This window comes from Cetorhinus maximus, unplaced genomic scaffold (genome assembly GCF_964194155.1).
Source record: "Cetorhinus maximus unplaced genomic scaffold, sCetMax3.hap1.1 HAP1_SCAFFOLD_458, whole genome shotgun sequence".
Lineage (NCBI taxonomy): Eukaryota > Metazoa > Chordata > Chondrichthyes > Lamniformes > Cetorhinidae > Cetorhinus > Cetorhinus maximus.
Window position 1 is genome coordinate 171,477 of NW_027596402.1, and position 143,686 is coordinate 315,162.

At 51.0% G+C, this 143,686-nt stretch overlaps 2 non-coding genes and 9 pseudogenes across 2 annotated transcripts; 1 reads left to right on the forward strand and 10 right to left on the reverse strand.

Annotated features, from left to right (window-relative positions):
- Nucleotides 1-24,261: 24,261 nt before the first annotated feature.
- LOC144673757 (U1 spliceosomal RNA) lies at nucleotides 24,262-24,413 on the reverse strand (annotated as a pseudogene).
- A 12,092-nt stretch (nucleotides 24,414-36,505) lies between these two features.
- On the reverse strand, nucleotides 36,506-36,688 carry LOC144673760 (U2 spliceosomal RNA). The gene has a single exon (XR_013574412.1). It is a non-coding gene; the product is annotated as a U2 spliceosomal RNA (small nuclear RNA).
- Nucleotides 36,689-45,727: 9,039 nt separating this feature from the next.
- Nucleotides 45,728-45,908, reverse strand: LOC144673759 (U2 spliceosomal RNA; annotated as a pseudogene).
- A 9,651-nt stretch (nucleotides 45,909-55,559) lies between these two features.
- LOC144673752 (U2 spliceosomal RNA) lies at nucleotides 55,560-55,736 on the reverse strand (annotated as a pseudogene).
- Nucleotides 55,737-61,385: 5,649 nt separating this feature from the next.
- On the reverse strand, nucleotides 61,386-61,566 carry LOC144673758 (U2 spliceosomal RNA; annotated as a pseudogene).
- A 5,349-nt stretch (nucleotides 61,567-66,915) lies between these two features.
- LOC144673753 (U2 spliceosomal RNA) lies at nucleotides 66,916-67,092 on the reverse strand (annotated as a pseudogene).
- A 5,351-nt stretch (nucleotides 67,093-72,443) lies between these two features.
- LOC144673745 (U2 spliceosomal RNA) lies at nucleotides 72,444-72,623 on the reverse strand (annotated as a pseudogene).
- A 9,039-nt stretch (nucleotides 72,624-81,662) lies between these two features.
- On the reverse strand, nucleotides 81,663-81,841 carry LOC144673748 (U2 spliceosomal RNA; annotated as a pseudogene).
- Nucleotides 81,842-90,852: 9,011 nt separating this feature from the next.
- Nucleotides 90,853-91,029, reverse strand: LOC144673747 (U2 spliceosomal RNA; annotated as a pseudogene).
- Nucleotides 91,030-96,371: 5,342 nt separating this feature from the next.
- On the reverse strand, nucleotides 96,372-96,541 carry LOC144673763 (U2 spliceosomal RNA; annotated as a pseudogene).
- Nucleotides 96,542-123,337: 26,796 nt separating this feature from the next.
- On the forward strand, nucleotides 123,338-123,500 carry LOC144673766 (U1 spliceosomal RNA). Its single transcript, XR_013574415.1, has one exon. It is a non-coding gene; the product is annotated as a U1 spliceosomal RNA (small nuclear RNA).
- The last annotated feature ends 20,186 nt before the right edge of the window (nucleotides 123,501-143,686 follow it).

Genomic DNA, 143,686 nt, shown 5'->3' on the forward strand with positions numbered 1-143,686 from the left:
TGGCCATCAAGGTGCCAGTGGGTAAGCCGGGAGCCTTCGTCAACAGGAAGGGATCTCACTCCATGAACGTGCAGATAGTGTGTGACCATAAGATGCAGATTCTGCAAGTCTGTGCAAGGTACCCAGGCAGCTCCCGTGACCCGTACACCCTGAGACTCTCCCAGGCGCCGCGGCTTTTCAGTGCTCCAGCCCGGCTGGATAGATGGCTGCTGGGTGACAAGGGCTATCCGTTGAAAAGGTGGCTCATGACTCCTCTCCGTCACCCAAGAACAGAGGCCGAACAGCATTACAACAGGAGCCACACTTCCACAAGGGTGGAGGGGATAGAGAAGACCATATCTTCAGAAGATGCGCTTCCGATGCCTGGACTGTTCAGGGGGAGTACCACAATAACCCCCCTAGAGCGGGTGTCACTGATAGTGCTTGCACGCTGCACCCTCCACAATCTGGCAATGGCAAGGCGGGACCCACTGGAGGAAGAGGATCTTGAGGGAGCTCCACAGGCCACATATGATGAATCCCGTAGTGAGTCAGAATAGGAGCACAGTGAGGAGAACGCTGAGGGTGTGGAGGGAGACCTCTCTAATCTCCGGTGTGGCAGGCACACCAGGGATGCCTTGATCCAACGCTCCTTCAGCTAGGCTGCCAAATAAGAACTACCACCACATGCCAGGGCTGCCACCTCCATCCTGGATCACAGAAATCACCCTTTCCCTGGTCCCCAAGATACACTCAGTGCCTGTGCAATAAAGTTTCGAGCCACCCACATCCAGCATTACATACCGGCGTACCCTGCACCTACAAAATAAATGAAACAGACTCACGCCAATAACACAAAAGCAAATCTAGTCTGATGTTGGAACTCACATGGCTTTGAAGGGAACAATATCCGCTGTTGGTGGTCACACCATTAAGTAAAGAAAAACAAAAAGAGAAACAAAAGATCACCCGTGACCAGTCCCTCTTGTGCTTAAGGTGCTTTAAACTAATGTTTACAGCTGCTATGCCTAGGTGCTCCCCACTCGCTGGCACCGACATTGGAGACAGCCTGCTGACTCTGCTGTCCTGTTGGCCTTGATGATCTTGGTGTCATCCTCTGGCCAGTGGAGCCTGTGCTGGCCCCGCCTGGGAGGGAGCGGCCAGTGCCACGGCTGGCATCGTCCCAGTCATCGCAGCCTCATCAAATGTGACAGTCACTGGCAGAGGGATGGAGGAGCTGCTGCCATCATCCAGAGCGCCCTGAGAGGAGCCCGCAGAGACAACAAGAAGGTCGTGATCCAACGTGAGGTCGCTGTGCACCTCCCTGCTTGCTGCTGATGGATGGGCAGCTAGCTGGGATACTGGGTGCCTCATCCACTTCCCACACTGACACTGACCACTTGAGGTTAGCGTCTGTGTGAGGGCTTGCAGGCCTGAGCGCAACCCCAGGAACCCCTGATTCTGTCCCTGGAGCAGCCTCTCCATGAGAGTCGCCACTCTCTCAATGGAGGAGGAAGTGCGTTCGGCCATGAGGGTCAACACAGTGCTGATGCTCCACAGGGACTCCTCCATACTGGAGACCATGGCACGAATACCCTCGTGTATCTCCGCCAGATCCTCCCGCACATCCCGTTGGACATCCAGCATCTGTCGCCTAATGGACAACTCCAGAGACTCATCATCAGCCCTGAGCACTCTCTGCCTCTGCCTACACCTCAAGCGAGTGTGAAGTGCCTTCACCAATGTGCACTGAGATACTATCTGCCGAACTGATGCCCACCGAGGTGCTGGTATCTGCGCTGGTGTCTGGTTCAGAGAGTGGGTGTGGCGGATGTGCTTGGGGAGCATGGTGGTCCTCTGGGGTCAGGTATAGCTCCTGGGGGTTGTGTGCTTCGCTGCTTGGTGGCAGACCTAGGGGAGAATGAGGACAAGTCATTAGTTTAATGCATGCCAGGCACCCTGGTGAGACAATGGCGATGTGCATCATGGTGCCATCATCATTCAGTGGCCTATGGAGACTCCAGTCTGGAGGCTACCATGAATAATGAGACTACATGTTTGCACCATCCGACACTCTCACCTCAGTGCACTGCACTCTTACCTTCACCTGGCACTCCCAGCCTCTCCATGGCTGGTTAATTGAGATGCGTGGCACCTCTCAAGCTCCAAGTCCTCCTGCTCATTGTGGGAGAGGCTGAGAAGGTGTGGGGGTCCTCCGCCTGTCCGTGACCTCTCAATATTGTTATAGGATATCTTTTCCTGAAAGGACAGAGGAGCATTGATTGGTCCACTCTCTCCCTGCAGCACCATTGCAGCCTGGCCAACCCCACCTGAGGAGCACCTCACAGGGCTCATCCGAGTTGGGGGCCTCATGCCGCAAGGCACTCAGTCCAAGCAGCCAGGACTCAGCCCCTGGGACAGCTCCGGTGTCGTAGACAGTTGGCAGTCACACTGTAAAACCCCTGAGCTCCACGAGGAGACGGCCAGCCCTTAACATTTCACCACACTGACCCATGCCAACATGGTACTCGCCCTTCCTGAGCGCAGCAGGTCATTAAACCACATCGTGGCTGCTCACCCGGGCTGCCACCTCCTCCCATGCCCTCTTGCTGAGGTGCAGTGGCCTCCTCCTCCTATCTCTGGGGATAAGGGTGTCCCTCCTGGCAGCCACCCCCTCCAGGAGGACGACGAGGCACTCGTCCGAAAAACAGGGTACCGAGTGACCAGCCGACCTCCTCTCCCGCCTGGTCTCTGCATCCTCGTTTGCAGCCATGTCCTTGCAGCAACTCTGACCCGGGCAGCCTCCCTGGCGCTGCCTGCGTCGTTCTTGAACTGGCTGCCGGGTCGCCATTGGACCCAGCGGCCAACAGGCCCCCGCCTGCCCCTTCTCAAACATTTCTGCAGCTGGCGTTCACGCTGGGGGGACAGTTAAGGCCTTAATTGGTCCGCACAGTGTGAAATCGTGGTCACAGCCCACTCGTGGGCAGTGGTCCATTTCCCAGCCGCTCCCGCTCACCCTGCAAATCCTGCCCAACGTGGGCAAAATTCTGCCCTTAAGGTTCATCCAGTTCACCACCTGTGGTAGTTGCATGATAGGATGTTGATGGAGTTGTTCACTAATCACAGCGATCAAACTCTTATCAATTTGTCTCCAACAGGCCCAGGTATAAGGTGAGCAAAACTCCCAGGCCAGAATTTTGAGCTCGGTGTGCAGGCGCCCGCCCGACATGCCCGACTGTGATATAAAGCGAGTTGACCTCAGCCGAGCGCACTCTCAGCATATTTCGCTAGGTGGGTGCACGATGGGGTCGGAGGCGCACCGTCCATTAATTAACTGGCCAGTTAAGGCCCTTGAGACACTAAGTGTCCCGGACTTTACGTAGCCCGTGCGATTTTCAGGCTACCGCATGGGCTAAATGTGCTGGCGTGCAGGCCACATTGACAAAAACCTCATCCACGAGTGGGGTAAGAGGGGTCAGAGAGCTTGTAAATGTGAGTAGTTTGTAGTTTAGGATATAACTTGCTGCTGGTTGCTTGTGTGAATAAGGCATCTTCATTTCGCTTCAGAAGTGCTTTGACAGAAATAAGAGGCTTCAGTTCAGGACTCAGTTTTGTTTTCCAGGCTCCCGGAGGATTCATAACATTTGAGGCCTTCCAGGTATCAGACAGCCTTGGCTTACCCTGCGAAAAGGGATTGTGATCTCCGCTGGAGGCCCCTATTCTGAAGAGGAAGAGAGGGGTAGAAGAGGGAGGAGACCAAGTGTCCCTATTCAGCCTCCAGGCTGACCTGTGGGAGGAGAGGCACAGGCACATGGGTGCGGGGCCAACAGGACGTCCGAGGCAGAAGGGACCGCAGAAGATGCCACTAACCTGCTGCCAGGGTTTAAAGACGGCGATGCAGCTACTCAATATGCCTGAGGTGCAATGCCAAAGGAGGCTCCGTGTCTCAAGGGAGACAGTGACCTCCACCTGTCAGATGATCGGCCCTGAGATCCGTTCCAACTGTGTGGGTGGACACCCCATGCCAGTGGCACTGAAGGTCACTGTGGCCCTCAACTTCTATGCCCTCCGGTATAGAAGGGGTCAGTGGGTGATCTATGTGGAGTCCCCCAGTCAGCTGTCCACAGTTGTGTCAAGCTGGTGGATGCTCTGTTCAGGCGGGTACTGTACTTTATTCACTACCGTACGGACGAGGCCAGTCAGGCAGAGCGAGCCAGAGGCTTTGCAGTGATTGTTGAGTTCCCCCACGTCCAGGGTGCAATCGACTGCACACGAGTGGCCATCAAGGCACCAGCGGGTGAGCCGGGAGCCTTCGTCAACAGGAAGGGATTCCACTCCATGAACGTGCAGATAGTGTGTGACCATAGGATGCAGATTCTGCAAGTCTGTGCAAGGTACCCAGGAGGCTCCCATGACCCGTACACCCCGAGACTCTCCCAGGCGCCGCAGCTCTTCAGTGCTCCAGCCCGGCTGGATGGATGGCTGCTGGGTGACAAGGGCTATCCCCTCAGAAGGTGGCTCATGACGCCTCTCCGCCATCCAGGAAGAGAGGCTGAGCAGCAGTACAATAGGAGTCATGGCACCACAAGGGCGGTGATAGAGACAACCATCGGTCTTCTCAAGATGCACTTCCGATGCCTGGACCGTCCAGGGGGCACACTCCAGTACCCCCCAGATCGTGTGTCACTGATAGTGGTTGCATGCTGGACTCTCCACAACCTGGCATCGGAAAGGGGGGAATCAGTGGAGGATGATGTTGCCACAGCTGCTCTGGCAGCAGACAATGAGTCCAGTCGTGAGTCCGAGGACGAACACGGTCAGGAGAACGCTGAAGAGATAGATGCCGACCTGGGCAACCTCCAGGGAAGCAGGGACACTCGGGAGGCTTTGATCTACTGTTCCTTCAGCTCGCCTACCACACATGAACCACCACCACATGGCAGGGCTGGAGGCTCCATACTCAATACCTGAGAGCAACAGTTGCTTGGTCAGCAACATGCACTATGTGCCATTTCAATAAAGCTCAGTGACAAACAGTCACTCATAACATCATGGATTCCCCTTCACCTGCAGAACTAATGAAGCACCCAGAGGCTTGTTGAGAACCAACACATTTAATGCTTTACAGCTTGGCATACAGAAATTAAACTAAATGAAAATGTGTTCAACACCAGCACCAACTTAACAGGAACTTAAAAGCGGGACAAAAGAAAACGACTAGTGTTAAGCCCGTGTTGTGCATAAAGTGCTTTACATTTACACTGGCGGGTGCTACGTCTTGGTGCTCCCCCCTCGTTGACACTGGCATTGCAGACAGCCTGCTCACTCTGCTGTCCTGTTGGCCTTGATGACCTTGGTGGGCATCCTCTGGCCATGGAGCCTATGCTGTCCCTGCCTGGGAGGGAGTGGCCAGTGCCATGGCTGGCATCTCCCCAGTTGCCGTAGCGTCACCAGACGCCACGGTCACTGGCAGAGGGGTAGAGGAGCTGCTGCTCACGGAGCCTCCCAGAGCGGCCTGAGAGGAGCTCGCAGAGACGACAGGCAGTTGGTGCGCCACCGTCAGGTCACTTTGGACCTCCCTGCTCACCACTGATGGATAGTCGCCTAGCTGGGATACTGGGTACCAATCCATCTCCCACACTGACAGTGACCACCTGAGGTCATTGCCGGTCATTGAGGGCTTGCAGGTCTGAGCGCATCCCCAGGAAGCCCTGGTTGTTCTCCTGGAGGAGCCTCTCCATGAGAGCTGCCACTCTCTCTATGGAGGAGGCAGCGCACTCGGCCATGAGGGTCGTTGCATTGCTCATGCTCCGTATGGACTCCTCCACAACGTAGACCATGGCACGCATTCCCTCATGTATCTCCGTCAGATCCTCCCACACAACCTGCTGGACTTCCAGCATCTGCTGTCTCAGGGACGACACCAGAGGCTCATCAGCAGCCACTGACTGAGCATGTTTCTGGTCCCCAGCCGTCCTCCAACTGCCAGCGCCCTGGACGTGCTCTGCCTCCGCCTACACCTCAAGCGAGTATGAAGTGCCCTCACCGCTGTGCACCGAGTTTCTAGCTGACAATCTTATTCTCACTGAGGTGCTGGTATCTGCGCTGGTGCCTGCCTGGCTGAGAGGGTGTGGCGCTGGTGCCTGCCTGGCTGAGAGGGTGTGGCACTGGTGCCTGCCTGGCTGAGAGGGTGTGGCGCTGGTGCCTGCCTGGCTGAGAGGGTGTGGCACTGGTGCCTGCCTGGCTGAGAGGGTGTGGCGCTGGTGCCTGCCTGGCTGAGAGGGTGTGGCGCTGGTACGTTCATATCATCTGTGTCTCAGGGGTCAGCGGCGGTCCCTCAGGCTCCTGAGACCGGGCGTGCTCTGGTGAGGCTGAAAGGGAAAACCAGGACATTTGATTAGTTGAAGTAGTTACACTGTTAATGTGCATGCCTGGCACCCGGATCAGGATGCGCTCGTCTTTCCATTATCAATGGGAATCCCATGTTGGAGGCTGAAATCAATACATAGCAGATGACCGAACTCAGTGGCTGCCTGCACCGTTTTTGAATAGGCCGCCGGGTCGCCATTGGACCCGGCAGTCATTGGCCTCCTGCCGCTGCCCGCCCCTTGCTGCAGATATCAGGAGGCACGAATTACGCTGGGCGGGCTGTAATTGGCCCGCCCACGTAAAATCGCGGTGTGCAACCGATGGTTTTAGGGTTCCTGCTTCGATACCAATCTGGGCTACAAATTCCAAATGCCCACCACCCTCTGGGTGACACAGTTATTCCTAATATCCCTTCGAACCCTTCTTCCAAGCATCTTAAATCTGTGCCTCCTGCTAATTGACCTCTCCACTGGGGTAAACAGGGCATCTTGTCCTCTCTATCTCGGCCCCTCATAATTTTGTACACCTCAATTAGGTCACCCCTTAGCCTCCTCTGTTCTAAGGAAAACAACCCCAGCCTACCCGGTCTCTCCTCATAGCTGCAATTTTCATGCCCGGGCAGCATTCTTGTAAATCACCTCTGCACTTTCTCCAGAGCAATTATGTCCTTCCTGTAATCTGGTGACCAGAACTGTGCACAAAATTCCAGCTGTGGCCTAACCAGCGCTATATACAGTTCCCTCATTACATCCCTGCTTTTATATTCAATACCTTGTCAAATAAAAGACAGCATTCCATATGCTTTCTTGAGCACCTTATCCACCTGTCCTGCCACCTTCAGGGACCTCTGGACATGCATTCCAAGGACTCTCAATTCCTCAACCCCTCTCAATATCCTCCCATTTATTGAGTATTCCCTTGCTTTGTTTGCTCTCCCCAAATGCATTACCTCAGACATTTCCGATCGAACCCCATTTGCTACTTTTCTGCGCACTCGGCCAAACCATTGATATCTTCACAAATCATGACATGGACAATTTTTGTGACATGGGCAAATTTCCCAACTATGCCTCCCACATTTAAGTCCAAATCATTAATACACACCACAAACAGCAAGGGGCCCAATACTGAGCCCTGTGGAACACCGCTGGAAAGAGCTTTCCTTTCGCTAAAACATTTGTCGACCATTACCATTCGTTTCTTGTCATTGAGCCAATTTTGGATCCAACCCACCACATTCCCCTGTGTCCCCTGTGGCTTTGACTTTTCTGACCAGTCTGCCATATGGAACTTTGTCAGATACCTTACTAAAATCCATGTAGACAACATTCACTGCACTACCCTCATCAATCCTCGTTATTTACTCAAAAAATTCAGTTAAGTTAATAAGGCACAGCTTTCCCTTAAGAAAACCATGCTGACTGTCCCCGATTAATCTGTGCCTTTCTAATTGACAGTTTTCTCTGTGTCTGAGAATTGATTCTAATAATCTGAATACTACCTAAGTAAGACTGACTGGTCTATAATTATTTGGCCTATCTGTACAATGGCACAACATTCACAGACCTCCAGTGCTCTGGTACCTCGCCTGTATCCAGTGAGGAGTGAAAAATGATTTTTTTGTGCAAAACTGTACTTTCAGATATTTTATGAACATAGAAGATGACAAGACATTTCAAAATGGCCTTCACAAAAAGAGTAATAATATTCAGCTTTTCCTTGCAGATCATGTTGCACTCTGAGGTGCTTCAGTACAATTGTGATACATGTAATATTCACTGCATACATTCAATGTGAGTCACACAGCCTGAAGGGTCAATACGATTCCCAGCACCTCGGTGCACTACGGCTGAAAGGTCTTAGACAGCGACCTTTCCCCTGTGCAGCGGCTGCCCCAAGCTTTAGTGCGTCCCTCAGCACATAGTCCTGGGCGTTGGAATGTGCCAGTCTGCAACACTTGGTCAGGGACAACTCTTTGCGCTGGAAGACCAACAAGTTTCGGGCAGACCAAAGAGCGTCTTTCACTGAGTAGATGATCCTCCAGCTGCAGCTGATGTTTGTCTCGATGTGCGTCCCTGTCCCTGGGATCAGCCCGTAGAGCACAGAGTCCTGTGTCACAGAACTGCTCGGGATGAACCACGGCATAAACCACTGCATCTCTCTCCAGACCTTCTTTGCAAAGGCACAATCTACAAGGAGGTGAACAATGGTCTCTTCCCTACCACAGCCACCTCGAGGGCAACGTGCAGAGAGGGTGAGACTCCTGGTGTGTAGGAAGGAACTGACGGGGAGGACCTTTCTCACCACCCGTTAAGCTATGTCTTTGTGCTTGTTGGAAAGTTCTGGTGATGAGGTATTCTGCCAAATGACTTTGACAGTCTGCTCGGGGAACCATCCCACAGGATCCACCCTCTCCTTTTCCCTCAGGGCCTCTTGGACGTTACTGCCTGGTGGACTTGTGGTCAAAGTTGTTTCTCTGCATAAATCTTTCCACGAGGGACAGGTGGTACGGCACGGTCCAACTACCTGGAACGTTCTGCGGCAGCGTGGCCAGACCCATCCTTCGCAACACCGGGCACAGGTAGAACCTCAGCACATAGTGACACTTGGTGTTTGCGTACCGAGGGTCTACAGACAGCTTGATGCAGCCACACACAAAGGTGGCCATCAGGATGAGGGTGATGTTAAGCACATTTCTTCTAGAGGCTTGTACATCGCGTCCCTGCGAACACAATCCATTTTTGACCTCCAGATAAAGCGGAAGATGGCTCGAGTGATCGCCACCACGCAGGAGTGAGGAATGGGCCAGACCTGCGCCACGTACAGCAACAGCGAGAGTGCCTCACACCTGATGACCAGGTTCTTACCCGCAATGGAGAGGGAGCGTCGCTCCCACATGCCCAGTTTTCTTTCCACCATAGCCACTCGCTCCTTCCAGTTTCTAACGCATGCCCTGGTCCCTCCAAACCATATCCCCAACACCTTCAGGCAGTCTCACCTGGTGACGAACGGGACAAAGGATCGGTCAGCCTAGTTCCCAAAGAACATGGCCTCGCACTTGTCATGATTTACCTTGGCTCCCGAGGCCAGTTTGAACTGATCGCAGATGCTGATTAGTCTGCGCACCGACAGCGGATCCGAGCAGAAGATGGCGACATCGTCCATCTACAGGGAGGCTTTGACCTGAGTGCCTCCACTGCCTGGGATCGTCACTCCTCTTATGCCCTAATTCTTCCTGATGGACTCAGCAAAGGGTTCAGTGTAACATCCGAACAGGACAGGGGAGAGAGAGCAGCCCTGCCTGGCTCCAGATTTAATGGGAAAGCTATCTGATTCCCACCCATTGATTGAAACTGCGCTACTGATGTTAGTGTTGAGCAGTTGGATCCAATTGCAGATTCCCTCCCCAAACCCCATTTTGGAGATCACATCCACCATGTAGGTGTGCGATATTCTGTCAAAGGCCTTCTCCTGATCCAGGCTGATGAGGGAGGTGTCCACACCCCTGTCCTGCACATAGGCAATCGTATCCCTGAGCAGCGCGAGGCTGTCAGAGATCTTCCTGCCCGGCACAGTGCAGGTCTGGTCAGGGTGGATCACCAACGCTAGAGCAGACTTCACCCAATTGTCATTGACGTTGGACAGAATCTTATAATCCATATTCAACAGTGAGATGGGTCGCCAATTTCTAATTTCCTCCCCTTTCCACTTCCACTTGTAGATGAGGGTGTTGCCTTTCCTCATGGATTCTGACATGCTGCCGGCCAGGAGCATACTCTCGTACACTTCCAGCAGGTCTGGGCCCATCCAGTCCCACAGAGCCCAATACAACTCCAACGGCAAGGCGTCGCTTCCGGGAGTTTTACTCTTCTCGAAGGACTCAAGGGCCTTAGTCAGTTCGTCATGAGTTAGCGGTTTGTCCAGGCTCTCCCGTGTACTGTCGTCTAATACCTCTGTGATAGAGGACAGGAAGGACTGGGAGACCGTGCTGTCTGTGGGCTTCATCTCTTGGAGTTCCTCCTTGACATCAACCCCATCGACTGCAGCCGGAGCAGATTCTGCATGTTTCGCTGGAGTCAGGACATTTCCCTCTGTTCCTTTCTCGCTTTCTGGATGAGTACCTTCTTGATATCCTCCTTGATCGCTTCCCACCAGTGTGTCAGGGAATCAAAGAGTGTTTCACAGTTCCCCAGCCTTTGTAATCCTTCTTGAGTTCTCTGGGGTCAGCAGTTTCACGTTCAGCTTCCATGTCCCCCGGCCAAGCCTCTGGTCTTCCTGTAAGTGACATTTGACCGGTAGGAGGCAGTGGTCAGAGAAGAACACTGGCTTGATGTCCGTGGACCTGACTGTGAACGCTCGGGACACAAACAGGAAGTCTATCCTTGAGTGGGTGGACCACTCTGGCCGCGACCAGGTGTATCTCTGCTGCGCTTCATCTGCAGGGTTGCTGAAGACGTTGTGCAGCTTGCCATCCTTTACTATTTCCATCAGGGATCTGGACGTGGTGTCCAGTCTGCTGTCGGCCCTGCCAGATTGTCCAGCTCCATCGATGATGCGGCTGAAGTCACCGCCCAGAATGGCCAGCCTGGAAGTCGCCAGCAGAAGTGGGAGCTGCTGAAGGACAACCAGCCACTCGCTGTTTTGATCCGGGGCATACATGTTAATTAACTAGAGTGGCGCATTCTTGTACAATAATGTCCGCTACGAGGAGGGGCCCGCCCACCACCTCCTCAACCTCGGACATGGTGACATTGCCTCCCTGCAGCTGAATACCCAGGCCGGAGGAACGAGAGTCGTTTCCTCCCGACCAGAGTGATGCCCCTTGGGACCACCATCGTGCCCATTGCCTGTAGGAGCTGAGGTGCAGTATTGCACACTCCTGCAGAAACAACAGGTCAGCTTTGACCTTGGCAAGGTAATCCAAGGTTGCAACACATCGCGTAGCAGATTTAACGCTACACACGTTGATGGACTCAATCTTGATCCCCATTTTAATGCATTTTCTCACTTACCAGTCCTGTTGTTTTTGTCAGTTCCAGTCCTTTGGTTTGCTCCTACAAACCCATAGTGTTTGCAAATTGTCTCGCTTTTGACGGGCTGAGGAAACAGCCCAGAACCGCCCCGTTGGAAATGTTCCGCTCAGGTGACAACGGGGGGTTCGTGCAAGGAGCGAGGTTTGGATTGTTCTCTGCTGGAGAAATCTCTCTGATCCATTCCCCCTCAGGGGCGTTGCTGCTTCCCAGAGATGGGGTGCACTGACAGAACACTGACATCGGGAACACGGTAAATGATTTGCTGCAGGACCGATTAGTTTGTGGAGTTCAAGACGATGCCACAGAGCGCCTTTCACTCACCGAGGTAAACATCGTCTTTAAGCGTACCCAAGGAATCTCCCTCGCCATGGAAAGTGCAGCGAGAGACTGGCAGGCTTTGTACACATACAACATGGCGCTGTTCTTCATGTGGGGCAGGAACCTGCTGCTGAGTGTGGCGTGGAAACCAGACCCACAGCATCGAGGGGAGATGCAATGTCTGCTGTTAAAACCATGAAAAGTCCTTTATCAAAAGAAAGAATTCATCAGCGGCTCCAAGATTAAGTTGTTATAGATGTGGAGGTGACCATGTGCCAGACAGCTGTAAATTCAAGGAGGCAGAATGTCATTATTGCCATAAGAAGGGTCGAAACAGCCCACAAAGCATCAAACCAAGAAGATTGAATTAAAGAATACAGCAGAACCTGAAGCTGCTGACACCGACATCTATTCACTGTGTAATGTAACAGCTGTAAAAACCGAATCCATCACTGTCACAATCCAAGTTAATGAGAAGCCATTAATAATGGAGGTGGATATGGAGGCCTCAACTACAGTGGTGGGAGAGCACACTTTCAGATCCCTGACTAAAGGTAGAAAGTTAGTAAACCTGGAGCAGAGAACCGCTAAATTAAAGATATTGCACTGGAGAATCTATTCAGGTAAAGGGGATCGCCACAGCGCCAGTGTCTTACAGGCAACAGACATCCCAGCTGCCTGTGATAATAGTGACTGGAGAAGGACCCAGTCTGTTAGGCCGAGACTGGTTACAGAAGATCAAGCTTGACTGGTCTGAGATATTTCACCTGAAAACAGGAGTTCCTGAACTGCTAAGGAAATACGCCATGGTATTTTGGGATTAATCAGGGAAGTTAAAAGCCCACGATATATGTGGATCCACAGGTGACACCACGTTTCTTTAAGACCGGACCTGTGCCTTATGCATTGAAGGAGAAGGCGGATGCAGAACTGTGCCAGTTAGAAAAACTGGGCATCGCCCAAGCTGTCCAATTCTCAGAGTGGGCAGCACTCATAGTTCCAGTGGTTAAGCCTGACCAAACCATAGGAATTGGTGGGAAGTATAAGTTGACAGTGAATAAGGCAGCAAAACCAGACAACTGCCCCATTCCAAGGATAGACCAATTGTATGCAAAGCTGGCTGGAGGCAAGTCCTATACAATAGTGGATATGAGCCAACCATCCAACAATTAGAACTGGATAAATCATCGAGAGAATACATGAGTATTAACACACACACAGGTCTTTATCAAAGAACAAAGAAAAGTACAGCACAGGAACAGGCCCTTTGGCCCTCCAAGCCTGTGCCAATCATATTGCCCGTCAGCTAAAACATTTTGCACTTCCGGGGTCCGTATCCCTCTATTCCCATCCTATTCATGTATTTGTCAAGCTGCCTCTTAAACACCACTATCGTACCTGCTTCCACCACCTCCTCTGGCAGCGAATTCCAGACACTCGCTACCCTCTGCGTAGAAAACTTGCCCCACACATCTCCTCTATAGTTTCCTCCTCTCACCTTAAATCTATGTCCCCTAGTAATTGACTCTTTCACCCAGGGAAAAAGCTTCTGACTATCTCCTCTGTCCATGCCACTCATAATTTTGTAAACTTCGATCAAGTCGCCCCTCAATCTCCGTCGCTCTAGTGAGAACAATCCGAGTTTCTCCAACCTCTCCTCATAGCTAATAACCTCCAGACCAGGCAGCATCCTGGTAAACCTCCTCTGCACCCTCTCCAACGCCTCCATATCCTTCTGGTAATGTGGTGACCAGAATTGCACGCAATATTCCAAGTGTGGCCTAACCAAGGTTCTATACAGCTGCAGCATGACTTTCCAGCTTTTATACTCAATACCCCTGCCGATGAAGGCAAGCATGCCATATGCCTTCCTGACTACCTTATCCACCTGCGTTGCCACTTTCAGTGACCTGTACACCCAGATCCCTCTGCCCGTCGATGCACTAATGGTTCTGCCATTTACTGTGTAATTCCTGCCTGTATTAGACCTTCCAAAATGCATTACCTCGCATTTGTCCGGATTAAACTCCATCTGCCATTTCTCCGCCCAAGTCTCCAACCGATCTATGTCCCGTTGTATCCTTTGACAATCCTCTTCACTATCTGCAACTCCTCCAACCTTGGTCTCGTCTGCAAACTTACTAATTAGTCCAGTTACATTTTCCTCCAAATCATTTATGTATACTACAAACAGCAATGGTCCCAGCACTGATCCCTGTGGAACTCCACTAGTCACAGCTCTCCATTCAGAAAAGCACCCTTCCACTGCTACCCTCTGTCTTCTATGTATATCAGTACAGGTCTTTATCAGCCCTGACAATATTCCGGCAATGCTACTGAAGACTTGTGCTTTAGTAATTGCCACGCCCCTAGCCAAGCTGTTCCAGTACAGCTACAACACTGACATCTACCCGGCTATGTGGAAAATTGCCCGGATTTGTCCTGTACACAAAAAGCAGGAAAAATCCCATCTGGCCAATTACCGCCCCATCAGCCTACTCTTGGTCATCAGTAAAGTGATGGAAGGGGTCATCAACAGTGTTGCCAAGCAGCACTTGCTTAGCAATAACCTGCTCACTGATGCCCAGTTTGGACTCCGCCAGGGTCACTCAGCTCCTGACCTCATTACAGCCTTGGTTCAAACACGGATAAAAGAGCTGAACTCCAGAGGTGAGGTGAGATTGACTGCCCTTGACATCAAGGCTGTTTTTGACTGAGTGTGGCATCAAGGAGCCCTAGCAAAACTGGAGTTAATGGGAATCGGGAGAAAACCTTCCACTGGTTGGAGGCGTACCTAGCACAAAGGAAAATGGTTGTGGTTGTTGGAGGTCAGTCATCTTGGTTCAGGACATCAGTGCAGGAGTTCCTCAGCGTCGTGTCCTCGGCACAACCATCTTCAGCTGCTTCATCAATGACCTTCCTTCCATCATAAGGTCAGAAGTGGGGATGTTTGCTGATGGTTGAAGATACTGAAGCAGTCCATGTCCAAATGCAGCAAGACCTGGACAATATCCAGGCTTGGGCTGACAAGTGGCAAGTAACATTGGTGCCAGACAAGTGTCAGGCAATGACCATCTCCAACAAGAGAGAATCCAACCATCGCCCCTTGACATTCAATGGCATTGCCATCACTGAATCCCCCACTATTAACATCCTGAGGGTGCCATTGACCAGAAACTGAACTGGACTAGCTGTATAAATACTGTGGCTACAAGAGCTGACCACAGGCTAGGAATCCTGTGGAGAGTAACTCACCACCTGACTCCCCGAAGCCTGTCCACCACCTACAAGGCACAAGTCAGGAATGTGATGGAATACTCCCCACTTGCCTGGATGAGTGCAGCTGCCACAACACTCAAAAAGCTCAACACCATCCAGGACAGAGCAGCGCGCTGATTGGCACCCCATCCACAAACATTCGCTCCCTCCACCACCAACGCTCAGTAACAGCAGTGTGTATCATTTACAAGATACACTGCGGGAACTCACCAAGGCTCCTTAGACAGCACCTTCCAAACCCATGACCACTACCATCTAGAAGGACAAGGGCAGCAGATACATGGGAACACCAGCGCCTGGAAGTCCCCCTCCAAATCACGCACCATCCTGATTTGGAAACATATCACCTTTCCTTCGCTGTCGCTGGGTCAAAATCCTGAAACTCCCACTCTAAAAACACTGTGGGTGTACCTACACTACATGGACTGCAGTGGTTCAAGAAGACCAGAGGCTTGGCCGAGGGGCATGGAAGCTGAACCTGCAACTGCTGACCCCAGAGAACATTGAGGAGCTCAAGAGGGATTACAAAGGTTGGAGAACCGTGAAACCCCTCTTTGAGTCCCTGATACACTGGTGGGAAGCGATCAAGGGAAACATCAAGAGGTTTTTCATCCTCAAAGGCACCCAGAAAGCTAGAAAGGAACAGAGGGAAATGTCCCGACTCCAGAAAAACATGCAGGATCTGCTCCGGCTGCAGTCGATGGGGGTCGATGTCAAGGAGGAACTCCAAGAGGTGAAGAGCCAGCAAGCCTCGCCCTTTGCCTCGGAGGCCTCCAAGATCATCTTCCGGTCCAGAGTCCGTTACATGGAGCAGGATGAGACGTGCTCACGTTTCTTCTTCCAAAAGGTACACTCTGTGATCAGCAGCCCGAAGGAAGAAGACGGCTCAGTAAAGTCATCGCCCTCCGACATTTTGAGGATCAGCAAATCCTTTTATTCCGGATTGTATGACGTGAAGCCCACGGACAGCACGGCCTCCCAGTCCTTCCTGTCCTCTATCACGGAGGTCTTAGACGACAGTACACGGGAGAGCCTGGACAAACCGCTAATTCCTGATGAACTGACTAAGGCCCTTGAGTCCTTGGAGAAGAGTAAAACTCCCGGAAGCGACGGCTAGCCGGCGGAGTAGTATTCGGCTCTGTGGGACTTGATCGGCCCAGACCTGCTAGGAGTGTACGAGAGTATGCTCCTGGCCGGTAGTATGTCAGAATCCATGAGGAAAGGCATCATCACCCTCATCTACAAGCACAAGGGGGGAAGGGGAGGAAATTAGAAATTGGCGACCCATTTCACTGTTGAATGTGGACTATAAGATTCTGTCCAAGGTCATCGCCAATCGGGTCAAATCCGCTCTGGAATTGGTGATCCACCCTGACCAGACCTGCACTGTGCCGGGCAGGAAGATCTCTGACTGCCTCGCGCTGCTCAGGGATACGATTGCCTATGTGCAGGACAGGGGTGTGGACACCTGCCTCATCAGCTTGGATCAGGAGAAGGCCTTTGACAGATTATCGCACACCTACATGGTGGATGTGCTCTCCAAAATGGGGTTTGGGGAGGGAATTTGCAATTGGATCCAACTGCTCTACACTAACATTACTAGCGCACTCTCAATCAATGGGTGGGAATCTGATAGCTTTCCGATTAAATCTGGAGTCAGGCAGGGCTGTCCTCTCTCCCCTGTCCTGTTCGTGTGTTGCATAGTACCCTTTTCTGAGTCCATCAGGAAGGATCCGGGCATAAGAGGAGTGACGATCCCAGGCAGTGGAGGCACTCAGGTCAAAGCCTCCCTGTACATGGACGACGTCGCCGTCTTCTGCTCGGATCCGCTGTCGGTGCGCAGACTGATCCACATCTGCGACCAGTTCGAACTGGCCTCGGGTACCAAGGTAAATCGTGGCAAGAGTGAGGCCATGTTCTTTGGGAACTGGGCTGACCGATCCTTTGTCCCCTTCACTGTCAGGGCTGACGGCCTGAAGGTGCTGGGGATATGGTTCGGAGGGACCAGGGCATGCGTTAGAAACTGGAAGGAGCGAGTGTCTATGGTGAAAAGGAAACTGGGCATGTGGGAGCGAAGCTCCCTCTCCAGTGCGGGTAAGAACCTGGTCATCAGGTGTGAGGCACTCTCGCTGTTGCTGTACGTGGCGCAGGTCTAGCCCATTCCACTCTCCTGCGTGGTGGCGATCACTCGAGCCATCTTCCGCTTTATCTGGAGGTCAAAAATGGATCGTGTCCGCATGGACGCGATGTACAAGCCTCTAGATAAAGGGGGAAAAAACGTGCCCAACATCGCCCTCATACCGATGGCCACCTTTGTGTGGCTGCATCAAGCGGTGTGTAGTCCCTCAGTATACAAACACCAAGTGTCACTATGTGCTGAGGTTCTACCTGTCCCCGGTGTTGCGAAGGATGGGTCTGGCCACGCTGCCGCTGAACGCTCCAAGTAGTTGGACCGTGCCCTACCACCTGTCCCTGGTGGAAAAATTTATGCAGAAAAACACCTTTGACCACAAGTCCATCAGGCAGTGGTCAGCACGTAACGTCTTAGAGGCCCTGAGGGAAAAGGAGAGGGTGGATCCTGTGGGATGGTTCCCCGAGCAGACTGTCAAAGTCATTTGGCAGAATGCCTCATCGCCAGAACTTTCCAACAAGCACCAAGACGTAGCTTGGCTGGTGGTGAGAAAGGCCCTCCCCGTCAGATCCTTCCTACACGTCAGGAGTCTCACCCCCTCTGCACGTTGCCCTCGAGGTGGCTGTGGTGGGGAAGAGACCGTTGTTCACCTCCTTGTGGATTGTGCCTTTGCAAAGAAGGTCTAGAGAGAGATGCAGTGGTTTCTGTCGAGGTTCATCCCGAGCAGTTCTGTGACACAGGACTCTGTGCTCTACGGGCTGTTCCCAGGGACACACACCGAGACAAACATCAACTGCAGCTGGAGGATCATCAACTCGGTGAAAGACGCGCTTTGGTCTGCCCGAAACTTGTTGGTCTTCCAGCGCAAAGAGTTGTCCCCGACCGAGTGTTGCGGACTGGCACAATCCAAAGTCCAGGACTACGTGCTGAGGGACGCACTAAAGCTTGGGGCAGTTGCCGCAAAGGCGCAATGGGGAAGGGCCGCTGTCTAAGACCTTTCTACCACAGCGCACCGAGGGGCTGGGAACTGTTTAAATCCCCTCGGGCTGTACAGCTCAAAATGAAAGGCTGTAAATGATTGTAATATTGTTTGTACTGATGCACCTGGTGATACATTTTGTAAAAGTTGAACCGGATTGTACCCTTGTAATGGTGTTTTTGAAATGGTTTGGAATGTGGTTGAAGATATTTTATGAATAAAGTTTATTTTTGCAAAAAAAAAAGTGTAGTAAAGGAACCACTTGAATATTGTATCTGGACTCCGAGTGTTGAAATTTTGTCCCAGAGTATTCCTCAGACCTTTCAATTGGTGCTGCGAGCAGGGCCCGAAGGATGCAGGACACCGACGGGGAAATGGGATGAGTCACAGTGTGAATTCATTTTTATTCATACTAAATCCGACTCCGTCCCGATCCAGGAAGTGTCAGGCACCCCGCGTATCAGAAACCTGGGCTCCAGGCAATAGTTCAAGGGGTGGTAAGGGTGGGGTAGTTTGCTTGTCTTATAGATTGTTATAATTACATCCGGTATTAGCCGCAAGTAACGAGTTCGGTCAGAAAGGATCCAGGGTAAGAACCGTACCGCTGACAACAACTATACCCCGACCGTCTTACCCAGAGATGGCCAGTGGTGACAAACTCGAGTGGGGACCAGAGGGATCCTTGACACAGCATTGAGCTGACAAAAATAAGAAATCGATAGGCAAAATGAGAAAGAACAATTGGAACCCATTTGACTCACCCGCTGATCAGAGAAAATGGTGGGATAATCAGAAAAAAGACAAAGATGATGAAGCCTGGATCCTAATGTTAAGACAACACATAGAGTTAAGTAAGAAAGTAAATCGAATGTTGGCCAACAAATCCCAAAATGAAGAGCTGGTCCAGGCAAAAAATCTCATGTCAGTTTCGGCAGCTTTACCACAGCCACCAGTAGCTGCACAATACGCAGATAATATAGATTGGAACGGGCTGGTGGAACAGGCGGCAGGATATGAGGAACAACGGGAAGCGGGTTGGGAATCACCACCACCATAACCCGTGGCCCCAATTAAGATAGAGCTTGTGCCCCCGGTGCCCGGACAACCAGGCAGACCAGGCACAGCAGCAAGCTGATTTCCGAGCCTTTAGAGCAGAAATGGCACAAGACTTAGGGCAAGCCCCATAAAACAAGAAAAGGGCGAGAGTGCCCATGAATATGGCAATCGGAAGTTTGAGGCATATTGTAACTACGGGGGTGTAGGTGCTGCGCTGAACCGAGACGATGTACAGTTTATGCAATTGTACAAGGATGGCCTTAGCCTGGCCCACCAGGCAATCCTAGACACCGGGCCCGGGCCCACCAGGCAATCCTAGACACCGGGCCCGGGCCCACCAGGCGATCCTAGACACCGGGCCCGGGCCCACCAGGCCATCCTAGACACTGGGCCCACCAGGCCATCCTAGACACCGGGCCCGGGCCCACCAGGCCATCCTAGACACCAGGCCCGGGCCCACCAGGCCATCCTAGACACCGGGCCCGGGCCCACCAGTCAATCCTAGACACCGGGCTAGTAGACAAGAACACATATGATCGAGGAAGATGGGCCACCGGGGTAGATAACCACATAGGGAAAACTAAGATAAAGGTGTCGGCAGTGAGGTTACAAACCCCACTGAAATGGTGGCCACTGCAGCAGCCGTTCCTAAACCCTAGGTGTGCTTTAATTGTAAAAACCCGAACATAAAATATTTACAGTGTTAGATGTAGCCAATGGATTTTGGTCGATACCACTGGACCAGGAATCCCAAGATAAATTCGCTTTCACAGTGGGAGGGAGACGGTGTACATGGGCGAGGCTCCCACAGGGATTCCACAACAGCCCCAACGTCCTCCATCGGGTCACGAGTGAGAAGCTGAGTCCGTGCGACGTAGAGTCTAACAACAGTACAATCTTATAATATGCAGATGATATCCTAATAGCGTCAGAATCGGAAAGGGGCCACATCGGAGCTCTCCTGATAGTCATAAGGACACTGAAAAATGCTGGATTTAAGATAAACCCCTTTATGAGTTGCTGACCGGGAGGGCGATGCGCTTGCCAGAGGGCAGAGCCACCGGAAGTGAGGATATGGGACCCATCAGAGATAAAATTAAAAATGATATTAAGCAATTGGATGGACAGCTAAAGGAATTACAACAGGAAGTGAAGGACCAACAGGCTATCAGGGATTTAGAAGAGAGGACAAAAGGGGGACCCCCGTCACCACCGGCTGAGGTCGGAGACATGGTGTTTGTTCAAATCACCCCTAGCCAACCAGGTTTTGCCCCAAAATGGACTGGACCGTACGGAATTATTCACGTGCCTGCGCCGATATGAAGGGAAAAGCTAGGTGGAAACACTGGTCACAACTGAAAAGGTATGATGTAAGTAAGAAAGACTAAATTACCAGGCAGTGGGAGGAAAACGGGCAACGAGCAGTCCGTACTGTGTTAGCCAAGTGGTTTAGGATTCATTCCCGATCTGGAGGACTGGCCATCTGAAAGAGAAAAGGGGGAATCCTCAACTACGGGGAGGGTCACCGTGGGCTGTGCACAAGGAGGGACGTAAAGGAGAAAGCTACAGTGTGTGAGAGATACAGTGTGTGAGAGATTTTTCGCAATTTACCTTCACACCCCAGGAGAACAACAACTGGGGTCACTGTCCCGGGGAGGAAGACTTGGGAATGACAGATACCTGGCATTGGATCTTGAGGGCCAAACACGGAGAGTTGACTGCAACGGCGGACCCCCGGACCGACACCACCCTGCTATCACAGGACACGACGACACCACAGAGACTATCTTGCCCAGACATGACCCCTGGGCCACAGAATGGACTGCTACTGTATACGGACGATGAACTCTTGTATGATAATGTTAAACATGAAATTGTACAGGTAATTGTGAACCTGGCAGGTATGCAACTGCCTGAGTATTGCAGTAACCAAGCGCCCCTACGAAAACTGTACAAATTACTGAGTAAGGCTGTGATTAATCAGCCGGCCGACGCCACGGGTGCCACTAGATTCAGGGGACATCCTGCTTTCCACCGCCAGAAGAGAGAGTTAGTTAACAATGTACTGACAGGGGTGAACACAGGGACTTCCCTGGTAAACTCTCTCGACATTCAAGGAATCAACTCCGAGGTCACGAATCTTAAAGGGATCATGAGGCAGCTTGCTCATAAGAGTAGCGAGGGGTGGTGAAACGGCAGCGGCCCTAGGGGGCAAGAGTGTGGCATCTGTATTGGAAAGCGTACACGTTATAGAGACCCATGCTAAAGCCACCAGCCAATTAATAGAAAGGGAGGAACGACAAGAGGGCAGCACCTAAAAAAGCCAGCTTACGGCCAGTGGCTGATCGGGCAATTAAGACAAAATCTGGGCCAGATCCAAAGTGGGGAGGTACCGGGCTGGATCAACAGTGCCCGGTTGTGGGGGATGGCCAAGAACCCAGGCATCATCGACGCATGTACATTGAAAGGAGTGACCAGGGTGTATGCGGTGATTCAGAAGTGCACCTCAAACCAAATGAACGTGTTAGGTATGGGCAATCCCCTCAGTCACAGCAGACACGGGCCCACACCCTCAGTACCGAGTGGAGAACATTGGGTTAATCCGAGACAATGACTCCCTCCGGTACCACCCCATAGATATGCATGCCATACGCAAGAATGAGGGCATACACAGGGTATCACTGAGCGGCTGCAGATGGAAAGGTAGCCTCACAATTTGCTCCCATCCAGTTGGAACGGGGGGGGGTGCTGGACAAATGCGGGTACAACCGAACGGAGGGTTGTATATTAGAAATTACCCACAGAGAAAACCATCACACCCGCTCAGGATACAAGGGAACCCCGGCTCCCAGTTACTATCAGACACAGCGTGAATAATGTACGTCCAACAAAGGGGTCAGGTCTCAGTCAACGCCTCCGACACACTCCACCATGCCCTGGAACACTATGAGGAACCTAAGCAGGCCCCAATTCCCCACCTTCCCGAAAGTCTGACAAAGTTTAAAGGTGACTTACGAAAGGTGAGGAATCAGCATTACGTGTTACAGGCGGTGTTTAAAAGGCTAATCAATGATACGGAAGAGCACTTGAGAGATCCGACGGTGGGAGCAAGTGTGGGAATGGGGGCTGAATGTGGACATACACCCCTGGATAAGAATAAGCTCTCATATACTCGTCGCAGTGCAGCTAGTGTTAGCATTGTTTAACTCTAATTCTTTCAATGTCTTCTCCAGACAATCCAAAAAGTACCAGGGGACCATGAGTGGCGTACTGAGAGGCTGCAAGGAGACATTTGCGTTACATTATGGGACCAGCAACACTCACACACACACAGATTACACAATCCACACTGACATCACTAAAAATCACAGACGGAATCTCAGTAACAATCCACATGCTTTGCACAGTCTTGTGTTGGGGGTTTAGTGTTTGATATTTCGAACTGCAGTGACATTCCCGACAAGATGAGTTAAAGTTTTAACATTAACCAGAAAATGGCTGAAACATTGTTTTCCTGGGGTGAACACGTCAAAGGACAGGAAGAATCAGAAAGTTGTCCTGCCCTGGGATTAACATATCAATGGACAGGCCTCCTGGGGAGCAGATTGAGAGACATCCCAACATGCCAGGGGTGGAGTCTGCAAACTGCTCATTCAGGATATACCTGGCTAGGAACCCAATCCGAAAACCGCCTCCAGAGTGCGGAGCTAGTCCCCACTCTGGCTTAATGTGCGTGTGTGTTCCCTCTGTCTCAATCTGCTTTATAACTCTTTGACTTGTTTGTATTTGGATGTTGCTGAGTTGTAACTGAGAGTGATTCATTGGCTCTTGCGTTATTTTGTTTGAAAATGTTCTTTGCTCTCTGTTTTAATGGAATTAATTTTCTCCCCCACCCCTCAAAGAATTTTTATTTTGAAACCTGCAATCTGAAGATCCAGACTGGGACAAGGACTCTTCTTCTTCAGGAGTTTCCTGAGACCTTCTCCAAGGCCGTGCTCCATGGGCCCACGTGAGTTTGTGTCCGTTTCTTACCCCGAGATTTCAATTCCTCTCCGGGACCCTGGTTTTCGGTGGCTCCGGTTAACCAGTTCCTGTTGGACTGTGGGCCTGGAGTTTCAAAAAGAAAATCTTGGGGTTAAAGTAGCCCAGCCTTGCAATCTAAAACTTACATGTTAGCCTCCAGTGTGTGAGGAACAGGAGCCCCACAAGAGGAAATGAAAAGTCCTAAAGTGAAGCTGCCTAAAATCTTGTTATAATTCAGGGATAATGCGTGTAATTTGGGCTGCGCAATCATTCTGACGGTTAAACGGGATTCCCGGTGGTCATTTTACTGAGGGTTTAGGTTTCTATCTGCCTTTCTCCAGTTTTCTTTCTGTTTATTTCTTCGCTTTGCGCTATTTAAGCCTTCAAGGAATAATCACAGGTGAATTGATGGACCCACAGCAGGGGAAGTGAGCTGCAGAAGGGGCAGGGAAAGACTTTACACATGGGGAGAGGAGGCAGGAGTTTCAGAAGGTAGGAGTCACACAGGGGGCTGATTAAGGGGGAGATTATACAGAGGAGGTGGGAGGCTGCTGTTCGTTTCGGAGGGGGGGTAATTTGAATGAACATGGGGACAGGGTGCTTGTTCATGTTTGAAATAGTGAGGGGTCGCTGCTACATGTTTAAAATGGTGAATGCATATGAGTTAATAGCTGACTGATATGAGTTTGTATTTATACAGACGTCCAGAGAGATAGGGGGTGGGGCGGTGCTGGGAGTGTGGGGACTGTTGTGATGGTGGGTTGGGTGTTAGATGGGGGTTGTTTGAGAGAGATTTTTGAGTGGGCAAACGCGGGGTTAAAAATGGCGCGAGTAATTTGGCGGCCACAAAACAAACGGTCTGGCGAAAATGATGCAGAGATGGAATAATTGCCGGCTGATAATGACAGGGAGGAAAAGAATGGGGGTTGGATAATATTTGCGAGGAGGAAAGAAAAAACTAAATAACCAGTCCAGTATAGATTTTGAAGAGCACACATTGGGGGTTATATATTTCTTTTTTCAGAAAAGGTTGCTGACAGGAAATAGAAGAGAAAATGAAAGATATGATGAAATCTATTTTTTGAATTGTGAATCAGGGGAGAGCGCGAACGCAGTCCCCCACTACCACAAATTTTGCAGTCGAGTATCCCGCATTTGGGGACATCGCAGGCGTTAGCACACCCGAAGTGCAATGGGCTAGCCTCGTCCTGGGAGAACCTTTTTTTTCTTTTTTTTGCAAAAATATACTTTATTCATAAAATATCTTCAATCACATTCCAAACCATTTCAATAACAACATTACAAGGGTACAATCCAGGTTAAACTTTTACAAAATGTATCACCAGGTGCATCAGTACAAACAATATTACAATCATTTACAGCCTTTCATTTTGAGCTGTACAGCCCGAGGGGATTTAAACAGTTCCCAGTCCCTCGGTGCGCTGTGGCAGAAAGGTCTTAGACAGCGACCCTTCCCCATTGCGCCTTTGCGGCAGCTGCTCCAAGATTTAGTGCATCCCACAACACGTAGTCCTGGACTTTGGATTGTGCCAGTCCGCAACAATCGGTTGGGGACAACTCTTTGTGCTGGAAGACCAACAAGTTTCGGGCAGACCAAAGCGCCTCTTTCACCGAGTTGATGATCCTCCAGCTGCAGTTGATGTTTGTCTCGGTGTGTGTCCCTGGGAACAGCCCGTAGAGCACAGAGTCCCGTGTCACAGAACTGCTCGGGATGAACCTCAACAGCAACCACTGCATCTCTCTCCAGACTTTCTTTGCAAAGGCACAATCCACAAGGAGGTGAACAACGGTCTCTTCCCCACCACAGCCACCTCGAGGGCAACGTGCAGAGGGGGTGAGACTCCTGACGTGTAGGAAGGATCTGACGGGGAGGGCCTTTCTCACCACCAGCCAAGCTACGTCTTGGTGCTTGTTGGAAAGTTCTGGCGATGAGGCATTCTGCCAAATGACTTTGACAGTCTGCTCGGGTAACCATCCCACAGGGTCCACCCTCTCCTTTTCCCTCAGGGCCTCTAGGACGTTACGTGCTGACCACTGCCTGATGGACTTGTGGTCAAAGGTGTTTTTCTGCATAAATTTTTCCACGAGGGACAGGTGGTAGGGCACGGTCCAACTACTTGGAGCGTTCAGCGGCAGCGTGGCCAGACCCATCCTTCGCAACACCGGGGACAGGTAGAACCTCAGCACGTAGTGACACTTGGTGTTTGCGTACTGAGAGTCTATGCACCGCTTGACGCAGCCACACACAAAGGTGGCCATCAGTATGAGGGCGATGTTGGGCACGGTTTTTCCCCCTTTATCTAGAGGCTTGTACATTGCGTCTCTGCGGACACGATCCATTTTTGACCTCCAGATAAAGCGGAAGATGGCTCGTGTGATCACCACCACGCAGGAGTGTGGAATGGGCCAGACCTGCGCCACGTACAGCAACAGCGAGAGTGCCTCACACCTGATGACCAGGTTCTTACCCGCAATGGAGAGGGAGCGTCGCTCCCACATGCCCAGTTTCCTTTTCACCATAGACACTCGCTCCTTCCAGTTTCTAACGCATGCCCCGGTCCCTCCGAACCATATCCCCAGCACCTTCAGGCCGTCAGCCCTGACAGTGAAGGGGACAAATGATCGGTCAGCCCACTTCCCAAAGAACATGGCCTCGCTCTTCCCACGATTTACCTTGGCTCCCGAGGCCAGTTCGAACTGGTCGCGGATGTGGATCAGTCTGCGCACCGACAGCGGATCCGAGCAGAAGACGGCGACATCATCCATGTGCAGGGAGGCTTTGAACTGAGTGTCTCCACTGCCTGGGATCGTCACTCCTCTTATGCCCGGATCCTTCCTGATGGACTCGGCAAAGGGTTCTATGCAACACACGAAAAGAACAGGCGAGAGAAGACAGCCCTGCCTGACTCCAGATTTAATCGGAAAGCTATCTGTTTCCCACCCATTGATCGAGACTGCGCTACTGATGTTAGTGTAGAGCAGTTGGATCCAATTTCGAATTCCCTCCCCAAACCCCAATTTGGAGAGCACATCCACCATGTAGGTGTGCGATATTCTGTCAAAGGCCTTCTCCTGATCCAAGCTGATGAGGCAGGTATCCACACACCTGTCCTGTACATAGGCAATCGTATCCCTGAGCAGCGCGAGGCTGTCCGAGATCTTCCTGCCCGGCACAGTGCAGGTCTGGTCATGGTGGATCACCAGTTCCAGAGCGGATTTGACACGGTTGGCGATGACCTTGGACAGAATCTTATAGTCCACATTCAACAGCGAAATGGGTCGCCAATTTCTAATTTCCTCCCTTCCCCCCTTGTGCTTGTAGATGAGGGTGATGATGCCTTTCCTCATGGATTCTGACATGCTGCCGGCCAGGAGCATACTCTCGTACACTTCTAGCAGGTCCGGGCCCATCCAGTCCCACAGAGCCGAATACAACTCCGCTGGCAAGCCGTCGCTTCCGGGAGTTTTACTCTTCTCGAAGGACTCGAGGGCCTTAGTCTGTTCGTCAGGAGTTAGCGGTTTGTCCAGGCTCTCCCATGTACTGTCGTCTAAGACCTCCGTGATGGAGGACAGGAAGGACTGGGAGGCCGTGCTGTCTGTGGGCTTCACGTCATACAATCGGGCATAAAAGGATTTGCTGATCCTCAAAATGTCGGACTGCGATGACTTTAGTGAGCCGTCTTCTTCCTTCAGGCTGCTGATCACAGAGCTCTCTCTGTGTATCTTTTGGAAGAAGAAATGCGAGCACGTCTCATCCTGCTCCACGGAGCGGACTCTGGAACGGAAGATGATCTTGGAGGCCTCCGAGGCAAAGAGCGAGGCTTGCTGGCCCTTCACCTCTTGGAGTTCCTCCTTGACATCGACCCCCATCGACTGCAGCAGGAGCAGATTCTGCAGGTTTTTCTGGAGTCGGGACCTTTCACTCTGTTCCTTTCTAGCTTTCTGGGTGCCTTTGAGGATGAAAAACGTCTTGATGTTTCCCTTGATCGCTTCCCACAACTGTGTCAGGGACTCAAAGAGGGGTTTCACGGTTCTCCAGCCTTTGTAAGACCTCTTGAGCTCCTCGCTGTGCTCTGGGGTCAGCAGTTGCACGTTTAGCTTCCATGCCCCCCTGCCCACCCTCTGGTCTTCCTCCAAGTGACAGTCAACCAGTAGGAGGCAGTGGTCAGAGAACACCGGCTTGACGTCGGTGGATCTGACTGCGAACGCGCGGGACACAAACAGGAAGTCTATCCTGAAACGGATGGACCCGTCTGGCCGCGACCAGGTGTATCTACGCTGCGCTCAAGCGGCCGTACCGGCACAAAATGGGCAGCCGGCCCAGGCGCCAATACACGGACAGAGAGCTATAACGGGGGCTTCCCGGCGCAACTGAGAACCACGTATGTGTCCCTGTCACCTAGCGCAACCATGAAGCTATTGGAAACAAATTACCCCAACTAAAACCTAGACATGGAAATGAGTCGTTTTGGCAAAAATTGAGGGAAATACGGCAATGCCACAATCTCCATAACAGGGACGTTCGCGGGTTAGTCCGGATAAAACTACCTGAGGCGTTTTGGGGACGGCTGCAGCGAGCGTATCAGGACGGAACCTGGTGTAATGATATCGCTGCAGACCAGGGACAGCAGCAAGCTGATTTCCGAGCCTTTAGAGCAGAAATGGCACAAGTCTTAGGGCAAGCCCCAGTTAATTGGAATACAGTGACTGGAGTAAAACAAGAAAAGGGCGAGAGTGCCCATGAATATGGCAATTGGAAGTTTGAGGCATATTGTAACTATGGGGGTGTAGGTGCACTGGAGGTTCACTAGAGCTTTCCCCACCAGGGACTGCAGCGCCACCACGGCCACAAAGATCCTCGCTTTTGAAGTAGTACCAAGATGGGGAATCCCTTTACAGATAGATTCGGATCAAGGAGCGCATTTTACGGACAGTATTATGAAAAGGACGTGTGAGCTGCTCGGAGTAAAACAGAAATTTCACGTACCTGACCGTCCACAAAGCTCAGGAATGGAAGAATGTATGAACCGCACGTTAAAAAATGCTATTGCAATGGCAAACACAACAACTGGTGGGGGATGGGTGGATGTGCTCCCCTGCATATTGATGCGACTGAGGGCTACCCCCAACAGGACAACTGGTTTAACCCCTTATGAGTTGCTGACCGGGAGGGCTATGCGCTTGCCAGAGGGCAGAGCCACCGGAAGTGAGGATATGGGACCCATCAGAGATAAAATTAAAAACGATATTAAGCAATTGGATGGACAGCTAAAGGAATTACAACAGGAAGTGAAGGACCAACAGGCTATCAGGGATTTAGAAGAGAGGACAAAAGGGGGACTCCCGTCACCACCGGCTGAGGTCGGAGACATGGTGTTTGTTCATATCACCCCTAGCCAACCAGTTTTTGCCCCAAAATGGACTGGACCGTACGGAATTATTCACGTGCCTGCGTCGGTATGAAGGGAAAAGCTAGGTGGAAACACTGGTCGCAACTGAAAAGGTATGATGTAAGTAAGAGAGACTAAATTACCAGGCAGCGGGGGGAAAACGGGCAACGAGCAGTCCGTACTGTGTAGGCCAAGTGGTTTAGGATTCATTCCCGATCTGGAGGACTGGCCATCTGAAAGACAAAAGGGGGAATCCTCAACTACGGGGAGGGTCACCGTGGGCTGTGCACAAGGAGGGACGTAAAGGAGAAAGCTGCCTCTTATATCCAACCTAAACCCTGGTGATCACCAGCAGTGTGCTTCATTACAGAAATAACAATAACCGGGTAACCTCCACGCCAAGATGGAAAAAAGCTGGGTGTCCATGATCATTACCAGGGCCCTGGCTATCGCAGCCACCGGCATACAGAATGTAAACCGTGAAGCAGTGGCCGGTATGGGCTTATACTACAAGAATGTCAGCGACGGATATTGCGTGAAAGGAGGTGTGAATGTCACAACGGAAAGGTCAATGCTCTTCAAGTGTGGCACCGGGCTTACGCAACTATCCATTGGAATGAGCGATGGTGAGAGCCTCGGGCAGAGCTCGCATTCGGGAACGGAACTCCGATGGAAAAATGAGGGCCCACTATGCTTCCAGATCAGCGATGGTTCGGACGGACCCTGGACATGTGCGAAGGGGGTACAGGTCCAGATACAGTGTGTGAGAGATTTTTCACAATTTACCTTCACACCCCAGGACAACAACAACTGGGGTCACTGTCCCGGGGAGGAGGACTTGGGAATGACAGATACCTGGCATTGGATCTTGAGGGCCAAACACGGAGAGTTGACTGCAACGGCGGACCCCCGGACCGACACCACCCCGCTATCACAGGACACGACAAGAGACTATCTTGCCCAGACATGACCCTTGGGCCACAGAATGAACTGGTACTGTATATGGACGGTGAACTCTTGTATGATAATGTTAAACATGAAATTGTACAGGTAATTGTGAACCTGGCAGGTAAGCAACTGCCTGAGTATTGCAGTAACCAAGCACCCCTACGAAAACTGTACAAATTACTGAGTAAGGCTGTGATTAATCAGCCGGCCGACGCCACGGGTGCCACTAGATTCAGGGGACATCCTGCTTTCCACCGCCAGGAGAAAGAGTTAGTTAACAATGTACTGACAGGGGTGAACACAGGGACTTCCCTGGTAAACTCTCTCGACATTCAAGGAATCAACTCCGAGGTCACGAATCTTAAAGGGATCATGAGGCAGCTTGCTCATGAGAGTAGCGAGGGGTGGTGAAACGGCAGCGGCCGTAGGGGGCAAGAGTGTGGCATCTGTATTGGAAAGCGTACACGTTATAGAGACCCATGCTAAAGCCACCAGCCAATTAACAGAAAGGGAGGAACGACAAGAGGGCAGCACCCAAAAAAGCCAGCTTACGGCCGGTGGATGATCGGGCAATTAAGACACAATCTGGGCCAGATCCAAAGGGGGGAGGTACTGGGCTGGATCAACAGTGCCCGGTAGTGGGGGATGGCCAAGAACCCAGGCGTCATCGACGCATGTACATTGAAAGGAGTGACCAGGGTGTATGCGGTGATTCAGAAGTGCACCTCAAACCAAATGAACGTGATAGGTATGGGCAATCCCCTCAGTCACAGCAGACACGGGCCCACACCCTCAGTACCAAGTGGAGAACATTGGGTTAATCCGAGACAATGACTCCCTCCGGTACTACCCCATAGATATGCATGCCATACGCAAGAATGAGGGCATACACGGGGTATCACTGAGTGGGTGCAGGAGGAAAGGTAGCCTCACAATTTGCTCCCAACCAGTTGGAACGGGGGTGGTGCTGGACAAATGTGGGTACAACCGAACGGAGGGTTGTATATTAGAAATTACCCACAGAGGAAACCATCACACCCGCTCAGGATACAAGGGAACCCCGGCTCCCAGTTAGTATCGGACACGCGTGAATAATGTACGTCCAACAAAGGGATCAGGTCTCAGTCAACCAGGGGGTCATTGTGCTGTGGCCTTTGTCTAATTAATACCATTAAGTTACTGATAATAAAAGATATATAAACTGTGCTCATTTGAACCTCGGTGGAGAAGTGCCTGGATTGCCCAGTGTTTGCTCCCCGCATGCGTAATAAAGGAACCACTTGAATATTGCATCTGGACTCCGAGTGTTGAACTTTTGTACCAGAGTATTCCTCGGTTCTTTCAACGTGTTGGTGGATTGAGCAGACAAGTGGCAGATGAAGTTCAATGTACAGAAGTGTGAGGTGATCCATTTTGGCAGGAAGAATATGGTGAGACAGCATAAAATAAAGGAAGAGCCTCTAAAAGAGGTGCACAAACAGAGGGAACTCAGACGTACATAGGCCATTGAAGATGGCAGGACGTGTTGAGAGCAGTTAATAAAGCAGATAGTATCTTAGGCTTTATTAATAGGGGCATTGAGTACAAGAGTAAGGAGGTCATGTTGAACTCGTATAAGACACTAATTAGGCCTCATCTGGAATACTGCGTCCAGTTCTGGGCGCCATACTTGAAGAAGGATGTGAAGACATTGGAGAGGGTACAGAGGAGATTCACAAGAATGATTCCCGGGATGAAGAACTGTAGCTATGAGGATAGATTGGAGAGGATGGGACTGTTTTCCTTGGAGAAAAGAAGGCTGTGAGGAGAGTTGGTGGAGGTATTCAAGATCCTGAGAGATATGGACAAGGTAAATCGTGAGAAACTGTTTCCACTCAAGTGAACATCAAGGACTAGAGGGCACAGATTCAAAATAATTGGCAAAAGGAGTAAATGTGATGTGAGGAAAGATTAATTCACCCAGAGGGTGGTTGGAGTCTGGAACAAAATTCCTGAGAGGGTGCTGGAGGCAGATTCGATCGAGGTATTCAGAAGGGAATTGGATCGTTACCTGAAAAGACAGAATGTGCAAGGTTACGGGGATGAGGCAGGGGAGTAGGACTAGGTGGAAGGCTCTTTCAGAGACCCAGTGCAGACTTGATAGGCCGAATGGCCTCCTTCCACACTGTAAAAAATTCTGTGACATCACAAAGCAGTATCAAGATTTTGTGATTTAGAGATAGATCATGAAATCGGAAATGATCAAAACAAAGGGCGTACATTTATTGTGAGCTGTACAGCCCGAGGGGCTCTAAACAGTTCCCAGTCCCTCGGTACACTGTGGCAGAAGGGTCTTAGACAGCGACCCTTCCCCATTGCGCCTTTGCGGCAGCTGCCCCAAGCTTTAGTGCGTCCCTCAGCACGTAGTCCTCGGCCTTGGAATGTGCCAGTCCGCAACACTCGGTCGGGGACAACTCTTTGTGCTGGAAGACCAACAAGTTTCGGGCAGACCAAAGAGCGTCTTTCACCGAGTTGATGATCCTCCAGCTGCAGTTGATGTTTGTCTCGGTGTGTGTCCCTGGGAACAGCCCGTAGAGCACAGAGTCCTGTGTCACAGAACTGCTCGGGATGAACCTCGACAGAAACCACTGCATCTCTCTCCAGACTTTCTTTGCAAAGGCACAATCCACAAGGAGGTAGACAACGGTCTCTTCCCCACCACAGCCACCTCGAGGGCAACGTGCAGAGGGGGTGAGCTTCCTGGCGTGTAGGAAGGATCTGACGGGGAGGGCCTTTCTCACCACCAGCCAAGCTACGTCTTGGTGCTTGTTGGAAAGTTCTGGCGATGAGGCATTCTGCCAAATGACTTTGACAGTCTGCTCGGGGAACCATCCCACAGGGTCCACCCTCTCCTTATCCCTCAGGGCCTCTAGGACGTTACGTGCTGACCACTGCCTGATGGACTTGTGGTCAAAGGTGTTTTTCTGCATAAATTTTTCCACCAGGGACAGGTGGTACGGCACGGTCCAACTACTTGGAGCGTTCCGCGGCAGCGTGGCCAGACCCATCCTTCGCAACACCGGGGACAGGTAGAACCTCAGCACGTAGTGACACTTGGTGTTTGCGTACTGAGGGTCTACGCACCGCTTGATGCAGCCGCACACAAAGGTGGCCATCAGTATGAGGGCGATGTTGGGCACGTTTATTCCCCCTTTATCTAGAGGCTTATACAGCGCGTCCCTGCGGACACGATCCATTTTCGACCTCCAGATAAAGGGGAAGATGGCTCGGGTGATCGCCATCGCGCAGCAGTCTGGAATGGGCCAGACCTGCGCCATGTACAGCAACAGCGAGAGTGCCTCACACCTGATGACCAGGTTCTTACCCGCAACGGAGAGGAAGCGTCGCTCCCAGATTCCCAGTTTCCTTTTCACCATAGACACTGGATCCTTCCAGTTTCTAACGCATACCCCGGTCCCTCTGAACCATATCCCCAGCACCTTCAGGCCGTCAGCACTGACGGTGAAGGGGACAAAGGATCGGTCAGCCCAGTTCCCAAAGAACACGGCCTCGCTCTTCCCACGATTTACCTTGGCTCCCGAGTCCAGTTCGAACTGGTCGCAGATGTGGATCAGTCTGCACACCGACAGCGGATCAGAACAGAAGACGGCGACATCGTCCATGTACAGGGAGGCTTTGATCTGAGTGCCTCCACTGCCTGGGATCGTAACTCCTCTAATGCCCGGATCCTTCCTGATGGACTCAGCAAAGAACAGGCGAGAGAGGACAGCCCTGCCTGACTCCAGATTTAATTGGAAAGCTATCTGATTCCCACCCATTGATTGAGACTGCGCTACTGATGTTAGTGTAGAGTAGGATCCAACTGGATCCAATTGCGAATTCCCTCCCCAAACCCCATTTTGAGAGCACATCCACCATGTAGGTGTGCGATATTCTGTCAAAGGCTTTCTCCTAATCCAGGCTGATGAGGCAGGTATCCACACCCCTGTCCTGTACATAGGCAATCGTATCACTGAGCAGCGCCAGGCTGTCAGAGATCTTCCTGCCCGGCACAGTGCAGGTCTGGTCAGGGTGTATCACCAATTCCAGAGCGGATTTGACCCGCTTGGCGATGACCTTGGACAGAATCTTATAGTCCACATTCAACAGTGAAATGGGTCGCCAATTTCTAATTTCCTCCCTTTCTTCCTTGTGCTTGTACATGAGGGTGATGATGCCTTTCCTCATGGATTCTGACATACTGCCGGCCAGGAGCATACTCTCGTACACTCCTAGCAGGTCTGGGCCGATTAAGTCCCACAGAGCCGAATATAACTCCACCGGCAAGCCGTCGCTTCTGGGGAGATTTACTCTTCTCGAAGGACTCAAGGGCCTAAGTCAGTTCGTCAGGAGTTCGCGGTTTGTCCAGCCTCTCCCGTGTACTGTCGCCTAAGACCTCCGTGATAGAGGACAAGGAGGACTGGGAGGCCGTGCTGTCCGTCGGCTTCACGTCATAAAATCCGGCATAAAAGGATTTGCTGATCCTCAAAATGTCGGACTGCGCTGACTTTACTGATCTGTCTTCTTCATTCAGGCTGCTGATCACAGAGCTCTCTCTCTGTTCCTTTTGGAAGAAGAAACGTGAGCACGTCTCATCCTGCTCCACGGAGCGGACTCTGGAACGGAAGATGATCTTGGAGGCCTCCGAGGCAAAGTGCGAGGCTTGCTGGCTCTTCACCTCTTGGAGTTCTTCCTTGACATCGACCCCCACCGACTGCAGCCGGAGCAGATTCTGCATGTTTTTCTGGAGTCGGGACATTTCCCTCTCTTCCTTTCTAGCTTTCTGGATGCTTTTGAGGATGAAAAACCTCTTGGTGTTTCCCTTGATCGCTTCCCACCAGTGTGTCAGGGACTCAAAGAGGGGTTTCATGGTTCTCCAACCTTCATAAGCCCTCTTGAGCTCCTCAATGTTCTCTGGGGTCAGCAGTTGCACGAATAGCTTCCATGTCCCCCTGCCCACCCTCAGGTCCTTCTCCAAGTGGCAGTCCGCCAGTAGGAGGCAGTGGTCAGAGAAGAACACCGGCTTGACCTCGGTGGATCTGACTGTGAATGCACGGGACACAAAGAGGAAGTCTATCCTGGAACGAATGGACCCGTCTGGCCGCGACCAGGTGTATCTACGCTGCGCTCCGTCTGCAGGGTTGCTGAAGACGTCGTGCAGCTTGGCATCCTTAACTGTTTCCATCAGGGATCTGGACGTAGCGTCCAATCTGCTTCCGGCCCTGCCGGATCGTCCAGCCGCATCGATGATGCAGTTGAAGTCACCGCCCAGAATGACCGGCCTGGAGGTCGCCAGCAGCAGTGGGAACTGCTGAAAAACCTCCAGCCGCTCAGCTCCTTGTGACGGGCCATACACGTTAATTAACCGGAGTGGAGCGTTCTTGTACATTACGTCTGCTACGAGGAGTCGCCCGCCCACCACCTCCTTAACCTCGGAGACGGTGAAGTTGCCTCCCCGCAGCAGAATACCCAGGCCGGAGGAACGAGAGTCATTTCCGCCCGACCAGATCGATGGCCCATGGGACCACCACCGTGACCATTGCCTGTAGGAGCTGAACTGGATAACCTCACTTATCCACGTTAAACTCCATCTGCCAAATTTTGGCCCATTCACCTAACCTGTCCATATCCATTTGTAAATTTCTCATTTCTTCACTGCAACTTACTTTCCCACCTATTTTGGTGTCATCTGCAAATTTAGCTATGGTACCTTCTACTCCTGAATCCAAGTAAATAGTTGGGGCCCAAGGACCGAACCCTGTGGCACCCCACTAGTTACAGCTTGCCATCCACAAAAGACCCATTTATCCTGACTCTCTGCTTTCTGTTGGTTAGCCAAAGCTCTATCCAAGCAAATATATTACCCTTAGCTGCGTGTGATCTTATCTTGTGTATTAATCTTTTGTGCGGCACCTTATCAAATGCCTTCTGGAAGTCCAGACATACTACATCTACAGGATCGCCATTATCCACTTTGCTTGTCACATCTTCAAAGAACTCTAGCAATTTAGTCAAACACGATTTAGTCTTCATAAAGCCATGCTGACTCTGATGGATTGCATTTTGACTTGCATTTTAGGAGGGTAGTGAAGGCATTGGAGAGAGTGCAGAAGAGGTTTACGAGTTTGGTTCCAGGGGCGAGGAAGTTGAGTTATGAAGTAAGATTGGAGAAGTTGGGACTGTATTCCTTGGGGAAAAGAAGTCTGAGAGGAGACTTGATAGAGGTATTGAAAATCATGAGGTATCTGGAGAGAGTAGATAGGGAGAAACTGCTTGCACCGATGAAAGGATCGAGAAGGAGCGGGCACAGGTTTAAAGTAACTAGCAGAAGAAGCAAAAGTGATAGGAGCAGCGAGTGGTCAGGGTCTAGAATGCACCGCCTGATAGCGTGGCGGAGGCAGGTTCAATTGAAGAGGGAATGAGATGATTATTTGAAAAGAAAGCATGTGCTGGGTTACGTGGAGAAGGCAGGAGAATGGCACGAAGTGAAATGTTCATTGGGAGAGCTGGTGCAGTCACGACGGGCGGAATGGGCTCCTTGTGCAGTGTAAGGATTGTGTGAACGTGGATGTAGACGTTTCCGAGTAGCTGTGTAAAGTGTGTGAGCTTTGAGGTGTGAGTTTTGACTGTTGCTGTATCAGCAGCAGCAGCAGCAGCGGGCGGGAGCGGCAGCAGAGAGCTGGTTGAAAATGTTGTGAGGCGAAAGGTGCAGCTGAGAGAGTGTTTGAGAGGTGTATTTGCAAGTGAAAGAGGTAGAGTGTTTGTGAGATGAGAGTGGTGTCTGTGAGCGTTGGGTGAGCGTGCGTGTTTTTTGTGTGTAGATGGTGCGGGTGAGTGAGAAAGAAAGAAAGTTGTGTTTTGAAACATGTGCATGTTGAAAAGTAAAGAAAGCAGATGTTTGTAAGAAAACTATTTTTAGCATTGAAAATCCCCTGGAAAGGGGTGGTGCACCATTCCCAGAGATACTGCAATACCGGGTCGATGCGTGGAGTGGACGGAGTAAGCCCCTATTCCATCTCCCTGCTCCAAAAATCAATTTAATATATGGTCCCCAGATAAGGGACGTATCAGATATTAAACTGATAAGAACAGATTTTTTTTTTTTTTTTTTTTGCAAAAATATACTTTATTCATAAAATATCTTCAATCACATTCCAAACCATTCCAAAAACACCATTACAAGGGTACAATCCAGGTTAAACTTTTACAAAATGTATCACCAGGTGCATCAGTACAAACAATATTACAATCATTTACAGCCTTTCATTTTGAGCTGTACAGCCCGAGGGGCTCTAAACAGTTCCCAGTCTCTCGGTGCGCTGTGGTAGAAAGGTCTTAGACAGCGACCCTTCCCCATTGCGCCTTTGCGGCAGCTGCCCCAAGCTTTAGTGCGTCCCTCAGCACGTAGTCCTGGACTTTGGATTGTGCCAGTCCGCAACAATCGGTCGGGGACAACTCTTTGTGCTGGAAGACCAACAAGTTTCGGGCAGACCAAAGCGCCTCTTTCACCGAGTTGATGATCCTCCAGCTGCAGTCGATGTTTGTCTCGGTGTGTGTCCCTGGGAACAGCCCGTAGAGCACAGAGTCCTGTGTCACAGAACTGCTCGGGATGAACCTCGACAGCAACCACTGCATCTCTCTCCAGACTTTCTTTGCAAAGGCACAATCCACAAGGAGGTGAACAACGGTCTCTTCCCCACCACAGCCACCTCGAGGGCAACGTGCAGAGGGGGTGAGCCTCCTGGCGTGTAGGAAGGATCTGACGGGGAGGGCCTTTCTCACCACCAGCCAAGCTACGTCTTGGTGCTTGTTGGAAAGTTCTGGCGATGAGGCATTCTGCCAAATGACTTTGACAGTCTGCTCGGGGAACCATCCCACAGGGTCCACCCTCTCCTTTTCCCTCAGGGCCTCTAGGACGTTACGTGCTGACCACTGCCTGATGGACTTGTGGTCAAAGGTGTTTTTCTGCATAAATTTTTCCACCAGGGACAGGTGTTGCTGTACGTGGCGCAGGTCTGGCCCATTCCTCACTCCTGCGCTGTGGCGATCACGCCAGCCATCTTCCGCTTTATCTGGAGGTCAAAAGTGGATCCTGTTTGCAGGGACATGATGTAAAAAAACTCTGGATGAAGGGGGAAAAAACATGCCCAACATCACCCTCATCCTGATGGCCACCTTTGTGTATGGCAGTATCAAGCTGTGTGTAGACCCAAACACCAAGCGTCACTACGTGCTGAGGTTCTACCTGTCCCTGGTGTTGCGAAGGATGGGTCTGGCCACCCTGCCGCGGAACGCTCCAAGTGCCGTATCACCTGCCCCGTGTGGAAAAACTTATGCAGAGAAACACCTTTGTCCGCAAGTCCATCAGGCAGTGGTTAGCACGTATCACCCTAGAGGCCCTGCGGGAAAAGGAGATGGTGGATTCCGGCGGACGGTTCGCCGAACAGACCGTCAGGGTCATTTGGCAGAATGCCTCATCACCAGAACTCTGAAGAGAGTGGCCGTGGTTCTTGTCGAGGTGCATCCCGAGCAGTTCCGTGACACAGGTATGGACTCTGTGCTCCAGGGGCTGTTCCCAGGGACACACGCCGAGACAAACATCAACTACCGCCGGAGGATCCACTCGGTGAAAGACACTCTTTGGCTGTCCGAAACTTGTTGGTCTTCCATTGCAAAGAGTTGGCACATTCCAAGGTCCAGGACTACGTGCTGAGGGACGCACTAAAGTTTGGGGCAAAGGCGTAATGGAGAAAGGTCGCTGTCTACGGTTGCGCTAGATGTGTCGTGTAACTGGCAGGTAATGGAAAATTTCGAGAAACACTCAGTCACAAGGGAGAACACGTGACAGGCATGAGAGACAATCCATGAGTCTTTGTAGCTGAGTTTCCGTGTGAGCAACTAGCTCACAGCGCAGAGGAGTTCTTCGATCGAGGCCTGCTGTATTTTTGTCTTTGCTTTCAGCTTGAGCAGTCAAAGAACAAAGAAGAAAAAAAAGTACAGCACAGGAACAGGCCCTTCGGCCCTCCAAGCCTGCGCCGATCGGTCTGTGGAGCTTGCCAGCTGACCAGGTATGCAGCTAAAGTCCTTCCACATCTACAGGGAAGGCAAAGTCAGCAGCGTTTCTCCCAGAGTGTAGAGAGTCCTTGGAACTCTCTTCCTCGAAAGGTGGTGGAAACAGAGTCTTTGAATATTTTCAAGACAGAGCTGGATAGATTAACAAGGCGGGGTTGGAAGGTTATCGCTGGTAGGCAGGAATGTGGGGTTGAGGTTACAATCGGATCAGCCATGATCTTCTGAGTAGTGGAGCAGGCTCTTGGGGCCCAGTGGCCTACTCCTGCTCCTAAGTTGTATGTTCAGACATGTAGGGGCATTACTTTTTACTGATTCCAGTGCTTCTCCTGCACTGAACCTGGAGAGTACTACGTCAGCTGCTGTTGAGTTGTTTCCTGATGCCCTGCTTTCTTTTGTACGAGCTGTCTAGCATCCTCGTTTATGGGCTTCCTTTGCTTGGCATTGGGCCTTCTTTTGGGCTGACTGTTGGTCTATTTCCTTTACGGGATGTCAGCATGACATCACCAGAAGGGAAATGTGTCATGTTATGAAGTCACAGTAAATAAGTCCAATGCATTATATCATTATAATAACACAAGATGATGATCAGCAGTGAGAAGGCAGGTGGCAGCAAGGATAAGTACAGGTACGACACAGCGAACAGCCTTAGATCCTGTTAAAATGTTGAAAATGTTTCTCCCCTTCTCGAAGATTATTTCCTTCAAAATTTTAGAAATCTTTCAGCTTCAACCAGAAGTCACACACAAGCCAAACAACAAAACCACCTGCGTGCACAGCACAGCACACCATCTGCCAGCCTGCAATGATGTCGGCTCTCTTTTAATCACCTTTTCCCCTCCCATCAGTCCTATTCAGCAGGCAAGCAAAGGAGCGCAGAAAATACATCTGCACGGCTGTTTCTAACTTCTAGAAAGGGAACAGCCTTATCCTAGGAAAGTGAAAAATACCTATACTGTCACAAAGTGATGAACTTGAACTGCAAAACACCACGCTTACCTGAGCTTGTGTCACAGTTTTTGCTGTCTATCTCAGCCAGTATTCTCAGTCGTCCATCCTGGCTTCTTGCTCTCTCTGCAGCTTTCAGATGCCTCCCCTTGGCCGGCCTCAGTGCTCGGTGATAGATCAGCGCTCGGTATTATTTCTGTCCTCAGTGGTAACTGCTAGGGGAGAAAGGCTTGACTTTTTCAATCACCTTTTACCTCAGTAAAATCCAAGTAGAACCTAAAGTGGCAATGCTTCTCCCTCTCAGCACCCAACATGTCTTGCCTTTTCTTCAGGTTGGATTTGAGGAAGCACTACAGTTGCTGCCTGGCTGCCATTTCAAGTACAGAGACAAGGGGCAGCCCCATGACCCCTCCCCCGACTCCTGCACAATATGCAAATGTAGCACATTGTCTGAGTGCAATTTGGGAGCTGAAGACGGTTTCACAGTGGGATACAAGATATGAGGAGAGGTTTCCTCACAGACACACCGCCACATAAGCCCCTTTAAATTTGCGCGGCTGTGCAAAAAGTTTAATGGGCCCGCACACTTAAACAAATCGGTCACGCACTGTAATGACTCGCCTCATTCAGTTCAACAGAAATTAGGATCATGTTTTTAACCTGTGCCCTAGTTTTAAAATATTTTGTGTTCCATATTTACTTTCTCAATTTGTTATTAATTTACTTTACATTGCTTTATATTCTATTTTGTCTTGGACATGCATCACGGTTCGTTCAATCTCACTGGTTAAGAAAATTAAAATATTTAGTTTGATCAGGGTCTTACACTTGTCAAGAGGAGCCCTTTCAAATACTGGCCTGCTTTTGGAGGCCTGAAGTCACTGGAGCTGCACAAGTCAAGACGACTGAAGGCCTGATTCGCTGTGTAATATACTTTGCAGCATCTTGTTGCACTAGCAGGCAGGAAGGAGTTTTCAGCAATGCAGTTTAAAGGCTTGATACACTAAGTACACTTTCATTTCAGGTTTGTCATTTCAGGACGCTGCGTGTTTTTTTGCTCTGTTTTCTGACTCTGAAATTCTAATTCAGACTGTGGAGAAGAGCTGTTGTTGCTGCTGTTGGTTTTCTTTGTAACTGTTGTCGTTTTTTTGTGGAAAAATATACCTTATCCATAAAATATCTGAAAGAACATTACAAAACATTTCAAAATGGCCATCGCAAAAAGTGCAATCATATTCCAGTTTTTCAAATAGATCATGTCGCACCCTGCGACGCTTCAATACGATCAATGAACATTACAGACATTTCAACATGCTCATTACAGGCAGTCAGACAGTGCAATAGTATTCAAGTTATCTACATAGATCATGTTGCACTCTGAGGTGCTTCAATACAATTGTGATAAATGTAATATTCACTGCATACATTCAATGTGAGTCTTTCAGGCCGAGGGGTCCATACCTTTCCCAGTCCCTCGGTGCACTATGGCTGAAAGGTCTTAGACAGCGACCGTTCCCCACTGCGCATTTGTGGCGGCTGCCCCAAGCTTTAGTGCGTCCCTCAGCACGTAGTCCTCGGCCTTGGAATGTGCCAGCCAGTCTGCAACACTCTGCTGGGGACAACTCATTGCACTGGAAGACCAACAAGTTTCGGGCAGACCAAAGAGCGTCTTTCACCGAGTAGATGATCCTCCACCTGCTTGTCTCGATGTGCGTCCCTGTCCCTGGGATCAACACGTAGAGCACAGAGACCTGTGTCACAGTACTGCTTGGGATGAACCGCGACAAAAACCACGGCAACTCTCTGCAGACCTTCTTTGCAAACGCACATTCCACAAAGAGGTGAACAACGGTCTCGTCCCCACGACAGCCACCTCGAGGTCAACATGCAGAGAGGGTGAGACTTCAGGAAGGATCTGACGGGGAGGGCATTTCTCACCACCAGCCAAGCTACGTCTTGGTGCTTGTTGGAAAGTTCTGGAGACGAGGCATTCTGCCAAACGACTTTGACAGTCTGCTCGGGGAAACATCGCACAGGATCCACCATCTCCTTTCCCCGCAGGGCCTATAGGACGTTACGTGCCGACCACTGCCTGATGGACTTGGGGTCAAAGGTGTTTTTCTGCATAAAGTTTTCCACCAGGGACAGGTGGTACGGCACGGTCCAACTACTTGGAGCGTTCCGCGGCAGCGTGGCCACACCCATCCTTCGCTAAACCGGGGACAGGTAGAACCTCAGCACGTAGTGACACCTGGTGTTTGCGTACCGAGGGTCTACGCACAGCTTGATACAGCCGCACACAAAGGTGGCCATCAGTGTGAGGGCGATGTTGGGCACGTTTATTCCCCCTTTATCTAGAGGCTTATACAGCGCGTCCCTGCGGACACGATCCATTTTCGACCTCCAGATAAAGCGGAAGATGGCTCGGGTGATCGCCGTCGCGCAGCAGTCTGGAATGGGCCAGACCTGCGCCATGTACAGCAACAGCGAGAGTGCCTCACACCTGATGACCAGGTTCTTACCCGCAACGGAGAGGAAGCGTCGCTCCCAGATTCCCAGTTTCCTTTTCACCATAGACACTGGATCCTTCCAGTTTCTAACGCATACCCCGGTCCCTCCGAACCATATCCCCAGCACCTTCAGGCCGTCAGCACTGACGGTGAAGGGGACAAAGGATCGGTCAGCCCAGTTCCCAAAGAACACGGCCTCGCTCTTCCCACGATTTACCTTGGCTCCCGAGTCCAGTTCGAACTGGTCGCAGATGTGGATCAGTCTGCACACCGACAGCGGATCAGAACAGAAGACGGCGACATCGTCCATGTACAGGGAGGCTTTGATCTGAGTGCCTCCACTGCCTGGGATCGTAACTCCTCTAATGCCCGGATCCTTCCTGATGGACTCAGCAAAGAACAGGCGAGAGAGGACAGCCCTGCCTGACTCCAGATTTAATTGGAAAGCTATCTGATTCCCACCCATTGATTGAGACTGCGCTACTGATGTTAGTGTAGAGTAGGATCCAACTGGATCCAATTGCGAATTCCCTCCCCAAACCCCATTTTGAGAGCACATCCACCATGTAGGTGTGCGATATTCTGTCAAAGGCTTTCTCCTAATCCAGGCTGATGAGGCAGGTGTCCACACCCCTGTCCTGCACATAGGCAATCGTATCCCTGAGCAGCGCCAGGCTGTCAGAGATCTTCCTGCCCGGCACAGTGCAGGTCTGGTCAGGGTGTATCACCAATTCCAGAGCGGATTTGACCCGATTGGCGATGACCTTGGACAGAATCTTATAGTCCACATTCAACAGTGAAATGGGTCGCCAATTTCTAATTTCCTCCCTTTCTTCCTTGTGCTTGTACATGAGGGTGATGATGCCTTTCCTCATGGATTCTGACATACTGCCGGCCAGGAGCATACTCTCGTACACCCCTAGCAGGTCTGGGCCCATCCAGTCCCACAGAGCCCAATACAACTCCGCCGGCAAGCCGTCGCTTCTGGGGAGATTTACTCTTCTCGAAGGACTCAAGGGCCTAAGTCAGTTCGTCAGGAGTTCGCGGTTTGTCCAGCCTCTCCCGTGTACTGTCGCCTAAGACCTCCGTGATAGAGGACAAGGAGGACTGGGAGGCCGTGCTGTCCGTCGGCTTCACGTCATAAAATCCGGCATAAAAGGATTTGCTGATCCTCAAAATGTCGGACTGCGCTGACTTTACTGATCTGTCTTCTTCATTCAGGCTGCTGAACACAGAGCTCTCTCTCTGTTCCTTTTGGAAGAAGAAACGTGAGCACGTCTCATCCTGCTCCACGGAGCGGACTCTGGAACGGAAGATGTTCTTGGAGGCAAAGTGCGAGGCTTGCTGGCTCTTCACCTCTTGGAGTTCTTCCTTGACATCGACCCCCACCGACTGCAGCCGGAGCAGATTCTGCATCTTTTTCTGGAGTCGGGACATTTCCCTCTGTTCCATTCTAGCTTTCTGGATGCTTTTGAGGATGAAAAACCTCTTGGTGTTTCCCTTGATCGCTTCCCACCAGTGTGTCAGGGACTCAAAGAGGGGTTTCATGGTTCTCCAACCTTCATAAGCCCTCTTGAGCTCCTCAATGTTCTCTGGGGTCAGCAGTTGCACGAATAGCTTCCATGCACCCCTGCCCACCCTCAGGTCCTTCTCCAAGTGGCAGTCCGCCAGTAGGATGCAGTGGTCAGAGAAGAACACCGGCTTGACCTCGGTGGATCTGACTGTGAATGCACGGGACACAAAGAGGAAGTCTATCCTGGAACGAATGGACCCGTCTGGCCGCGACCAGGTGTATCTACGCTGCGCTCCGTCTGCAGGGTTGCTGAAGACGTCGTGCAGCTTGGCATCCTTAACTGTTTCCATCAGGGATCTGGACGTAGCGTCCAATCTGCTTCCGGCCCTGCCGGATCGTCCAGCCGCATCGATGATGCAGTTGAAGTCCCCGCCCAGAATGACCGGCCTGGAGGTCGCCAGCAGCAGTGGGAGCTGCTGAAAAACCTCCAGCCGCTCAGCTCCTTGTGACGGGCCATACACGTTAATTAACCGGAGTGGAGCGTTCTTGTACATTACGTCTGCTACGAGGAGTCGCCCGCCCACCACCTCCTTGACCTCGGAGACGGTGAAGTTGCCTCCCCGCAGCAGAATACCCAGGCCGGAGGAACGAGAGTCGTTTCCGCCCGACCAGATCGATGGCCCGTGGGACCACCACCGTGACCATTGCCTGTAGGAGCTGAACTGGATAACCTCACTTATCCACGTTAAACTCCATCTGCCAAATTTTGGCCCATTCACCTAACCTGTCCATATCCATTTGTAAATTTCTCATTTCTTCACTGCAACTTACTTTCCCACCTATTTTGGTGTCATCTGCAAATTTAGCTATGGTACCTTCTACTCCTGAATCCAAGTAAATAGTTGGGGCCCAAGGACCGAACCCTGTGGCACCCCACTAGTTACAGCTTGCCATCCACAAAAGACCCATTTATCCTGACTCTCTGCTTTCTGTTGGTTAGCCAAAGCTCTATCCAAGCAAATATATTACCCTTAGCTGCGTGTGATCTTATCTTGTGTATTAATCTTTTGTGCGGCACCTTATCAAATGCCTTCTGGAAGTCCAGACATACTACATCTACAGGATCGCCATTATCCACTTTGCTTGTCACATCTTCAAAGAACTCTAGCAATTTAGTCAAACACGATTTAGTCTTCATAAAGCCATGCTGACTCTGATGGATTGCATTTTGACTTGCATTTTAGGAGGGTAGTGAAGGCATTGGAGAGAGTGCAGAAGAGGTTTACGAGTTTGGTTCCAGGGGCGAGGAAGTTGAGTTATGAAGTAAGATTGGAGAAGTTGGGACTGTATTCCTTGGGGAAAAGAAGTCTGAGAGGAGACTTGATAGAGGTATTGAAAATCATGAGGTATCTGGAGAGAGTAGATAGGGAGAAACTGCTTGCACCGATGAAAGGATCGAGAAGGAGCGGGCACAGGTTTAAAGTAACTAGCAGAAGAAGCAAAAGTGATAGGAGCAGCGAGTGGTCAGGGTCTGGAATGCACCGCCTGATAGCGTGGCGGAGGCAGGTTCAATTGAAGAGGGAATGAGATGATTATTTGAAAAGAAAGCATGTGCTGGGTTACGTGGAGAAGGCAGGAGAATGGCACGAAGTGAAATGTTCATTGGGAGAGCTGGTGCAGTCACGACGGGCGGAATGGGCTCCTTGTGCAGCGTAAGGATTGTGTGAACGTGGATGTAGACGTTTCCGAGTAGCTGTGTAAAGTGTGTGAGCTTTGAGGTGTGAGTTTTGACTGTTGCTGTATCAGCAGCAGCAGCAGCAGCGGGCGGGAGCGGCAGCAGAGAGCTGGTTGAAAGTGTTGTGAGGCGAAAGGTGCAGCTGAGAGAGTGTTTGAGAGGTGTATTTGCAAGTGAAAGATGTTTTTGTATGAGTGAGGTAGAGTGTTTGTGAGATGAGAGTGGTGTCTGTGAGCGTTGGGTGAGCGTGCGTGTTTTTTGTGTGTAGATGGTGCGGGTGAGTGAGAAAGAAAGAAAGTTGTGTTTTGAAAGATGTGCATGTTGAAAAGTAAAGAAAGCAGATGTTTGTAAGAAAACTATTTTTAGCATTGAAAATCCCCTGGAAAGGGGTGGTGCACCATTCCCAGAGATACTGCAATACCGGGTCGATGCGTGGATTGGACGGAGCAAGCCCCTATTCCATCTCCCTGCTCCAAAAATCAATTTAATATATGGTCCCCAGATAAGGGACGTATCAGATATTAAACTGATAAGAACAGATTTTTTTTTTTTTTTTTTGTAAAAATATACTTTATTCATAAAATATCTTCAATCACATTCCAAACCATTTCAAAAACAACATTACAAGGGTACAATCCAGGTGAAACTTTTACAAAATGTATCACCAGGTGCATCAGTACAAACAATAAGAACAGATTTTTTTTTTTTTTGTAAAAATATACTTTATTCATAAAATATCTTCAATCACATTCCAAACCATTTCAAAAACAACATTACAAGGGTACAATCCAGGTTAAACTTTTACAAAATGTATCACCAGGTGCATCAGTACAAACAATATTACAATCATTTACAGCCTTTCATTTTGATCTGTACAGCCCGAGGGGCTCTAAACAGTTCCCAGTCTCTCGGTGCGCTGTGGCAGAAAGGTCTTAGACAGCGACCCTTCCCCATTGCGCCTTTGCGGCAGCTGCCCCAAGCTTTAGTGCGTCCCTCAGCACGTAGTCCTGGACTTTGGATTGTGCCAGTCCGCAACAATCGGTCGGGGACAACTCTTTGTGCTGGAAGACCAACAAGTTTCGGGCAGACCAAAGCGCCTCTTTCACCGAGTTGATGATCCTCCAGCTGCAGTCGATGTTTGTCTCGGTGTGTGTCCCTGGGAACAGCCCGTAGAGCACAGAGTCCTGTGTCACAGAACTGCTCGGGATGAACCTCGACAGCAACCACTGCATCTCTCTCCAGACTTTCTTTGCAAAGGCACAATCCACAAGGAGGCGAACAACGGTCTCTTCCCCACCACAGCCACCTCGAGGGCAACGTGCAGAGGGGGTGAGCCTCCTGGCGTGTAGGAAGGATCTGACGGGGAGGGCCTTTCTCACCACCAGCCAAGCTACGTCTTGGTGCTTGTTGGAAAGTTCTGGCGATGAGGCATTCTGCCAAATGACTTTGACAGTCTGCTCGGGGAACCATCCCACAGGGTCCACCCTCTCCTTTTCCCTCAGGGCCTCTAGGACATTACGTGCTGACCACTGCCTGATGGACTTGTGGTCAAAGGTGTTTTTCTGCATAAATTTTTCCACCAGGGACAGGTGTTGCTGTACGTGGCGCAGGTCTGGCCCATTCCTCACTCCTGCGCTGTGGCGATCACGCCAGCCATCTTCCGCTTTATCTGGAGGTCAAAAGTTGATCCTGTTTGCAGGGACATGATGTAAAAAAACTCTGGATGAAGGGGGAAAAAACATGCCCAACATCACCCTCATCCTGATGGCCACCTTTGTGTATGGCAGTATCAAGCTGTGTGTAGACCCAAACACCAAGCGTCACTACGTGCTGAGGTTCTACCTGTCCCTGGTGTTGCGAAGGATGGGTCTGGCCACCCTGCCGAGGAACGCTCCAAGTGCCGTATCACCTGCCCCGTGTGGAAAAACTTATGCAGAGAAACACCTTTGTCCGCAAGTCCATCAGGCAGTGGTTAGCACGTATCACCCTAGAGGCCCTGCGGGAAAAGGAGATGGTGGATTCCGGCGGACGGTTCGCCGAACAGACCGTCAGGGTCATTTGGCAGAATGCCTCATCACCAGAACTCTGAAGAGAGTGGCCGTGGTTCTTGTCGAGGTGCATCCCGAGCAGTTCCGTGACACAGGTATGGACTCTGTGCTCCAGGGGCTGTTCCCAGGGACACACGCCGAGACAAACATCAACTACCGCCGGAGGATCCACTCGGTGAAAGACACTCTTTGGCTGTCCGAAACTTGTTGGTCTTCCATTGCAAAGAGTTGGCACATTCCAAGGTCCAGGACTACGTGCTGAGGGACGCACTAAAGTTTGGGGCAAAGGCGTAATGGAGAAAGGTCGCTGTCTACGGTTGCGCTAGATGTGTCGTGTAACTGGCAGGTAATGGAAAATTTCGAGAAACACTCAGTCACAAGGGAGAACACGTGACAGGCATGAGAGACAATCCATGAGTCTTTGTAGCTGAGTTTCCGTGTGAGCAACTAGCTCACAGCGCAGAGGAGTTCTTCGATCGAGGCCTGCTGTATTTTTGTCTTTGCTTTCAGCTTGAGCAGTCAAAGAACAAAGAAGAAAAAAAAGTACAGCACAGGAACAGGCCCTTCGGCCCTCCAAGCCTGCGCCGATCGGTCTGTGGAGCTTGCCAGCTGACCAGGTATGCAGCTAAAGTCCTTCCACATCTACAGGGAAGGCAAAGTCAGCAGCGTTTCTCCCAGAGTGTAGAGAGTCCTTGGAACTCTCTTCCTCGAAAGGTGGTGGAAACAGAGTCTTTGAATATTTTCAAGACAGAGCTGGATAGATTAACAAGGCGGGGTTGGAAGGTTATCGCTGGTAGGCAGGAATGTGGGGTTGAGGTTACAATCGGATCAGCCATGATCTTCTGAGTAGTGGAGCAGGCTCTTGGGGCCCAGTGGCCTACTCCTGCTCCTAAGTTGTATGTTCAGACATGTAGGGGCATTACTTTTTACTGATTCCAGTGCTTCTCCTGCACTGAACCTGGAGAGTACTACGTCAGCTGCTGTTGAGTTGTTTCCTGATGCCCTGCTTTCTTTTGTACGAGCTGTCTAGCATCCTCGTTTATGGGCTTCCTTTGCTTGGCATTGGGCCTTCTTTTGGGCTGACTGTTGGTCTATTTCCTTTACGGGATGTCAGCATGACATCACCAGAAGGGAAATGTGTCATGTTATGAAGTCACAGTAAATAAGTCCAATGCATTATATCATTATAATAACACAAGATGATGATCAGCAGTGAGAAGGCAGGTGGCAGCAAGGATAAGTACAGGTACGACACAGCGAACAGCCTTAGATCCTGTTAAAATGTTGAAAATGTTTCTCCCCTTCTCGAAGATTATTTCCTTCAAAATTTTAGAAATCTTTCAGCTTCAACCAGAAGTCACACACAAGCCAAACAACAAAACCACCTGCGTGCACAGCACAGCACACCATCTGCCAGCCTGCAATGATGTCGGCTCTCTTTTAATCACCTTTTCCCCTCCCATCAGTCCTATTCAGCAGGCAAGCAAAGGAGCGCAGAAAATACATCTGCACGGCTGTTTCTAACTTCTAGAAAGGGAACAGCCTTATCCTAGGAAAGTGAAAAATACCTATACTGTCACAAAGTGATGAACTTGAACTGCAAAACACCACGCTTACCTGAGCTTGTGTCACAGTTTTTGCTGTCTATCTCAGCCAGTATTCTCAGTCGTCCATCCTGGCTTCTTGCTCTCTCTGCAGCTTTCAGATGCCTCCCCTTGGCCGGCCTCAGTGCTCGGTGATAGATCAGCGCTCGGTATTATTTCTGTCCTCAGTGGTAACTGCTAGGGGAGAAAGGCTTGACTTTTTCAATCACCTTTTACCTCAGTAAAATCCAAGTAGAACCTAAAGTGGCAATGCTTCTCCCTCTCAGCACCCAACATGTCTTGCCTTTTCTTCAGGTTGGATTTGAGGAAGCACTACAGTTGCTGCCTGGCTGCCATTTCAAGTACAGAGACAAGGGGCAGCCCCATGACCCCTCCCCCGACTCCTGCACAATATGCAAATGTAGCACATTGTCTGAGTGCAATTTGGGAGCTGAAGACGGTTTCACAGTGGGATACAAGATATGAGGAGAGGTTTCCTCACAGACACACCGCCACATAAGCCCCTTTAAATTTGCGCGGCTGTGCAAAAAGTTTAATGGGCCCGCACACTTAAACAAATCGGTCACGCACTGTAATGACTCGCCTCATTCAGTTCAACAGAAATTAGGATCATGTTTTTAACCTGTGCCCTAGTTTTAAAATATTTTGTGTTCCATATTTACTTTCTCAATTTGTTATTAATTTACTTTACATTGCTTTATATTCTATTTTGTCTTGGACATGCATCACGGTTCGTTCAATCTCACTGGTTAAGAAAATTAAAATATTTAGTTTGATCAGGGTCTTACACTTGTCAAGAGGAGCCCTTTCAAATACTGGCCTGCTTTTGGAGGCCTGAAGTCACTGGAGCTGCACAAGTCAAGACGACTGAAGGCCTGATTCGCTGTGTAATATACTTTGCAGCATCTTGTTGCACTAGCAGGCAGGAAGGAGTTTTCAGCAATGCAGTTTAAAGGCTTGATACACTAAGTACACTTTCATTTCAGGTTTGTCATTTCAGGACGCTGCGTGTTTTTTTGCTCTGTTTTCTGACTCTGAAATTCTAATTCAGACTGTGGAGAAGAGCTGTTGTTGCTGCTGTTGGTTTTCTTTGTAACTGTTGTCGTTTTTTTGTGGAAAAATATACCTTATCCATAAAATATCTGAAAGAACATTACAAAACATTTCAAAATGGCCATCGCAAAAAGTGCAATCATATTCCAGTTTTTCAAATAGATCATGTCGCACCCTGCGACGCTTCAATACGATCAATGAACATTACAGACATTTCAACATGCTCATTACAGGCAGTCAGACAGTGCAATAGTATTCAAGTTATCTACATAGATCATGTTGCACTCTGAGGTGCTTCAATACAATTGTGATAAATGTAATATTCACCGCATACATTCAATGTGAGTCTTTCAGGCCGAGGGGTCCATACCTTTCCCAGTCCCTCGGTGCACTATGGCTGAAAGGTCTTAGACAGCGACCGTTCCCCACTGCGCATTTGTGGCGGCTGCCCCAAGCTTTAGTGCGTCCCTCAGCACGTAGTCCTCGGCCTTGGAATGTGCCAGCCAGTCTGCAACACTCTGCTGGGGACAACTCATCGCACTGGAAGACCAACAAGTTTCGGGCAGACCAAAGAGCGTCTTTCACCGAGTAGATGATCCTCCACCTGCTTGTCTCGATGTGCGTCCCTGTCCCTGGGATCAACACGTAGAGCACAGAGACCTGTGTCACAGAACTGCTTGGGATGAACCGCGACAAAAACCACGGCAACTCTCTGCAGACCTTCTTTGCAAACGCACATTCCACAAAGAGGTGAACAACGGTCTCGTCCCCACGACAGCCACCTCGAGGTCAACATGCAGAGAGGGTGAGACTTCAGGAAGGATCTGACGGGGAGGGCATTTCTCACCACCAGCCAAGCTACGTCTTGGTGCTTGTTGGAAAGTTCTGGAGACGAGGCATTCTGCCAAACGACTTTGACAGTCTGCTCGGGGAAACATCGCACAGGATCCACCATCTCCTTTCCCCGCAGGGCCTATAGGACGTTACGTGCCGACCACTGCCTGATGGACTTGGGGTCAAAGGTGTTTTTCTGCATAAAGTTTTCCACCAGGGACAGGTGGTACGGCACGGTCCAACTACTTGGAGCGTTCCGCGGCAGCGTGGCCACACCCATCCTTCGCTAAACCGGGGACAGGTAGAACCTCAGCACGTAGTGACACCTGGTGTTTGCGTACCGAGGGTCTACGCACAGCTTGATACAGCCGCACACAAAGGTGGCCATCAGTGTGAGGGCGATGTTGGGCACGTTTATTCCCCCTTTATCTAGAGGCTTATACAGCGCGTCCCTGCGGACACGATCCATTTTCGACCTCCAGATAAAGCGGAAGATGGCTCGGGTGATCGCCGTCGCGCAGCAGTCTGGAATGGGCCAGACCTGCGCCATGTACAGCAACAGCGAGAGTGCCTCACACCTGATGACCAGGTTCTTACCCGCAACGGAGAGGAAGCGTCGCTCCCAGATTCCCAGTTTCCTTTTCACCATAGACACTGGATCCTTCCAGTTTCTAACGCATACCCCGGTCCCTCCGAACCATATCCCCAGCACCTTCAGGCCGTCAGCACTGACGGTGAAGGGGACAAAGGATCGGTCAGCCCAGTTCCCAAAGAACACGGCCTCGCTCTTCCCACGATTTACCTTGGCTCCCGAGTCCAGTTCGAACTGGTCGCAGATGTGGATCAGTCTGCACACCGACAGCGGATCAGAACAGAAGACGGCGACATCGTCCATGTACAGGGAGGCTTTGATCTGAGTGCCTCCACTGCCTGGGATCGTAACTCCTCTAATGCCCGGATCCTTCCTGATGGACTCAGCAAAGAACAGGCGAGAGAGGACAGCCCTGCCTGACTCCAGATTTAATTGGAAAGCTATCTGATTCCCACCCATTGATTGAGACTGCGCTACTGATGTTAGTGTAGAGTAGGATCCAACTGGATCCAATTGCGAATTCCCTCCCCAAACCCCATTTTGAGAGCACATCCACCATGTAGGTGTGCGATATTCTGTCAAAGGCTTTCTCCTAATCCAGGCTGATGAGGCAGGTGTCCACACCCCTGTCCTGCACATAGGCAATCGTATCCCTGAGCAGCGCCAGGCTGTCAGAGATCTTCCTGCCCGGCACAGTGCAGGTCTGGTCAGGGTGTATCACCAATTCCAGAGCGGATTTGACCCGATTGGCGATGACCTTGGACAGAATCTTATAGTCCACATTCAACAGTGAAATGGGTCGCCAATTTCTAATTTCCTCCCTTTCTTCCTTGTGCTTGTACATGAGGGTGATGATGCCTTTCCTCATGGATTCTGACATACTGCCGGCCAGGAGCATACTCTCGTACACCCCTAGCAGGTCTGGGCCCATCCAGTCCCACAGAGCCCAATACAACTCCGCCGGCAAGCCGTCGCTTCTGGGGAGATTTACTCTTCTCGAAGGACTCAAGGGCCTAAGTCAGTTCGTCAGGAGTTCGCGGTTTGTCCAGCCTCTCCCGTGTACTGTCGCCTAAGACCTCCGTGATAGAGGACAAGGAGGACTGGGAGGCCGTGCTGTCCGTCGGCTTCACGTCATAAAATCCGGCATAAAAGGATTTGCTGATCCTCAGAATGTCGGACCGTGATGACTTTACTGAGCCGTCTTCTTCCTTCAGGCTGCTGATCACAGAGCGCTCTCTGTGTACCTTTTGGAAGAAGAAACGTGAGCACGTCTCATCCTGCTCCACGGAGCGGACCCTGGAACGGAAGATGATCTTGGAGGCCTCCGAGGCAAAGTGCGAGGCTTGCTGGCCCTTCACCTCTTGGAGCTCCTCCTTGACATCGACCCCCATCGACTGCAGCCGGAGCAGATTCTGCATCTTTTTCTGGAGTCGGGACATTTCCCTCTGTTCCATTCTAGCTTTCTGGGTGCCTTTGCGGATGAAAAACCTCTTGATGCTTCCCTTGATCGCTTCCCACCAGTGTGTCAGGGACTCAAAGAGGGGTTTCACGGTTCTCCAACCTTTGTAATCCCTCTTGAGCTCCTCAATGTTCTCTGGGGTCAGCAGTTGCACATTTAGCTTCCATGTCCCCCTGCCCACCCTCAGGTCCGTCTCCAAGTGGCAGTCCGCCAGTAGGAGGCAGTGGTCAGAGAAGAACACCGGCTTGACCTCGGTGGATCTGACTGTGAATGCACGGGACACAAACAGGAAGTCTATCCTGGAACGAATGGACCCGTCTGGCCGCGACCAGGTGTATCTACGCTGCGCTCCGTCTGCAGGGTTGCTGAAGACGTCGTGCAGCTTGGCATCCTTAACTGTTTCCATCAGGGATCTGGACGTAGCGTCCAATCTGCTGCCGGCCCTGCCGGATCGTCCAGCCGCATCGATGATGCAGTTGAAGTCCCCGCCCAGAATGACCGGCCTGGAGGTCGCCAGCAGCAGTGGGAGCTGCTGAAAAACCTCCAGCCGCTCAGCCCCTTGTGCCGGGCCATACACGTTAATTAACCGGAGTGGAGCGTTCTTGTACATTACGTCTGCTACGAGGAGTCGCCCGCCCACCACCTCCTTGACCTCGGAGACGGTGAAGTTGCCTCCCCGCAGCAGAATACCCAGGCCGGAGGAACGAGAGTCCTTTCCGCCCGACCAGATCGATGGCCCGTGGGACCACCATCGTGACCATTGCCTGTAGGAGCTGAGGTGCGGTATCGCACACTCCTGCAGAAACAACAGGTCAGCTTTGACCTTGGCTAGGTAGTCCAAGGTCGCAACACATCGCGTAGTAGATTTAATGCTACGCACATTTATGGATACAATCTTTAAACCCATTTTAAAGCATTTATTCTCCTACCAAACCCACTGTCTCTGAGAGTCCCAGACCTTTAGTCTGCTCCTTCATACCCGTAGTGAGCTCAAATTCCTTCACTTTGGATGGGCTGAGGTAGATCTCCTTGGCCGTGTTCTGCTCCGGTGGCATCTGGAGGTTCACGTAGAGAGCGGGTTTTGAGATGACCTTTGCTGGAGAAGCTTCTCCAAAACTCACCCCCTCTGGGGTGTTGCTGTTCCCGGCTTCCTGGAGCTGGGGTGCGATGATTGCCTCACTGCTCCCAGATTCCAGGGGCTGTGGTGCACTGGCCTCCTCAGGTTGCAGGCAAAGTTGGGGTGCGCTGGTCTCCTTGTTGTCTCCAATTTTCTGGAGCTCGGGTGTCTCGTCCTCCAACGCCCTGGAGCTTTGCCGCCTCTTCTGTCGGTGCCGCTCTGGCACTTCATCATCCGAAGAGCTGCTGCCCTTGTCATCCGTGTCGGATGGGAGACGCCTCTTGCCGCTTCTCTGGGAAACGCCTTTGCTTCTTCTTCGCTCCCTCTTACTTTTCTTCTTCTTCACCGTCCGCCACTCCCCCTGCTGCTTTTCCACTGCTGCCTCCTCCTCCATTGATTCGCTGTCCTGAGGACTGGGAGGTACAGGGGGTAGTGCTGTTGATTGGCTCTCTGTTGCCTCAATCTCTTTCTCCAGCTTGTCTCTCTCTGTGTCCTCCTTTGTCCCGTTGAGCTCCCTGGGGGCCTTGGTGGTTGGAGTGACACGGAACATTTCTTCTGCTTCCCCCTGGTCGGCTTTGGCTGCCTGTGCGTAAGTACGGCAGCGTTTGGGGCAGGTCCTGTAGAGGTGACTTGCCTCGCCACACAGGTTGCAGCACTTGGCCTGTTTGCAGTCTTTTGTCTGGTGCCCTTCCTGTTTGCAGATCTTGCAGAGGGAGGCGCTGCAGTTGGCCGCCACATGACCAGCCTTGCCGCATGAGCGACAATGCTTGGGTTGCCCAGCGTAGACCAGGTAGCCCCGGTTTCCCCCGATGGCGAAACTGGAGGGAGGGTGGAAAATGGCTCCCTTACCGTCGGTCTTTAGCGTGACCTTAAACAGGCGTTTGCCTGTCCAGATCCCCAAGTCGTCTCGAATCTCGGTGCCGCTCCCCACCTTATCGAAGTACCTGGTGAGGAAGGTGACCAGGTCGGCGACAGGGACGAAGGGGTTGTACACATGCACCATCACCTCACGTTCCCGTTGCAACGGCAGAGAAAAGTGCGCCTCGCCGTCAGGATCTTCATCTCCGGCAGGTCTCTCTTCTCCTCGAACACCCTCAGGAGCCGGACGCAGTCTGCCACCCGCTTGAACGTCACGTCAAAATAACCGCCTTTGCGGGAGTCGTGCAGGGTGAAGATCTCCGTAGCTTGGAAGCCGCACGCCTTCAACAGGATCCTCCTGGTGAAGAAGCCCCGATCCATAGGTGATCCTCCTTCGCTGTGGTTCACCGTGACTCGGACGGTGATAGGTAACCCACGGTATGGATTCGGATTGCGATTGGTTATCGCCCTTCCATCCCGACCTTGCCATGGCAGGACCATGGTGTCGCCCCTGCAACACTTGATCTTAGCCAAAAGGCCGAGAAGCGATGAGAAAGAAAGAAAGTTGTGTTTTGAAAGATGTGCATGTTGAAAAGTAAAGAAAGCAGATGTTTGTAAGAAAACTATTTTTAGCATTGAAAATCCCCTGGAAAGGGGTGGTGCACCATTCCCAGAGATACTGCAATACCGGGTCGATGCGTGGAGTGGACGGAGCAAGCCCCTATTCCATCTCCCTGCTCCAAAAATCAATTTAATATATGGTCCCCAGATAAGGGACGTATCAGATATTAAACTGATAAGAACAGATTTTTTTTTTTTTTGTAAAAATATACTTTATTCATAAAATATCTTCAATCACATTCAAAACCATTTCAAAAACAACATTACAAGGGTACAATCCAGGTTAAACTTTTACAAAATGTATCACCAGGTGCTTCAGTACAAACAATATTACAATCATTTACAGCCTTTCATTTTGATCTGTACAGCCCGAGGGGCTCTAAACAGTTCCCAGTCTCTCGGTGCGCTGTGGTAGAAAGGTCTTAGACAGCGACCCTTCCCCATTGCGCCTTTGCGGCAGCTGCCTAAACTGATAAGAACAGATTTTTTTTTTTTTTTTTGTAAAAATATACTTTATTCATAAAATATCTTCAAACGCATTCAAAACCATTTCAAAAACAACATTACAAGGGTACAATGCACGTTAAACTTTTACAAAATGTATCACCAGGTGCATCAGTACAAACAATATTACAATCATTTACAGCCTTTCATTTTGATCTGTACAGCCCGAGGGGCTCTAAACAGTTCCCAGTCTCTCGGTGCGCTGTGGTAGAAAGGTCTTAGACAGCGACCCTTCCCCATTGCGCCTTTGCGGCAGCTGCCCCAAGCTGTAGTGCGTCCCTCAGCACGTAGTCCTGGACTTTGGATTGTGCCAGTCCGCAACAATCGGTCGGGGACAACTCTTTGTGCTGGAAGACCTACAAGTTTCGGGCAGACCAAAGCGCCTCTTTCACCGAGTTGATGATCCTCCAGCTGCAGTCGATGTTTGTCTCGGTGTGTGTCCCTGGGAACAGCCCGTAGAGCACAGAGTCCTGTGTCACAGAACTGCTCGGGATGAACCTCGACAGCAACCACTGCATCTCTCTCCAGACTTTCTTTGCTAAGGCACAATCCACAAGGAGGTGGACAACGGTCTCTTCCCCACCACAGCCACCTCGAGGGCAACGTGCAGAGGGGGTGAGCTTCCTGGCGTGTAGGAAGGATCTGACGGGGAGGGCCTTTCTCACCACCAGCCAAGCTACGTCTTGGTGCTTGTTGGAAAGTTCTGGCGATGAGGCATTCTGCCAAATGACTTTGACAGTCTGCTCGGGGAACCATCCCACAGGGTCCACCCTCTCCTTATCCCTCAGGGCCTCTAGGACGTTACGTGCTGACCACTGCCTGATGGACTTGTGGTCAAAGGTGTTTTTCTGCATAAATTTTTCCACCAGGGACAGGTGGTACGGCACGGTCCAATTACTTGGAGCGTTCCGCGGCAGCGTGGCCAGACCCATCCTTCGCAACACCGGGGACAGGTAGAACCTCAGCACGTAGTGACACTTGGTGTTTGCGTACTGAGGGTCTACGCACCGCTTGATGCAGCCGCACACAAAGGTGGCCATCAGTATGAGGGCGATGTTGGGCACGTTATTTCCCCCTTTATCTAGAGGCTTGTACATCGCATCCCTGCGGACACGATCCATTTTCGACCTCCAGATAAAGCGGAAGATGGCTCGAGTGATCGCCGTCGCGCAGGAGTCTGGAATGGGCCAGACCTGCGCCACGTACAGCAACAGCGAGAGTACCTCACACCTGATGACCAGGTTCTTACCCGCAATGGAGAGGGAGCGTCGCTCCCACATGCCCAGTTTCCTTTTCACCATAGCCACTCGCTCCTTCCAGTTTCTAACGCATGCCCCGGTCCCTCCGAACCATATCCCCAGCACCTTCAGGCCGTCAGCCCTGACAGTGAAGGGGACAAAGGATCGGTCAGCCCAGTTCCCAAAGAACATGGCCTCGCTCTTCCCACGATTTACCTTGGCTCCCGAGGCCAGTTCGAACTGGTCGCAGATGTGCATCAGTCTGCGCACCGACAGCGGATCCGAGCAGAAGACGGCGACGTCGTCCATGTACAGGGAGGCTTTTACCTGAGTGCCTCCACTGCCTGGGATCGTCACTCCTCTTATGCCCGGATCCTTCCTGATGGACTCGGCAAAGGGTTCTATGCAACACACGAAAAGGACAGGCGAGAGAGGACAGCCCTGCCTGACTCCAGATTTGATCGGGAAGCTATCTGTTTCCCACCCATTGATTGAGACTGCGCTACTGATGTTAGTGTAGAGCAGTTGGATCCAATTTCGAATTCCATCCCCAAAGCCCATTTTGGAGAGCACATCCCCCATGTAGGTGTGCGATATTCTGTCAAAGGCCTTCTCCTGATCCAAGCTGATGAGGCAGGTATCCACACCCCTGTCCTGTACATAGGCAATCGTATCCCTGAGCAGCGCCAGGCTGTCAGAGATCTTCCTGCCTGGCACAGAGCAGGTCTGGTCAGGGTGAATCACCAATTCCAGAGCGGATTTGACCCGGTTGGCGATGACCTTGGACAGAATCTTATAGTCCACATTCAACAGTGAAATGGGTCGCCAATTTCTAATTTCCTCCCTTTCCCCCTTGTGCTTGTAGATGAGGGTGATGATGCCTTTCCTCATGGATTCTGACATGCTGCCGGCCAGGAGCATACTCTCGTACACTTCTAGCAGGTCTGGGCCGATCAAGTCCCACAGAGCCGAATACAACTCCGCCGGCAGGCCGTCGCTTCCGGGGGTTTTACTCTTCTCGAAGGACTCGAGGGCCTTAGTCAGTTCGTCAGGAGTTAGCGGTTTGTCTAGGCTCTCCCGCGTACTGTGGTCTAAGACCTCCGTGATAGAGGACAGGAAGGACTGGGAGGCCGTGCTGTCCGTGGGCTTCACGTCATACAGTCCGGCATAAAAGGATTTGCTGATCCTCAGAATGTCGGACCGTGATGACTTTACTGAGCCGTCTTCTTCCTTCAGGCTGCTGATCACAGAGCGCTCTCTGTGTACCTTTTGGAAGAAGAAACGTGAGCACGTCTCATCCTGCTCCACGGAGCGGACTCTGGAACGGAAGATGATCTTGGAGGCCTCCGAGGCAAAGTGCGAGGCTTGCTGGCCCTTCACCTCTTGGAGCTCCTCCTTGACATCGACCCCCATCGACTGCAGCCGGAGCAGATTCTGCATCTTTTCCTGGAGTCGGGACAATTCCCTCTGTTCCTTTCTAGCTTTCTGGGTGCCTTTGCGGATGAAAAACCTCTTGATGCTTCCCTTGATCACTTCCCACCAGTGTGTCAGGGACTCAAAGAGGGGTTTCACGGTTCTCCAACCTTTGTAATCCCTCTTGAGCTCCTCAATGTTCTCTGGGGTCAGCAGTTGCACATTTAGCTTCCATGCCCCCCTGCCCACCCTCAGGTCTTCCTCCAAGTGGCAGTCCGCCAGTAGGAGGCAGTGGTCAGAGAAGAACACCGGCTTGACCTCGGTGGATCTGACTGTGAATGCACGGGACACAAACAGGAAGTCTATCCTGGAACGAATGGACCCGTCTGGCCGCGACCAGGTGTATCTACGCTGCGCTCCGTCTGCAGGGTTGCTGAAGACGTCGTGCAGCTTGGCATCCTTAACTGTTTCCATCAGGGATCTGGACGTAGCGTCCAATCTGCTTCCGGCCCTGCCGGATCGTCCAGCCGCATCGATGATGCAGTTGAAGTCCCCGCCCAGAACGACCGGCCTGGAGGTCGCCAGCAGCAGTGGGAGATGCTGAAAAACCTCCAGCCGCTCAGCCCCTTGTGCCGGGCCATACACGTTAATTAACCGGAGTGGAGCGTTCTTGTACATTACGTCTGCTACCAGGAGTCGCCCGCCCACCACCTCCTTGACCTCGGAGACGGTGAAGTTGCCTCCCCGCAGCAGAATACCCAGGCCGGAGGAACGAGAGTCGTTTCCGCCCGACCAGATCGATGGCCCGTGGGACCACCATCGTGACCATTGCCTGTAGGAGCTGAGGTGCGGTATCGCACACTCCTGCAGAAACAACAGGTCAGCTTTGACCTTGGCTAGGTAGTCCAAGGTCGCAACACATCGCGTAGTAGATTTAATGCTACGCACATTTATGGATACAATCTTTAAACCCATTTTACAGCATTTATTCTCCTACCAAACCCACTGTCTCTGAGAGTCCCAGACCTTTAGTCTGCTCCTTCATACCCGTAGTGAGCTCAAATTCCTTCACTTTGGATGGGCTGAGGTAGATCTCCTTGGCCGTGTTCTGCTCCGGTGGCATCTGGAGGTTCACGTAGAGAGCGGGTTTTGAGATGACCTTTGCTGGAGAAGCTTCTCCAAAACTCACCCCCTCTGGGGTGTTGCTGTTCCCGGCTTCCTGGAGCTGGGGTGCGATGATTGCCTCACTGCTCCCAGATTCCAGGGGCTGTGGTGCACTGGCCTCCTCAGGTTGCAGGCAAAGTTGGGGTGCGCTGGTCTCCTTGTTGTCTCCAATTTTCTGGAGCTCGGGTGTCTCGTCCTCCAACGCCCTGGAGCTTTGCCGCCTCTTCTGTCGGTGCCGCTCTGGCACTTCATCATCCGAAGAGCTGCTGCCCTTGTCATCCGTGTCGGATGGGAGACGCCTCTTGCCGCTTCTCTGGGAAACGCCTTTGCTTCTTCTTCGCTCCCTCTTACTTTTCTTGTTCCTGTTCTTCACCGTCCGCCACTCCCCCTGCTGCTTTTCCACTGCTGCCTCCTCCTCCATTGATTCGCTGTCCTGAGGACTGGGAGGTTCAGGGGGTAGTGCTGTTGATTGGCTCTCTGTTGCCTCAATCTCTTTCTCCACCTTGTCTCTCTCTGTGTCCTCCTTTGTCCCGTTGAGCTCCCTGGGGGCCTTGGTGGTTGGAGTGACACGGAACATTTCTTCTGCTTCCCCCTGGTCGGCTTTGGCTGCCTGTGCGTAAGTACGGCAGCGTTTGGGGCAGGTCCTGTAGAGGTGACTTGCCTCGCCACACAGGTTGCAGCACTTGGCCTGTTTGCAGTCTTTTGTCTGGTGCCCTTCCTGTTTGCAGATCTTGCAGAGGGAGGCGCTGCAGTTGGACGCCACATGACCAGCCTTGCCGCATGAGCGACAATGCTTGGGTTGCCCAGCGTAGACCAGGTAGCCCCGGTTTCCCCCGATGGCGAAACTGGAGGGAGGGTGGAAAATGGCTCCCTTACCGTCGGTCTTTAGCGTGACCTTAAACAGGCGTTTGCCTGTCCAGATCCCCAAGTCGTCTCGAATCTCGGTGCCGCTCCCCACCTTATCGAAGTACCTGGTGAGGAAGGTGACCACGTCGGCGACAGGGACGAAGTGGTTGTACACATGCACCATCACCTCACGTTCCCGTTGCAACGGCAGAGAAAAGTGCGGCTCCGCCGTCAGGATCTTCATCTCCGGCAGGTCTCTCTTCTCCTCGAACACCCTCAGGAGCCGGACGCAGTCTGCCACCCGCTTGAACGTCACGTCAAAATAACCGCCTTTGCGGGAGTCGTGCAGGGTGAAGATCTCCGTAGCTTGGAAGCCGCACGCCTTCAACAGGATCCTCCTGGTGAAGAAGCCCCGATCCATAGGTGATCCTCCTTCGCTGTGGTTCACCGTGACTCGGACGGTGATAGGTAGCCCACGGTATGGATTTGGATTGCGATTGGTTATCGGCCTTCCATCCCGACCTTGCCTTGGCAGGACCATGGTGTCGCCCCTGCAACACTTGATGTTAGCCAAAAGGCCGAGAAGCGATGAGAAAGAAAGAAAGTTGTGTTTTGAAAGATGTGCATGTTGAAAAGTAAAGAAAGCAGATGTTTGTAAGAAAACTATTTTTAGCATTGAAAATCCCCTGGAAAGGGGTGGTGCACCATTCCCAGAGATACTGCAATACCGGGTCGATGCATGGGGTGGACGGAGCAAGCCCCTATTCCATCTCCCTGCTCCAAAAATCAATTTAATATATGGTCCCCAGATAAGGGACATATCAGATATTAAACTGATAAGAACAGATTTTTTTTTTTTTTTTTTGTAAAAATATACTTTATTCATAAAAAATCTTCAATCACATTCAAAACCATTTCAAAAACAACATTACAAGGGTACAATCCAGGTTAAACTTTTACAAAATGTATCACCAGGTGCATCAGTACAAACAATATTACAATCATTTACAGCCTTTCATTTTGATCTGCACAGCCCGAGGGGCTCTAAACAGTTCCCAGTCTCTCGGTGCGCTGTGGCAGAAAGGTCTTAGACAGCGACCCTTCCCCATTGCGCCTTTGCGGCAGCTGCCCCAAGCTTTAGTGCGTCCCTCAGCACGTAGTCCTGGACTTTGGATTGTGCCAGTCCGCAACAATCGGTCGGGGACAACTCTTTGTGCTGGAAGACCAACAAGTTTCGGGCAGACCAAAGCGCGTCTTTCACCGAGTTGATGATCCTCCAGCTGCAGTCGATGTTTGTCTCGGTGTGTGTCCCTGGGAACAGCCCGTAGAGCACAGAGTCCTGTGTCACAGAACTGCTCGGGATGAACCTCGACAGCAACCACTGCATCTCTCTCCAGACTTTCTTTGCAAAGGCACAATCCACAAGGAGGTGAACAACGGTCTCTTCCCCACCACAGCCACCTCGAGGGCAACGTGCAGAGGGGGTGAGACTCCTGGCGTGTAGGAAGGATCTGACGGGGAGGGCCTTTCTCACCACCAGCCAAGCTACGTCTTGGTGCTTGTTGGAAAGTTCTGGCGATGAGGCATTCTGCCAAATGACTTTGACAGTCTGCTCGGGGAACCATCCCACAGGGTCCACCCTCTCCTTTTCCCTCAGGGCCTCTAGGACGTTACGTGCTGACCACTGCCTGATGGACTTGTGGTCAAAGGTGTTTTTCTGCATAAATTTTTCCACCAGGGACAGGTGGTACGGCACGGTCCAACTACTTGGAGCGTTCCGCGGCAGCGTGGCCAGACCCATCCTTCGCAACACCGGGGACAGGTAGAACCTCAGCACGTAGTGACACTTGGTGTTTGCGTACTGAGGGTCTACGCACCGCTTGATGCAGCCACACACAAAGGTGGCCATCAGTATGAGGGCGATGTTGGGCACATTTTTTCCCCCTTTATCTAGAGGCTTGTACATCGCGTCCCTGCAGACACGATCCATTTTCGACCTCCAGATAAAGCGGAAGATGGCTCGAGTGATCGCCGTCGCGCAGGAGTGTGGAATGGGCCAGACCTGCGCCACGTACAGCAACAGCGAGAGTACCTCACACCTGATGACCAGGTTCTTACCCGCAATGGAGAGGGAGCGTCGCTCCCACATGCCCAGTTTCCTTTTCACCATAGCCACTCGCTCCTTCCAGTTTCTAACGCATGCCCCGGTCCCTCCGAACCATATCCCCAGCACCTTCAGGCCGTCAGCCCTGACAGTGAAGGGGACAAAGGATCGGTCAGCCCAGTTCCCAAAGAACATGGCCTCGCTCTTCCCACGATTTACCTTGGCTCCCGAGGCCAGTTCGAACTGGTCGCAGACGTGCATCAGTCTGCGCACCGACAGCGGATCCGAGCAGAAGACGGCGACGTCGTCCATGTACAGGGAGGCTTTTACCTGAGTGCCTCCACTGCCTGGGATCGTCACTCCTCTTATGCCCGGATCCTTCCTGATGGACTCGGCAAAGGGTTCTATGCAGCACACGAAAAGGACAGGCGAGAGAGGACAGCCCTGCCTGACTCCAGATTTAATCGGAAAGCTATCTGTTTCCCACCCATTGATTGAGACTGCGCTACTGATGTTAGTGTAGAGCAGTTGGATCCAATTTCGAATTCCCTCCCCAAAGCCCATTTTGGAGAGCACATCCCCCATGTAGGTGTGCGATATTCTGTCAAAGGCCTTCTCCTGATCCAAGCTGATGAGGCAGGTATCCACACCCCTGTCCTGTACATAGGCAATCGTATCCCTGAGCAGCGCCAGGCTGTCAGAGATCTTCCTGCCTGGCACAGAGCAGGTCTGGTCAGGGTGAATCATCAATTCCAGAGCGGATTTGACCCGGTTGGCGATGACCTTGGACAGAATCTTATAGTCCACATTCAACAGTGAAATGGGTCGCCAATTTCTAATTTCCTCCCTTTCCCCCTTGTGCTTGTAGATGAGGGTGATGATGCCTTTCCTCATGGATTCTGACATGCTGCCGGCCAGGAGCATACTCTCGTACACTTCTAGCAGGTCTGGGCCGATCATGTCCCACAGAGCCGAATACAACTCCGCCGGCAGGCCGTCGCTTCCGGGGGTTTTACTCTTCTCGAAGGACTCGAGGGCCTTAGTCAGTTCGTCAGGAGTTAGCGGTTTGTCTAGGCTCTCCCGCGTACTGTGGTCTAAGACCTCCGTGATAGAGGACAGGAAGGACTGGGAGGCCGTGCTGTCCGTGGGCTTCACGTCATACAGTCCGGCATAAAAGGATTTGCTGATCCTCAGAATGTCGGACCGTGATGACTTTACTGAGCCGTCTTCTTCCTTCAGGCTGCTGATCACAGAGCGCTCTCTGTGTACCTTTTGGAAGAAGAAACGTGAGCACGTCTCATCCTGCTCCACGGAGCGGACCCTGGAACGGAAGATGATCTTGGAGGCCTCCGAGGCAAAGTGCGAGGCTTGCTGGCCCTTCACCTCTTGGAGCTCCTCCTTGACATCGACCCCCATCGACTGCAGCCGGAGCAGATTCTGCATCTTTTCCTGGAGTCGGGACATTTCCCTCTGTTCCTTTCTAGCTTTCTGGGTGCCTTTGCGGATGAAAAACCTCTTGATGCTTCCCTTGATCACTTCCCACCAGTGTGTCAGGGACTCAAAGAGGGGTTTCACGGTTCTCCAACCTTTGTAATCCCTCTTGAGCTCCTCAATGTTCTCTGGGGTCAGCAGTTGCACATTTAGCTTCCATGCCCCCCTGCCCACCCTCAGGTCTTCCTCCAAGTGGCAGTCCGCCAGTAGGAGGCAGTGGTCAGAGAAGAACACCGGCTTGACCTCGGTGGATCTGACTGTGAATGCACGGGACACAAACAGGAAGTCTATCCTGGAACGAATGGACCCGTCTGGCCGCGACCAGGTGTATCTACGCTGCGCTCCGTCTGCAGGGTTGCTGAAGACGTCGTGCAGCTTGGCATCCTTAACTGTTTCCATCAGGGATCTGGACGTAGCGTCCAATCTGCTTCCGGCCCTGCCGGATCGTCCAGCCGCATCGATGATGCAGTTGAAGTCCCCGCCCAGAATGACCGGCCTGGAGGTCGCCAGCAGCAGTGGGAGCTGCTGAAAAACCTCCAGCCGCTCAGCCCCTTGTGCCGGGCCATACACATTAATTAACCGGAGTGGAGCGTTCTTGTACATTACGTCTGCTACCAGGAGTCGCCCGCCCACCACCTCCTTGACCTCGGAGACGGTGAAGTTGCCTCCCCGCAGCAGAATACCCAGGCCGGAGGAACGAGAGTCGTTTCCGCCCGACCAGATCGATGGCCCGTGGGACCACCATCGTGACCATTGCCTGTAGGAGCTGAGGTGCGGTATCGCACACTCCTGCAGAAACAACAGGTCAGCTTTGACCTTGGCTAGGTAGTCCAAGGTCGCAACACATCGCGTAGTAGATTTAATGCTACGCACATTTATGGATACAATCTTTAAACCCATTTTAAAGCATTTATTCTCCTACCAAACCCACTGTCTCTGAGAGTCCCAGACCTTTAGTCTGCTCCTTCATACCCGTAGTGAGCTCAAATTCCTTCACTTTGGATGGGCTGAGGTAGATCTCCTTGGCCGTGTTCTGCTCCAGTGGCATCTGGAGGTTCACGTAGAGAGCGGGTTTTGAGATGACCTTTGCTGGAGAAGCTTCTCCAAAACTCACCCCCTCTGGGGTGTTGCTGTTCCCGGCTTCCTGGAGCTGGGGTGCGATGATTGCCTCACTGCTCCCAGATTCCAGGGGCTATGGTGCACTGGCCTCCTCAGGTTGCAGGCAAAGTTGGGGTGCGCTGGTCTCCTTGTTGTCTCCAATTTTCTGGAGCTCGGGTGTCTCGTCCTCCAACGCCCTGGAGCTTTGCCGCCTCTTCTGTCGGTGCCGCTCTGGCACTTCATCATCCGAAGAGCTGCTGCCCTTGTCATCCGTGTCGGATGGGAGACGCCTCTTGCCGCTTCTCTGGGAAACGCCTTTGCTTCTTCTTCGCTCCCTCATACTTTTCTTGTTCTTGTTCTTCACCGTCTGCCACTCCCCCTGCTGCTTTTCCACTGCTGCCTCCTCCTCCATTGATTCGCTGTCCTGAGGACTGGGAGGTTCGGGGGGTAGTGCTGTTGATTGGCTCTCTGTTGCCTCATTCTCTTTCTCCACCTTGTCTCTCTCTGTGTCCTCCTTTGTCCCGTTGAGCTCCCTGGGGGCCTTGGTGGTTGGAGTGACACGGAACATTTCTTCTGCTTCCCCCTGGTCGGCTTTGGCTGCCTGTGCGTAAGTACGGCAGCGTTTGGGGCAGGTCCTGTAGAGGTGACTTGCCTCGCCACACAGGTTGCAGCACTTGGCCTGTTTGCAGTCTTTTGTCTTGTGCCCTTCCTGTTTGCAGATCTTGCAGAGGGAGGCGCTGCAGTTGGCCGCCACATGACCAGCCTTGCCGCATGAGCGACAATGCTTGGGTTGCCCAGCGTAGACCAGGTAGCCCCGGTTTCCCCCGATAGCGAAACTGGAGGGAGGGTGGAAAATGGCTGCCTTACCATCGGTCTTTAGCGTGACCTTAAACAGGCGTTTGCCTGTCCAGATCCCCAAGTCGTCTCGAATCTCGGTGCCGCTCCCCACCTTATCGAAGTACCTGGTGAGGAAGGTGACCACGTCGGCGACAGGGACGAAGGGGTTGTACACATGCACCATCACCTCACGTTCCCGTTGCAACGGCAGAGAAAAGTGCGGCTCCGCCGTCAGGATCTTCATCTCCGGCAGGTCTCTCTTCTCCTCGAACACCCTCAGGAGCCGGACGCAGTCTGCCACCCGCTTGAACGTCACGTCAAAATAACCGCCTTTGCGGGAGTCGTGCAAGGTGAAGATCTCCGTAGCTTGGAAGCCGCACGCCTTCAACAGGATCCTCCTGGTGAAGAAGCCCCGATCCATAGGTGATCCTCCTTCGCTGTGGTTCACCGTGACTCGGACGGTGATAGGTAACCCACGGTATGGATTTGGATTGCGATTGGTTATCGGCCTTCCATCCCGACCTTGCCTTGGCAGGACCATGGTGTCACCCCTGCAACACTTGATGTTAGCCAAAAGGCCGAGAAGCGATGAGAAAGAAAGAAAGTTGTGTTTTGAAAGATGTGCATGTTGAAAAGTAAAGAAAGCAGATGTTTGTAAGAAAACTATTGTTAGCATTGAAAATCCCCTGGAAAGGGGTGGTGCACCATTCCCAGAGATACTGCAATACCGGGTCGATGCGTGGAGTGGACGGAGCAAGCCCCTATTCCATCTCCCTGCTCCAAAAATCAATTTAATATATGGTCCCCAGATAAGGGACGTATCAGATATTAAACTGATAAGAACAGATTTTTTTTTTTTTTGTAAAAATATACTTTTTTCATAAAAAATCTTCAATCACATTCAAAACCATTTCAAAAACAACATTACAAGGGTACAATCCAGGTTAAACTTTTACAAAATGTATCACCAGGTGCATCAGTACAAACAATATTACAATCATTTACAGCCTTTCATTTTGATCTGTACAGCCCGAGGGGCTCTAAACAGTTCCCAGTCTCTCGGTGCGCTGTGGTAAAAATGTCTTAGACAGCGACCCTTCCCCATTGCGCCTTGGCGGCAGCTGCCCCAAGCTTTAGTGCGTCCCTCAGCACGTAGTCCTGGACTTTGGATTGTGCCAGTCCGCAACAATCGGTCGGGGACAACTCTTTGTGCTGGAAGACCAACAAGTTTCGGGCAGACCAAAGCGCGTCTTTCACCGAGTTGATGATCCTCCAGCTGCAGTCGATGTTTGTCTCGGTGTGTGTCCCTGGGAACAGCCCGTAGAGCACAGAGTCCTGTGTCACAGAACTGCTCGGGATGAACCTCGACAGCAACCACTGCATCTCTCTCCAGACTTTCTTTGCAAAGGCACAATCCACAAGGAGGTGAACAACGGTCTCTTCCCCACCACAGCCACCTCGAGGGCAACGTGCAGAGGGGGTGAGACTCCTGGCGTGTAGGAAGGATCTGACGGGGAGGGCCTTTCTCACCACCAGCCAAGCTTCGTCTTGGTGCTTGTTGGAAAGTTCTGGCGATGAGGCATTCTGCCAAATGACTTTGACAGTCTGCTCGGGGAACCATCCCACAGGGTCCACCCTCTCCTTTTCCCTCAGGGCCTCTAGGACGTTACGTGCTGACCACTGCCTGATGGACTTGTGGTCAAAGGTGTTTTTCTGCATAAATTTTCCCACCAGGGACAGGTGGTACGGCACGGTCCAACTACTTGGAGCGTTCCGCGGCAGCGTGGCCAGACCCATCCTTCGCAACACCGGGGACAGGTAGAACCTCAGCACGTAGTGACACTTGGTGTTTGCGTACTGAGGGTCTACGCACCGCTTGATGCAGCCACACACAAAGGTGGCCATCAGTATGAGGGCGATGTTGGGCACGTTTTTTCCCCCTTTATCTAGAGGCTTGTACATCGCGTCCCTGCAGACACGATCCATTTTCGACCTCCAGATAAAGCGGAAGATGGCTCGAGTGATCGCCATCGCGCAGGAGTGTGGAATGGGCCAGACCTGCGCCACGTACAGCAACAGCGAGAGTACCTCACACCTGATGACCAGGTTCTTACCCGCAATGGAGAGGGAGCGTCGCTCCCACATGCCCAGTTTCCTTTTCACCATAGCCACTCGCTCCTTCCAGTTTCTAACGCATGCCCCGGTCCCTCCGAACCATATCCCCAGCACCTTCAGGCCGTCAGCCCTGACAGTGAAGGGGACAAAGGATCGGTCAGCCCAGTTCCCAAAGAACATGGCCTCGCTCTTCCCACGATTTACCTTGGCTCCCGAGGCCAGTTCGAACTGGTCGCAGACGTGCATCAGTCTGCGCACCGACAGCGGATCCGAGCAGAAAACGGCGACGTCGTCCATGTACAGGGAGGCTTTTACCTGAGTGCCTCCACTGCCTGGGATCGTCACTCCTCTTATGCCCGGATCCTTCCTGATGGACTCGGCAAAGGGTTCTATGCAGCACACGAAAAGGACAGGCGAGAGAGGACAGCCCTGCCTGACTCCAGATTTGATCGGAAAGCTATCTGTTTCCCACCCATTGATTGAGACTGCGCTACTGATGTTAGTGTAGAGCAGTTGGATCCAATTTCGAATTCCCTCCCCAAAGCCCATTTTGGAGAGCACATCCCCCATGTAGGTGTGCGATATTCTGTCAAAGGCCTTCTCCTGATCCAAGCTGATGAGGCAGGTATCCACACCCCTGTCCTGTACATAGGCAATCGTATCCCTGAGCAGCGCCAGGCTGTCAGAGATCTTCCTGCCTGGCACAGAGCAGGTCTGGTCAGGGTGAATCACCAATTCCAGAGCGGATTTGACCCGGTTGGCGATGACCTTGGACAGAATCTTATAGTCCACATTCAACAGTGAAATGGGTCGCCAATTTCTAATTTCCTCCCTTTCCCCCTTGTGCTTGTAGATGAGGGTGATGATGCCTTTCCTCATGGATTCTGACATGCTGCCGGCCAGGAGCATACTCTCGTACACTTCTAGCAGGTCTGGGCCGATCAAGTCCCACAGAGCCGAATACAACTCCGCCGGCAGGCCGTCGCTTCCGGGGGTTTTACTCTTCTCGAAGGACTCGAGGGCCTTAGTCAGTTCGTCAGGAGTTAGCGGTTTGTCTAGGCTCTCCCGCGTACTGTGGTCTAAGACCTCCGTGATAGAGGACAGGAAGGACTGGGAGGCCGTGCTGTCCGTGGGCTTCACGTCATACAGACCGGCATAAAAGGATTTGCTGATCCTCAGAATGTCGGACCGTGATGACTTTACTGAGCCGTCTTCTTCCTTCAGGCTGCTGATCACAGAGCGCTCTCTGTGTACCTTTTGGAAGAAGAAACGTGAGCACGTCTCATCCTGCTCCACGGAGCGGACTCTGGAACGGAAGATGATCTTGGAGGCCTCCGAGGCAAAGTGCGAGGCTTGCTGGCCCTTCACCTCTTGGAGCTCCTCCTTGACATCGACCCCCATCGACCGCAGCCGGAGCAGATTCTGCATCTTTTCCTGGAGTCGGGACATTTCCCTCTGTTCCTTTCTAGCTTTCTGGGTGCCTTTGCGGATGAAAAACCTCTTGATGCTTCCCTTGATCACTTCCCACCAGTGTGTCAGGGACTCAAAGAGGGGTTTCACGGTTCTCCAACCTTTGTAATCCCTCTTGAGCTCCTCAATGTTCTCTGGGGTCAGCAGTTGCACATTTAGCTTCCATGCCCCCCTGCCCACCCTCAGGTCTTCCTCCAAGTGGCAGTCCGCCAGTAGGAGGCAGTGGTCAGAGAAGAACACCGGCTTGACCTCGGTGGATCTGACTGTGAATGCACGGGACACAAACAGGAAGTCTATCCTGGAACGAATGGACCCGTCTGGCCGCGACCAGGTGTATCTACGCTGCACTCCGTCTGCAGGGTTGCTGAAGACGTCGTGCAGCTTGGCATCCTTAACTGTTTCCATCAGGGATCTGGACGTAGCGTCCAATCTGCTTCCGGCCCTGCCGGATCGTCCAGCCGCATCGATGATGCAGTTGAAGTCCCCGCCCAGAATGACCGGCCTGGAGGTCGCCAGCAGCAGTGGGAGCTGCTGAAAAACCTCCAGCCGCTCAGCCCCTTGTGCCGGGCCATACACGTTAATTAACCGGAGTGGAGCGTTCTTGTACATTACGTCTGCTACCAGGAGTCGCCCGCCCACCACCTCCTTGACCTCGGAGACGGTGAAGTTGCCTCCCCGCAGCAGAATACCCAGGCCGGAGGAACGAGAGTCGTTTCCGCCCGACCAGATCGATGGCCCGTGGGACCACCATCGTGACCATTGCCTGTAGGAGCTGAGGTGCGGTATCGCACACTCCTGCAGAAACAACAGGTCAGCTTTGACCTTGGCTAGGTAGTCCAAGGTCGCAACACATCGCGTAGTAGATTTAATGCTACGCACATTTATGGATACAATCTTTAAACCCATTTTAAAGCATTTATTCTCCTACCAAACCCACTGTCTCTGAGAGTCCCAGACCTTTAGTCTGCTCCTTCATACCCGTAGTGAGCTCAAATTCCTTCACTTTGGATGGGCTGAGGTAGATCTCCTTGGCCGTGTTCTGCTCCAGTGGCATCTGGAGGTTCACGTAGTGAGCGGGTTTTGAGGTGACCTTTGCTGGAGAAGCTTCTCCAAAACTCACCCCCTCTGGGGGGTTGCTGTTCCCGGCTTCCTGGAGCTGGGGTGCGATGATTGCCTCACTGCTCCCAGATTCCAGGGGCTGTGGTGCACTGGCCTCCTCAGGTTGCAGGCTAAGTTGGGGTGCGCTGGGCTCCTTGTTGTCTCCAATTTTCTGGAGCTCGGGTGTCTCGTCCTCCAACGCCCTGGAGCTTTGCCGCCTCTTCTGTCGGTGCCGCTCTGGCACTTCATCATCCGAAGAGCTGCTGCCCTTGTCATCCGTGTCGGATGGGAGACGCCTCTTGCCGCTTCTCTGGGAAACGCCTTTGCTTCTTCTTCGCTCCCTCTTACTTTTCTTGTTCTTCACCGTCCGCCACTCCCCCTGCTGCTTTTCCACTGCTGCCTCCTCCTCCATTGATTCGCTGTCCTGAGGACTGGAAGGTTCAGGGGGTAGTGCTGTTGATTGGCTCTCTGTTGCCTCAATCTCTTTCTCCACCTTGTCTCTCTCTGTGTCCTCCTTTGTCCCGTTGAGCTCCCTGGGGGCCTTGGTGGTTGGAGTGACACGGAACATTTCTTCTGCTTCCCCCTGGTCGGCTTTGGCTGCCTGTGCGTAAGTACGGCAGCGTTTGGGGCAGGTCCTGTAGAGGTGACTTGCCTCGCCACACAGGTTGCAGCACTTGGCCTGTTTGCAGTCTTTTGTCTGGTGCCCTTCCTGTTTGCAGATCTTGCAGAGGGAGGCGCTGCACTTGGCCGCCACATGACCAGCCTTGCCGCATGAGCGACAATGCTTGGGTTGCCCAGCGTAGACCAGGTAGCCCCGGTTTCCCCCGATGGCGAAACTGGAGGGAGGGTGGAAAATGGCTCCCTTACCATCGGTCTTTAGCGTGACCTTAAACAGGCGTTTGCCTGTCCAGATCCCCAAGTCGTCTCGAATCTCGGTGCCGCTCCCCACCTTATCGAAGTACCTGGTGAGGAAGGTGACCACGTCGGCGACAGGGACGAAGGGGTTGTACACATGCACCATCACCTCACGTTCCCGTTGCAACGGCAGAGAAAAGTGCGGCTCCGCCGTCAGGATCTTCATCTCCGGCAGGTCTCTCTTCTCCTCGAACACCCTCAGGAGCCGGACGCAGTCTGCCACTCGCTTGAAAGTCACGTCGAAATAACCACCTTTGCGGGAGTCGTGCAGGGTGAAGATCTCCGTAGCTTGGAAGCCGCACGCCTTCAACAGGATCCTCCTGGTGAAGAAGCCCCGATCCATAGGTGATCCTCCTTCGTCACTGTGGTTCACCGTGACTCGGACGGTGATAGGTAACCCACGGTATGGATTCGGATTGCGATTGGTTATCGCCCTTCCATCCCGACCTTGCCTTGGCAGGACCATGGTGTCGCCCCTGCAACACTACACTTGATCTTAGCCAAAAGGCCGAGAAGCGATGAGAAAGAAAGAAAGTTGTGTTTTGAAAGATGTGCATGTTGAAAAGTAAAGAAAGCAGATGTTTGTAAGAAATCTATTTTTAGCATTGAAAATCCCCTGGAAAGGGGTGGTGCACCATTCCCAGAGATACTGCAATACCGGGTCGATGCGTGGAGTGGGCGGAGCAAGCCCCTATTCCATCTCCCTGCTCCAAAAATCAATTTAATATATGGTCCCCAGATAAGGGACGTATCAGATATTAAACTGATAAGAACAGATTTTTTTTTTTCATTTTGTAAAAATATACTTTATTCATAAAAAATCTTCAATCACATTCCAAACCATTTCAAAAACAACATTACAAGGGTACAATCCAGGTTAAACTTTTACAAAATGTATCACCAGGTGCATCAGTACAAACAATATTACAATCATTTACAGCCTTTCATTTTGATCTGTACAGCCCGAGGGGCTCTAAACAGTTCCCAGTCTCTCGGTGCGCTGTGGTAGAAAGGTCTTAGACAGCGACCCTTCCCCATTGCGCCTTGGCGGCAGCTGCCCCAAGCTTTAGTGCGTCCCTCAGCACGTAGTCCTGGACTTTGGATTGTGCCAGTCCGCAACAATCGGTCGGGGACAACTCTTTGTGCTGGAAGACCAACAAGTTTCGGGCAGACCAAAGCGCGTCTTTCACCGAGTTGATGATCCTCCAGCTGCAGTCGATGTTTGTCTCGGTGTGTGTCCCTGGGAACAGCCCGTAGAGCACAGAGTCCTGTGTCACAGAACTGCTCGGGATGAACCTCGACAGCAACCACTGCATCTCTCTCCAGACTTTCTTTGCAAAGGCACAATCCACAAGGAGGTGAACAACGGTCTCTTCCCCACCACAGCCACCTCGAGGGCAACGTGCAGAGGGGGTGAGCCTCCTGGCGTGTAGGAAGGATCTGACGGGGAGGGCCTTTCTCACCACCAGCCAAGCTACGTCTTGGTGCTTGTTGGAAAGTTCTGGCGATGAGGCATTCTGCCAAATGACTTTGACAGTCTGCTCGGGGAACCATCCCACAGGGTCCACCCTCTCCTTTTCCCTCAGGGCCTCTAGGACGTTACGTGCTGACCACTGCCTGATGGACTTGTGGTCAAAGGTGTTTTTCTGCATAAATTTTTCCACCAGGGACAGGTGTTGCTGTACGTGGCGCAGGTCTGGCCCATTCCTCACTCCTGCGCTGTGGCGATCACGCCAGCCATCTTCCGCTTTATCTGGAGGTCAAAAGTGGATCCTGTTTGCAGGGACATGATGTAAAAAAACTCTGGATGAAGGGGGAAAAAACATGCCCAACATCACCCTCATCCTGATGGCCACCTTTGTGTATGGCAGTATCAAGCTGTGTGTAGACCCAAACACCAAGCGTCACTACGTGCTGAGGTTCTACCTGTCCCTGGTGTTGCGAAGGATGGGTCTGGCCACCCTGCCGCGGAACGCTCCAAGTGCCGTATCACCTGCCCCGTGTGGAAAAACTTATGCAGAGAAACACCTTTGTCCGCAAGTCCATCAGGCAGTGGTTAGCACGTATCACCCTAGAGGCCCTGCGGGAAAAGGAGATGGTGGATTCCGGCGGACGGTTCGCCGAACAGACCGTCAGGGTCATTTGGCAGAATGCCTCATCACCAGAACTCTGAAGAGAGTGGCCGTGGTTCTTGTCGAGGTGCATCCCGAGCAGTTCCGTGACACAGGTATGGACTCTGTGCTCCAGGGGCTGTTCCCAGGGACACACGCCGAGACAAACATCAACTACCGCCGGAGGATCCACTCGGTGAAAGACACTCTTTGGCTGTCCGAAACTTGTTGGTCTTCCATTGCAAAGAGTTGGCACATTCCAAGGTCCAGGACTACGTGCTGAGGGACGCACTAAAGTTTGGGGCAAAGGCGTAATGGAGAAAGGTCGCTGTCTACGGTTGCGCTAGATGTGTCGTGTAACTGGCAGGTAATGGAAAATTTCGAGAAACACTCAGTCACAAGGGAGAACACGTGACAGGCATGAGAGACAATCCATGAGTCTTTGTAGCTGAGTTTCCGTGTGAGCAACTAGCTCACAGCGCAGAGGAGTTCTTCGATCGAGGCCTGCTGTATTTTTGTCTTTGCTTTCAGCTTGAGCAGTCAAAGAACAAAGAAGAAAAAAAAGTACAGCACAGGAACAGGCCCTTCGGCCCTCCAAGCCTGCGCCGATCGGTCTGTGGAGCTTGCCAGCTGACCAGGTATGCAGCTAAAGTCCTTCCACATCTACAGGGAAGGCAAAGTCAGCAGCGTTTCTCCCAGAGTGTAGAGAGTCCTTGGAACTCTCTTCCTCGAAAGGTGGTGGAAACAGAGTCTTTGAATATTTTCAAGACAGAGCTGGATAGATTAACAAGGCGGGGTTGGAAGGTTATCGCTGGTAGGCAGGAATGTGGGGTTGAGGTTACAATCGGATCAGCCATGATCTTCTGAGTAGTGGAGCAGGCTCTTGGGGCCCAGCGGCCTACTCCTGCTCCTAAGTTGTATGTTCAGACATGTAGGGGCATTACTTTTTACTGATTCCAGTGCTTCTCCTGCACTGAACCTGGAGAGTACTACGTCAGCTGCTGTTGAGTTGTTTCCTGATGCCCTGCTTTCTTTTGTACGAGCTGTCTAGCATCCTCGTTTATGGGCTTCCTTTGCTTGGCATTGGGCCTTCTTTTGGGCTGACTGTTGGTCTATTTCCTTTACGGGATGTCAGCATGACATCACCAGAAGGGAAATGTGTCATGTTATGAAGTCACAGTAAATAAGTCCAATGCATTATATCATTATAATAACACAAGATGATGATCAGCAGTGAGAAGGCAGGTGGCAGCAAGGATAAGTACAGGTACGACACAGCGAACAGCCTTAGATCCTGTTAAAATGTTGAAAATGTTTCTCCCCTTCTCGAAGATTATTTCCTTCAAAATTTTAGAAATCTTTCAGCTTCAACCAGAAGTCACACACAAGCCAAACAACAAAACCACCTGCGTGCACAGCACAGCACACCATCTGCCAGCCTGCAATGATGTCGGCTCTCTTTTAATCACCTTTTCCCCTCCCATCAGTCCTATTCAGCAGGCAAGCAAAGGAGCGCAGAAAATACATCTGCACGGCTGTTTCTAACTTCTAGAAAGGGAACAGCCTTATCCTAGGAAAGTGAAAAATACCTATACTGTCACAAAGTGATGAACTTGAACTGCAAAACACCACGCTTACCTGAGCTTGTGTCACAGTTTTTGCTGTCTATCTCAGCCAGTATTCTCAGTCGTCCATCCTGGCTTCTTGCTCTCTCTGCAGCTTTCAGATGCCTCCCCTTGGCCGGCCTCAGTGCTCGGTGATAGATCAGCGCTCGGTATTATTTCTGTCCTCAGTGGTAACTGCTAGGGGAGAAAGGCTTGACTTTTTCAATCACCTTTTACCTCAGTAAAATCCAAGTAGAACCTAAAGTGGCAATGCTTCTCCCTCTCAGCACCCAACATGTCTTGCCTTTTCTTCAGGTTGGATTTGAGGAAGCACTACAGTTGCTGCCTGGCTGCCATTTCAAGTACAGAGACAAGGGGCAGCCCCATGACCCCTCCCCCGACTCCTGCACAATATGCAAATGTAGCACATTGTCTGAGTGCAATTTGGGAGCTGAAGACGATTTCACAGTGGGATACAAGATATGAGGAGAGGTTTCCTCACAGACACACCGCCACATAAGCCCCTTTAAATTTGCGCGGCTGTGCAAAAAGTTTAATGGGCCCGCACACTTAAACAAATCGGTCACGCACTGTAATGACTCGCCTCATTCAGTTCAACAGAAATTAGGATCATGTTTTTAACCTGTGCCCTAGTTTTAAAATATTTTGTGTTCCATATTTACTTTCTCAATTTGTTATTAATTTACTTTACATTGCTTTATATTCTATTTTGTCTTGGACATGCATCACGGTTCGTTCAATCTCACTGGTTAAGAAAATTAAAATATTTAGTTTGATCAGGGTCTTACACTTGTCAAGAGGAGCCCTTTCAAATACTGGCCTGCTTTTGGAGGCCTGAAGTCACTGGAGCTGCACAAGTCAAGACGACTGAAGGCCTGATTCGCTGTGTAATATGCTTTGCAGCATCTTGTTGCACTAGCAGGCAGGAAGGAGTTTTCAGCAATGCAGTTTAAAGGCTTGATACACTAAGTACACTTTCATTTCAGGTTTGTCATTTCAGGACGCTGCGTGTTTTTTTGCTCTGTTTTCTGACTCTGAAATTCTAATTCAGACTGTGGAGAAGAGCTGTTGTTGCTGCTGTTGGTTTTCTTTGTAACTGTTGTCGTTTTTTTGTGGAAAAATATACCTTATCCATAAAATATCTGAAAGAACATTACAAAACATTTCAAAATGGCCATCGCAAAAAGTGCAATCATATTCCAGTTTTTCAAATAGATCATGTCGCACCCTGCGACGCTTCAATACGATCAATGAACATTACAGACATTTCAACATGCTCATTACAGGCAGTCAGACAGTGCAATAGTATTCAAGTTATCTACATAGATCATGTTGCACTCTGAGGTGCTTCAATACAATTGTGATAAATGTAATATTCACTGCATACATTCAATGTGAGTCTTTCAGGCCGAGGGGTCCATACCTTTCCCAGTCCCTCGGTGCACTATGGCTGAAAGGTCTTAGACAGCGACCGTTCCCCACTGCGCATTTGTGGCGGCTGCCCCAAGCTTTAGTGCGTCCCTCAGCACGTAGTCCTCGGCCTTGGAATGTGCCAGCCAGTCTGCAACACTCTGCTGGGGACAACTCATTGCACTGGAAGACCAACAAGTTTCGGGCAGACCAAAGAGCGTCTTTCACCGAGTAGATGATCCTCCACCTGCTTGTCTCGATGTGCGTCCCTGTCCCTGGGATCAACACGTAGAGCACAGAGACCTGTGTCACAGAACTGCTTGGGATGAACCGCGACAAAAACCACGGCAACTCTCTGCAGACCTTCTTTGCAAACGCACATTCCACAAAGAGGTGAACAACGGTCTCGTCCCCACGACAGCCACCTCGAGGTCAACATGCAGAGAGGGTGAGACTTCAGGAAGGATCTGACGGGGAGGGCATTTCTCACCACCAGCCAAGCTACGTCTTGGTGCTTGTTGGAAAGTTCTGGAGACGAGGCATTCTGCCAAACGACTTTGACAGTCTGCTCGGGGAAACATCGCACAGGATCCACCATCTCCTTTCCCCGCAGGGCCTATAGGACGTTACGTGCCGACCACTGCCTGATGGACTTGGGGTCAAAGGTGTTTTTCTGCATAAAGTTTTCCACCAGGGACAGGTGGTACGGCACGGTCCAACTACTTGGAGCGTTCCGCGGCAGCGTGGCCACACCCATCCTTCGCTAAACCGGGGACAGGTAGAACCTCAGCACGTAGTGACACCTGGTGTTTGCGTACCGAGGGTCTACGCACAGCTTGATACAGCCGCACACAAAGGTGGCCATCAGTGTGAGGGCGATGTTGGGCACGTTTATTCCCCCTTTATCTAGAGGCTTATACAGCGCGTCCCTGCGGACACGATCCATTTTCGACCTCCAGATAAAGCGGAAGATGGCTCGGGTGATCGCCGTCGCGCAGCAGTCTGGAATGGGCCAGACCTGCGCCATGTACAGCAACAGCGAGAGTGCCTCACACCTGATGACCAGGTTCTTACCCGCAACGGAGAGGAAGCGTCGCTCCCAGATTCCCAGTTTCCTTTTCACCATAGACACTGGATCCTTCCAGTTTCTAACGCATACCCCGGTCCCTCTGAACCATATCCCCAGCACCTTCAGGCCGTCAGCACTGACGGTGAAGGGGACAAAGGATCGGTCAGCCCAGTTCCCAAAGAACACGGCCTCGCTCTTCCCACGATTTACCTTGGCTCCCGAGTCCAGTTCGAACTGGTCGCAGATGTGGATCAGTCTGCACACCGACAGCGGATCAGAACAGAAGACGGCGACATCGTCCATGTACAGGGAGGCTTTGATCTGAGTGCCTCCACTGCCTGGGATCGTAACTCCTCTAATGCCCGGATCCTTCCTGATGGACTCAGCAAAGAACAGGCGAGAGAGGACAGCCCTGCCTGACTCCAGATTTAATTGGAAAGCTATCTGATTCCCACCCATTGATTGAGACTGCGCTACTGATGTTAGTGTAGAGTAGGATCCAACTGGATCCAATTGCGAATTCCCTCCCCAAACCCCATTTTGAGAGCACATCCACCATGTAGGTGTGCGATATTCTGTCAAAGGCTTTCTCCTAATCCAGGCTGATGAGGCAGGTGTCCACACCCCTGTCCTGCACATAGGCAATCGTATCCCTGAGCAGCGCCAGGCTGTCAGAGATCTTCCTGCCCGGCACAGTGCAGGTCTGGTCAGGGTGTATCACCAATTCCAGAGCGGATTTGACCCGATTGGCGATGACCTTGGACAGAATCTTATAGTCCACATTCAACAGTGAAATGGGTCGCCAATTTCTAATTTCCTCCCTTTCTTCCTTGTGCTTGTACATGAGGGTGATGATGCCTTTCCTCATGGATTCTGACATACTGCCGGCCAGGAGCATACTCTCGTACACCCCTAGCAGGTCTGGGCCCATCCAGTCCCACAGAGCCCAATACAACTCCGCCGGCAAGCCGTCGCTTCTGGGGAGATTTACTCTTCTCGAAGGACTCAAGGGCCTAAGTCAGTTCGTCAGGAGTTCGCGGTTTGTCCAGCCTCTCCCGTGTACTGTCGCCTAAGACCTCCGTGATAGAGGACAAGGAGGACTGGGAGGCCGTGCTGTCCGTCGGCTTCACGTCATAAAATCCGGCATAAAAGGATTTGCTGATCCTCAGAATGTCGGACCGTGATGACTTTACTGAGCCGTCTTCTTCCTTCAGGCTGCTGATCACAGAGCGCTCTCTGTGTACCTTTTGGAAGAAGAAACGTGAGCACGTCTCATCCTGCTCCACGGAGCGGACCCTGGAACGGAAGATGATCTTGGAGGCAAAGTGCGAGGCTTGCTGGCTCTTCACCTCTTGGAGTTCTTCCTTGACATCGACCCCCACCGACTGCAGCCGGAGCAGATTCTGCATCTTTTTCTGGAGTCGGGACATTTCCCTCTCTTCCTTTCTAGCTTTCTGGATGCTTTTGAGGATGAAAAACCTCTTGGTGTTTCCCTTGATCGCTTCCCACCAGTGTGTCAGGGACTCAAAGAGGGGTTTCATGGTTCTCCAACCTTCATAAGCCCTCTTGAGCTCCTCAATGTTCTCTGGGGTCAGCAGTTGCACGAATAGCTTCCATGCCCCCCTGCCCACCCTCAGGTCCTTCTCCAAGTGGCAGTCCGCCAGTAGGATGCAGTGGTCAGAGAAGAACACCGGCTTGACCTCGGTGGATCTGACTGTGAATGCACGGGACACAAAGAGGAAGTCTATCCTGGAACGAATGGACCCGTCTGGCCGCGACCAGGTGTATCTACGCTGCGCTCCGTCTGCAGGGTTGCTGAAGACGTCGTGCAGCTTGGCATCCTTAACTGTTTCCATCAGGGATCTGGACGTAGCGTCCAATCTGCTGCCGGCCCTGCCGGATCGTCCAGCCGCATCGATGATGCAGTTGAAGTCACCGCCCAGAATGACCGGCCTGGAGGTCGCCAGCAGCAGTGGGAGCTGCTGAAAAACCTCCAGCCGCTCAGCTCCTTGTGACGGGCCATACACGTTAATTAACCGGAGTGGAGCGTTCTTGTACATTACGTCTGCTATGAGGAGTCGCCCGCCCACCACCTCCTTGACCTCGGAGACGGTGAAGTTGCCTCCCCGCAGCAGAATACCCAGGCCGGAGGAACGAGAGTCGTTTCCGCCCGACCAGATCGATGGCCCGTGGGACCACCACCGTGACCATTGCCTGTAGGAGCTGAACTGGATAACCTCACTTATCCACGTTAAACTCCATCTGCCAAATTTTGGCCCATTCACCTAACCTGTCCATATCCATTTGTAAATTTCTCATTTCTTCACTGCAACTTACTTTCCCACCTATTTTGGTGTCATCTGCAAATTTAGCTATGGTACCTTCTACTCCTGAATCCAAGTAAATAGTTGGGGCCCAAGGACCGAACCCTGTGGCACCCCACTAGTTACAGCTTGCCATCCACAAAAGACCCATTTATCCTGACTCTCTGCTTTCTGTTGGTTAGCCAAAGCTCTATCCAAGCAAATATATTACCCTTAGCTGCGTGTGATCTTATCTTGTGTATTAATCTTTTGTGCGGCACCTTATCAAATGCCTTCTGGAAGTCCAGACATACTACATCTACAGGATCGCCATTATCCACTTTGCTTGTCACATCTTCAAAGAACTCTAGCAATTTAGTCAAACACGATTTAGTCTTCATAAAGCCATGCTGACTCTGATGGATTGCATTTTGACTTGCATTTTAGGAGGGTAGTGAAGGCATTGGAGAGAGTGCAGAAGAGGTTTACGAGTTTGGTTCCAGGGGCGAGGAAGTTGAGTTATGAAGTAAGATTGGAGAAGTTGGGACTGTATTCCTTGGGGAAAAGAAGTCTGAGAGGAGACTTGATAGAGGTATTGAAAATCATGAGGTATCTGGAGAGAGTAGATAGGGAGAAACTGCTTGCACCGATGAAAGGATCGAGAAGGAGCGGGCACAGGTTTAAAGTAACTAGCAGAAGAAGCAAAAGTGATAGGAGCAGCGAGTGGTCAGGGTCTGGAATGCACCGCCTGATAGCGTGGCGGAGGCAGGTTCAATTGAAGAGGGAATGAGATGATTATTTGAAAAGAAAGCATGTGCTGGGTTACGTGGAGAAGGCAGGAGAATGGCACGAAGTGAAATGTTCATTGGGAGAGCTGGTGCAGTCACGACGGGCGGAATGGGCTCCTTGTGCAGTGTAAGGATTGTGTGAACGTGGATGTAGACGTTTCCGAGTAGCTGTGTAAAGTGTGTGAGCTTTGAGGTGTGAGTTTTGACTGTTGCTGTATCAGCAGCAGCAGCAGCAGCGGGCGGGAGCGGCAGCAGAGAGCTGGTTGAAAATGTTGTGAGGCGAAAGGTGCAGCTGAGAGAGTGTTTGAGAGGTGTATTTGCAAGTGAAAGATGTTTTTGTATGAGTGAGGTAGAGTGTTTGTGAGATGAGAGTGGTGTCTGTGAGCGTTGGGTGAGCGTGCGTGTTTTTTGTGTGTAGATGGTGCGGGTGAGTGAGAAAGAAAGAAAGTTGGGTTTTGAAAGATGTGCATGTTGAAAAGTAAAGAAAGCAGATGTTTGTAAGAAAACTATTTTTAGCATTGAAAATCCCCTGGAAAGGGGTGGTGCACCATTCCCAGAGATACTGCAATACCGGGTCGATGCGTGGAGTGGACGGAGCAAGCCCCTATTCCATCTCCCTGTTCCAAAAATCAATTTAATATATGGTCCCCAGATAAGGGACGTATCAGATATTAAACTGATAAGAACAGATTTTTTTTTTTTTTTTGTAAAAATATACTTTATTCATAAAATATCTTCAATCACATTCCAAACCATTTCAAAAACAACATTACAAGGGTACAATCCAGGTTAAACTTTTACAAAATGTATCACCAGGTGCATCAGTACAAACAATATTACAATCATTTACAGCCTTTCATTTTGAGCTGTACAGCCCGAGGGGCTCTAAACAGTTCCCAGTCTCTCGGTGCGCTGTGGTAGAAAGGTCTTAGACAGCGACCCTTCCCCATTGCGCCTTTGCGGCAGCTGCCCCAAGCTTTAGTGCGTCCCTCAGCACGTAGTCCTGGACTTTGGATTGTGCCAGTCCGCAACAATCGGTCGGGGACAACTCTTTGTGCTGGAAGACCAACAAGTTTCGGGCAGACCAAAGCGCCTCTTTCACCGAGTTGATGATCCTCCAGCTGCAGTCGATGTTTGTCTCGGTGTGTGTCCCTGGGAACAGCCCGTAGAGCACAGAGTCCTGTGTCACAGAACTGCTCGGGATGAACCTCGACAGCAACCACTGCATCTCTCTCCAGACTTTCTTTGCAAAGGCACAATCCACAAGGAGGTGAACAACGGTCTCTTCCCCACCACAGCCACCTCGAGGGCAACGTGCAGAGGGGGTGAGCCTCCTGGCGTGTAGGAAGGATCTGACGGGGAGGGCCTTTCTCACCACCAGCCAAGCTACGTCTTGGTGCTTGTTGGAAAGTTCTGGCGATGAGGCATTCTGCCAAATGACTTTGACAGTCTGCTCGGGGAACCATCCCACAGGGTCCACCCTCTCCTTTTCCCTCAGGGCCTCTAGGACGTTACGTGCTGACCACTGCCTGATGGACTTGTGGTCAAAGGTGTTTTTCTGCATAAATTTTTCCACCAGGGACAGGTGTTGCTGTACGTGGCGCAGGTCTGGCCCATTCCTCACTCCTGCGCTGTGGCGATCACGCCAGCCATCTTCCGCTTTATCTGGAGGTCAAAAGTTGATCCTGTTTGCAGGGACATGATGTAAAAAAACTCTGGATGAAGGGGGAAAAAACATGCCCAACATCACCCTCATCCTGATGGCCACCTTTGTGTATGGCAGTATCAAGCTGTGTGTAGACCCAAACACCAAGCGTCACTACGTGCTGAGGTTCTACCTGTCCCTGGTGTTGCGAAGGATGGGTCTGGCCACCCTGCCGCGGAACGCTCCAAGTGCCGTATCACCTGCCCCGTGTGGAAAAACTTATGCAGAGAAACACCTTTGTCCGCAAGTCCATCAGGCAGTGGTTAGCACGTATCACCCTAGAGGCCCTGCGGGAAAAGGAGATGGTGGATTCCGGCGGACGGTTCGCCGAACAGACCGTCAGGGTCATTTGGCAGAATGCCTCATCACCAGAACTCTGAAGAGAGTGGCCGTGGTTCTTGTCGAGGTGCATCCCGAGCAGTTCCGTGACACAGGTATGGACTCTGTGCTCCAGGGGCTGTTCCCAGGGACACACGCCGAGACAAACATCAACTACCGCCGGAGGATCCACTCGGTGAAAGACACTCTTTGGCTGTCCGAAACTTGTTGGTCTTCCATTGCAAAGAGTTGGCACATTCCAAGGTCCAGGACTACGTGCTGAGGGACGCACTAAAGTTTGGGGCAAAGGCGTAATGGAGAAAGGTCGCTGTCTACGGTTGCGCTAGATGTGTCGTGTAACTGGCAGGTAATGGAAAATTTCGAGAAACACTCAGTCACAAGGGAGAACACGTGACAGGCATGAGAGACAATCCATGAGTCTTTGTAGCTGAGTTTCCGTGTGAGCAACTAGCTCACAGCGCAGAGGAGTTCTTCGATCGAGGCCTGCTGTATTTTTGTCTTTGCTTTCAGCTTGAGCAGTCAAAGAACAAAGAAGAAAAAAAAGTACAGCACTTCGGCCCTCCAAGCCTGCGCCGATCGGTCTGTGGAGCTTGCCAGCTGACCAGGTATGCAGCTAAAGTCCTTCCACATCTACAGGGAAGGCAAAGTCAGCAGCGTTTCTCCCAGAGTGTAGAGAGTCCTTGGAACTCTCTTCCTCGAAAGGTGGTGGAAACAGAGTCTTTGAATATTTTCAAGACAGAGCTGGATAGATTAACAAGGCGGGGTTGGAAGGTTATCGCTGGTAGGCAGGAATGTGGGGTTGAGGTTACAATCGGATCAGCCATGATCTTCTGAGTAGTGGAGCAGGCTCTTGGGGCCCAGTGGCCTACTCCTGCTCCTAAGTTGTATGTTCAGACATGTAGGGGCATTACTTTTTACTGATTCCAGTGCTTCTCCTGCACTGAACCTGGAGAGTACTACGTCAGTTGCTGTTGAGTTGTTTCCTGATGCCCTGCTTTCTTTTGTACGAGCTGTCTAGCATCCTCGTTTATGGGCTTCCTTTGCTTGGCATTGGGCCTTCTTTTGGGCTGACTGTTGGTCTATTTCCTTTACGGGATGTCAGCATGACATCACCAGAAGGGAAATGTGTCATGTTATGAAGTCACAGTAAATAAGTCCAATGCATTATATCATTATAATAACACAAGATGATGATCAGCAGTGAGAAGGCAGGTGGCAGCAAGGATAAGTACAGGTACGACACAGCGAACAGCCTTAGATCCTGTTAAAATGTTGAAAATGTTTCTCCCCTTCTCGAAGATTATTTCCTTCAAAATTTTAGAAATCTTTCAGCTTCAACCAGAAGTCACACACAAGCCAAACAACAAAACCACCTGCGTGCACAGCACAGCACACCATCTGCCAGCCTGCAATGATGTCGGCTCTCTTTTAATCACCTTTTCCCCTCCCATCAGTCCTATTCAGCAGGCAAGCAAAGGAGTGCAGAAAATACATCTGCACGGCTGTTTCTAACTTCTAGAAAGGGAACAGCCTTATCCTAGGAAAGTGAAAAATACCTATACTGTCACAAAGTGATGAACTTGAACTGCAAAACACCACGCTTACCTGAGCTTGTGTCACAGTTTTTGCTGTCTATCTCAGCCAGTATTCTCAGTCGTCCATCCTGGCTTCTTGCTCTCTCTGCAGCTTTCAGATGCCTCCCCTTGGCCGGCCTCAGTGCTCGGTGATAGATCAGCGCTCGGTATTATTTCTGTCCTCAGTGGTAACTGCTAGGGGAGAAAGGCTTGACTTTTTCAATCACCTTTTACCTCAGTAAAATCCAAGTAGAACCTAAAGTGGCAATGCTTCTCCCTCTCAGCACCCAACATGTCTTGCCTTTTCTTCAGGTTGGATTTGAGGAAGCACTACAGTTGCTGCCTGGCTGCCGTTTCAAGTACAGAGACAAGGGGCAGCCCCATGACCCCTCCCCCGACTCCTGCACAATATGCAAATGTAGCACATTGTCTGAGTGCAATTTGGGAGCTGAAGACGGTTTCACAGTGGGATACAAGATATGAGGAGAGGTTTCCTCACAGACACACCGCCACATAAGCCCCTTTAAATTTGCGCGGCTGTGCAAAAAGTTTAATGGGCCCGCACACTTAAACAAATCGGTCACGCACTGTAATGACTCGCCTCATTCAGTTCAACAGAAATTAGGATCATGTTTTTAACCTGTGCCCTAGTTTTAAAATATTTTGTGTTCCATATTTACTTTCTCAATTTGTTATTAATTTACTTTACATTGCTTTATATTCTATTTTGTCTTGGACATGCATCACGGTTCGTTCAATCTCACTGGTTAAGAAAATTAAAATATTTAGTTTGATCAGGGTCTTACACTTGTCAAGAGGAGCCCTTTCAAATACTGGCCTGCTTTTGGAGGCCTGAAGTCACTGGAGCTGCACAAGTCAAGACGACTGAAGGCCTGATTCGCTGTGTAATATACTTTGCAGCATCTTGTTGCACTAGCAGGCAGGAAGGAGTTTTCAGCAATGCAGTTTAAAGGCTTGATACACTAAGTACACTTTCATTTCAGGTTTGTCATTTCAGGACGCTGCGTGTTTTTTTGCTCTGTTTTCTGACTCTGAAATTCTAATTCAGACTGTGGAGAAGAGCTGTTGTTGCTGCTGTTGGTTTTCTTTGTAACTGTTGTCGTTTTTTTGTGGAAAAATATACCTTATCCATAAAATATCTGAAAGAACATTACAAAACATTTCAAAATGGCCATCGCAAAAAGTGCAATCATATTCCAGTTTTTCAAATAGATCATGTCGCACCCTGCGACGCTTCAATACGATCAATGAACATTACAGACATTTCAACATGCTCATTACAGGCAGTCAGACAGTGCAATAGTATTCAAGTTATCTACATAGATCATGTTGCACTCTGAGGTGCTTCAATACAATTGTGATAAATGTAATATTCACTGCATACATTCAATGTGAGTCTTTCAGGCCGAGGGGTCCATACCTTTCCCAGTCCCTCGGTGCACTATGGCTGAAAGGTCTTAGACAGCGACCGTTCCCCACTGCGCATTTGTGGCGGCTGCCCCAAGCTTTAGTGCGTCCCTCAGCACGTAGTCCTCGGCCTTGGAATGTGCCAGCCAGTCTGCAACACTCTGCTGGGGACAACTCATTGCACTGGAAGACCAACAAGTTTCGGGCAGACCAAAGAGAGTCTTTCACCGAGTAGATGATCCTCCACCTGCTTGTCTCGATGTGCGTCCCTGTCCCTGGGATCAACACGTAGAGCACAGAGACCTGTGTCACAGTACTGCTTGGGATGAACCGCGACAAAAACCACGGCAACTCTCTGCAGACCTTCTTTGCAAACGCACATTCCACAAAGAGGTGAACAACGGTCTCGTCCCCACGACAGCCACCTCGAGGTCAACATGCAGAGAGGGTGAGACTTCAGGAAGGATCTGACGGGGAGGGCATTTCTCACCACCAGCCAAGCTACGTCTTGGTGCTTGTTGGAAAGTTCTGGAGACGAGGCATTCTGCCAAACGACTTTGACAGTCTGCTCGGGGAAACATCGCACAGGATCCACCATCTCCTTTCCCCGCAGGGCCTATAGGACGTTACGTGCCGACCACTGCCTGATGGACTTGGGGTCAAAGGTGTTTTTCTGCATAAAGTTTTCCACCAGGGACAGGTGGTACGGCACGGTCCAACTACTTGGAGCGTTCCGCGGCAGCGTGGCCACACCCATCCTTCGCTAAACCGGGGACAGGTAGAACCTCAGCACGTAGTGACACCTGGTGTTTGCGTACCGAGGGTCTACGCACAGCTTGATACAGCCGCACACAAAGGTGGCCATCAGTGTGAGGGCGATGTTGGGCACGTTTATTCCCCCTTTATCTAGAGGCTTATACAGCGCGTCCCTGCGGACACGATCCATTTTCGACCTCCAGATAAAGCGGAAGATGGCTCGGGTGATCGCCGTCGCGCAGCAGTCTGGAATGGGCCAGACCTGCGCCATGTACAGCAACAGCGAGAGTGCCTCACACCTGATGACCAGGTTCTTACCCGCAACGGAGAGGAAGCGTCGCTCCCAGATTCCCAGTTTCCTTTTCACCATAGACACTGGATCCTTCCAGTTTCTAACGCATACCCCGGTCCCTCTGAACCATATCCCCAGCACCTTCAGGCCGTCAGCACTGACGGTGAAGGGGACAAAGGATCGGTCAGCCCAGTTCCCAAAGAACACGGCCTCGCTCTTCCCACGATTTACCTTGGCTCCCGAGTCCAGTTCGAACTGGTCGCAGATGTGGATCAGTCTGCACACCGACAGCGGATCAGAACAGAAGACGGCGACATCGTCCATGTACAGGGAGGCTTTGATCTGAGTGCCTCCACTGCCTGGGATCGTAACTCCTCTAATGCCCGGATCCTTCCTGATGGACTCAGCAAAGAACAGGCGAGAGAGGACAGCCCTGCCTGACTCCAGATTTAATTGGAAAGCTATCTGATTCCCACCCATTGATTGAGACTGCGCTACTGATGTTAGTGTAGAGTAGGATCCAACTGGATCCAATTGCGAATTCCCTCCCCAAACCCCATTTTGAGAGCACATCCACCATGTAGGTGTGCGATATTCTGTCAAAGGCTTTCTCCTAATCCAGGCTGATGAGGCAGGTGTCCACACCCCTGTCCTGCACATAGGCAATCGTATCCCTGAGCAGCGCCAGGCTGTCAGAGATCTTCCTGCCCGGCACAGTGCAGGTCTGGTCAGGGTGTATCACCAATTCCAGAGCGGATTTGACCCGATTGGCGATGACCTTGGACAGAATCTTATAGTCCACATTCAACAGTGAAATGGGTCGCCAATTTCTAATTTCCTCCCTTTCTTCCTTGTGCTTGTACATGAGGGTGATGATGCCTTTCCTCATGGATTCTGACATACTGCCGGCCAGGAGCATACTCTCGTACACCCCTAGCAGGTCTGGGCCCATCCAGTCCCACAGAGCCCAATACAACTCCGCCGGCAAGCCGTCGCTTCTGGGGAGATTTACTCTTCTCGAAGGACTCAAGGGCCTAAGTCAGTTCGTCAGGAGTTCGCGGTTTGTCCAGCCTCTCCCGTGTACTGTCGCCTAAGACCTCCGTGATAGAGGACAAGGAGGACTGGGAGGCCGTGCTGTCCGTCGGCTTCACGTCATAAAATCCGGCATAAAAGGATTTGCTGATCCTCAAAATGTCGGACTGCGCTGACTTTACTGATCTGTCTTCTTCATTCAGGCTGCTGAACACAGAGCTCTCTCTCTGTTCCTTTTGGAAGAAGAAACGTGAGCACGTCTCATCCTGCTCCACGGAGCGGACTCTGGAACGGAAGATGTTCTTGGAGGCAAAGTGCGAGGCTTGCTGGCTCTTCACCTCTTGGAGTTCTTCCTTGACATCGACCCCCACCGACTGCAGCCGGAGCAGATTCTGCATGTTTTTCTGGAGTCGGGACATTTCCCTCTCTTCCTTTCTAGCTTTCTGGATGCTTTTGAGGATGAAAAACCTCTTGGTGTTTCCCTTGATCGCTTCCCACCAGTGTGTCAGGGACTCAAAGAGGGGTTTCATGGTTCTCCAACCTTCATAAGCCCTCTTGAGCTCCTCAATGTTCTCTGGGGTCAGCAGTTGCACGAATAGCTTCCATGCCCCCCTGCCCACCCTCAGGTCCTTCTCCAAGTGGCAGTCCGCCAGTAGGATGCAGTGGTCAGAGAAGAACACCGGCTTGACCTCGGTGGATCTGACTGTGAATGCACGGGACACAAAGAGGAAGTCTATCCTGGAACGAATGGACCCGTCTGGCCGCGACCAGGTGTATCTACGCTGCGCTCCGTCTGCAGGGTTGCTGAAGACGTCGTGCAGCTTGGCATCCTTAACTGTTTCCATCAGGGATCTGGACGTAGCGTCCAATCTGCTTCCGGCCCTGCCGGATCGTCCAGCCGCATCGATGATGCAGTTGAAGTCCCCGCCCAGAATGACCGGCCTGGAGGTCGCCAGCAGCAGTGGGAGCTGCTGAAAAACCTCCAGCCGCTCAGCTCCTTGTGACGGGCCATACACGTTAATTAACCGGAGTGGAGCGTTCTTGTACATTACGTCTGCTACGAGGAGTCGCCCGCCCACCACCTCCTTGACCTCGGAGACGGTGAAGTTGCCTCCCCGCAGCAGAATACCCAGGCCGGAGGAACGAGAGTCGTTTCCGCCCGACCAGATCGATGGCCCGTGGGACCACCACCGTGACCATTGCCTGTAGGAGCTGAACTGGATAACCTCACTTATCCACGTTAAACTCCATCTGCCAAATTTTGGCCCATTCACCTAACCTGTCCATATCCATTTGTAAATTTCTCATTTCTTCACTGCAACTTACTTTCCCACCTATTTTGGTGTCATCTGCAAATTTAGCTATGGTACCTTCTACTCCTGAATCCAAGTAAATAGTTGGGGCCCAAGGACCGAACCCTGTGGCACCCCACTAGTTACAGCTTGCCATCCACAAAAGACCCATTTATCCTGACTCTCTGCTTTCTGTTGGTTAGCCAAAGCTCTATCCAAGCAAATATATTACCCTTAGCTGCGTGTGATCTTATCTTGTGTATTAATCTTTTGTGCGGCACCTTATCAAATGCCTTCTGGAAGTCCAGACATACTACATCTACAGGATCGCCATTATCCACTTTGCTTGTCACATCTTCAAAGAACTCTAGCAATTTAGTCAAACACGATTTAGTCTTCATAAAGCCATGCTGACTCTGATGGATTGCATTTTGACTTGCATTTTAGGAGGGTAGTGAAGGCATTGGAGAGAGTGCAGAAGAGGTTTACGAGTTTGGTTCCAGGGGCGAGGAAGTTGAGTTATGAAGTAAGATTGGAGAAGTTGGGACTGTATTCCTTGGGGAAAAGAAGTCTGAGAGGAGACTTGATAGAGGTATTGAAAATCATGAGGTATCTGGAGAGAGTAGATAGGGAGAAACTGCTTGCACCGATGAAAGGATCGAGAAGGAGCGGGCACAGGTTTAAAGTAACTAGCAGAAGAAGCAAAAGTGATAGGAGCAGCGAGTGGTCAGGGTCTGGAATGCACCGCCTGATAGCGTGGCGGAGGCAGGTTCAATTGAAGAGGGAATGAGATGATTATTTGAAAAGAAAGCATGTGCTGGGTTACGTGGAGAAGGCAGGAGAATGGCACGAAGTGAAATGTTCATTGGGAGAGCTGGTGCAGTCACGACGGGCGGAATGGGCTCCTTGTGCAGTGTAAGGATTGTGTGAACGTGGATGTAGACGTTTCCGAGTAGCTGTGTAAAGTGTGTGAGCTTTGAGGTGTGAGTTTTGACTGTTGCTGTATCAGCAGCAGCAGCAGCAGCGGGCGGGAGCGGCAGCAGAGAGCTGGTTGAAAATGTTGTGAGGCGAAAGGTGCAGCTGAGAGAGTGTTTGAGAGGTGTATTTGCAAGTGAAAGATGTTTTTGTATGAGTGAGGTAGAGTGTTTGTGAGATGAGAGTGGTGTCTGTGAGCGTTGGGTGAGCGTGCGTGTTTTTTGTGTGTAGATGGTGCGGGTGAGTGAGAAAGAAAGAAAGTTGGGTTTTGAAAAGTAAAGAAAGCAGATGTTTGTAAGAAAACTATTTTTAGCATTGAAAATCCCCTGGAAAGGGGTGGTGCACCATTCCCAGAGATACTGCAATACCGGGTCGATGCGTGGAGTGGACGGAGCAAGCCCCTATTCCATCTCCCTGCTCCAAAAATCAATTTAATATATGGTCCCCAGATAAGGGACGTATCAGATATTAAACTGATAAGAACAGATTTTTTTTTTATTTGTAAAAATATACTTTATTCATAAAATATCTTCAACCACATTCAAAACCATTTCAAAAACAACATTACAAGGGTACAATCCAGGTTAAACTTTTACAAAATGTATCACCAGGTGCATCAGTACAAACAATATTACAGTCATTTACAGCCTTTCATTTTGATCTGTACAGCCCGAGGGGCTCCAAACAGTTCCCAGTCTCTCGGTGCGCTGTGGTAGAAAGGTCTTAGACAGCGACCCTTCCCCATTGCGCCTTTGCGGCAGCTGCCCCAAGCTTTAGTGCGTCCCTCAGCACGTAGTCCTGGACTTTGGATTGTGCCAGTCCGCAACAATCGGTCGGGGACAACTCTTTGTGCTGGAAGACCAACAAGTTTCGGGCAGACCAAAGCGCCTCTTTCACCGAGTTGATGATCCTCCAGCTGCAGTCGATGTTTGTCTCGGTGTGTGTCCCTGGGAACAGCCCGTAGAGCACAGAGTCCTGTGTCACAGAACTGCTCGGGATGAACCTCGACAGCAACCACTGCATCTCTCTCCAGACTTTCTTTGCAAAGGCACAATCCACAAGGAGGTGAACAACGGTCTCTTCCCCACCACAGCCACCTCGAGGGCAACGTGCAGAGGGGGTGAGCCTCCTGGCGTGTAGGAAGGATCTGACGGGGAGGGCCTTTCTCACCACCAGCCAAGCTACGTCTTGGTGCTTGTTGGAAAGTTCTGGCGATGAGGCATTCTGCCAAATGACTTTGACAGTCTGCTCGGGGAACCATCCCACAGGGTCCACCCTCTCCTTATCCCTCAGGGCCTCTAGGACGTTACGTGCTGACCACTGCCTGATGGACTTTTGGTCAAAGGTGTTTTACTGCATAAATTTTTCCACCAGGGACAGGTGGTACGGCACGGTCCAACTACTTGGAGCGTTCCGCGGCAGCGTGGCCAGACCCATCCTTCGCAACACCGGGGACAGGTAGAACCTCAGCACGTAGTGACACTTGGTGTTTGCGTACTGAGGGTCTACGCACCGCTTGATGCAGCCGCACACAAAGGTGGCCATCAGTATGAGGGCGATGTTGGGCACGTTTTTTCCCCCTTTATCTAGAGGCTTGTACATCGCGTCCCTGCGGACACGATCCATTTTCGACCTCCAGATAAAGCGGAAGATGGCTCGAGTGATCGCCGTCGCGCAGGAGTCTGGAATGGGCCAGACCTGCGCCACGTACAGCAACAGCGAGAGTACCTCGCACCTGATGACCAGGTTCTTACCCGCAATGGAGAGGGAGCGTCGCTCCCACATGCCCAGTTTCCTTTTCACCATAGCCACTCGCTCCTTCCAGTTTCTAACGCATGCCCCGGTCCCTCCGAACCATATCCCCAGCACCTTCAGGCCGTCAGCCCTGACAGTGAAGGGGACAAAGGATCGGTCAGCCCAGTTCCCAAAGAACATGGCCTCGCTCTTCCCACGATTTACCTTGGCTCCCGAGGCCAGTTCGAACTGGTCGCAGATGTGCATCAGTCTGCGCACCGACAGCGGATCCGAGCAGAAGACGGCGACGTCGTCCATGTACAGGGAGGCTTTTACCTGAGTGCCTCCACTGCCTGGGATCGTCACTCCTCTTATGCCCGGATCCTTCCTGATGGACTCGGCAAAGGGTTCTATGCAACACACGAAAAGGACAGGCGAGAGAGGGCAGCCCTGCCTGACTCCAGATTTAATCGGAAAGCTATCTGTTTCCCACCCATTGATTCAGACTGCGCTACTGATGTTAGTGTAGAGCAGTTGGATCCAATTTCGAATTCCCTCCCCAAAGCCCATTTTGGAGAGCACATCCCCCATGTAGGTGTGCGATATTCTGTCAAAGGCCTTCTCCTGATCCAAGCTGATGAGGCAGGTATCCACACCCCTGTCCTGTACATAGGCAATCGTATCCCTGAGCAGCGCCAGGCTGTCAGAGATCTTCCTGCCCGGCACAGAGCAGGTCTGGTCAGGGTGAATCACCAATTCCAGAGCGGATTTGACCCGATTGGCGATGACCTTGGACAGAATCTTATAGTCCACATTCAACAGTGAAATGGGTCGCCAATTTCTAATTTCCTCCCTTTCCCCCTTGTGCTTGTAGATGAGGGTGATGATGCCTTTCCTCATGGATTCTGACATGCTGCCGGCCAGGAGCATACTCTCGTACACTTCTAGCAGGTCTGGGCCGATCAAGTCCCACAGAGCCGAATACAACTCCGCCGGCAAGCCGTCGCTTCCGGGGGTTTTACTCTTCTCGAAGGACTCGAGGGCCTTAGTCAGTTCATCAGGAGTTAGCGGTTTGTCTAGGCTCTCCCGCGTACTGTGGTCTAAGACCTCCGTGATAGAGGACAGGAAGGACTGGGAGGCTGTGCTGTCCGTGGGCTTCACGTCATACAATCCGGCATAAAAGGATTTGCTGATCCTCAGAATGTCGGACCGTGATGACTTTACTGAGCCGTCTTCTTCCTTCAGGCTGCTGATCACAGAGCGCTCTCTGTGTACCTTTTGGAAGAAGAAACGTGAGCACGTCTCATCCTGCTCCACGGAGCGGACCCTGGAACGGAAGATGATCTTGGAGGCCTCCGAGGCAAAGTGCGAGGCTTGCTGGCCCTTCACCTCTTGGAGCTCCTCCTTGACATCGACCCCATCGACTGCAGCCGGAGCAGATTCTGCATCTTTTTCTGGAGTCGGGACATTTCCCTCTGTTCCTTTCTAGCTTTCTGGGTGCCTTTGAGGATGAAAAACCTCTTGATGCTTCCCTTGATCACTTCCCACCAGTGTGTCAGGGACTCAAAGAGGGGTTTCACGGTTCTCCAACCTTTGTAATCCCTCTTGAGCTCCTCAATGTTCTCTGGGGTCAGCAGTTGCACATTTAGCTTCCATGCCCCCCTGCCCACCCTCAGGTCCTTCTCCAAGTGGCAGTCCGCCAGTAGGAGGCAGTGGTCAGAGAAGAACACCGGCTTGACCTCGGTGGATCTGACTGTGAATGCACGGGACACAAACAGGAAGTCTATCCTGGAACGAATGGACCCGTCTGGCCGCGACCAGGTGTATCTACGCTGCGCTCCGTCTGCAGGGTTGCTGAAGACGTCGTGCAGCTTGGCATCCTTAACTGTTTCCATCAGGGATCTGGACGTAGCGTCCAATCTGCTTCCGGCCCTGCCGGATCGTCCAGCCGCATCGATGATGCAGTTGAAGTCCCCGCCCAGAATGACCGGCCTGGAGGTCGCCAGCAGCAGTGGGAGCTGCTGAAAAACCTCCAGCCGCTCAGCCCCTTGTGCCGGGCCATACACGTTAATTAACCGGAGTGGAGCGTTCTTGTACATTACGTCTGCTACCAGGAGTCGCCCGCCCACCACCTCCTTGACCTCGGAGACGGTGAAGTTGCCTCCCCGCAGCAGAATACCCAGGCCGGAGGAACGAGAGTCGTTTCCGCCCGACCAGATCGATGGCCCGTGGGACCACCATCGTGACCATTGCCTGTAGGAGCTGAGGTGCGGTATCGCACACTCCTGCAGAAACAACAGGTCAGCTTTGACCTTGGCTAGGTAGTCCAAGGTCGCAACACATCGCGTAGTAGATTTAATGCTACGCACATTTATGGATACAATCTTTAAACCCATTTTAAAGCATTTATTCTCCTACCAAACCCACTGTCTCTGAGAGTCCCAGACCTTTAGTCTGCTCCTTCATACCCGTAGTGAGCTCAAATTCCTTCACTTTGGATGGGCTGAGGTAGATCTCCTTGGCCGTGTTCTGCTCCGGTGGCATCTGGAGGTTCACGTAGAGAGCGGGTTTTGAGATGACCTTTGCTGGAGAAGCTTCTCCAAAACTCACCCCCTCTGGGGGGTTGCTGTTCCCGGCTTCCTGGAGCCGGGGTGCGATGATTGCCTCGCTGCTCCCAGATTCCAGGGGCTGTGGTGCACTGGCCTCCTCAGGTTGCAGGCAAAGTTGGGGTGCGCTGGTCTCCTTGTTGTCTCCAATTTTCTGGAGCTCGGGTGTCTCGTCCTCCAACGCCCTGGAGCTTTGCCGCCTCTTCTGTCGGTGCCGCTCTGGCACTTCATCATCCGAAGAGCTGCTGCCCTTGTCATCCGTGTCGGATGGGAGACGCCTCTTGCCGCTTCTCTGGGAAACGCCTTTGCTTCTTCTTCGCTCCCTCTTACTTTTCTTGTTCTTCACCGTCCGCCACTCCCCCTGCTGCTTTTCCACTGCTGCCTCCTCCTCCATTGATTCGCTGTCCTGAGGACTGGGAGGTTCAGGGGGTAGTGCTGTTGGTTGGCTCTCTGTTGCCTCAATCTCTTTCTCCACCTTGTCTCTCTCTGTGTCCTCCTTTGTCCCGTTGAGCTCCCTGGGGGCCTTGGTGGTTGGAGTGACACGGAACGTTTCTTCTGCTTCCCCCTGGTCGGCTTTGGCTGCCTGTGCGTAAGTACGGCAGCGTTTGGGGCATTTCCTGTAGAGGTGACTTGCCTCGCCACACAGGTTGCAGCACTTGGCCTGTTTGCAGTCTTTTGTCTGGTGCCCTTCCTGTTTGCAGATCTTGCAGAGGGAGGCGCTGCAGTTGGCCGCCACATGACCAGCCTTGCCGCATGAGCGACAATGCTTGGGTTGCCCAGCGTAGACCAGGTAGCCCCGGTTTCCCCCGATAGCGAAACTGGAGGGAGGGTGGAAAATGGCTCCCTTACCATCGGTCTTTAGCGTGACCTTAAACAGGCGTTTGCCTGTCCAGATCCCCAAGTCGTCTCGAATCTCGGTGCCGCTCCCCACCTTATCGAAGTACCTGGTGAGGAAGGTGACCACGTCGGCGACAGGGACGAAGGGGTTGTACACATGCACCATCACCTCACGTTCCCGTTGCAACGGCAGAGAAAAGTGCGGCTCCGCCGTCAGGATCTTCATCTCCGGCAGGTCTCTCTTCTCCTCGAACACCCTCAGGAGCCGGACGCAGTCTGCCACCCGCTTGAACGTCACGTCAAAATAACCGCCTTTGCGGGAGTCGTGCAGGGTGAAGATCTCCGTAGCTTGGAAGTCGCATGCCTTCAACAGGATCCTCCTGGTGAAGAAGCCCCGATCCATAGGTGATCCTCCTTCGCTGTGGTTCACCGTGACTCGGACGGTGATAGGTAGCCCACGGTATGGATTTGGATTGCGATTGGTTATCGCCCTTCCATCCCGACCTTGCCTTGGCAGGACCATGGTGTCGCCCCTGCAACACTTGATGTTAGCCAAAAGGCCGAGAAGCGATGAGAAAGAAAGAAAGTTGTGTTTTGAAAGATGTGCATGTTGAAAAGTAAAGAAAGCAGATGTTTGTAAGAAAACTATTTTTAGCATTGAAAATCCCCTGGAAAGGGGTGGTGCACCATTCCCAGAGATACTGCAATACCGGGTCGATGCGTGGAGTGGACGGAGCAAGCCCCTATTCCATCTCCCTGCTCCAAAAATCAATTTAATATATGGTCCCCAGATAAGGGACGTATCAGATATTAAACTGATTTTTTTTTTTTTTTTTGTAAAAATATACTTTATTCATAAAATATCTTCAATCACATTCCAAACCATTTCAAAAACAACATTACAAGGGTACAATCCAGGTTAAACTTTTACAAAATGTATCACCAGGTGCGTCAGTACAAACAATATTACAATCATTTACAGCCTTTCATTTTGATCTGTACAGCCCGAGGGGCTCTAAACAGTTCCCAGTCTCTCGGTGCGCTGTGGCAGAAAGGTCTTAGACAGCGACCCTTCCCCATTGCGCCTTTGCGGCAGCTGCCCCAAGCTTTAGTGCGTCCCTCAGCACGTAGTCCTGGACTTTGGATTGTGCCAGTCCGCAACAATCGGTCGGGGACAACTCTTTGTGCTGGAAGACCAACAAGTTTCGGGCAGACCAAAGCGCGTCTTTCACCGAGTTGATGATCCTCCAGCTGCAGTCGATGTTTGTCTCGGTGTGTGTCTCTGGGAACAGCCCGTAGAGCACAGAGTCCTGTGTCACAGAACTGCTCGGGATGAACCTCGACAGCAACCACTGCATCTCTCTCCAGACTTTCTTTGCAAAGGCACAATCCACAAGGAGGTGGACAACGGTCTCTTCCCCACCACAGCCACCTCGAGGGCAACGTGCAGAGGGGGTGAGCTTCCTGGCGTGTAGGAAGGATCTGACGGGGAGGGCCTTTCTCACCACCAGCCAAGCTACGTCTTGGTGCTTGTTGGAAAGTTCTGGCGATGAGGCATTCTGCCAAATGACTTTGACAGTCTGCTCGGGGAACCATCCCACAGGGTCCACCCTCTCCTTATCCCTCAGGGCCTCTAGGACGTTACGTGCTGACCACTGCCTGATGGACTTGTGGTCAAAGGTGTTTTTCTGCATAAATTTTTCCACCAGGGACAGGTGGTACGGCACGGTCCAACTACTTGGAGCGTTCCGCGGCAGCGTGGCCAGACCCATCCTTCGCAACACCGGGGACAGGTAGAACCTCAGCACGTAGTGACACTTGGTGTTTGCGTACTGAGGGTCTACGCACTGCTTGATGCAGCCGCACACAAAGGTGGCCATCAGTATGAGGGCGATGTTGGGCACGTTTTTTCCCCCTTTATCTAGAGGCTTGTACATCGCGTCCCTGCGGACACGATCCATTTTCGACCTCCAGATAAAGCGGAAGATGGCTCGAGTGATCGCCGTCGCGCAGGAGTCTGGAATGGGCCAGACCTGCGCCACGTACAGCAACAGCGAGAGTACCTCACACCTGATGACCAGGTTCTTACCCGCAATGGAGAGGGAGCGTCGCTCCCACATGCCCAGTTTCCTCTTCACCATAGCCACTCGCTCCTTCCAGTTTCTAACGCATGCCCCGGTCCCTCCGAACCATATCCCCAGCACCTTCAGGCCGTCAGCCCTGACAGTGAAGGGGACAAAGGATCGGTCAGCCCAGTTCCCAAAGAACATGGCCTCGCTCTTCCCACGATTTACCTTGGCTCCCGAGGCCAGTTCGAACTGGTCGCAGATGTGCATCAGTCTGCGCACCGACAGCGGATCCGAGCAGAAGACGGCGATGTCGTCCATGTACAGGGAGGCTTTTACCTGAGTGCCTCCACTGCCTGGGATCGTCACTCCTCTTATGCCCGGATCCTTCCTGATGGACTCGGCAAAGGGTTCTATGCAACACACGAAAAGGACAGGCGAGAGAGGACAGCCCTGCCTGACTCCAGATTTAATCGGAAAGCTATCTGTTTCCCACCCATTGATTGATACTGCACTACTGATGTTAGTGTAGAGCAGTTGGATCCAATTTCGAATTCCCTCCCCAAAGCCCATTTTGGAGAGCACATCCCCCATGTAGGTGTGCGATATTCTGTCAAAGGCCTTCTCCTGATCCAAGCTGATGAGGCAGGTGTCCACACCCGTCATGCACATGATGGGGAGGGCCTTTGTCACTATCAGCCAAGCTACATCCTAATGCTAATTTGAAAGTTTTGGTGATGAGGCATTCTTCCAAATTACTTTGACAGTCAGCTCAGGAAACCACCCGACAGCATTCACTATCTCCTTTTCCCGCAGGACCACATTACAATATGTGCAGCCCACTGCCTGATGGACTTGTGGTCAACAGGTTTTTCTGCATAAACTGTTCCACAAGGGATAGGTGATACAGCAGGTTCCAACTGAATGGAGCGTTCTCTGGTAACATAGCCATATCCATTCTTCCCAACACCGGGAAGAGGTAGAATCTCAGCACGGAGTGACACTTGGGCCTGGATTCTTGGGCCTGAGCATTGGGGCGTCTTAGGTCACTGTGCTAATGACATCATTGCTGCATCACTACCCAGCAGCCAAACTCAATGTACATTGCTCAACATGGGCTGCTGTGTTTAACCGACTTCAGTTTCAGGAAAATGTAACAGGAGCACATTTCACTCTGTGCTATTGGACAGTGGTTTAATAGTTGGAAAAGATCAGTGGTGCTCACCAGGGTTCACACCTGAAGAATTGTCAACCTTTGTGTTGCTGCACAGCACAATCAGATAAAGCATTTCTTACCTTCCGTCACTTCCTGTTCCTTCAGCTGTAGCCTAACCAGTGTATCATAACGGTTTGGCATAACTTCCTTCCCTTTGGACTCCACGCCTCAATTTATAAAGCCGAGGATCCTTATTTGTGTTTACATGAATTCTTGCTGCAACAAACGGAGCTTTGGCGAGATCATACCCAGAGTATTGTGTACCATTGTTTTGGTCTCCTCACCAAATGAAGGATATATTTTCCATAGTAGGGATGCAACAATGGTTCAGTAAAGATTGAATGGAGTGGCCAATATTTTCTGGAGTTTAGAAGAATGAGCCGTGGTCTTGGGTTCACTAAGGCTGTGCTGAGGAAAGTGGAGGGAAGGAGAGTACAGCACAAAGGATAGGAAGGCTGGCACAGGCAAAAGAAACTGCAGCCAACAGGGTGAAGCGGGGTACAGGTGCTGTCACCCTATTTTCTAACGTGGACAACTGCCTTAGTGTGGTTGTGCCTGCAGTTGCACAGAAATCCAACAGGGGGCAGTGTCTGGCCTAGCTGCACAGGAGAAAAATTGCAAGGCCCTGAGCTGAACTTCAGCGCAAATACCCACATGTAAATGGCACATTGAAGGTGAGAAAAGCAACTCTTAATGAGGAGCAGTTTCAGAAGAAATGTAAAGCATGGTCAGGCAGCTGTAAAAACATTGTTCTGTTGACTGTTACATCTGCTCATCGTAAACAGGGGAGTTGCACCATTCTGCTATACCCTGCAAGACCAGGTTAAAGCATGTAGTGGACATCGGCATGTTTTAAAAGTTTTTGTCGCATCAGAATTGTTTAATTTAATAAGAAACTTACTGATGTGTCCCAATGAAACAATTAAGTGGTTCAGTATAATTTTTTTTCTGCCATTTTAAATCAGCTTACTCAGGGACAACTGGTCACCCAGATTACAAATTCTCATTTTATTACAATAAACCAGTTTCAGATATATCACTGAAACATTATCTGTCACCTACCATTCAAATGCATCAAGGAATACAGAGAAAATAAAGTTACTTTTTATTATTCTGCCTTGTTGCGTTGGTTCAGGGAGATTTTGCATTCATGATTTTCCAAATGAATTGGTGGCCAGAAGCCTAACCTAACCAGCACAATTTCAAGTGTTCTTCCCGTGCAATTTCCCGATTGTACCCAAAGTGAAATTATCTCAGCTCGTTTCTGTGATGTAAACTGCTGCATTGTTGAGTGAGATGGAAACAATGGAAAGAAGCATTGAAGAAATTAAAGACATTAGCAAAACAAAGAACATGTGGATAGGTCAGACATGCAAGGAAGTGAGAAGTGAGACACATTGAAAACAAAGACACCCTGCAGATCAGGTCTGACATTCAAACGGAAAATTGCAGACAACTCATGATTTGATCAGAGAGTAAATGCAAAATACTGCTGATGGATGCTGGATGCAGATAGAAATCTGAAACAAGAACAAAAAATGCTGGAAAAGCTCAGCAGGTCCAGCAGCATCTGTGGAGAGAGAAACACAGCTAACATTTCGAGTCCCTTTGACCCTTTGTTTGGAGAGTACTGTGTTCTGACAAAGAGCCTCATCCCAACAGCTACACAGCTCCCCACACCCCAATAAAAAGCCTGTTTCCAGATTGTGTGTGAAAAGCTTGTGGAGCTGGGCTGCCCACTGCTCATAGATTTAAAGAGATAGTCCATTAAAATAACCAAAAGTAATTTGACTTCCATTAGTAGACCTCTAAACTGCTGTTTTTCTGTGGGAAGAGGGTTGTGTGAGATCTAGTATCACCCCAGAGAATTGAGCAGATATTCCAGCTAACATCATAACTGGATGCAAAATATTCCATGGCACTATGCAAGAAAGAGTGGCCGAATTCTCCCTGGTCTCCTGGCCAATATTTCTCCTTCAACCAACATTACTGAAAACAGATTATTTGTCATGATGTCATTTCTGTATGTGGGACTTTGCTGTGAGTAAATTAACTGACACATTTCCAGCATCACAACAGATATCAGCACTTCAAAAATATTTAATTGATTGAAGTATTTTGCACCATCCAGTAGCGAGCAGGAATAGAAATGATTGCCTCTTGGTTGAGAAACACAGCAGAAACTGAACCATTAGAATGAAAAACATAAAAGTTCCCACAAGGAAAACCAATCAGATAATGTCACAGAATCACAGAATTGTTAGGGTTCAGAAGGAGACCATTTGGCCCATCATATTTACACCAGCTCTCCGAATGAGCATTATGACTTAGCACCATTCTCCTCCCTTTTCCCCTTACCCTTGCACATTGTTTCTATTCAAATAATCATCTAGTGATAATCCTCTTGAATGCCTCGATTGAACCTGCCTCCACCACACTTCCAGGCAGTGCATTCCATACTCGAACCACTCGCTGTGTGAAAAAGATTTTTCTCACATCACGTTTGCTTCTTTTGTAAATCACTTTAAACCTGTGCTCTCTCGGTCTCGATCCTTTTCAGAGCGGGAACAGATTCTTCCTATCTACTCTATCCAGCCCCCTCATGATTTTGAACACCTCTATCAAATCTCCTCTTAGCCTTCTCTTCTCCAAGGAGAACAGTCCCAACGTTTCCAATCTATCTTCGTAACTGAAGTTTCTTACCCCGGAGACATATTTGTAAACCTCTTCTGCACTCTCTCCAATGTGTTCACATCCGTTCTATAGTGTGGTGCCCAGAGCTGGACACAATACTCCAGCTGAGGGCTAAATAGCATCTTATATGAGCTCAGCATAACCTCTCCACTCTTGTACTCTATGCTCCTCTTAATAAAGCCCAGGATACTGCATGCTTTACTAACTGCTCGCACCACTGTCCTGCCACCTTCAATGACCTATGCACATAAACACCCCGATCCCTCTGCTCCGCCACGTCCTTAAGAATTGTACCCCTTATTTTATATTGTCTCTCCATGTTCTTTGTACCAAAGTGCATCCCCTCACGCTTCTCCGCATTGAGCTTCATCTGCCACCTATCTGCCCACTCTACCAACTTGTCTATGTTCTTTTGAAGTTCTATACTGTCCTCCTCACAGTTTACAATGCTCTGTAATAGATCAGTGCTCTGTACTCTTTTTGTAGTGGCTGCTAAAGGAGAAACATTTGACTCTTTATATCTGAGTAAATTCCAAGTAGAACCTGAAATGCTGCAGTTTTGTCCACTCCCAACCTAGCCTGTACCTGCTGGCACAAATCTTGTATTCAGCTCCTGCTGATCTGAGGTACAGATAAAGGCCTGGAGTGAGAGCAGCCACTGCTGGGAAAATCCTTTGAGCTGGAGCTGGTCAAGCTGCTGTGCACATCCTGTTAAAGAAACATCACCAAAATGCAAAGACCTTTCACAGGAACAAGGATGGTTTGAGGCTTTTCCATACACAGTACACATGAAGGCTACAAAAGGTGTAGTCAGCTAGTCCTTAACATGCAGGTCTAATAATGACACTGGAACCAATTTTTAATGAGTGAGGTAGTTCCAGAATGGAAAGTCTTTAAACTCTACAAGGTTCAGCTGCAGGACCGCAGTGATGCTCGTTATTACTTTATTATTTTGCAATGCCGTTCAAGTGAAAATTTCAAATCAATAGAACTGATCTTTTTGTGCTCAGTCCCAACCATCACCTTCTCCATAAAACACGACCACATCCCACCTCAGCCGCTCTAGAAGAAATACTTCCATATAAATAGTTGCATTTGTGGGTTGACGTGTATTAGATCCCCTGCTTTTTGAGGTATATCTAATAATTTGGATGTAAATGTAGGGGGAATGATCAAGAAGTTTGAAGATTAGTAGAAGCAGAAACACTCATTTAAAAGCGTGTCTGGATATGCACCTTAAAATGCCGGAACCTGCAGGGTTACAGACTAAATGCTGGAAAGTGGGATTAGGCTGGGTGGCTCGTTTTTCAGCCCGAGCAGACACAATGGGCCAAGTGGCCGCTTTGTGCCATAAACTTTCTATGATTCTATTCTGTGTGGAGATGATAATATCCAGCTGCAGATCACTGCTGGCTGGATGACAGGAAACATTGAAAGTGTTTGCTTGGGTTAGACATGCCGTGTCTTTCAATGTACAGTAATCCCGCTGCACTAATTGCTCTCTGGGCTGAAAGCTCTTACTTTACCACTGACAGTGAAAAAGGAGGATGGAAAGGGAAAGTGTTGGGTACCGGTTTATACTCTTGGCTGTCTTTTACTATTAAATCATTCCAAGATATCAGGGCCTATTATAACTCCACCGTTTAATTGCCACCTGTCAATCTAAGACCACGAGTTTTTATACTGACAAAGAGCTTCTCAAAATGCTTTGTTCACTCCCACAATCCTATATTTTGGAGAGGTTCGATCATATTCTTTGCAATGTTTACGTATCGAATAATATAGCAACCTATGAGTATGAAAATGGGCTTATGGAAAAATTTATCTGGAATCTACTGGATTGGCTTTCATCTAGGGTGAAACTAAAAATCAATTCCAACAGCAGTTTAAGAGCTGTTTACTGTAAGGGTGAAACCCTTTTGCATTACTATCAAGTATTGGTACTTGGGATTGAACACATTCACGTCATTAGTTAATGTAAATTGCAAAATATGAAATCATTCATATGTCAAGAGAACCTGAAACTTTTCTAGGAGATCCCCTCCTGCCTCAGTTGGTAATGGTTTGATTGTTTGATCAGTGCTCAGCTAGCCTGAAACCAGTATTAGTGCAGCAGGAAGGATGCTGCAGAGAAACAGAGCAGAAATATACAGCCAACATACCTGTCAGTTTTCAGCACCAGTTTAAAGTTACTGCATTAGAAGTGCTCCAATGAATTAAGAAAGTCACAACAGTATTGTTTTCAGAGATGAATTCAAATAACTCTTGCGTTAATTCAGTGTTGCCTGTTATTTTGGACCCTCCCAATCCCGATATCTTCGTGCTGTAATTGCTCCTGTTAAAATATTACTGCACTGCTGTTAACCCAGCATCTTCCCAGCTGTGTTTCTCTCGCAGCCGGTCATGTGACAGTCCGGACACTACAGCACCTGCATTGTGGTTTGAACCATCGTGCAATTTCCTTTAATGATCCTTTTCTTGAAAGTTTTGGAGGGGATGCAAGAAAAATCAAAGTCTGGAATCCAACTCCAGACAATTTCAGCAACATCAAAATTCCAGTTACTCAACCCCCAGACAGACACAAAAGCAAGCTGTGCTTAATTGTCTGTCTTTTTACGCAATTAATGTCTTAATTAATTAATTGCTTAATAACTTCAAGTGCTTTTGAAAACATTAATTGTTAATTGTAGCTGAGTCAGTATGTAATAGCAGGCTCTATAAAAGGTGCAAGTTATGAATTCACATTGCCAGCTCTGAGCTTCCATACAAAAGGTGCACATGCTGGGAACTGAAACTTGTGGGTCAGTTGACATCAAGGTATCTCTGTCTATTACACCCTATAGGACCTATAGGTACGTGTATCAACAATTCTCCCCCATAGACACTATTTGGTCATTTAAGCTTCATGCCGACAGTGTGAATCTGCAAGTTGATTTGCTGCCTGCATCTTCTAAAATGCTCATCTCTGTCCCGGAAAGAAAACCTCCCCGCCAAATTAAAATCGGTGTGAAAGTGCAAAGCTTCAGTCAACATTCTGGTAGTTCTCATTTCACCTCTGGACACGATGAGCAAAATCCAGATCTCTCATGTGATAATTGTACAAAAAAAGTCTGCGAAGTAAAACTTGGAGCTGCCACCTTCAGGCAAGTCCCTTCCTCCCAAAGGATATAATAAAGTCTGTAAATTGTTGAATTAACAATAAAAACAGTTAAGCTTTAATCTGATTCCACTCTTCCCAGACATTACTTTCAGCAGGTTCACCCACTCAACCAGCTCATTCCCCTTTGCATTTGAAGCTCTCCATCTGCAAGAGGTGCTGTGATTGGAAGAAGGAGCGGAGCTTGTAAAAGCAGATTCACAGAATCTGCCTGGAATTTGTTCCAGGGTCATTATTAGACGTAATCACACAAATTGAAAAAAAGAGTGTTCTTCAAATGCAAGGATTCTGAGTCATTGATAATAATCAAAATGTTTATCAGTATCAGTCACTAATGGCCAGCGACTTCAGACTGGAGAACAAGGGAAATTGCACGCGTGCTATACTTTTGAGTATTACCATCATCCTCTAATGATATTGGTTTATTTAACACACAAAAATTATCAGGGCTGATGCTGACCAAATGGATTATGCAGCAGGTATGTGCCTATGGCCAAGTGTTGCTTAAGCAGCGAGGGTAATATCATGGACTTGGATGCCTCTGGATGAACTTTAGCATATTCAGCGCCATCCAAACAGCAAAATTAGCACTGAGCAGAGGATCAGTCAAGTGTAGCTTACTTTGCAAAGTAAAGCAAAAGTAGTAATCCTGGCAGTAGCAAGCTTGTGAAGTGTGCACAAGAGGTGCACAATACGTATGCTGAGGTGAAACCCCAGGGCAGAAAGTCGCTGGAAATGCTAGAAATCACACAGCAGAAACTGGCCACTAAACATTCTGCCAAGAGTCACTGCTTAGAAGGCCCATGTTACAGCTCCATATCTTACTGTTAAAGAAAAGGGAAAACCAAACCAGAGTAGTGCTCTTTAAAAATTTGGGCTTTTTTTGAGTTTCCAAGGTCATATTCCAGTGTTTGTTTTTAAACTTAATCCTGTATTACACGAACAAACTGCATTAAACACTGGGAAGTTAAAATGATGTTAAAATTGGTGGTGGCACAGCACCCATTTCACCTCCATCTCCACTTCCAATATTCCATCTGACCAGTATCAGCATCTGCCCACCACATCACTTGTGTCCTAATTACCAGAGCTCAGGACTCGCCCTAGCCCATGTTTCCTTTCTTTAAAACAAAAATGAACTCATCACTGCCCTGCCAAATGCAAGTGTTGTAAATGTGATGCACCCATTCAGAACACTTAACATCTAGGTCATGCACTTGTTCAGACTTTACACAGCTCCAGGATTTTAGGGCAAATTGATGCCTGCCTGATCTACTCTAAGGAAGCATTTCACTAAATGAACATTGCCATATGAAGCTTCAGATGACAACTGTAGTTGATGCTGCAACAAATTGTACAGACAGACAATCTTGATTGTCCCAGTTCACAATAGCATTGCCTGCAAGCCTTGCTGAGTAACACACCATCCTGCTTTGGAGTCATCATGGAATGTAACAATGCAAAGGGAGGCCATTTGACCCTCGAGTCTGTGTGAACCCCTTGAGTCACGCGAGGGGACTGCTCTCTCCCCATTCTTCTGTACATTCCACCCCTTCTAGCCCTGCTCACAAAAGGGTGCGCTTCCTGAGGAATTTGAAGGAGGATGGCAAATCCATTTGCTCTGAAAAATTTTCATTCATTCTCAAGCTCACTCAGGAAAAAAAAAGGTACATCCTGCAACTGAGAAATTGCTGCATTCAGCTAAGGCTGCAGATTCAAGAATAACATTTCTGCCACCAGGGGTGTAAAGTTGTCACCTTTGTAGAGCAGCTGGGGAAAAGAGAGCACGTTGCCAGATTGTATGCTGAGGCCGTTTACGAAGGCTTCCTGGGAAAAGAAAGAGCCAGGCTATGGAAAACACACCCACAACGCCAAGAAATTTAGTGCTGAGCACAGCATAAGAAAGTGAGACTTAGTGCCAGTTAGCATGGTATGAGTGGGAGGTCTGACTGAGATCAATACTCTGGATATGGAAAGAGCTCTGCAGAGCAGGCCAAAGTCTCAAGAGGGAGGAAGGTGATGTATGAACTGCTTTCTCAAGCACTCAGTCACAGTATAAGGTCAAAGAGACTGCACACAGTTAATATTGAAATAAGGCAAACACATAGCACCTCGACAGGGGCTTGTGAAGGGAACACCATCAGATCATACACAGCTGGGATGATAGACAGGGAAAGCCTAGGATATGGACAGAGTATCTAATATCATTGGTTACAGCACTGGAGGACATTCTACCCATCAGATCAGTGCTGGATCTCTGAAGGAGCACGTTGTCCTATCGAGCTTAAGCTACACTTGTCCACAAACATTCATTCCCTCAACCATCAACACACAGTAGCAACGTGTACCATCTACAAGATGCATTGCAGGAATTCGCCAAGGCTCCTTCGACAGCACCTTCCAAACCCACGACTACTACCATCTTGAAGGACAAGGGCAGCAGATACATGAGAAAACCACCACGTAGAAGTTCCCTTCCAAACCACTCACTATCCTGGCTTGGAAATATATTGCTATTCCTTCACCATAGCTGGGTCAAAATCCTGGAACTCCCTTCCTAACAGCACTATGGGTACACCTTCACCACATGGACTGCAGTGGTTCAAGAAGGTAGCTCACCACCACCACCACCTCCTCCTCCTCCTCCTTCAGGGATGGGCAATAAATGCTGGCCCAGCCAGCGAAGCCCACATCCCATAAATGAATTTTTTTAAAAATGACCTTGTCAATGGAATATCCTGCCCATCCAATGGTATAAAAATTGTTGCAAAAAAATAAATAAATAAAAATAAAAGTGCTTAGCCAAGCAGCCTGGGTCAACTACTAGAAGGAAAGATCAGGGGGTTGACAACTCGCTGTTAATTTCTTGTAACACGTTTGCAACTACCGGCATTATTGCTAATGGGTGTAGGGAATTCTGTGACACCAGTCAGGAGTGTGATGAAATGCTCTCCACTTGGCTGGACGAGTGCAGCTCCAACAACACAAGAAGCTCAACACCTTCTACAACAAGGTAAACTGCGTTCTACCGAGCACTTCAAATGAAGCAGCTCAGGCCTTTTTTTGGCATGATGAATTTGTACTGCATGCGGTAGGTTTCAAATATCCCCATATTCACAAACTAAAGATACTGCAGAGCCTCTACAGGTTAGTGTAGGCAGCAAAAGTGGCCCCTTTAAAATCCCAAAGAATCTGTAAATGACCAATCCTGTTGTAGAGGCACACACACAATTTGTCACTGGCACACCTCAGGTAACATTTGGAGCACTCATCTGGAGGTCAGAGCCATGGCAGAGGAGCTAAACTTAGGTCAACCACAAGCCATCCATTGAAATGATTTTGTTTTGAAGATGAGATCAAGAGAAATTTGGAAGGAACACATCATAATTTCCAGCATCCTTCACATTGACCGAAACCTCATGTGTTGTCACGCACAATGTATATTCTGGGTGTAAAAGTCCTTTGGAGGTGCTTTTCTATTTGAGAATGAAACACAACATTGATGGCATTAGTTACGTAGCCTGGACCATAAGTAAGCCAGTGACCTCGTGAGACTGAATGGCCACATCTTGCTACCACTTTGCTGAGGTGACAAATGTGACCAGTTTCCCTGCTCTCCTGTCCCACAGACTCAGGCATTACAGAGATGTCCCAGAGGCCCCCCCATTTCAGAGTCTGTGCTATAAACGTACTTTGGTCAACACCTTCAAACTGGACAGGTGATAAGCTGCTGGTCTTCATGCAGTAGGTGGCAGAGATGACATATACCCCCTATGTTGAGGTATACAATTCTAATGCACATCTCACCAAGGCCCTTGTGATTTTGTTACCTGTACATTGCATTCTATGCAGGGTAGGGCACGGTGTTGGGACATGTTCACGTCCTATGCTGCCCCTTCTCTTTTGTTGCCCCTCCTTCACCATAAAAAAGGCTTTACAACGATTTGCAATGGCTCTTCTGAAGAAACCATTCATGCACCAAGAGCTGGATGTTTGTTTACAAAGTCTGGAAATTGATTTTTGACACCCTTAAGGGCCATGATTGTAGGTGCCCTGCCAGTGTTGACAGCCAAAATACTAATGGTTTGGAAATCAAGTTGAGCATCTCTGGAAACTGTACCCAAATTGTTTTCACTTCCTAATAAGAGTAGAATATTGGCACCAATTCATTTTAGCTCAATGCAATAGACTGCATTCTTTTAAACAATCCAGAAATCAGATGATGTAATAAAGACATGTACCTTTTTATTATTTAATACCCTCCAGACTTCCCCCAGCTTCTTACTCCCCAACACGTGTCCACTGTACTATCAGAAATCCCCCAAAAGCAAAAGATGTTGAGAGGGGTGCTTTGTTTGCCTATTCAAGTTGATGTTCAGAAAATATAGGGAGATCAATTACACGACAAGGACAGATGAACACTCATTGCTGTCAGTGACAGTCTGCTGAGGGAAAGGGGTCCCACATTTGCTTAAATGAATACAAGAACCACTAAAATCAAATCAAGATTTTAAAGAGAAAATACTTGCATACTCTGATGAAACTTACTACCACAGAGTAGTAGAACAGATTGCAAACATTTAAGGGGAGCCTGAGGGGAATAGAGAAATACAGGCAGGTGGAAACAGTTCAGAGTGGGAGGGAACTCCTGAGGAGTTTAAAATCAGTGAACAGTTTTGCCAAAGGGCCTCCATTTTAGTGTTGACTCTTTACAATAAGTGACAGCACTTAAACAATTCAGCAGTTTGGGGCATCCTTTTATGGGGAGAGCCTGCACAAAAACACAAGCTGTTGATGTTTACACAACTTCTCACCAATGTCCAGAGCATCAGGAAAATATAAATACTCTCTGGAAATGATCAGCAGCTTCTTGAATCAGGGAACTAATTAAATGCTAAATTAATGAGGATTAATGTGATGAATTCTTGCACCAATGCAGATTCCCATTGATTCTTCAGTGTCTAAAATCATACATTAAAAAAGGCAGCTATTCGACCATTGAGGCTGTGCTGGCTCTTTAAAAGATCCAATTGATCCCATTCCTCTGCTCTCCCCCCAACCCCAGCCATTGTTCCAATTCAAGCTGATGTCCAATTCCTTTAGGGAAATCATTGCATGGGCTTCCAGCATCTTTCCAGGCAGTACATTCTCCACAATGTCTGACCGCATTGGCCTTGTTTTGTTGCAGCCACATTTGCTTCATCCGGATGGAAAGAGAAGAAAAAGCCTGAATGTCACAAGAAGCTTTGGAAAGAGCGGAGAGAGCCGGACATCGAGTGTTAATGTCAGTGGCCGAGCCCGAGCTCTCCACACAGCCTCATCGGACTAAAGCCCATTCGGCCCGTTTTTCCCTCCCTGAGAGTTTCCCCCCAATGAGAGTTCCCAAAGACATAAATTCCCAAACCCTGCCCGCTGGAGAGACAGGGGCTCCGGCGGCGCCTTAAATACCCATTGTCACGTGATGCCGCTCCGGGGCCCTCTCGCGAGGTTTGAGCCGGGTCACGCGGCCGTTGCCGGGGATCGGGAGGCGGCGGTTGGTTTTGGCGGTAAACTGAATGGCGCGCGCGGCGATCGAGAATCAAACGGGAGAGAAAAGGACCGAGGGCAAAATATAGAAATAGCGGCGGGGGTGGGGGGGGAGGGGAGAGAACTCGGGGGGGTGGGGGGGGAGGGGAGAGAACTCGGGGGGGTGGGGGGGGAGGGGAGAGAACTCGGGGGAGTGGGGGGGGAGGGGAGTGAACTCGGGGGAGTGGGGGGGGAGGGGAGAGAACTCGGGGGAGTGGGGGGGGAGGGGAGAGAACTCGGGGGAGTGGGGGGGGGGGGCGGAGAGAACTCGGGGGGTGGGGGGGGAGGGGAGAGAACTCGGGGGAGTGGGGGGGGGGGCGGAGAGAACTCGGGGGGTGGGGGGGGAGGGGAGAGAACTCGGGGGGGTGGGGGGGGAGCGGAGAGAACTCGGGGGAGTGGGGGGGGAGGGGAGAGAACTCGGGGGAGTGGGGGGGGAGCGGAGAGAACTCGGGGGAGTGGGGGGGGAGGGGAGAGAACTCGGGGGAGTGGGGGGGGAGCGGAGAGAACTCGGGGGGGTGGGGGGGGAGGGGAGAGAACTCGGGGGAGTGGGGGGGGAGCGGAGAGAACTCGGGGGAGTGGGGGGGGAGGGGAGAGAACTCGGGGGGGTGGGGGGGGGAGGGGAGTGAACTCGGGGGAGTGGGGGGGGAGGGGAGAGAACTCGGGGGAGTGGGGGGGGAGGGGAGAGAACTCGGGGGAGTGGGGGGGGAGGGGAGAGAACTCGGGGGGGTGGGGGGGGGCGGAGAGAACTCGGGGGGGAGGGGAGAGAACTCGGCGGGGGTGGGGGGGGGAGGGGAGAGAACTCGGGGGGTGGTGGTGGAGGGGGAGTGAGAGAGAACTGGGGGGGTGGAGAGAGAATTCGGGGGGAGGGGGAGTGAGAGAGAACTGGGGGGAGGGGTGGGGGAGAGAGATAGAACTCGGCGGGGGGGGGAGAGATAAATCGGGATGGGTGGTGGAGAGAGAGAACTCGGGGGTTGGGGGGGAGAGAGAGAGAACTCGGGGGAGTGGGGGGGGAGGGGAGAGAACTCGGGGGAGTGGGGAGAGAACTCGGGGGGGTGGGGGGGGAGGGGAGAGAACTCGGGGGGGTGGGGGGGGAGGGGAGAGAACTCGGGGGAGTGGGGGGGGAGGGGAGTGAACTCGGGGGAGTGGGGGGGGAGGGGAGAGAACTCGGGGGAGTGGGGGGGGAGGGGAGAGAACTCGGGGGGGTGGGGGGGGGCGGAGAGAACTCGGGGGGGAGGGGAGAGAACTCGGCGGGGGTGGGGGGGGGAGGGGAGAGAACTCGGGGGGTGGTGGTGGAGGGGGAGTGAGAGAGAACTGGGGGGGTGGAGAGAGAATTCGGGGGGAGGGGGAGAGAGAGAGAACTTGGGGGAGGGGTGGGGGAGAGAGATAGAACTCGGCGGGGGGGGGAGAGAGAACTCGGGATGGGTGGTGGAGAGAGAGAACTCGGGGGTTGGGGGGGAGAGAGAGAGAACTCGGGGAGGGGGGGGGAAGAGAGAGAGAACTCGGGGGGAGGGGGGGGAAGAGAGAGAGAACTCGGGGGAGTGGGGGGGAAGAGAGAGAGAACTCGGGGGTTGGTGGGGAGAGAGAGAGAACTCGGGGGGAGGGGGGGGAAGAGAGAGAGAACTCGGGGGGAGGGGGGGGAAGAGAGAGAGAACTCGGGGGGGAGGGGGGGGAAGAGTGAGAGAACTCGGGGGGAGGGGGGGAAGAGAGAGAGAACTCGGGGAGGGGGGGAAGAGAGAGAGAACTCGGGGGGGGGGTGGGGGGAGAGAGAGAACTCGGGGTGGGGGGGGAAGAGAGCTGGGGGGGGGGAAGAGAGCTGGGGGGGTGAGAGAGGGCTGGGGGGAGCGGAGAGAGAGAGAGCTGGGAGGGAGAGAGAGCTGGGGGGGAGGGAGAAAGCTGGAGAGGAGGGGAGCTGGGGGTGGGGAGAGCTGGTGGGGGAGAAGGGGAGCTCGGGTGGGGGGTACAGCTGGAGGGGGAGGAGGGGAGCTGGGAGGGAGGAGGGGAGCTCGGGGGGGCGTGGCGAAGTGCTGGGGGGGAGGAGGGAGCGGGGGAGGGGAGAGCTCGGGGGAGAGGAGGAGGGGAGGGGAGGAGGGGGAGCTCAGGGGGTAGGGGGAGGAGGAGAGCTGGGGGGGGAAGGGGAGCTCGGAGGGGGAGAGAGAGCTCTGCGGGGGGAGGAGAGAGAGTGAGCTCGGGGGGAAGGGGGCGGGGGGGTGGAGAGCTCGGGGGGTTGTGGGAAGAGGGGAGCTTGTTGGGGGGTGTGGGAGGAGGGGAGCTCGGGTGGAGGGGAGGGGATCTTGGGTGGGGCGGGGGGAAGGGGAGCTCGGGGGGGGTGTGGTTGGCGGGGGGGAGAGAGAGCTCGGCGCGGGGGGGGAGGAGAACTCTGGGGGGTGGAGGGAGAGAGGGAGTGCAGGGGGCTGGGAAGGGGAGCTCGGGGTTGGGGGAAGAGAGCTCGGAGGGGAAGACGGGGGTGTGGTGGGGGGGGAGAGAGAACTCCGGGGCGGGAGACTGGGGGGTGGGGGAGGGGGGGGAGCAAGTTGGTGGGCGGCGGCGGCGGGGAGGGGGCTGGAGTCACAAGCTATTGGGGAATGAAAGGAAAACCGTCATTAGGAAAATTAGAGTTTGTGGGAGCTGGAAAAAGGCTGGGTGGGCGGAAAGAAACGAGTGGAGGAAAATCCGGGTCCAGCTCAGTGTTCAGAAGCTCATCTTGGGGTCAAGATTTCTTGTCAATAAAGGAGCTCAGATTTCGACAGATGCCAGGGATGGAAACAGTGGTCAGGAAACGGAGTTTCTCCCATGACCCAGGACAGTGGCTCCAACAGGGGGACAAACATCGATGGATGTCCCGCTCATTGTTTCTCTGATCACCATCAGAAAGATCCATTATTATTAGTCGGATCTGCAAGGCTTTCGGACAAAGTAAAATCCCATCGATTTGAACAAAATGTCGACGGCCAGTGGATTAATTTAAAAATGAGGAAGTTAGTGGGAAGGTAAGAAGTCAGCCACATCTATTTTGCTGGGTGGTAGCTGTTGAGCGGGTTCCACGAGAAGCCTGTTAAAGTGGACGGTACGAATAAGCATGTCCGGAGAAAGAGGTCAGCCAAGGCCATTCTCCACTGTCAGCAGCACATTGCATAAAGCAGTTTATCTGTAAAGTGATAGAAGGGAAGAAATAGTTCCAATTTATATCAACCTTACTATAAAGCATTTTGTCCAAATGTGATATGCGATGACACAAAGGCCAACAATTCAAGTATGAACACCGAGCCTGAGGATATCATTGATCCTTTCAGCTTTTCTCTCACTGCCGAGTGACGCAGATTGAAATATATTCATGGGCTGAATCTTCCCCCCATCGGGGGGGGCGGAGTTGTGCAGGGGCCGGCGTGAACCCAATTGACGCCCCAATCGGGGGCGAGTTGCCATTTTATGTGGGTGGGCCAATTAAGGCCCGGGCAGCGTGATGCTCGCTCGCAATCGCTGAGAGCTACCTGTGTGGTGGGGGGGGGATTCCCTGAGCCATTCCCTGAGTGGGTGGGGGGACATTCCCCTTGATCTCTCAAGTGCTCTTCCGTATCATTGATTAGCCTTTTAAACACCGCCTGTAACACGTAATGCTGATTCCTCACCTTTCGTAAGTCACCTTCAAACTTTGTCAGACTTTCAGGAAGGTGGGGAATTGGGGCCTGCTTAGGTTCCTCATAGTGTTCCAGGGCATGGTGGAGTGTGTCGGAGGCGTTGACTGAGACCTGACCCCTTTGTTGGACGTACATTATTCACGCGTGTCTGATAGTAACTGGGAGCCGGGGTTCCCTTGTATCCTGAGCGGGTGTGATGGTTTCCTCTGTGGGTAATTTCTAATATACAACCCTCCGTTCGGTTGTACCCACATTTGTCCAGCACCACCCCCGTTCCAACTGGATGGGAGCAAATTGAGGCTACCTTTCCTCCTGCACCCGCTCAGTGATACCCTGTGTATGCCCTCATTCTTGCGTATGGCATGCATATCTATGGGGTAGTACCGGAGGGAGTCATTGTCTCGGATTAACCCAATGTTCTCCACTTGGTACTGAGGGTGTGGGCCCGTGTCTGCTGTGACTGAGGGGATTGCCCATACCTATCACGTTCATTTGGTTTGAGGTGCACTTCTGAATCACCGCATACACCCTGGTCACTCCTTTCAATGTACATGCGTCGATGATGCCTGGGTTCTTGGCCATCCCCCACAACCGGGCACTGTTGATCCAGCCCGGTACCTCCCCCCTTTGGATCTGGCCCAGATTGTGTCTTAATTGCCCGATCAGCCACTGGCCGTAAGCTGGCTTTTTTAGGTGCTGCCCTCTTGTCGTTCCTCCCTTTCTGTTAATTGGCTGGTGGCTTTAGCATGGGTCTCTATAACGTGTACGCTTTCCAATACAGATGCCACACTCTTGCCCCCTAGGGCCGCTGCCGTTTCACCACCCCTCGCTACTCTTATGAGCAAGCTGCCTCATGATCCCTTTAAGATTCGTGACCTCGGAGTTGATTCCTTGAATGTCGAGAGAGTTTACCAGGGAAGTCCCTGTGTTCACCCCTGTCAGTACATTGTTAACTAACTGTCGCGGAAATCGGAGTGAACACTCAGACCCAGGAGGTTTGTCTCGGAAGCCGTTATTAATCGTGATATCACGGAGAGCCCAGTAACATACAAGCACACTCTGAGGAAGCATCAGAGCACACACATATTTATAGTAGAGGTTGTACATATCAAAGAGCTTGAAGGTGATAAGACTGTCTAACTTTCAATGATCAATTACATTGAGAATCATTGTCACACAATTAGTCTATTCTAAGTTTATGACTATACAGGATATTAGGGGAAGCTCACGTACTAATAAAAAGTGAGACAGAGAATAGATAACCATGCTTGACCTTATCTTTAGTGCTAGGCAGTGTACACTCTAGAGAACAGATGACCATTGCTTGATCCTGTCTCCTTGTGTTGGGGGCAGACATCCCAGCCCCGTCTTAATGACTCCAGGAAGCCTGCCCATGACACTCCCTTTCTCCCCTCCTGCTCAATTAGCTGGCAGCTGCAGGTGTACCTGCTAGAACAAAAGAGGGAACAGTGCTGTAGTATTCCACGATGGTGCTAACGAGAGAGGGAACAGTGCTGTAGTATTCCACGATGGTGCTAACGAGAGAGGGAACAGTGCTGTAGTATTCCACGATGGTGCTAACGAGAGAGGGAACAGTGCTGTAGTATTCCACGATGGTGCTAACTGTTTAACCCTTAGTTGACCTGTAGATGTATTTTATTCTTCCACACTAACTCTCTCTTCTGGCGGTGGAAAGCAGGATGTCCCCTGAATCTAGTGGCACCCGTGGCGTCGGCCGCCTGATTAATCACAGCCTTACTCAGTAATTTGTATAGTTTTCGTAGAGGTGCTTGGTTACTGCAATACTCAGGCAGTCGCATACCTGCCAGGTTCACAATTACTTGTACAATTTCATGTTTAAAATTATCATACAAGAGTTCACCGTCCGTATACAGTAGCAGTCCATTCTGTGGCCCAGGGGTCATGTCTGGGCAAGATAGTCTCTTTGGTGTCGTCGCGTCCTGTGATAGCGGGGTGGTGTCGGTCCGGGGATCCGCCGTTGCAGTCAACTCTCCGTGTTTGGCCCTCAAGATCCAATGCCAGGTATCTGTCATTCCCAAGTCCTCCTTGTGAAGGTAAATTGCGAAAAATCTCTCACACACTGTATCTGGACCTGTGCCCCCTTCGCACATGTCCAGGGTCCGTCCGAACCATCGCTGATCTGGAAGCATAGTGGACCCTCATTTTTCCATCGGAGTTCCGTTCCCGAATGCGAGCTCTGCCCTAGGCTCTCACCATCGCTCGTTCCAATGGATAGTTGCGTAAGCCCGGTGCCACACTTGAAGAGCATTGACCTTTCCGTTGTGACATTCACACCTTTCACGCAATATCCGTCGCTGACATTCTTGTAGTATAAGCCCATACCGGCCACTGCTTCACGGTTTACATTCTGTATGCCGGTGGCTGCGATAGCCAGGGCCCTGGTAATGATCATGGACACCCAGCTTTTTTCCATCTTGGCGTGGAGGTTACCCGGTTATTGTTATTTCTGTAATGAAGCACACTGCTGGTGATCACCAGGGTTTAGGTTGGATATAAGAGGCAGCTTTCTCCTTTACGTCCCTCCTTGTGCACAGCCCACGGTGACCCTGCCCGTAGTTGAGGATTCCCCCTTTTGTCTTTCAGATGGCCAGTCCTCCAGATCGGGAATGAATCCTAAACCACTTGGCTAACACAGTACGGACTGCTCGTTGCCCGTTTTCCCCCCGCTGCCTGGTAATTTAGTCTTTCTTACTTACATCATACCTTTTCAGTTGCGACCAGTGTTTCCACCCAGCTTTTCCCTTCATATCGACGCAGGCACGTGAATAATTCCGTACGGTCCAGTCCATTTTGGGGCAAAACCTGGTTGGCTAGGGGTGATTTGAACAAACACCATGTCTCCGACCTCAGCCGGTGGTGACGGGGGTCCCCCTTTTGTCCTCTCTTCTAAATCCCTGATAGCCTGTTGGTCCTTCACTTCCTGTTGTAATTCCTTTAGCTGTCCATCCAATTGCTTAATATCGTTTTTAATTTTATCTCTGATGGGTCCCATATCCTCACTTCCGGTGGCTCTGCCCTCTGGCAAGCGCATTGCCCTCCCGGTCATCCACTCATAAGGGGTTAAACCAGTTGTCCTGTTGGGGGTAGCCCTCAGTCGCATCAATATGCGGGGGAGCACATCCACCCATCCCCTACTAGTTGCTGTGTTTGCCATTGCAATAGCATTTTTTAACGTGCGGTTCATACATTCTTCCATTCCTGAGCTTTGTGGATGGTAAGGTACGTGAAATTTCTGTTTTACTCCGAGCAGCTCACACGTCCTTTTCATAATACTGTCCGTAAAATGCGCTCCTTGATCCGAATCTATCTGTAAAGGGATTCCCCACCTTGGTACTACTTCAAAAGCGAGGATCTTTGTGGCCGTGGTGGCGTTGCAGTCCCTGGTGGGGAAAGCTCTAGTGAACCTCCAGTGCACCTACACCCCCGTAGTTACAATATGCCTCAAACTTCCAATTGCCATATTCATGGGCACTCTCGCCCTTTTCTTGTTTTACTCCAGTCACTGTATTCCAATTAACTGGGGCTTGCCCTAAGACTTGTGCCATTTCTGCTCTAAAGGCTCGGAAATCAGCTTGCTGCTGTGCCTGGTCTGCAGCGATATCATTACACCAGGTTCCGTCCTGATACGCTCGCCGCAGCCGTCCCCAAAACGCCTCAGGTAGTTTTATCCGGACTAACCCGCGAACGTCCCTGTTATGGAGACGGTGGCATTGCCTTATTTCCCTCAATTTTTGCCAAAACGACTCATTCCGTGTCTAGGTTTTAGTTGGGGTAATTTATTTCCAATAGCTTCATAGTGTCGCTAGGTGACAGGGACACATACGTGGTTCTCAGTTGCGCCAGGAACCCCCCGTTATAGCTCTCTGTCCGTGTATTGGCGCCTGGGCCGGCTGCCCATTTTGTGCCGGTACGGCCGCTTGAGCTGGTCTGCCTGGTTGTCCGGACACCGGGGGCACATGCTCTATCTTAATTGGGGCCACGGGTTATGGGGGTGGTGATTCCCAACCTGCTTCCCGTTGTTCCTCATATCCTGCTGCCTGTTGCACCAGCCCGTTCCAATCTATATTATCTGCGTATTGTGCAGCTACTGGTGGCTGTGGTAAAGCTGCCGAAACTGACATGAGATTTTTTGCCGGTACCAGCTCTTCATTTTGGGATTTGTTGGCCAACATTCGATTGACTCGGCCTTTTGGCTAAGATAAAGTGTAGTCGTGAAGCGATGGCTATAACCAGTCGAGCCCCATATGATGGGGTACGTAACACTGTTCGGGTGACGGTGAAGGGCAGCGAAGGAGGAGCACCCATGGATCGGGCCTTCTTCATCAAGCGGATCCTGTTGAAGGCATGTGGATTTGAAGCGGAGGAGATCTACTCCCTGCAAGACTTCCCAAGCGCTGGACATTTCGATGTGACTTTCAAGCGAGTGGCAGCTTGCGTCACGTTCCTGAAGGTGTTCGAGGAGAACAGAGACCAGCCGGAGATGAAGATCCTGACGGTGGAGCCGCTCTTTGCTCCGCCGTTGCAACGGGACCATGTGGTGACGGTGCGTCTCTGTAACCCCTACGACCCTGTCGCCGACGTGTTCACCTTCCTCGCCAGGTACGTCAACAAAGTTGGGAGCTCCAGCGAGGATAGAGACGCCTTCAGGATTTGGACATGCAAACGCCAGGTTAAGGTCACGCTCAAGACCCCGACGGTAAGGGAACCATCTTCCACCCTCCTTCCAGCTTCGCTATCGGGAGAAGCCATGGCTACTTTGTTTACGCTGGGCAACCCAAACTTTGTTGCTCATGCGGCAAGTCTGGTCATGTGGCGGCCAACTGCATCGGCGCCCTCTGCAAGAACTGCAAACAGGAAGGGCACCAGACAAAGGATTGCAAACAGACTAAGAGCTGCAACCTGTGTGGCGAGGCAGCTCACCTCTACAGGACCTGCCCCAAACGCTGCCTCAATTATGCACAGGCAGCCAAAGCCAAAGAGGGGGAAGCAGCAGAAATGCTTCGAGTCACCACTACCAAGGACACTTGCAACACTCCAACCACCATGGCCCCCAGTGAAAACAAGGGGACAAAGGAGGACACAGGGAGAGACAAGGTGGAGGAAAAGATTGAGGCAGCAGACAACCGATCAACAGCACTGCCCCCTGAACCTCCCACTCCTCAGGAGAGCGAATCAATGGAGGAGGAGGAAGCAGCGGAAAATCAGCAGGGGGAGTGGCAGCTGGTGAAGAGAGCCAAAAGGAAGAAGGGACCAAGCCACTTCCCAGACAAGAGGCAAGAGGCGTCTCCCATCCGACACGGATAACAAGGGCAGCTGCTCTTCGGACGAAGAAGTGCCTGGGCGACACCTGCAGAAGAAGCGGCAAAGCTCTAGGGAGTTGGAGGACGAGACACCTGAGCTCCAGAACATTGGAGACAATGAGGAGACCAGCGCACCCCAACTTTGCCCACAACCCGAAGAGGCCAGCGCATCCCAGCCCCAGGAATCTGGGAGCAGTGAGGCGCTCAGCGCACCCCAGCTCCGGGAAGCCGGGAGTAGCAACGCCCCAGAGAGGGAGAGGATTGGAGAAGCTTCTCCAACAGAGGACATTTCAAATCCCATTCTCTGCACGAACCCCAGATGCCACCTGAGCAGAACATTGCCAATGGGGATGTTCAGGACAGTTTCCTCAGCCCATCCAAAGTGAGGCAATTTGTAAACACTATGGGTATGCAGGAGCAGACCAAAGGCCTGGGACTCTCAGAGGCAACAGGTTTGGTAAGAGACTAAATGCTTTAAAATGGGTGTAAAGATGGTATCCATAAATGTGCATAGCATTAAATCAACTACGCGATGTGTAGCGACCTTGGATTACCTTGCCAAGGTCAAAGCTGACCTGTTGTTTCTGCAGGAGTGTGCGATACCGCACCTCAGCTACTACAGACAATGGTCACGGTGGTGGTCATACGGGCCATCGATCTGATCGGACGGATACGACTCTCGTTCCTCCGGCCTTGGTATTCTGCTGCGGGGAGGCAACTTCACTGTCTCCGAGGTTAAGGAGGTCATGGGTGGGTGCCTCCTCGTAGCAAAAGTAATGTACAAGAATGCTCCACTCCGGTTAATTAACGTGTATGCCCCGGCACAAAAGACCGCCCGGCTGGCGGTTTTTCAGCAGCTCCCACTGCTGTTGGTGACGTCCAGGCCGGTCATTGTGGGCGGTGACTTCAACTGCAACATCGATGCGGCTGGACGATCCGGCAGGGCCGACAGAAGGTTGGACGCTACGTCCAGATCCCCGATGGAAACAGTTAAGGATGCCAAGCTGCACGACGTCTTCAGCAACCCTGCAGACTGAGCACAGCATAGATACACCCGGTCGCGACCAGACGGGTCCATCCGTTTCAGGATAGACTAACTGTTTGTGTCCCGCGCATTCGCAGTCAGATCCACCGATGTCAAGCCGGTGTTCTCTGACCACTGCCTCCTACTGGTTGACTGTCACTTAGAGGAAGACCAGAGGGTGGGCAGGGGGGCATGGAAGCTAAACGTGCAACTGCTGACCCCAGAGAACATTGAGGAGCTCAAGAGGGATTACAAAGGTTGGAGAACCATGAAACCCCTCTTTGAGTCCATGGCACATTGGTGGGAAGCGATCAAGGGAAACATCAAGAGGTTTTTCATCGTCAAAGGCACCCAGAAAGCTAGAAAGGAACAGAGGGAAATGTCCCGACTCCTGAAATACATGCAGAATCTGCTCCGGCTGCAGTCGGTGGGGGTCGATGTCAAGGAGGAACTCTAAGAGGTGAAGAGCCAGCAAGCCTAGCCCTTTGCCTCCAAGAACATCTTCCATTCCGGAGCGCGCTCCGTGGAGCAGGATGAGACGTGCTCACGTTTCTTCTTCGAAAAGGTACAGAGAGAGAGCTCTGTGATCAGCAGCCTGAAGGAAGAAGACGGCTCAGTAAAGTCAGCGCAGTCCGACATTTTGAGGATCAGCAAATCGTTTTATGCCGGATTGTATGACGTGAAGCCCACGGGCAGCACGGCCTCCCAGTCCTTCTTGTCCTCTATCACGGAGGTCTTAGTCGACAGTACACGGGAGAGGCTTGACAAACCGCGAACTCCTGACGAACTGACTTAGGCCCTTGAGTCCTTCGAGAAGAGTAAATCTCCCCAGAAGCGACGGCTTGCCGGTGGAGTTGTATTCGGCTCTGTGGGACTGGAAGGGCCCAGACCTACTAGAAGTGTACGAGAGTATGCTCCTGGCCGGCAGCATGTCAGAATCCATGAGGAAAGGCATCATCACCCTCATCTACAAGCACAAGGAAGAAAGGGAGGAAATTAGAATTTGGCGACCCATTTCACTGTTGAATGTGGACTATAAGATTCTGTCCAAGGTCATCGCCAATCGGGTCGAATCCGCTCTGGAATTGGTGATACACCATGACCAGACCTGCACTGTGCCGGGCAGGAAGATCTCTGACAGCCTGGCGCTGCTCAGGGATACGATTGCCTATGTGCAGGATAGGGGTGTGGACATTTGCCTCATCAGCCTGGATCAGGAGAAGGCCTTTGACAGAATATCGCACACCTACGTGGTGGATGTGCTTTCCAAAATGGGGTTTGGGGAGGGAATTCGATATTGGATCCAACTGCTCTACACTAACATCAGTAGCGCAGTCTCAATCAATGGGTGGGAAACAGATAGCTTTCCGATTAAATCTGGAGTCAGGCAGGGCTGACCTCTCTCGCCTGTTCTTTTCGTGTGTTGCATAGAACCCTTGGCCGAGTCCATCAGGAAGGATCCGGGCATAAGAGGAGTGACGATCCCAGGCAGTGGAGGCACTCAGGTAAAAGCCTCCCTGTACATGGACGATGTCGTCGTCTTCTGCTCGGATCCGCTGTCGGTGCGCAGACTGATCCACATTTGCGACCAGTTCGAACTGGCCTCGGGAGCCAAGGTAAATCGTGGGAAGAGCGAGGCCATGTTCTTTGGGAACTGGGCTGACCGATCCTTTGTCCCCTTCACTGTCAGGGCTGACGGCCTGAAGGTGCTGGGGATATGGTTCGGAGGGACCAGGGCATGCGTTAGAAACTGGAAGGAGCGAGTGTCTATGGTGAAAAGGAAACTGGGCATGTGGGAGCGACGCTCCCTCTCCATTGCGGGTAAGAACCTGGTCATCAGGTGTGAGGCACTCTCGCTGTTGCTGTACGTGGCGCAGGTCTGGCCCATTCCACACTCCTGCGTGGTGGCGATCACTCGAGCCATCTTCCGCTTTATCTGGAGGTCAAAAATGGATCGTGTCCGCAGAGACGCGATGTACAAGCCTCTAGATAAAGGGGAAAAAAACGTGCCCAACATCGCCCTCATACTGATGGCCACCTTTGTGTGTGGCTGCATCAAGCGGTGCGTAGACCCTCAGTACGCAAACACCAAGTGTCACTACGTGCTGAGGTTCTACCTGTCCCCGGTGTTGCGAAGGATGGGTCTGGCCACGCTGCCGCGGAACGCTCCAAGTAGTTGGACCGTGCCGTACCACCTGTCCCTGGTGGAAAAATTTATGCAGAAAAACACCTTTGACCACAAGTCCATCAGGCAGTGGTCAGCACGTAACGTCTTAGAGGCCCTGAGGGAAAAGGAGAGGGTGGACCCTGTGGGATGGTTCCCCGAGCAGACTGTCAAAGTCAGGAGTCTCACCCCCTTGGCATGTTGCCCTCGAGGTGGCTGTGGTCGGTATGAGACCGTTGTTCACATCCTTGTAGTTGGTGCCTTTGCAAAGAAGATCTGGAGAGAGATGCAGTGGTTGCTGTCGAGGTTCATCCCGAGCAGTTCTGTGACACAGGACTCTGTGCTCTACGGGCTGTTCCCAGCGACACACACCGAGACAAACATCAACTGCAGCTGGAGGATCATCAACTCGGTGAAAGAGGCGCTTTGGTCTGCCCGAAACTTGTTGGTCTTCCAGCGCAAAGAGTTGTCCCCGACCGAGTGTTGCGGACTGGCACATTCCAAGGCCGAGGACTACGTGCTGAGGGACGCACTAAAGCTTGGGGCAGCTGCTGCAAAAGCGCAATGGGGAAGGGCCGCTGTCTAAGACCTTTCTGCCACAGCGCACCGAGAGACTGGGAACTGTTTAGAGCCCCTCGGGCTGTACAGCTCAAAGTGAAAGCCTGTAAATGATTGTAATATTGTTTGTACTGATGCACCTGGTGATACATTTTGTTAAAGTTGAACCGGATTGTACCCTTGTAATGGTGTTTTTGAAATGGTTTGGAATGTGGTTGAAGATATTTTATGAATAAAGTATATTTTTGCAAAAAAAAAAGGTTCTCCCAGGACGATGCTAGCCCATTGCACTTCGGGTGTGCTGACGCCTGCGATGTCCCCAAATGCGGGATACTCGACTGTAAAATTTGTGGTAGTGGGGGACTGCGTTTGCGCTCTCCCCGATTCACAATTCAAAAAATAGATTTCATCATATCTTTCATTTTCTCTTCTATTTCTTGTCAGCAACCTTTTCTGAAAAAAGAAATATATAACCCCCAATGTGTGCTCTTCAAAATCTATACTGGACTGGTTATTTATCTTTTTCTTTCCTCCTCGCAAATATTATCCAACCCCCATTCTTTTCCTCCCTGTCATTATCAGCCGACAATTATTCCATCTATGCATCATTTTCGCCAGACCGTTTGTTTCGTGGCCGCCAAATTACTCGCGCCATTTTTAACCCCGCGTTTGCCCACTCAAAAATCTCTCTCAAACAACCCCCATCTAACACCCAACCCACCATCACAACAGTCCCCGCACTCCCAGCACCGCCCCACCCCCTATCTATCTGGACGTCTGTATAAATACAAACTCATATCAGCTATTAACTCATATGCATTCACCATTTTAAACATGTAGCAGCGACCCCTCACTATTTCAAACATGAACAAGCACCCTGTCCCCATGTTCATTCAAATTACCCCCCTCCGAAACGAACAGCAGCCTCCCACCCCCTCTGTATAATCTCCCCCTTAATCAGCCCCCTCTGTGACTCCTACCTTCTGAAACTCCTGCCCCCTCTCCTCATGTGTAAAGTCTTTCCCTGCCCCTTCTGCAGCTCACTTGCACTGCTGTAGGCCCATCAATTCACCTGTGATTATTCCTTGAAGGCTTAAATAGCGCAAAGCGAAGAAATAAACAGAAAGAAAACTGGAGAAAGGCAGATAGAAACCTAAACCCTCAGTAAAATGACCACCGGGAATCCCGTTTAACCGTCAGAATGATCGCACAGCCCAAAATACACGCATTGTCCCTGAATTATAACAAGATTTTAGGCAGCTTCACTTTAGGACTTTTCATTTCCTCTTGTGGGGCTCCTGTTCCTCACACACTGGAGGCTAACATGTAAGTTTTAGATTGCAAGGCTGGGCTACTTTAACCCCAGGATTTTCTTTTTGAAACTCCAGGCCCGCAGTCCAACAGGAACTGGTTAACCGGAGCCACCGAAAACCAGGGTCCCGGAGAGGAAATTAAATCTCAGGGTAAGAAACGGACACAAACTCACGTGGGCCCATGGAGCACGGCCTTGGAGAAGGTCTCAGGAAACTCCTGAAGAAGAAGAGTCCTTGTCCCAGTCTGGATCTTCAGATTGCAGGTTTCAAAATAAAAATTCTTTGAGGGGTGGGGGAGAAAATTAATTCCATTAAAACAGAGAGCAAAGAACATTTTCAAACAAAATAACGCAAGAGCCAATGAATCACTCTCAGTTACAACTCAGCAACATCCAAATACAAACAAGTCAAAGAGTTATAAAGCAGATTGAGACAGAGGGAACACACACGCACATTAAACCAGAGTGGGGACTAGCTCCGCACTCTGGAGGCGGTTTTCGGATTGGGTTCCTAGCCAGGTATATCCTGAATGAGCAGTTTGCAGACTCCACCCCTGGCATGTTGGGATGTCTCTCAATCTGCTCCCCAGGAGGCCTGTCCATTGATATGTTAATCCCAGGGCAGGACAACTTTCTGATTCTTCCTGTCCTTTGACGTGTTCATCCCAGGAAAACAATGTTTCAGCCATTTTCTGGTTAAGGTTAAAACTTTAACTCATCTTGTCGGGAATGTCACTGCAGTTCGAAATATCAAACACTAAACCCCCAACACAAGACTGTGCAAAGCATGTGGATTGTTACTGAGATTCCGTCTGTGATTTTTAGTGATGTCAGTGTGGATTGTGTAATCTGTGTGTGTGTGAGTGTTGCTGGTCCCATAATGTAACGCAAATGTCTCCTCGCAGCCTCTCAGTACGCCACTCATGGTCTCCTGGTACTTTTTGGATTGTCTGGAGAAGACATTGAAAGAATTAGAGTTAAACAATGCTAACACTAGCTGCACTGCGACGAGTATATGAGAGCTTATTCTTATCCAGGGGTGTATGTCCGCATTCAGCCCCCATTCCCACACTTGCTCCCACCATGTCGGATCTCTCAAGTGCTCTTCCATATCATTGATTAGCCTTTTACACACCGCCTGTAACACGTAATGCTGATTCCTCACCTTTCGTAAGACACCTTTCAACTTTGTCAGACTTTCGGGAAGGTTGGGAATTGGGGCCTGCTTAGGTTCGTCATAGTGTTCCAGGGCATGGTGGAGTGTGTCGGAGGGGTTGACTGAGACCTGACCCCTTTGTTGGACGTACATCATTCACGCGTGTCTGATAGTAACTGGGAGCCGGGGTTCCCTTGTATCCTGAGCGGGTGTGATGGTTTTCTCTGTGGGTAATTTCTAATATACAACCCTCCGTTCGGTTGTACCCGCATTTGTCCAGCACCCCCCCCCGTTCCAACTGGATGGGAGCTAATTGTGAGGCTACCTTTCCTCCTGCACCCGCTCAGTGATTCCCCGTGTATGCCCTCATTCTTGCATATGGCATGCATATCTATGGGGTAGTACCGGAGGGAGTCATTGTCTCAGATTAACCCAATGTTCTCCACTTGGTACTGAGGGTGTGGGCCCGTGTCTGCTGTGACTGAGGGGATTGCCCATACCTATCACGTTCATTTGGTTTGAGGTGCACTTCTGAATCACCGCATACACCCTGGTCACTCCTTTCAATGTACATGCGTCGATGACGCCTGGGTTCTTGTCCATCCCCCACAACCGGGCACTGTTGATCCAGCCCGGTACCTCCCCACTTTGGATCTGGCCCAGATTGTGTCTTAATTGCCCGATCATCCACCGGCCGTAAGCTGGCTTTTTTGGGTGCTGTCCTCTTGTCGTTCCTCCCTTTCTGTTAATTGGCTGGTGGCTTTAGCATGGGTCTCTATAACGTGTACGCTTTCCAATACAGATGCCACACTCTTGCCCCCTAGGGCCGCTGCCGTTTCACCACCCCTCGCTACTCTTATGAGCAAGCTGCCTCATGATCCCTTTAAGATTCGTGACCTCGGAGTTGATTCCTTGAATGTCGAGAGAGTTTACCAGGGAAGTCCCTGTGTTCACCCTTGTCAGTACATTGTTAACTAACTCTCTCTTCTGGTGGTGCCCTGAATCTAGTGGCTCCCGTGGCGTCGGCCGCCTGATTAATCACAGCCTTACTCAGTAATTTGTACAGTTTTCGTAGGGGCGCTTGGTTTCTGCAATACTCTGGCAGTCGCATACCTGCCAGGTTCACAATTACCTGTACAATTTCATGTTTAACATTATCATACAAGAGTTCACCGTCCGTATACAGTACCAGTCCATTCTGTGGCCCAGGGGTCATGTCTGGGCAAGATAGTCTCTGTGGTGTCGTCGTGTCCTGTGATAGCAGGGTGGTGTCGGTCCGGGGGTCCGCCGTTGCAGTCAACTCTCCGTGTTTGGCCCTCAAGATCCAATGCCAGGTATCTGTCATTCCCAAGTCTTCCTCCCCGGGACAGTGACCCCAGTTGTTGTTCTCCTGGGGTGTGAAGGTAAATTGCGAAAAATCTCTCACACACTGTAGCTTTCTCCTTTACGTCCCTCCTTGTGCACAGCCCACGGTGACCCTCCCCGTAGTTGAGGATTCCCCCTTTTGTCTTTCAGATGGCCGGTCCTCCAGATCGGGAATGAATCCTAAACCACTTGGCCTACACAGTACGGACTGCTCGTTGCCCGTTTTCCCCCCGCTGCCTGGTAATTTAGTCTTTCTTACTTACATCATACCTTTTCAGTTGCGACCAGTGTTTCCACCTAGCTTTTCCCTTCATATCGGCGCAGGCACGTGAATAATTCCGTACGGTCCAGTCCATTTTGGGGCAAAACCTGGTTGGCTAGGGGTGATTTGAACAAACACCATGTCTCCGACCTCAGCCGGTGGTGACGGGGGTCCCCCTTTTGTCCTCTCTTCTAAATCCCTGATAGCCTGTTGGTCCTTCACTTCCTGTTGTAATTCCTTTAGCTGTCCATCCAATTGCTTAATATCGTTTTTAATTTTATCTCTGATGGGTCCCATATCCTCACTTCCGGTGGCTCTGCCCTCTGGCAAGCGCATCGCCCTCCCGGTCAGCAACTCATAAAGGGGTTTATCTTAAATCCAGCATTTTTCAGTGTCCTTATGACTATCAGAGGAGAGCTCCGATGTGGCCCCTTTCCGATTCTGACGCTATTAGGATATCATCTGCATATTATAAGATTGTACTGTTGTTAGACTCTACGTCGCACGGACTCAGCTTCTCACTCGTGACCCGATGGAAGATGTTGGGGCTGTTGTGGAATCCCTGTGGGAGCCTCGCCCATGTTCACCGTCTCCCTCCCACTGTGAAAGCGAATTTATCTTGGGATTCCTGGTCCAGTGGTATCGACCAAAATCCATTGGCTACATCTAACACTGTAAATATTTTATGTTCGGGTTTTTACAATTAAAGCACACCTCGGGTTTAGGAACGGCTGCTGCAGTGGCCACCATTTCAGTGGGGTCTGTAACCTCACTGCCGACACCTTTATCTTAGTTTTCCCTATGTGGTTATCTACCCCGGTGGCCCATCTTCCTCGATCATATGTGTTCTTGTCTACTAGCCCGGGCCCGGTGTCTAGGATCGCCTGGTGGGCCCGGTGTTTAGGATCGCCTGGTGGGCCCAGGCCTGGTGTTTAGGATTGCCTGGTGGGCCAGGCTAAGGCCATCCTTGTACAATTGCATAATCTGTACATCGTCTCGGTTCAGCGCAGCACCTACAACCCTGTAGTTACAATATGCCTCAAACCTCCGATTGCCATATTCATGGGCACTCTCGCCCTTTTCTTGTTTTACTCTAGTCACTGTATTCCAATTAACTGGGGCTTGCCCTAAGTCTTGTGCCATTTCTGCTCTAAAGGCTCGGAAATCAGCTTGCTGCTGTGCCTGGTCTGCCTGGTTGTCCGGGCACCAGGGGCACATGCTCTATCTTAATTGGGGCCACGGGTTACGGGGGTGGTGATTCCCAACCCGCTTCCCGTTGTTCCTCATATCCTGCTGCTTGTTCCACCAGCCCGTTCCAATCTACATTATCTGCGTATTGTGCAGCTCCTGGTGGCTGTGGTAAAGCTGCCGAAACTGACATGAGATTTTTTGCCTGGACCAGCTCTTCATTTTGGGATTTGTTGGCCAACATTCGATTTACTTTCTTACTTAACTCTACGTGTTGTCTTAACATTAGGATCCAGGCTTCATCATCTTTGTCTTTTTTCTGATTATCCCACCATTTTCTCTGATCAGCGGGTGAGTCAAATGGGTTCCAATTGTTCTTTATCATTTTGCCTATCGATTTCTTATTTTTGTCAGCTCAATGCTGTGTCAAGGATCCCTCTGGTCCCCACTCGAGTTTGTCACCACTGGCCATCTCTGGGTAAGACGGTCGGGGTATAGTTGTTGTCAGCGGTATGGTTCTTACCCTGGGTCCTTTCTGACCGAACTCGTTACTTGCGGCTAATACCGGATGTAATTATAACAATCTATAAGACAAGCGAACTACCCCACCCTTACCACCCCTTGAACTATTGCCTGGAGCCCAGGTTTCTGATACGTGGGGCGCCTGACGGTTCCTGGATCGGGACGGAGTCGGATTTAGTATGAATAAAAATGAATTCACACTGACTCATCCCATTTCCCCGTCGGTGTCCTGCATCCTTCGGGCCCTGCTCGCAGCACCAATTGAAAGGTCCGAGGAATACTCTGGGACAAAATTTCAACACTCGGAGTCCAGATGCAATATTCAAGTGGTTCCTTTATTACACATGCAGGGAGAAAATGCTGGGAAATTCGGGCGCTTCTCCACCGAGGTTGAAATGAGCACAGTTTATATATCTTTTACTATCAGTTACAACTTAATGGTATTCGTTAGACAAAGGCCACAGCACAATGACCCCCCCGGTGGGCTGATAATTGTGTTCTTGTACAGTAATTGCAGTGCAGGGACTGGGCATTGTCCTTTTGAAGATTGCTATCAGACGGTGCGAAATGGGCTTCCCCATCTCTTGATTGAGTTATCCCGTGTCCCCGCCCGTGTGTCTCCCATTTCCTAACTGCAAATTTACAGCTGAGCCCTTTGTACAAGTTTATAGCTTTCATGTAAGGCTGCGACTGTTTGTGTATGCTTTGGTGCCTTAGCTGCTGGTCCTGGCTAGTACTTTAAAATAAATCCAAATTTTCTGCATCTTCAACGTCGATGTCCTTTTGAAGTTCAAGACTATGCTCATCACAGTTGACAACATTTTGAATCTTTGTATCAACTGCAAATGTTGAAGTCGTGCCCTGCAAACCACAGTCTAGAGCATTAATATATATCAGAAAGAGCAAGGGCCCCACAACTGACCCCTGAGGAACCCCACTACAAACCTTCCTCCAATCTGGAAAACAACCATTTATCACTACTGTTTCCTGTCACTCAACCAATTTCTTATCCAAGTGCCTACTTTCCCTTTTATTCCAGGAGCTAGAATTTTGCTCACAAGTCTGTTGTGTGGCACTGTCTCAAATGCCTTTTGAAAATCCATATACACCACATCAACAGCATTTCCTTCATCAGCCTTCTCTGTTACCTCCGCAAAACTCCAAGTTAGTTCAACATGATTTTCCCTTGATGAAGCCATGCTGACTTTCCTTAATTATCCTGCACTTGTCTAGGTGATTATTGATTTTATCCGGTACTATAGTTTCCAGAAGTTTCCCTACCACTGAGGTCAAACTGACTGGTCTGTAGTTGCCAGCTTTATCCTTGCAACCCTTTTTGAACAAGGGTGTAACATTCACAATTCTCCAGTCCTCTGGCACCTCGCCGGTGTCTAAGGAAGACTGGAAGACTCGGATGCATCTCATCCGGTCCTGGTACCTTATCTGTTTTAAGTAAAGATAGCCTTTCCAACACCACCTTCCTATCAATTGTAAATTCTTCTACTGTACCAGTTACCTCCTCTCTCACCTCGGCCTGGGTAGCATCGTCTTCCTTTGTAAAGACAGACGTTACTTGTTCAATACCTCCACTATTTCTCCAGCCTCCACGTGCAAGTCCCGTTTGTTGTCCCTAATCCGCCCTACCCTTTCTTTTACCAACCTTTCTTTTTATATACATGTTGATAGAAGACCTTGAAATTCCCTTTTATGTTCGCTGGAAGCTTCTTTTCAGGCTCTCTCCTTGCTTTTCTTATTAGTTTCTTCACTTCCCTTTTGGTCTTTCTATATTTAGCCTGATTGTCGATTGTAGTTTCCACCTGACATATGTGCACTCCTTCCATTTCAACCTCACCTCCATCTCTCATCATCCAGGGGCGTTCTGGATTTATTTGTCCGACCTTTCCCTGCAAGGGAATATACCTTGACATTGTCTACAATACTTTCTCTCTGAACATGGTCCATTGTTCAGCCACTGTCTTTTCCGCCAACATTCGATTCCAACTCACTTGACTCAGGTGCATTGTCATCTCATCGAAGTTGTCTTTCCCCCAATTAATTATCCCTGCTCTGGATTGTTCTCTGTCCTTTTCCATGGGCAATCTAAACCTTATGATACAATGATCACCGTCCCCTCGAGGCTCTCCCAGTGATATTTGACCACTTGGGCCAACTCATTGCCCAGAAGCAGGTCCAGCAGTGCCTGCCCTCTGGTTGGATTGGAAAGATGCTGCCGCCGAAAATGATCTTAAGCACATTCCAGGAACTCTGGCCCCTCTTGTCCCTTTGCACTATTCCTATCCCAGTGTGAATTTGAATAGTTGAAGTGCCCCATTACGATTACTCTATAATTCTTGCACCTCTATGAAATTACTTTGCAAATTTATCTCTCCACATCCCTTCCACTAGTTGGCGATCTATATACTACACTGATCAATGTCATTGCAACTTTTTCATTCCTTAGCTCTAGCCAGAGAGATCCTGTCCTTGACCCCTCTGGGACATCCTCTCTTTCCAGTACTGTAAAGCCACCTTTAACCAATATCGCCGCTCCCATCCACCCCCGGCCGTTTCCCCCCTTTCCTGTCTCTCCCAAACACCGAGAATATTTAATGCCCAGTCCTGCCCTTCTTTGAGCCAAACCTGTCGCATCGTGGCCCTGCCTGCTGTTTTGGGAACTCTGGCCATCATGTCAGGGTTAGGTTCCCCTCTGGAACTGGTGCTTTCCCCTCTGGATAGCTAGCTGTGTGCCTGCCGTCAGCATTGCTGACCTGGGCTTGTGGATTACTGGATGTCAGCTTTGCCTCAGCTCCTACATCTGGTTCATCTGCTGCTTATGCCTTTGTCACCAGAATCCTTTTCGACACATGGAGAATTTGTGCCACACAGTACTGCTTCTGGCAGCTGGAGATTCGCACGGTTTCCCTTCTCGGCAATGACAGTGTACAGCTTGGGGTAAAATGGTGTATCCGTTCTCCCTCAGATTCTTTTGTCTCAGCAGTATTTGATCAGACTGTCTCGTGCCCCCCCACCGCCCGCCTTCAGTGGTCTCCATAAAGCTTTGCAGCAGCCTCTGCATTTTTTCAGCATCATGATCTCAGACCTCCTGATCTACACTGATCTCCCTCAGCTCTGGCATCTTGCTGTTGCTTTGTATCCAAGTAGCAGCTCAGCTGGTCTCTTCCTGTTGTGTGTGTCTGTGTGGAGTTGTTCAGTACATGGCCACTAAGTTTTTTCAGGGTTTTAACCTCCAAATCCACTCACCCAATATTAGTTTGTTCTTTTGAGACTTTAACCATTCAGGCAACAGAACACAATCTAGTAATGTAACTCAGGAACGTTTATTAAGCACCAAAAATAAGAATTAACCAATTAGGCAGTGAATTTACTGACTTAATACAGTTTTTACTTCTCCATTCAAGCTAGGCTCACTTGCTCTCTCTCTCTCCCGTCTCTCTCCCCCTCCCCCCTCTCTTTCTCCCTCTCTCTCCCCCTCCCCCCTCTCTCTCTCCCTCTCTCTCCCCCTCCTTCCCCCTTTCCCTCTCTCTCCCCCTCCCCCCCCCTCTCTCTCTCTTTCTCCCTCTCTCTCCCCCTCCCCCCTCTCTCTCTCCCTCTCTCTCCCCCTCCTTCCCCCTCTCCCTCTCTCTCCCCCTCCCCCCTCTCTCTTTCTCCCGTCTCTCTCCCCCTCCCCCCTCTCTCCCTCTCTCTCACTCCCCCTCCCCCCCTCTCTCTCTCTCTCCCCCTCCCCCCACCTTTTCTCTATCAGTTCTGTGGTCTTCTGCTCCCAGTTCAATCTTCAAATTCATAGTGCCTGACAGCTTAAAGCTGGTGCTTTTAACTCTTTCCAAAGTACAACCCATGTGCACGATGAGTTCTATTTTTGGATTATGTTAGGAGAGTGTGGTGCCCAACACTACTGATTAACATTTAGACTCATTCACCTAAATGTTACAAATTAATTTTTAAAATAGTGAAAGTGCAAATTGGTACATAGCGTCATAGAAATTACAAAGTTACAGAAAGTACAAACAGTCTACACAAATGCATATATCAGTGCATAGAGATTACTGCTGTATTAAACTTAAGGTAACAAGGTTACCTTGAGGTCACCCCACCAGCCTCTGCATTCGAAGGATCATCCTCCGCCATTTCCGCCAACTCCAGCATGATGCCACCACCAAACACATCTTCCCTTCACCCCCCCGGTGGCATTCCGCAGGGATCGTTCCCTCCGAGACACCCTGATCCACTCCTCCATCAGCCCCAACACCTCAACCCCCTCCCACAGCACCTTCCCATGCATCCGCAGAAGGTGCAACACCTGTCCCTTTACTTCCCCTCTCCTCACCGTCCAAGGGCCCATACACTCCTTTCAAGTGAAGCAGCATTTCACTTGCACTTCCCTCAATTTAGTCTACTGCATTCACTTCTCCCAATGGGAGAGACCAAACGCAGACTGGGTGACAGCTTGGAGGAACACCTCCGGCCTGTCTGCAAGTATGACCCAGACCTCCCTGTCGCTTGCCATTTCAACACTCCACCCTGCTCTCATGCCCGTCCTTGGCTTGCTGCATTGTTCCAGTGAAGCTCAACGCAAACTGGAGGAACAGCACCTCATCTTCCGACCAGGTACTTTACAGCCTTCCGGACTGAATATTGAGTTCAACAACTTTAGATCATGAACTCTCTCCTCCATCCCCACCCCCTTTCCGATTCCCCTTTTTCCAGTAATTTATATGTATTTTTCTTTTCCCACCTATTTCTATTATTTTTCAATGTATTTCCATCCATTGTTTTATCTCTACCTTTTAGCCTATTTCGATCCCTTCCCCCCACCCCACCCCCACTAGGGCTATCTGTACCTTGCTCGTCCTGCTTTCTACCCTTAATGTCACCATTAGCACATTTCTTAGCTAATATCACCACCGTGAACACCTCTTTGGCCTTTTGTCTATGACATCTTTTGGCAATCTCCACCTATCACTGGTCCTTTATCCAGCTCTACCTGTCCCACCTCCCCTTAAACCAGCTTATATTTCACTTCTTTTCTATTTTTTCTTAGTTCTGGTGAAGAGTCATACAGACTTGAAACGTTAACTGTGCTCCTCTCCGCAGATGCTGTCAGACCTGCTGAGTTCCTCCAGGTATTTTTGTTTTTGTTTTGGATTTCCAGCATCTGCAATTTTTTGCTTTTATCTTAAGGTAACAAGGTACAGGTACAAGATATAGACTAATATATCACAGGTTCATAAAGAATAAAAGTCACAGGAACTACACAGCTACAAAAACCGATTACAGAACTTCACTAAATTTACAGAGACGAGGATGGTTATATATTTACAACACTCCCAGTTTAAAAAGACTAAGCTGGTTCTGATTAATTGTTTAGAACCTTGCAGTTGTTTTACTTCACACAATAAACCTTTTAAATTTCTTCATTTAAATTTTGAAATGCAATCTGAATTTCAATTGCTAGGAAGCACAATGACGCTACATTCTAATCGAATCAACATTGACTGACTTCAGAGCACTGGCTTGGGGCCGTGTGGTGTGTCCACTCGATCAAGTGTGGATCTGACTTTTAACAAGGGCCTAGTCATGTGATGCACTAATGTCCTGTATTGACTACAATTCAGCAAAGTCATGTTGGGTTAATTGATGAACATACTTCGATTGGTTGATCACTAAACATAACTGAACTACAAGCTAATTATTAAAGCTAAACTTTCTACAAATCCCCACCCTGAGGATAAAAGGCTTCAGCATTTGATGGCTCACATAACAATTCTGTCCCTGCTTTTTGGAGCAGCCCAGCTCAAATCAGTTGTGCCTCTCTGAAGTCTCCGGGTGAGGTGTTTGTTTTTTTGATTGATGGGATGTGGGTGTCGCTGGCTCGGCCAACATTTATTGCCCATCCCTAATCGCGTTTAGCTGGACTTTTCACAAACCTTCACTCCCTCCACCACCGATGCACAGTAGCAGCAGTGTGTACCATCCCCAAGATGCACTGCAAAAATTCACCAAGGCTCCTTGTACTGCACCTTCCAAACCCACCACCGCTACCACCTAGAAGGAGAAGGGTAGCAGACACATGGAATCACCACCACCTGGAAGCTCCCATTCAAGCCCCTCACCATCCTGACTGGGAAATATATCACCTTTCCTTCACTGTCACTGGGTCAAAACCCTGGAACTCCCTCCCTAACAGTGCTATGGATGCACCTACACCACATAGACTGAAGCAGTTCAAGAAGGCAGCTCACCATCACCTTCTCAAGGGTAACTAGGGATGGGCAATAGATGCTGGTCTAGGCAGTGATGTCCACACCCACGAATAAGTCTTCACCCCTTTGTAGTGCCAGGTTAGGCCGCATTCACTGAGCTACGATGATCTGTGAGACCCTCTGGGGATTGGACTGGAGCGTTCTGCCAGATCTGTCGAGGCTTCAGAATCGCATCTTCAAGATGCCAATATTCTCCTCTACCAACGTGCAGGTAGCGGTATGAGGCTCACTAACTTAACTGTTTAATTGATGTCTAGATGTCTTCTAGAATTCTTATCTGCCTGTGCTTGGTACAAGTTAATTTTAAAAAATGGTGAAAGTACAGAGTGACACGTTGCCATACAGAAATTACAAAGTTACAGAAGGTACATACAGTCTACAGAAATACATATAGGCCAGACTTTTCACCTGGGCGGGCGTGCGCCCGACTTGAACAAGTGTAAAATGACGGGCGATGGCGGCGGGCGAGTGTCCTGGTGTCATCGCGCACTCGTGCGATATTTCGCTCGGCGGACCCACGCAGAAGTCGGAGCCGCGCCTGCCATTGATAAAGAGGCCAGTTAAGGCCCTTAGCAACTCAGCTGATGCTGATTGAATGTTCCCCGTGCGACTTGTCAGTCCTTGCACAGGCAGGTGGGCAGCCCACAATTCGCTAAACCTCATCCACGTGCGGCGTAAGAAGGGTCAGCAGCATTGTCGATGTGAGTAGTGAGGAGTTTTGGAGATAACTTGCTGCTGGTGGCTTATTGGTACTTGTCAGCTGAATCTCTGATCGGGGCTTCATTCAGAGCATTTCCACACGTCATTCCAGGACTCGTTGGTGTCTTCCAGGCCCCCTGAGGATTCGGATCGTGTGGACCCTTCCAGGTATCAGACAGCCTTGTGGTCTCTGCTGGAGGCACCTCCTCTGAGGAGGGAGGGGCAGAAGGGGGAGGAGGCCAAGTGTCCCAATGCAGGTCCAGGGGAGTGACCTGCGGGAGGAGAGTTGCAGGCACAAGGGGCGCAGGGCCAGCAGGTAGTCCAAGGCACAAGGGGCCGCAGAAGATGCCACTATCCTGCTGCCAGGGTTTACAGGCAGTGATGTAGCTACTTCAATATGTCTGAGGTGCAATGCTGAAGGTGGCTCCATCGTTCCAGCGAGACTGTGACCTCCATTTGTCAGATGATCGGGCCTGAGATGACCTCCGACTGCGTGGATGGACACTTCATGCCAGTGGCTCTGAAGGTCACTGTGGCCTTCAATGTCTATGCCTCTGGCTCTTTCCAGGGCTCAGTGGAGCATCTGTGTGGAGCCTCCCAATCAGCTGTCCACAGTTGTGTCAAGCTGGTGACAGAAGCTCTGTTCAGGCGGGTATTGACTTCACTCATTTCCGTAAGACGAGGCCAGCCAGGCTGAGCGAGCCAGAGGCTTTGCAGCGATTACTGGGATGCCCTCCCATCCTGGGTGCAAGTGGGTAAGCCGGATGCCTTCGTCAACAGGAAGGGATTCCCCTCCATGAACGTGCAGATAGTGTGTGACCATAGGATGCAGATTCTGCAAGTCTATGCAAGGTACCCAGGCAGACCCCATGTCACTTACATCCTGAGACACTCCCAGGCGTCAAGGCTATTCAGTGCTACAGCCCATCTGGATTGATGGCTCCTGGGAGACTAGTGCTATCCCCTGAAAAGGTGGCTCATGATGCCTCTCCGTCATCCAAGAGCAGCAATACAACAGGAGCCAAGCCTCCAAAGGGGGGTGGTAAGAGAGGACCAAAAGACTTCAGAAGATGCGCTTCCGATGCCTGGACCGTTCGGGGGAGCACTACAATAACCCCCCAGAGCGGGTGTCACTGATAGTGCTTGCATGCTACGCTCTCCACAATCTGGCAATGGCAAAGGGGGACCCACTGGAGGAAGAGGATCTTGACACAGCTCCATAGGCCACAGATGATGAATCCCGGAGTGAGTCCGAAGAGGAGCACAGTGAGGAAAACGCTGAGGGTGTGGAGGGAGACTCAGTAACGTCTATGGAGGCAGGGATGCCTTGATCCAACGCTCCTTCAGCTAGGCTGCCAAATAAGAACTACCACCTCATGCCAGGGCTGCCACCTCCATCCTGGATCACAGAAATCACCCTTTCCTTGGGCCCCAAGATACACTCAGTGCCTGTGCAATAAAGTTTTGAGCCACCCACATCCAGCATTACATACCGGCGTACCCTGCACCTACAAAATAAATGAAACAGACACACGCCAATAACACAAAAGCAAATATAATTTAATGTTGGAAGTCACATAGTATTGAAGGGAACAATATCCGCTGTTGGTGGTCACACCATTAAAACAAGATAAACAAAACAGGGAACAATAGATGACCGGTGACCAGTCCCTCTTGTTCTTAAGGTGCTTTAAACTTGCGTTTACGGGTGCTCTCCCCTCACTGGCACCGACATTGGAGACAGCCTGCTGACTCTGCTGTCCTGTTGGCCTTGATGATCTTGGTGTCATCCTCTGGCCAGTGGAGCCTGTGCTGGCCCCGCCTGGGAGGGAGCGGCCAGTGCCACGGCTGGCATCGTCCCAGTCATCGCAGCCTCATCAAATGTGACAGTCACTGGCAGAGGGATGGAGGAGCTGCTGCCATCATCCAGAGCGCCCTGAGAGGAGCCCGCAGAGACAACAAGAAGGTCGTGATCCAACGTGAGGTCGCTGTGCACCTCCCTGCTTGCTGCTGATGGATGGGCAGCTAGCTGGGATACTGGGTGCCCCATCCACTTCCCACTTGAGGTTAGCGTCTGTGTGAGGGCTTGCAGGCCTGAGCGCAACCCCAGGAACCCCTGATTCTGTCCCTGGAGCAGCCTCTCCATGAGACTCACCACTCTCCTCATGGAGGCGGCAGTGCGCTCAACCATGAGGGTCAACGCAGTGCCGCTGCTGCACCGGAACTCTTCCACAATGGAGACCATGGCACACATTCCCTCATTTATCCCCGCCAGATCCTTCCGCATATCCCACTCTCTGCCTCTGCCTGCACCTCAAGCGAGTGTGAAGCACAGTCACCACATGGTCCCATTGCGGAGTCCGAGTAAAGAGTGGCTCCACCGTGAGGATTCTCAACTGTGGCTGGTCTCCCTTCTCCTCAAACACCTTCAGGAACTGGGCACAGGCAGCAACATTCTTGAAGGTCACATTGAAGTATCCAGCGCTGGGCAAGTCCTGCAGACAGTAGGTCTCAGCAGCTTCAATTCCACAGGATTCCAAAAGGACTCTTTTAATGAAGAAGGCTCAGCCAATGGGAGTCCCTCCTTCGCTGTCCTTCACTGCCTCCCTAACGCTGGTTTGGGGCTTGACTGGTTGCAGCCATCACTCCTGTTCGGCACTGAAGCCTCTTCAAAGGAGGACAAACAACCACAGAAGAGCCTCCAATACCAAAGGGCAAAAAGGCCAAAAGCTTTGCTGAAAAGAAATGATACCCACAAAAACTACATTTGCACATATGCAGAAGCAACATGATCATGGTCTCTCCCTGCCAGGTATCAGCCCGAAGGACTTGCTCAGTTTCTCCAGCATTTTCATTTTTTACTCCCAATCATTTTATGATCGGCTGCCCATCTGGGCTTGAATGTGACATATTAAAGTGATAAGGACAGTGGGTGAAGGGGAGGTTACATCGCGCTGCCCAGTAACAGGAGGTGGTGGGTGGGTGTTGCTCGGGGTTGACTCTGGGGCTCCTGTTAGACTGAAACTTTATTAAACCAAACAATATCTTTTATATTCCAATTCAAACCAGTTAAAGTTAACAAAAGGCCAAAGTCTGTTCCCACTGGTGGACAATCATAGATTTGGAAATTAAAATGCATGTTGTTTATTTCACATCACTGTTCACTGTGTTTTGAATATCACCTCAAATCTTGTTTCTAACAACACTAATAATAATTTTGGAGATAAAAAGTAAAGATATTTGCCTTTTACCAAAAGAATCACCATGATCTTTCCAATCACTGGTGAGAAACGAACATTGGAATTACTGGATGGAAAGAAGACTTGGGGCAGAATTTTTTGCACCGGCGTTCGGGCGCATGCCCAACACGCTCGAGCGTAAGGTGACGCGCGAAGACCTTGGGCGAGCGTCCCAACGTCATCGCACACTCACGGATAGTTCAGTCAGCGGGCACGCATGGGAGTCAGAGCCGCTCCCGCCATTAATTAAGAGGCCAGTTAAGGCCCTTAAGCCAAGTGACACCGATTTAACGTTGCCAGTGCAAGTTTGCGCTCATCGCTCGGGCAGCCGACCATTCGCAAACCTCATCCACGGGCGGGATAATAAGGGTCAGCAGCATTTCCAGTGTGAGTAATGAGGGGTTTTGGCAATAGTTTGTTGCTGGTTGCTTATCGGTACTTGGCAGCTTCATCTCTGTTCAGGGCTTCATTTCAGGACTCACTGGTGTCTCCCAGGCCCCCTGACGATTTTGATCGTGTGGCCCCTTCTAGGTATCAGACAGCCTCCTGTTACCTTGGTCATGGGGATTGTGGTCTCCGCTGGGCAGCATCTCCTCTGAGGAGGAAGAGAGGGGCAGAAGGGGGAGGAGGCCAGGTGTCCCAATGCAGCTTCCAGGGGAGTGACCTGCGGGAGGAGAGTTGCAGGCACAAGGGGCGCAGGGCCAGCAGGTAGTCCAAGGCAGAAGGGGCTGCAGGTGCCGCCACTATCCTGCTGCCAGGGTTTACAGGCTGCGATGCAGCTACCTCAATATATCCAAGGTGCAATGCTGAAGGACCTGCAGATCTGACTGTGGGTGGACACCCCATGCCAGTGTCTCTGAAGGTCACTGTGGCCCTCAACTTCTATCCATTGGCTCTTTCCAGGGCTCAGTGGGAGATCTATGTGGAGCCTCCCAATCAGCTGTCCACAGTTGTGTCAAGCTAGTGACAGAAGCTCTGTTCAGGCGGGTATTGACTGTCATTCATTTCTGTATGGATGAGGGTAGCCAGGCTGAGTGAGGCAGAGGCTTCGCAGTGATTGGTGGATGCCCCCATGTCCAGGGTGCCATCCCCTGACACACATGTGGCCATCAAGGTGCCAGTGGGTAAGCCGGGAGCCTTCGTCAACAGGAAGGGATCTCACTCCATGAACGTGCAGATAGTGTGTGACCATAAGATGCAGATTCTGCAAGTCTGTGCAAGGTACCCAGGCAGCTCCCGTGACCCGTACACCCTGAGACTCTCCCAGGCGCCGCGGCTTTTCAGTGCTCCAGCCCGGCTGGATGGATGGCTGCTGGGTGACAAGGGCTATCCGTTGAAAAGGTGGCTCATGACTCCTCTCCGTCACCCAAGAACAGAGGCCGAACAGCATTACAACAGGAGCCACACTTCCACAAGGGTGGAGGGGATAGAGAAGACCATATCTTCAGAAGATGCGCTTCCAATGCCTGGACTGTTCAGGGGGAGTACCACAATAACCCCACTAGAGCGGGTGTCACTGATAGTGCTTGCACGCTGCACCCTCCACAATCTGGCAATGGCAAGGCGGGACCCACTGGAGGAAGAGGATCTTGAGGGAGCTCCACAGGCCACATATGATGAATCCCGTAGTGAGTCAGAATAGGAGCGCAGTGAGGAGAACGCTGAGGGTGTGGAGGGAGACCTCTCTAATCTCCGGTGTGGCAGGCACACCAGGGATGCCTTGATCCAACGCTCCTTCAGCTAGGCTGCCAAATAAGAACTACCACCACATGCCAGGGCTGCCACCTCCATCCTGGATCACAGAAATCACCCTTTCCCTGGTCCCCAAGATACACTCAGTGCCTGTGCAATAAAGTTTCGAGCCACCCACATCCAGCATTACATACCGGCGTACCCTGCACCTACAAAATAAATGAAACAGACTCACGCCAATAACACAAAAGCAAATCTAGTCTGATGTTGGAACTCACATGGCTTTGAAGGGAACAATATCCGCTGTTGGTGGTCACACCATTAAGTAAAGAAAAACAAAAAGAGAAACAAAAGATCACCCATGACCAGTCCCTCTTGTGCTTAAGGTGCTTTAAACTAATGTTTACAGCTGCTATGCCTAGGTGCTCCCCACTCGCTGGCAGCAGCATTGGAGACAGCCTGCTGACTCTGCTGTCCTGTTGGCCTTGATGATCTTGGTGTCATCCTCTGGCCAGTGGAGCCTGTGCTGGCCCCGCCTGGGAGGGAGCGGCCAGTGCCACGGCTGGCATCGTCCCAGTCATCGCAGCCTCATCAAATGTGACAGTCACTGGCAGAGGGATGGAGGAGCTGCTGCCATCATCCAGAGCGCCCTGAGAGGAGCCCGCAGAGACAACAAGAAGGTCGTGATCCAACGTGAGGTCGCTGTGCACCTCCCTGCTTGCTGCTGATGGATGGGCAGCTAGCTGGGATACTGGGTGCCTCATCCACTTCCCACACTGACACTGACCACTTGAGGTTAGCGTCTGTGTGAGGGCTTGCAGGCCTGAGCGCAACCCCAGGAACCCCTGATTCTGTCCCTGGAGCAGCCTCTCCATGAGAGTCGCCACTCTCTCAATGGAGGAGGAAGTGCGTTCGGCCATGAGGGTCAACACAGTGCTGATGCTCCACAGGGACTCCTCCATACTGGAGACCATGGCACGAATACCCTCGTGTATCTCCGCCAGATCCTCCCGCACATCCCGTTGGACATCCAGCATCTGTCGCCTAATGGACAACTCCAGAGACTCATCATCAGCCCTGAGCACTCTCTGCCTCTGCCTACACCTCAAGCGAGTGTGAAGTGCCTTCACCAATGTGCACTGAGATACTATCTGCCGAACTGATGCCCACCGAGGTGCTGGTATCTGCGCTGGTGTCTGGTTCAGAGAGTGGGTGTGGCGGATGTGCTTGGGGAGCATGGTGGTCCTCTGGGGTCAGGTATAGCTCCTGGGGGTTGTGTGCTTCGCTGCTTGGTGGCAGACCTAGGGGAGAATGAGGACAAGTCATTAGTTTAATGCATGCCAGGCACCCTGGTGAGACAATGGCGATGTGCATCATGGTGCCATCATCATTCAGTGGCCTATGGAGACTCCAGTCTGGAGGCTACCATGAATAATGAGACTACATGTTTGCACCATCCGACACTCTCACCTCAGTGCACTGCACTCTTACCTTCACCTGGCACTCCCAGCCTCTCCATGGCTGGTTAATTGAGATGCGTGGCACCTCTCAAGCTCCAAGTCCTCCTGCTCATTGTGGGAGAGGCTGAGAAGGTGTGGGGGTCCTCCGCCTGTCCGTGACCTCTCAATATTGTTATAGGATATCTTTTCCTGAAAGGACAGAGGAGCATTGATTGGTCCACTCTCTCCCTGCAGCACCATTGCAGCCTGGCCAACCCCACCTGAGGAGCACCTCACAGGGCTCATCCGAGTTGGGGGCCTCATGCCGCAAGGCACTCAGTCCAAGCAGCCAGGACTCAGCCCCTGGGACAGCTCCGGTGTCGTAGACAGTTGGCAGTCACACTGTAAAACCCCTGAGCTCCACGAGGAGACGGCCAGCCCTTAACATTTCACCACACTGACCCATGCCAACATGGTACTCGCCCTTCCTGAGCGCAGCAGGTCATTAAACCACATCGTGGCTGCTCACCCGGGCTGCCACCTCCTCCCATGCCCTCTTGCTGAGGTGCAGTGGCCTCCTCCTCCTATCTCTGGGGATAAGGGTGTCCCTCCTGGCAGCCACCCCCTCCAGGAGGACGACGAGGCACTCGTCCGAAAAACAGGGTACCGAGTGACCAGCCGACCTCCTCTCCCGCCTGGTCTCTGCATCCTCGTTTGCAGCCATGTCCTTGCAGCAACTCTGACCCGGGCAGCCTCCCTGGCGCTGCCTGCGTCGTTCTTGAACTGGCTGCCGGGTCGCCATTGGACCCAGCGGCCAACAGGCCCCCGCCTGCCCCTTCTCAAACATTTCTGCAGCTGGCGTTCACGCTGGGGGGACAGTTAAGGCCTTAATTGGTCCGCACAGTGTGAAATCGTGGTCACAGCCCACTCGTGGGCAGTGGTCCATTTCCCAGCCGCTCCCGCTCACCCTGCAAATCCTGCCCAACGTGGGCAAAATTCTGCCCTTAAGGTTCATCCAGTTCACCACCTGTGGTAGTTGCATGATAGGATGTTGATGGAGTTGTTCACTAATCACAGCGATCAAACTCTTATCAATTTGTCTCCAACAGGCCCAGGTATAAGGTGAGCAAAACTCCCAGGCCAGAATTTTGAGCTCGGTGTGCAGGCGCCCGCCCGACATGCCCGACTGTGATATAAAGCGAGTTGACCTCAGCCGAGCGCACTCTCAGCATATTTCGCTAGGTGGGTGTACGATGGGGTCGGAGGCGCACCGTCCATTAATTAACTGGCCAGTTAAGGCCCTTGAGACACTGAGTGTCCCGGACTTTACGTAGCCCGTGCGATTTTCAGGCTACCGCATGGGCTAAATGTGCTGGCGTGCAGGCCACATTGACAAAAACCTCATCCACGAGTGG